The sequence below is a fragment of the Centruroides vittatus genome, unplaced genomic scaffold (assembly GCF_030686945.1).
Source record: "Centruroides vittatus isolate TY-2023 unplaced genomic scaffold, ASM3068694v2 contig_1776, whole genome shotgun sequence".
Taxonomy (NCBI): domain Eukaryota; kingdom Metazoa; phylum Arthropoda; class Arachnida; order Scorpiones; family Buthidae; genus Centruroides; species Centruroides vittatus.
Window position 1 is genome coordinate 1,251,540 of NW_027121087.1, and position 144,179 is coordinate 1,395,718.

The 144,179-nt window shown below is 31.2% G+C and overlaps 4 protein-coding genes across 4 annotated transcripts in view; all 4 read left to right on the plus strand.

Moving 5' to 3' along the window:
• Positions 1–2,767: 2,767 nt before the first annotated feature.
• LOC136969335 (WD repeat-containing protein 27-like) lies at positions 2,768–72,926 on the plus strand. Its single transcript, XM_067263465.1, has 20 exons — positions 2,768–2,848; positions 2,950–3,110; positions 5,027–5,159; positions 8,250–8,374; positions 10,778–10,882; positions 11,007–11,058; positions 14,061–14,222; positions 15,747–15,861; positions 18,363–18,451; positions 18,527–18,603; positions 18,701–18,867; positions 19,150–19,214; positions 24,545–24,626; positions 24,734–24,823; positions 24,892–24,986; positions 40,480–40,569; positions 66,185–66,345; positions 70,623–70,756; positions 72,708–72,802; positions 72,886–72,926. Exons 2-20 carry the CDS (start codon positions 2,973–2,975, stop codon positions 72,924–72,926), a joined length of 2,016 nt encoding a protein of 671 aa, XP_067119566.1. The 5' UTR covers positions 2,768–2,848; positions 2,950–2,972.
• Positions 72,927–73,571: 645 nt separating this feature from the next.
• Positions 73,572–79,870, plus strand: LOC136969349 (WD repeat-containing protein 27-like). Its single transcript, XM_067263477.1, has 5 exons — positions 73,572–73,857; positions 75,345–75,442; positions 78,078–78,180; positions 78,422–78,520; positions 79,792–79,870. The coding sequence occupies exons 1-5, from the start codon at positions 73,726–73,728 to the stop codon at positions 79,849–79,851; spliced, it is 492 nt and encodes a 163-aa protein (XP_067119578.1). The 5' UTR covers positions 73,572–73,725; the 3' UTR covers positions 79,852–79,870.
• A 7,761-nt stretch (positions 79,871–87,631) lies between these two features.
• On the plus strand, positions 87,632–129,837 carry CLS (cardiolipin synthase). Its single transcript, XM_067263443.1, has 7 exons — positions 87,632–88,070; positions 92,579–92,716; positions 92,907–93,036; positions 95,423–95,508; positions 116,739–116,807; positions 129,147–129,238; positions 129,335–129,837. The coding sequence occupies exons 1-7, from the start codon at positions 87,723–87,725 to the stop codon at positions 129,429–129,431; spliced, it is 960 nt and encodes a 319-aa protein (XP_067119544.1). The 5' UTR covers positions 87,632–87,722; the 3' UTR covers positions 129,432–129,837.
• An 8,873-nt stretch (positions 129,838–138,710) lies between these two features.
• LOC136969350 (sulfotransferase 1B1-like) overlaps positions 138,711–144,179 on the plus strand; it is a 12,391-nt gene continuing 6,922 nt past the window's right edge. The window contains exon 1 of the mRNA XM_067263478.1: positions 138,711–138,912. The gene's annotated coding sequence lies outside the window, so the exon portion shown is untranslated. The remainder of the gene's footprint in view (positions 138,913–144,179) is intronic.

The following is a 144,179-nucleotide window of genomic DNA, read 5'->3' on the forward strand; positions in this document are numbered from 1 at the left end:
TTATTTACAGGAATGTGGCATAAATAAAATTTGAATTACTTAAAAGTAAAAAGTTTTATATAGTTTATATCATATCAGTACCAGTGCTAGGAGTGAAAAATAATAAAGTAAGGCAAGCTTTGCTAATGCCACACCATTGTATACATGAAATTAATAATGTGAATAAAAACTTCTATTGTTGCTCCTATGCATTTTAAGAATTTTTTGCGCATTTGCAGCCTCAAGCGTTTTTGTTATTATGATAAAATATTCAAAATATTTTAAAGACGAGTTTATTACAAAAAGCCGTCACCTAGACTCTCAAATCATCACCCGGCTCTGTACAATAGATTACTATATATAATATAGGCCTACAAACATTCAATTACATGCAGATCATATCTGTATTGGATCTGCTACTATGATTGTTTTTTGAATTATTTTTTACATTCGTATAATACTGGGAGAATATAAGTGAGAAGTAGAAAGAATAAATATAGATGACAATGTAAACTTTGACCTTTAGTAAAAGTTTGATACAGTACCTTTTATCAGCCCTTCAAATAATAGTCAGGATAAAGAAAGAAAGCGAAAAAATCAAATCGTTCATAAAAAGAAAGTTAAATTCGAATCAATTAATATGCTTCAGATTCTCATTCTGAATCCTGTCTTGTTAATTAAACTCATACGAGAAATCTTTATCTTACGATTATCCAACAAATCACATTATGTCTCACATATTTCACAACCAGCCTTGAGTTTCAATAGCATGTTTTTATATTAGCAAATCTCAATACTTTGTGAAATATGAAAATATTTTGCACTTTCACCTGTTGGAAGCGCGACGTATAGATAAATGAGACTGTATTCATCATTAATGAAATATCTTCTGCTTTGAGTATTTTCCATCAATACTCGTACTATAAAACTTACAAGCTGTAATACGATAATTTACATTATTCAAATAAAAAGTCATAAACATGTAAAATATCATTAGAATTTTCATCCTAAATAAGTATTGTACATGTATTTGCTTCATAAAGTATCATTAATGATAACCATTTGTTTCCATATGTAGCATGCTCAACGACTGGATGACAGAGGCAGTTAAAGAGTCTGCCTACTGCACTGAGAAATCCGGGATCGAATCCAGGCGAGCAAACCTGAAAATTTTTCAGGAAATGGTCTGTCCCAGATATGATGGGCGCCAGCGCCGTAACTAGCCTTTTATGCGCCCGGTGCGAGCATCTGTAACTACGCCCCAAAACTTGGTCCAGGTCATTTCTGCGCCCCCAGGGTCTACGCCCTGTGCCTGGGCACCGCCCTAGTTACGACACTGATGGGCACATCACTTTCATTCGGCTACCCCAACTGTAGGCCTGGCTAAACTAACACTGGGTGTGGAAAAATTGTTCTGTTAGTACCCAAGGAGCAGTAGAGCCAAAAAGAAAGAAGAAAACCACACACAAAGACACAGTCGAGTCAGCTTAGGGGCATGACACACCTTCGAGATAGCTGTGTCATGCCCCTCCCTTACCTGAAATAACCAAATCACCCAGACTGTTAATGGTATTTAATTCTCTTCACTTTTTCATGTCGTAGAAGCTGTAACTTATAACACACTTGAAAACGTTATAATACATTATAATATTATTTTATTTTACCTATATCACACTGGTTTATATTCTTACACCATCAATTTTATTCTATCGAACAATCAGTAAATACAGTGTAATTACCATTCATATCACTTTCACTTATTCCCAAAAATATAGTAGGTGGTCTAGCCGGAAAGATGTGAATATTTTTGCTTCAAAATTTTTTAATGCTCTCTAATTGGACGTACTGTACAACACAAAAACAAATAAGTACAATTCTGCCTTAGTCACATGACACCGAAATCTGGTAGCTAATCACTTCTTGCCCGTGTTTTCGAGATGATGACGTACTGTACTGTACAGTACTGTACTGTACATGTGTTCTGCGCTGTTGTTCATGTGTATTTTATGATATCTTTTTAACATGTAATTGCTTCTCATATGTGTGTCCAATAAAACTAATGTGTTCATTACGATTGTGTAAAAATCTTTTGTCAGCGGGAAGTTTCATCAAATTTCAACAAATAATATAGCATAGACAGACGTCATGCGCCCTGGGTACTTAGTCTCGAGTTATGTAAGTAGCAACACGATTGTGTTGAAAGTCTCACGTGTTACGAAATCGTTTAGCAAAGGCCGCGTTTCTTTATGCAGCGAGTGTAGCAAAATGACGTCACGAGCAGTGTTGGCCAATTAGAAACCAGTTTCAGTGTATTCGCTGTAAAGCGCTTCTATGCCATGTGATATTCTCAACGCGTTCGTATAGCTACTAACATAAATCGAGATTAGGCACCCTGGAAAGGAGTGTATAGTAAGATTAAAGACAGAATTTTATAAATCTTTAGAATTATAGAGCTCTCTTATGTTGCTCTAAAAATGCCGCCGACACGGCACTCATTTAAACAGACTGCTCTTCTATCCGGTGCTCTATTAAGGGAAGTCCCTCTAAAAGTAAACATAGAGGAGAAAATCAGGAACATAAGAGAATACTTTCTCAATTAAGCTAACCGCTCAATTATCCGGTTCTGCAAGTGGACTGGACTGGCGCGGTTTCGATAAATGAGTACTCGATATATAATTCTCTATCATTACAAAACTTTTCGAAATTCCAAACGTATATTAAGAATATTATTTTTAATTTTAAATAAATTAAAAATAATTATTTAAACTTTAAAAAAATATATGTTTAGTAATAATAATAAAAAATACGTATAAAAACCGTTGAAGTTGGCAACGTGACGAAATCCGTTATGTAGTCTGCTGTAAAGAAGGTAATGTGCTTGTTTATAAATAAACGAATGGATAAATAAATAAATAAATATTGAAAAAGTTTTTCACTTATATTTATATTTAAAATCATGTAAATTTATAGGTTAATTTTTAACTGGAGAAGGGATGATTCGTTTGTCTGTGAGAGATGTCTCGTCGAATGATGACAATTCCAATTTCGATGTAACTGCTCATAATGGAAAGTATTTAGCAGTTAAATTAAAGACTAATAAAGACATAGGAATTTGGTTTTTGAAAGATCAGGTAAATTTAATACAAGAAATTTTGGTGAACTTCAACCCAATAGTGATAAAATATAAATAGAAAAGAAGTCTCAAAAAAATTTAAAAGATAATAAGCAAATTTGATCTTATGGTAAATAATGGTAAGAGTAAAGGGTTGCCTGAGGGGGCGGGAACCCCCAAATTGTAGACTCCCCTGTGCGATCAAATAATGTCTAATGAACCATACCCCTACGAGCGACACATCACCAGATATAGCCCCCCAAAATCGGGCCATGCGAGATCATCATAATTATATAATGAAGTAATCAATAATCTTTAACAGTGAGTAAAGTTGGAAAAATGATAAGATGGACTGTGATTTTGGCACTTACACAGCACCTGGCTTGTTTACTTTATCTCATCTTTCCTATCTGACACTGGTATTCCTCTTATGTTGGTTTGTAGCTAGAGGAGGGCCTGAGAGTTGTCAAAAGTTTCTGAGGTGGCTGAAACTTTTCACCTGGATCTTCTTTTCCTGGTGAGGACCATCTGTTCCGCAACCAACTACGGGGGGGGGGGCATTGGAGCCACTCCTACTATAGTTAGTCTCGCTACATCTTCACCTTTATGTTCATTTATGCCTGAAGATGGCTCATTAAATGGATTGAAAATAGGAAAGCATTAGCATTTTTCCAACCTTACTCACTGTTAAAGGTGTATTGGTTAATGGATTAAGTTAACTGCAGTGATTAGTTCAACTATAATAATAATAATAATAATAATAATAATAATAATATAATTTCTGGAAGTAATTTTGCACTGTATTTCACTTTATTTAGGACAATATTTGGATCATTTTTAACAGATCCTTTCAAAAATAATGATATAAATCTTATGATATAAATTGAATTGCTATCAAATTTGCTTTCAGATAGCAGAGATAAACTGAATTAATTGAATTATTTGGACTAATATCTGATAACTTTTCAAATTTTTGATATTTTTCTAAACTGTTTTTAAGCAGGAGAATATAGTGCATATATGGGCTTATGCTATACTCTCCTGTTTAAAAATGTCTCTACATATAAGAATTTTCAAAGCATTCCAAAACAGAATCTTTTCTAAAAAATTAAAAGATTCAAAACTTCGACTGAAGCAGACTTCTCAAAAAAGCCAAAAACATTTGTATGCTTACAGCTGTCTGCTGGAAAAGTAAACAAGATATGTTTATCATTATAGTTACATTTATTCCAGTTTAGATAACTCAACTTATATCTAGTTAATAAGTACAAAATTGATTATTTTAATGTAATGAATTCAGATAATCATTAAAGAGATTACAACAGTTTATAAAAATTGTTATTGCATGGTGCAAGTATATTTTTGAAGTTGAATAGAAGATTGTAAAAATGTTTCAGAGTTTATATTCCCAATTACCAGGGCTGGATTTCGACTTGATAAGGCCTAAGCTATTTGAGATATGGGGCCCTTTATAAGTCCAGATATTATATGTCAGTGCCAAATATGATTTTCGGATACCTAGAGGGTTAAACTGAAATACAATTAAGAAGTATATAGATAGTGAAATAATAATTCTTTAACTTAAAATTGGGTGAAGAGTATGGGATGTTCCGGACATGCGGCATTGGGACAAATAATGCTGCAGTATATTTAAGTATATATGACAATTGCTCACTCTGACAATTTTTTGGGGCCCCCCAAGAAAGTGGGGGCCCTAAGCTATAGCTTGTGTAGCTTATACGTAAATCCTGCGCTGCCAATTACCAAGAATTCTGTTGAAGAAGTTGGTAAATTAATTCTAAGTAAAAGGTTACCTCTAGAAGGAATAATTATCTAGATTTAATAATTTTTTATTGACTTTGAAGTTTTACTAAAATATATGTTTTCTTTTTTAATTTATTCACTACAAAAATATTTATTTAATTTTATTTTCAGCCTGTTATACTTACTGGACATCATTTACCTATTCAGGCATTATCATTTTGTCATCCACATCAGGGTGATTTCTTATGTTCCTGTTCTGATGATAATGTTATTTTATGGGATTTATCTCAATATATTGGAAATGGTAATGTACTGTACATTACAATAAAGTTTTGTGTTTAAATTTGAAATCTATTTGTAGTATTATAAATTGTAATATTACAATATAAAAGCATTTAAATAAATATATAAAAAATAAAATATGAAGTTCTTTATATTAAGCAAGTTTTTTATTAATTAAGTAATAAATAAAAATATAAAATGTATTTGTGTGAGCCAAAAGTTGTAAGAGTTCATCAATATTTTCAGGAAACATGAGTACAATTAAAAGTATTGATAATTGTCACTGATGTTTAGACAATTGTCCAACTTTGTGATTAGTTTATATTCATAGATACCATGATAGAAGAAAGTCTTTGGTTGTTCTCAAATCATTGTCTGATGTAAAGTGCCTTTTTCAGAGGTCCAAAGACAAGTTAGAGTTGCCATAAATTCAATACCAGAAATAAGGACATTGTAAGTGAGGTAGCATTGTGATAAAAATTTATGGAAACCATTCAGCATTAGGTAGACAGTAGTTGCTCTGGAAAACAAGTGAATAATTTTATTGAAATAACTAGATTATTGAACATTTTTTCTATTTGTTAAACCAATCGTACTTACATCCAGCTGCCCTTATCGTGGACTTAGCCGAATCCATGACGGACATGATTAAAAATAAAGGTCCTTTATCACCCACAGAATGGAAAGAGTCAAAAAATAGAAAATGGTTGCATCTATGCTAGATGCAATCATTCACCCATTGTTGCTGATTGCACAAAGTTATCAATGGTTTGAAGTCATTGTGCTACACAGGGCCAACAGAACACAATACATACTCCACAGATTACTAATGGTAAGTATGTAAAGATAGGTGGCCTATGCATGCACAACACCCTCAGACACTGCCCTCCTGCAGTTTTTATTTGATGGTTTTTTAATACAAATCTGAATATTTTTGGGTAGAAATGAACAAATCAGGACATTTTGGGAAAATGTTTTCAATTGGGAAAAAGTATTTCAAATTTGACAAATCCAAGAATTAAGGATATATGGCAACTCTATACAGGGTGACAGGTTAAGGGATAAGGAAGTGTTTCAGGTTTGGAAGCTTGCATATCAAATTCATTGATAGTGTCATTCACTTTCTTCAGCATGCCTGAACATTGCTGTTAGCAGCAATACTCAGATGGCTTAAACACACACTTGATTGGTGGTGTCTTTGGTTGTGATACTTGGAATGATAAGCAGGCTCCATTGTATACTGCCCAAATCTGTCTATGGTTTTTGGATGCTCTACAACAAGAAACTGGATCACAGCTTGTTGATCAGTTTCAGATTAATTTGGTGTTGTTACAAGTTGTCATTTCTTTTTTGATCCACATGCCAGATGGAAATGTTTGAATGCATGGAAAGTAACACTGTTTGGAAATTTCATTTACAGCAGCGCTTTACACGAAACATGTATTTAATATACAATTGTATTAAGTATATTAACTGATAGGCAGGTGAATTTGTCACGTTATTTTGATAGATATCACGAATGAAGAGCTGGCATTTGTATTAATTTTATAAGTTTAATATTTGTAAATCTCCCGTTAGGAGATCGCGAATAGAAGCATTTTAAAACAGTTCCATTACGATTGGCGACGTTTGTTCAAATTACGACCGCATTCGACTGTAACGGTTTTTGAAAAAGGTTATTAAAAATAACCGAAAACATTTGAATTATATCAAAAAACGGCTATGAGTAAAAAGGTGTCTAAGAGTTTGTACTGTTTGGAAATGTAAACCATACAAATGGACTGTCACAAACCCACAGAGGTGCTCAAATAAATGTACAATGATTTGACTTCCTCTTACTACTTTTGGCTGTACCAATATATTATAATTTTTATTTTTATTTTTTTATAAGTTATTATATAAGCTATTTTAATAAGTTTTCTATAAAAAAAAGTCATGTTATATTTGTTGTATTAATAAATAAGTATTTTATTTCATGCAAATTAAAATATTAAATTTAAGAAATATTGTGAAATATTTTAAATTTTTTTAGTGATCAAATTAGCAATGTTATAAAACTATGCAATTTATAATGTAATTGAACCTATGTAATTATTTTATATATTCATGTAATTTTCATTATTTACTTGAACTTGGCTTGAAAAAAACTTTAATTATATTCAATACTTTATAATATTATGAAGTATTATTATATTTTTGATGTACAATTTGCAAGCACTATTGTATATGATAGTTTGGATGATAACAATAGTTTTAAATCATTAAAGGAAATATATTTATATAATTGTTATTATAAAATAGATAATTTTTCTGTTATATTAATATATATAAAATTAGATTTACATATCCATGACCTAACTTTGAAAAAATAAAATAATTTGATAATATTATAATTTTGAAAACATTTATTTATTATATTTTCCTTTTAATATGCACTTAAAAGTTCTTGTTCTTCTTTACTATATAATAGTGGAATAATGGAATAACATAAAATCATGAATGAATTTTAAATTTAAAAATTGTTAAGTATTTATAAGAAAAATTTAATATCTATTGAAAACTTTGCTTGTAAATAATGAGTCGACAAGATCTTTCAGAGATTGGATGATATACAGTTTTAATACAGAATACAGAATGTAATTCTGAAAAAAATTGAATATTTTTGATGAAGTTGCAAAAATGAAGAAGGTTAGTACAAAAAGTGAAAGTATAAGTGAAAAAAGACATTCTTTAAAACTTTTTTCAGTAATGAAAATCATAAATATACAAATTCAATTTTGAAATTACAGTTTAATCAACAATTAATATACTTTGATTTATATTTTAGAAAGATGAAGTGAGCAAAGCGAGGTAATTTTTGCAAAATTGTCAACTTTATTTACATTTATTAATTACAATAATATGAATTTAATACATTTATTAAGGAAACTTCTTAAATGTAAATCCAATTCAAATAGCTTTTCTTCAGAACAAAAATTTTTTGTAGAAATCTTGTGTTTTCAGATTAAATGCTTGTAATGTTGATGATAGTATAGGCTGAAAACACTTAAAGTGTCAGAAAAATTTTTTGCTCTGAAAAAAAAAGCAGCTCAAATTTAAATCAACATTTCAGAGAAAATCTATAGAGGAAAGGTTTTATATTCTGGTTTGAATGGAATATCATCTTGTTGCTTCAGTTATTATGAATTGAAAATAGCTCTATGCAGCAAAAGGAAAATTTATATTTTAGATTTAAAAGTAAGTTATTTTACATTTTGCAAAATAATAATATTTTGTAATTAATTTTTATTATTAGCATAAATTTAAGATTTAACTTCAGAATTTTGCCAATATTATTAAAGTAATTTTTATTGAGTATAATTCTTCAAATAGCATTATAGTTCGTAAATATTTTGACATTTTTTAGTTATTTTATATATATTTGAGAGGGATATGATTTTGAATATTCTAGACATGATGTTCAAACTATCTACATTTGTGAACTCCTATCTTAGATAGAAATTCAGAAATTCAAACTGCATTAATAACTATCAATAAAAACATCAAAAACTTCAAACGTATATGATATACTAAGACTGTAGAAACAGTTTGGCTGGACTGGCCATGAAACACTTTTTACTGCCAACATTACAAATACAGTGGTGCTTTGTACTTCAAATTTAATTCATTCCAGGAGGTCATTTGAACTCAAAATTGTTTGAAGTCTCAATCAATTTTTCTCATTAGAAATAATGGAAAGTGAATTAATCCATTCCCAGACCCTGAACAATACCCATTTTAATAAACTTAAAACAGCAAATACACATCATTTAAGATAAAAATAACACATTAAATGTCTTAATAATAAATTAAAACAGGAAAATCATGAACAAAATACATAAATACTGTATAATAAAATGAAAACTATATTTATTGGTTCTGCACTTTCCCATCTTAACATTAACATAGGTGTGTGATTTAATTTTGTGAAATTTAACTTATTATAGATATTGAGATTTTATTCTTTATTTAGAAGCTTACTTTAAACTCTACGTCATATTTTGTTTAAATAAAATCAACTTGTAATGTCTTAGGATAAAAAGCATATCAGGCATATTATGTTTTATGACTTTCAAAAAGGAAATAACACTATACAAACAGTAAAAACAATTATAAAATGTATGAGGAAGATGCTCCTAAACTTCAAATATGTCAAATATAGTTTGAACTAAACAATGCAAAACAGGGGCACGCAAAATCTGTTGACAAAGAAAAATTGCATGAAAAAATTGTTAAAGATCAACAAGTAACACACAATACAGTATATATAACCAAACAAACCAAAAATAAACTGAAAAAAGCATTGAAAACATACTAGCATAATGTAAGAGTGAGAGCAAGAAATGAGTTGGACACACAACAGATTGTGTTTATGCTTCAAATACATTTTTTACTGTGTGCACAGTTTGAATTTTGAAGCATCGTTCAAATAACAAGGTAAATTTTTGTCAAATTTTCTGTTTGAACTCTGAAGCATTCAAAGTACAAAGTATCCTACTGTACAATTTTAATTTCAAATCACCCACTAGTGTGAAACACTGTCAAGTCAAATCTATAGACTTTTTCAAAGAGGGAAAGTGTAAGAGGAAAGGGAAAGGGGAAAACAATACCATAGGGATTGCTTTCCCTTTAAAATGACAATTACTTTCTCTTTATGCCACATCACTTTTTCCCCATTCCTATACCCCTGTATACAAAGGATTGATAATAATTAATAATACTTGACTTATAAAATGACGATTATGTAGAGACTCAAAAACCATAAATTAAATTTTTCCAATTGATAACCATTGCTGAAACACCTTTTCTGATTGCCAAAATGACATCAAAAGTAACCCAATTGGCAATTTTTTGCCCAATATGTCAGTTCTGAGTACTAAACAGAACAATAGCTGTCATTTTTACACCTAACTCCCAATTAAATAAACATTATGCACCTAGTAGCTTAAGTGTGATATTTTAGATTTCATGATTTGATTCATACAAAATTATTTTTCATTGAAACAGAATAGATTTAATAATTCTCTGAATATAAAAATAAAGTGCAGAATTTTATTCATATTTTTAAATTATTTATGCTTTTTAAGATAAAAATAATATTTTAACACACTTATTTTTCACTGTTATGCAGATTTCTCGAAAATTCAGTGACCCATAATAATTTTTCCACAACCACTCAATGGGTCACAACCCATTGTTTGTGCACCATTAATCTAGTATGGCTTTAAACAAATATTAAAATGACAGTACTGAAATTGTTTTTATTACTATTTTTATAAAATATATGTTGAAAAATTATGTACATATAGGCAATACTTTTATTTAAACTTAAATGTAATATATAGTTTACATATAACCCTTAACTAGTTCAAATTATTTAAACTATAAAATAATGTTAGGAATTTTAATTAGCATTAAATATATAAATAATCTTTGTTAAGGATTTTTAAGCAGATGAATATATAGCTTGAAAATATTTCAGTTTTTTTTTTTTAACTTGAAATGATTAATAGTGTTAAAGTTTATTTAAAGTTTATTTAATAGTGATAAAGTTTATTTAAAGTTTCATAAATAATTATAATTTAGTCATTTATATTTTAGACTAAACAATTTTCTTTTATTCTGGATGACATATCAACCCCCATTGAATGCTGCTTCTCATTTTTTAATACATTATTGTCTATATCAGAAGATGCAATATGTAGGGTAATTATATTTACATCATTTATATTTTATGTAAAACTTTGGATTTTATCTTGTAACAAATATACATACTTAAGTACTGTAAGGTAGTATTCAGTTTATTTTATACCGTAATTATTATTTCTAGGTTTGGAAATTGCAAAATGAAGCAACTGTAAGCTATAAATCTGTGATTGGAGGTAAAGTATTTTCAATAATTTAATACAAATTTAATATATGATCTGGAATGTACAAGAATACCTTATGTAGAGTACCTCTGTAGAGCGAGGTCTGCAGGGCTAGACAAACAAAAAAAAACAACAGACAAGTCGGCTTAACAGATATCTGGCTTTTAATTAATTTCCATTTGGCACAATTGCAATATTTACATAGAATGCGAACTACCACAAAATTGACAAAATCTTGTGATATCCAAGTAGTACAACTTAACTTACTTAAATGGAGCAGTCCATCCTTCCTGACAGTTCGTCAGGAGGTTGGTACTCCAACTTTATTCACGACCTTGCTTCGCATCTTGCTTTGCAAGGGTTTAAATACATACATGCGGACGTAGCCGCTATATTATTATCCCGACATTGTTATCTAATTTATAATTTATTTGTATCCGGATAATATTGATGAGTTTGAAAGTTCACTCATGTTAGAATGTTTGTTAAGTTTTTGAGTAGTGACAGTTTGTCTTTTCCTTGTCTAAGCTCCTATGAACTCCCCTAACATATTGTGCACAATACTCACTTTGGTATTAAGAGGATCCTTATGTCTTATTGTGTTGTTCTATGGTATTAGTGTGTATTTCTTCTTCCTCCCCGTTGTGTTTTATCGCTGTTTTCCTGTCCTCCGTTTCGTTGTATTCCATCCTTTCTCATCGTACTATTCTGTCATTCCCATTGACATATTCTGTCGCACATTCTCGATACTTACTTTGGTGAGGATAGGGGTAGTATAATCAAGTAGTACAATCAACTGCTACACGTTTACATACTTCTCTCTTTCCTCCTCTCCTTTGGGGGCTCATGACACGTTATAACATGGGACAACAAACGGCACATATGAAGAAAAGATTACAAACTAAGTTACTCACGACAATTTTACATCACGTACAAACACTTGGCGGGAAAAAACTAATCTGTTCGAATGAATCCTCCACCAATCATTTCTCTCTTGACTAAATTGTATATCACTTTTACACTGTCCTTAGTTGGATGCAAACGGATTTTTCTATCTTGTCTTCTTTCCATCCTCGGGTCTCTCATGCTCAGCGCCTCGATCTCATATATCTACACGTGGCCAGAACACCGCAAATCCAGAACAAGCAGAAACAAAAAGTCCTTATACACATGGGTCTTGACCTTTTATAACGTGGTCCTCCTCACGTGACCTCTACTGGCCAATCTGGCTGCCAACATAAGGTGAATTGGGGAAGGTGACACCACGAACAAAAACGAAAGGGTTGAGGGAAAAACCAAAACAAAAAAAAATAGTCACGAAGCACTACACTTATGAGAAATAACAATTAGGGGTCAAAAAGATTGTATTGGTGATACACAAATAAATCTCAAGGTATGTCTTAAAAAATATAAATAAAATGTTAAAAAAGGCCATACTAACACAATATTAGCTACAATGTCATAAATTATTACCCTATATTTATGCTATAATGCATTATGCATGAAATTTATAAATTTGTCATTTTTAAAAATTATCTATGATTTCATTTCATTTTTGGCTGAAACATTTAGCAAAAAAACGAATAAAATTAGTTCAGATTAAGCAGAGTTTCAATTAACAAAAATGAATGTAATGGGATTGGGCTTGAATGTCATGGGATGAAGCAAACATTGTGAAAGTTGTACACTCTCCACCTCTTGCAGTGAACATGGAAAATTAGAAATCCAGGCATACATAATGTGCTCCATCAAATAATAGTTAAATCGTAACTTGCCATTTTCCATATATTTATTTTTTATTGAAAGAAAGTTTTTTAACAATGATCAAGATGGTTTTATGCCCTAGCATTCTGCAGAGGATGCTCTTGTTAAACTGTATGATACTCTGCAGCAAGGAAAGAAGAGATTGATGGCTCTGTTGATATTTCTAGATATCAAAGGCTTATTTGACAATATGTGATGGTCCTCAATCTTAAAACTTATCAGCGATACCAAAGTACCACAAAATATTTTCTATTTATTCAATCAAGGATTTCTTAAAAGACAGAACAGCTGAGCCTAAATTGGGCTTTGTTAAAAATCCTTTCCCTAAATAAAGGCTGTCCTCAAGACTCAGTATTTGGACCCTTACTCTGAAACGTTGTTATAAATGACTTGCTAAGTAAATTATCAGACTGTTTCTGTTTTTCAGTTATAAAATCAGCTATATAATTAAAAAATAATTAATTATTGATGATTTGCCAAATTTTCTTAAAACCCAGACATTTTTGGTCTTTGCCCAGACACCTGGATACATGATCCGAAAACCAGACAGGTGGCAACCGTTGGAATGGACAAAGCATTATATTGGTTGGGAGAGCTAACTTGGATCCTGGCAGGGGTAGAAATATATGATTGTCATATCTGTAGTTTATTTATCATGAGATGGTTGTAACCTGGAGTACACCTGTATATAAGAGAAAAATTAATGACCAATGCCTGAATGCCAGGGATGCATATTTCCCTGGCATGGAAATGAATAATAGAAAAAAAAATTAAGGCATAAAAATCCTTAATTCATATATAGCCTGCAACTTTGGTTTTATTTTTATTTTTATGTTATATTTCCTTAGAAATTTTATCTAATATTTTTCATTTAATATTTCTTAATTTTATTTTTGTTAATCGTATTTTGTTCATTATACATTTATTTTATTTGTTCAAGTTTAAATTTGTAATTGGAATTTTAAGTTTAAATGTAAATTTAAATATCTGAATATTCCATTTTATAATGATTTATAACCAAATTTAAAACCTGAAGATGGCCTATGATAATAGGTTCAAAATGTTTGTTCAATTTTAACAATTCTTTCTCAGATGGTTGTATATTAAATAGTTTTTAATTTTTTTAATATGTATTTTTGAATTAATTAAATGATGATAATATATGTAATTATTAATGTAATTATTAATGTAATTATTAATTATATGTTGAAATAAATAAAATATTGCATTGTTTTATGTTTTTTTTTTAGCTTCTCCAACAGTTTTAACTACAGATTATAAATGTCAACATGTAGCTATAGGAACTGTTGCAGGAAATATAGAAATTTATCAAACAGATAATGAAAATAATCTTCAACATATTTCTTCATTAAAAATTTGGAAACTTATGTATGATGTAAATAAAAGAAAAGGTTTGTTAATTACAAGATATTGATATATATATATATATATATTTATTTATTTATTTATTTGATTGATATATACATTGATATATATACAGAGGGGCATCGTTTATCCGAAAACAGGTTAACCGGAAGCTTTCCAGTCGGACTGTGTCGTGCTGAATTGAACATTTTTGATACTAGATTAACTTCTAAAGTATAATTTTTTTGTTTTTATATTTTTCAATATATTTATTTTGTTTGTACAAAATAAAGAAATTAAAATAAAGAAATAATTTTTAACGATACAATAGCCTCGATTATTATTATAAAAATTTTCGTTAGGCTTAAAATTGACGAAAATTCAACACGAAGTGACACAACGAAGAAAAATTTCAACATCAGATAGGTTAATATATTTTTTCATACATAATCGGTTATCTGATAAAATCAGTTATCCAAACAACCCCAGTCCCCCCAATTGATTTGGATAAACGATGCTCTACTGTATATCAATACATATCAATGTATATATATATATTTTTTTAATTGATATAATAGATAAGATGAAATTCAATTTTTAACACTGAAAAAAATGATATCAATATCTGCTGATTAAGTTAATGTAATATAATTATTGATTATGTCAAATGATTACAATAGAGAAGAATATTTATTTCATCTTTCAAGTAAACATCAATGCAAGATAATTTAATTTATTCATTGAATTAGTAAGTGTGCACTATATTTAGGAAATCACATTTAAAATTCTTTGTTTTTAATCAAATCAGTATTTTAAAAAGTTCAATAATTAAATTGAACGTTTTAAAATACTGATTTGATTGAAAATATAAAGAATTTTAAATGTGATTTCCTAAATATAGTGCACACTTACTAATTCAAAATAATTATTGTGTGGAATTGTTCAGATTATTGAACAGTTTGATTTAGATAAAGAACAAATTCAAACAGGACTACTGACAAACACATATACTATATTTAAAAAATTGTTACCCTATATTTATGCTATAATGCATTATGCATGAAATTTACAAATTTGTCATTTATAAAAAAATTATCTATGATTTCATTTTATTTTTGCTTGAAACATTTAGCAAAAAACAAATAAAATTAGTTCAGATTAAGCAGAGTTTCAATTAGCAAAAAGTCACTATATAATATTTATATAAAATCAAAACATTTAAAGTAATAATTATTTTGCTTTATTTAATTTTTAGAATAATTAACTATTTGGATTTGTAATTATTAATGATTTAATATATAATATTTCAAAATTTACTAATAATTTATGTTTAATCTTCTGATTACAAAATTGTGAATGAATGGAAATAATTATTAGCTGCTAAACTGAACATTAATAAATTGGTATCTAATTTCAATGTTACAAATTTAATATAAAATTATTAGATTAAAAGACTTGACATCAAGTAATAGAATATGAAATAATTTTAATATTTATGTTTCCAAATTACATAACATGTACATAATATTTAATTTTTAAAACATTATTAAAATATTTAATCCCTCATTTAGATAACAATGATACCAGTATAAATGAATCATGCTTTGGAGAAAGTACTCATATACTTAAAATGAAATTTTTTACAAAATATACTAATTTGAACACAGAAAGCAATTGGATTAAAAGGTAATTTAAATAATAGCTTTTTTTCATGTTACATTTATTTATATGTCTAAGTAATAACTTATACTTTTGTAAGATTTTTATTAAATTTTAAAATGAATTTATCAGTAAAACAGTAAAATTTTGTTGATATATAACTGAGTTTGAGAGGGGAAGGATCATTGGGTTGAGAGAAGCCGGATGGTCATCTTGCTGGATAGCCCACCACCTAGGTTGTTTTGACAACGCTGTGAGAAGGTGTTCGGATCAGTGGACAAGAGAGAGCTCATACACATGGTGCCCAGGCTCAGGACACCCTTGGCAGATTACCTGCCCGAGAAGACTGCTGGATCCCCAACAAGCATGCATGTAGACAACCATATTGTTGTCCTCCATCAAGACACAGATGGTGCCATCATTACAGGCCTCCGTGTCTGTCTGTACCATTTTAAGGTGCCTGAGTGAGGAAAATATGGCATTGCAGCAGCCATTACAGCAGCCATGTGCTACTATTGTCAGCCACCCACTGTCACTTCTGTTTGGAGTGGTATTGCTCCTAAATGGGATTGGACCACAACAGAATGGAACCAGGTTATCTATAGCAACAAATCCAGATTCATTCAATTGCTTTTATGTCCTTATTTTATATTATTTTATTATATTATTTGTCTGCATAGGACTTAGCATATTATTAGGACTTACTATACTTGTGAAATATCGGGTGAAAAATAAAGATTGTTTTCTGTGAATAAGACTTCCTCCTTTTGCAGAAATGGAACACCAGTATAGTAAGTCCTAATAATATGCTAAGTCCTAAGTAGACAAATAATATAATAAAATAGAATCCAGATTCAGTTTGTGTACTGATGATGGCCATGTTTGTGTCTGGAGGCCCTGTGGTAAATGCTTCAATCCTGTCTATGCTTTGGAGCAGCACACCACTCCTGTAGTTTGTGTGATAGTTTGGGGTGACATCACGAACAATGACTGATCACCTCTAGTAGTGATCCAAGGGACTGTGACATCCCAGTGATATGTTAGTGACATCCTGCAGCCACATATGTTGCCTTTTATGGCAGGGCTCCCAAGAGCCATTTTTCAACAGGACAATGCTTGATCACACAGCAAGAGTGTCACAGGACTGCCTCTGTCACATTGCCACACTTCTCTGGCCTGCCTGGTACTCCAGTTTGTCACCAGTCAAATATATCTGGTGTCACCTGGTTCACCAAGTTGGAGAGACTAGGAGTTTGGATAACTAGATGACCACTTGCAGCAACTGTAGACTGAGATGCTGCTGGACATCATATAGTACCTGTATGCCTCTATGTCTGCCTGTATCACATCATGTATTCACACTAGAGGTGGCTCAACAGGGTACTAGAATCTCCTTTCATTTGTAGTTTTTCCTACAATAAATGCTCCTTTTGCATTTATTCTGTAATCACTTACTTGTATCACTGTTACACTCACACATTTACAATTTTGTTAAATTCCAACAACTCTTTGGTGCACTAATATTTATGGCAACAAGTGTATAATGCTCATTAAATACAGGTTTTTGTATTTGTTTTATTTATTATTATACTGGGTATCCGAGAAAGATCTTTATTATTATACTATTTTATAACACAAAAACAAAAAACAAACCAGTCTGTTGAAATATGGTTTATGGCAAAAGAGAAAATAAATCAGAAAGTTTTTTTTTATCATAAATTCAATAAACCTCTGAATTCCACGGACTCCTACAGAACTTTTTTTCCCTAACCTGTTCCACAGATTATTCAATGTTGAAAGTGACCATAATCTTTCAAGTGCTAAACATTTTTACAGTTTTTAAATTTCTGTATCTAAGCATAAATTGAAGAGACACTTTGTAATGTCTTTTCATACTTCCTGTGACACTTTCTTTGTACAATTATGGTGATTTTGTTCAGCTAACCACAATATATGTTGTGTTTTTTTCAATATTGTCATCATTTTTAATTCTGCACATTGCTAGCAGTGTTATAAACATTTATGCTAAAAACTTTTTGAGTTATTTTTTCTTTTACTGCAAACCACATTTCAATAGACCACTTCATTTTTCTGTTATGAATTTATAATAATAATAATGATCTTTCTCACGCACTCTATACAATAGAACAGTATGTATTCATTTGCAAAGTTAAATTTTGACTGTATATGACTATATATTTAACTACAGAAAAAAATAATGATTTTTGCAATTACCAAGAATCTTCAGTTTTAAACAAGATTTTTTAGTTTTTATTAGCAATATTAAAAAACAATCTTTATTGAAATTACACTTTAAGTTTATAGTACTTAAAGTATAATATTGTTTAAATATGTTAACTGTAATATAGTTTATTATGTTTAATAATTAATTTAAATTTATTTGTTACATTTAATTAAATTATTATTGAAATAAAATAAGTAATGGAGTTAACTTTAAGATTTTTGTAACTTAAATGATTATTAAGAATTGATAGAATTAAATAATAAATTAAAATTAAATTTTTCAGTGAACCTTTGTATCTTTTCATTGCAATAAATACAGGAATATTTATTATAAATGTTCAAAATGAAAACATTTCCTATTACAGTTTTCGAGGTAGGTTTGTTCTGCATATTAAAAAATGTTTATTATTGTCATATATTTTTAAGAGTTTTACTTTGTACCTCTCAGATCTTAAATTGAATGATCAAGAACTTACATTTCCCACAATTATAAGATCAACTGATATTTTTTATTCAGATGAAACAGTAAGAGTTACAATTTTAAATACTTTAAGATGTAATTATTAAATCAAATTTTAAACTATTTTCTTTTCATTTTAAATTCTATATTAATAATCTTTAGATAAATATGATATTAATTCCTCTGCTTGGAAATAAATTCTATAAGTTAACATTAAATGTTCATTTTTCAACAATTCCTGATATAATTTCACTAGAAGTGAATAATCTAAGTCTTGAAGAAAAGCTCACTAATTCAAAATCTGTTGAATATTTATCATTTTTATCAAGGTGAATAATTTTATTGTGGATTTAAATTAATTATTTAATTAATATCAGAATAAATACTAACTTGTAATATTATAAATGTAAAAGTTTTATATAAGTAAAATATAATAATAGTATTTCTTTGTTATATTATGTTAAAATATTTTATTAATTCAATTAAGAAATTAAAATATAAAATAATTGAATTTTATTACACATTTAATTAAATACAATTAAACAGGATTTTAAAACGCTTAAAAATATTAATAATTATATACTAAGTTATGTTTTGATACTTTAAAACAGTGGAAATATTCCTCCAGAATCATTTTTGCTAAAACAATTGAAAAGAAAGAAACAAGTTAAGCTTGGTTTGTACATGTTTGAAATTTTAAATTTTAAAAATTATTTATATTACATTGTTTTTAAAAAATTTTGTGTACTAAGTTTTTAACATCTTTAACTAATTATTTAAAAATTTCAAAATTAAAAACTGAATTTTTAACATGTTTTAACATTTTTAATTATTTTCAGTTTTTTAATAAATGATAAATAACTTAAAATGTCGAATTTTTTATATACTAAAACTTAGTACACAAAATCTATACAAGTCAGAATTTAATATTATAACTGCATATAATGAATTCATTGGTTGTATGTCTATGAAGTGCATTCTCAACAGTTTTTGCTTTAATCTCATAAATTATTGATTGGGTTTTTATAATGGTTTAATAACATATTTTTCAATTTCTTAAACAATAATTTGATTTCTACAAAACCAAGTATTCTCAGAAGAAGTATTTTTTATAAGTAAATCATCCCACATTGCTTGTTAAGATTACTAACAATTCTTTCTTTATAAAAATGCTTTTGGCTTCTGTTAAGCTGTCTTCAGTTTACTACATTTCTATGCTCTATAAATAATATATGGTATAGAACTTTTAAACAGACAATTTTTAAATATTTTTAAACAAAATGAACATAAAAGAACTAAAAGGAACAAACCTTTAGGAAATTGACAGTTAGACTCACATTTACATATTATTTAAAGTTTTTAAAAATTAACGCTTTATAAAAACTATAAAAATCTATATTTTTATTTCAATCATCTTATATCAATTCTGTTATCTTATACAACAGATGGATAGAACTGAAAGGAAATTTCACAATTATTAAAATAATTCCTTTAAGTAAAAATAGTAAAAAAATAAACATGGCCGACAGTTATTTACATTTAATAAATATACAATAAATACAAATACAACTTTTCACAAAGATAAAACCTTTGCTTTTGTTTCTCTTCTGTCATTTTGCACCATCAGCAGTCCATAAAAATTCACAAAAATATAGAGATGACCTTCCTCTTTAGGCTACTGTCTCTACAATAAAAAATGCAATATGGTAAAAGCATCCTCTGGTGCTCCTGCCACTATCACAATAATACATTTAAGTAAAAATAGTAAAATGGACTGCTGATGGTGCAAAACGATGGAAGAGAAACAGAAGCAAAGGTTTTTATCTTTGTGAAAAAGTTGTATTTATATTTATTGTATATTTATTAAAAATAATTCTTGTTTAGAATGTATCTGTTTTGATTTTATATTTTACATAAATAAATAAATTTAGATTATGATAACCTGTATAAATTATGTAATTTATAAGAATATACAATTTTGGAATTGTTAAAGTCAAACATAGTTTAATAAAATAAATCTAATATCAGAATCCACACTACTTTTACTGGTAGTCAAATGTTTTATTCCTTTTTTTTTGTTTTATTTCTTATGATCAATTTTAATAACTTTTTAATATGTTTTAATTTAAATTTAAATTGTTCGATTTCGTAACATTCAAATTCCATTGCAAGAATTTTCTGCAACTGAATCTGGACTGAAAAAAGCCAAAATAATAAAGAATTTGCATGAAAAGGCTTTATCGATTTCTAATTTTATAACATGGTGTTAAGAATTTTGCAATGTAAAGTAAATATAACACAGAATTTAGTTTCATTTTTTCAAATACTATAAATTTAAATTAAAAATGTAAATTATATTTATTCATTAAAATTTTTTATTATTTTTTTTTTAAATTAATATTGGAGACAAAGTTTGCCCGTGCAGGGACCACCATTTATTAATTCTGTGTTCCAGACAGACAATACAATCTCGGCGACTGACTTTCGTTTTTAGGCTACTAGCCGCCAAAACACTAAAATGTCTTTTTAAAAAACACAAAAATTTCCAATTAAAAAATATAAAATTTTTCTGAAAAAGGAACTGGTGATACGAACGTCTTATCAATGACCATCTTGCCTTCTTGGGGTGTTTCGGCTTTTTTATCCACGACGAAGTAGCGCTGGAAAATGCAGATTTGAAAAAGCTTTCCCCCTGGCAACAATTTGTTATTTTTATTAATTTGACTTTAAGTAACTTATATGTTGATATTATAATTTGAATATAAATTGGTCTAAATTTATTATTTTCTAAATTAAGATTAGTGTTCTAATTTAAAATTTCTAATAGAATCAGAATATCAATCTGAATTGCTTTTATTTATGTATCAAATGTGAAATAGAAACATAAGTATTAAGAAAAATATAAATATACAAGTAATATTTTTAAACATGTATTTCAAATTAATATTTTAAAATTAATTTTTGAAAAACAACATTAAAATTAGATTTATACTTTCAGGTGTTTTTAATATGATAGTTTTACTCAACTTATGCAACCTTATATCTGCAGTTTATAAAACTCTAGTACAGTAGTTTTATGTATCGGAAACATATTTTATATTTAGATTGGTTATTTTATATATTATTGTATTTTTGTGGAATGACTGGCATGCCTTTTTGAGTGAGGCTATACATCAGTGGTGTGCTGTGACATTTGATGATTGGGAAGCTGTGTTTCTGTAAGAAGCCGACTTCCAGGGACAATCAGTTAATTGCGCGTCAGTGATGGCCTAGGGTCCATTCGTATGTGTGTGGTGGTGGAAGAGACGTATCTGACAAAAACCAACAAAAAAAAACATAAAATAAACATATACTATACAAAATAGTTTGCTTTAGGACAATCAGCTATTCCGACTTCCTGGGCGTCGATGTGGTTCTTTAGTCGTCAATCAAATTTTTCCGCAAAGTCGTTAATTACTTTATCATAAAAGTTGCTAGTCGTCGACTCCATCAACGTATTTGAAAGCTCTCTTTCTATTGAAAGCAACGCTTGTGACCACAATTTTTCTTCCTACCGAGTGTTTCTGGCCAATGTATGAATTTGATTCGTGGTCGAAAAACTGCGCTCAATAGACCCACCGGTAGATGGTACCGTAAAAATTAATGATATTAAATCATATAATTCTTTTAGTATGTCTTTGTTTGGATCAACATCAATTATAATATGTTTTATGTTTAAGAGTTACTTGTCGATATAGTCTGGACACGAATATAAATATTGCGATTTGCTACGTAATTTAGATAAATCAAAAAATTTCCCATAAAATTTACTTAATTTAAAAAATTAAAACATGCTTGGAAAAATTGTTAATAATTTTAATATTATGAAAAACATCTAAAAGTGATAAAAATTCTAAAGATTTTGTCTGAAAATCTGTCAATATAATTATAATTTTCTTTTAATTATACTGTAATTAAATATAACTTTGCAAAGAAACGTACATAAAAATAACATTGAATACTCTTTACTTTTTAGATCTTAAACAATTCACTTAGTCAGATATCTCCCTACCAGTGGCAGTGACGTAGCATAGTGGGGCAGCAGAGGCAGCCCGCCCCAGGCGGCACTTTTAGGGGGCAGAAAAATTTCACAATAAATAATAATATCTTGTAAAAATTTGAACCATTTCATTTCATATTTTTGTCGCACCTACGATTCAGACTGATTAAAATGAGCACGGAATTTTTCATTACTTATACCTAAATAAGGGGGTGACGAAATTTTCCTCCATCCCGGGTGACTGACACCCACGCTATGCCGCTGACCAGTGGCAAATGGATAGAATCATTGGAAGCGCTATGGTGTGTAGCATCCACCAGCTAAACTGCCAACGGTTGGTGCTCTGTGAAGCACATGCGCCAATGCCTGTAAATTGGCTGCTTGACACTGTTCGCCTTGATAATACAGCGCTTCCATTGGGAATATGCATAGACGAATTTAGATTTGAATATACAGTAGCAATCTTATCGTTGTTTTTCACATATATTTTATTGCAGATATTTTATTATTATTATTGTTACAGTATTATTATTATTATTATTATTATACTGCATTATGTATTTTATTACAGATTTCATATAGAAGTTCTGTAATAAAATACATAATACAGTTATAATAAAATATTAATTTTAAGTAATTCAAAGTACATTCAAATATGAAAATAATCGCGCAATATGTATTTATGTTTTAGAAAATACAAGGGAAGCGGCGCTTCCACCACTTCCAATGATGGCACGCCACTGCTATACATCCCTCTCCAAAGGGTGCATTAAAAACAATGAATAAGTTATGTCACATAAAAACGAATGAGTTTTTATTCTAAACTGCCGGAATTACGTCAAAAACTACCATTATATATTTAATTTCTTCATTTTGTCTTCTTTCTAACGAGGTTAAATTATCTTGGAATTCCGAAAATGTTTTTTTTTATGTGTATTTTATTAAAAAATGTCAAAATAAACATATTAAATTTAAGAAACTCACTGTAAATTATCTCAACTTATGTCCATTAACATCAGCTTTGTGTGAATTTCGGAGGAAGGTGATATTTTTAAGGTCTGGGTAGATGGTCAGTGTAGCCCACACTGACTAACTACTACTACTGTCAACAAGTCATTAATTGTTTTATAGTCTTATAAAAGAAAACTCTCTTTCTGATTTTAAGTCAGTCAAATTACAATGTTATTATTTTATTGTACTCGGAAGAATGTTTTCTTTAACGTTTAATTAGTAACTAGTTTTGTTACATCTGATTAATTTTATTTTTTAGTTGCAGTTTAACTGGCATGCCAGTAACCCAGAGTTTCCAGCATGCTGGTCTCCCTCATTTATATGCGACATGCCAGTCATTCCGTGAAAATATGCACCAATATTGGTCATATTTGTTAGATTTGTTTTAACTCTCAATCTTATGAACATGAGATCTTTTAACATGTCCATCATATGACCATTTCAACTATATCTAGGTCAGATCAACCATGAGAATATCTGTGAATTCTATCTGAACTTAAGCTTAGTTCTCTTAGTTTTTTTTTTAACTCTTTCCACCCTGTGGGCACTAAGAGGGCTTCTTTTAGCAAGCCCATTATGGATTTGGCCAGGCCCACATTGGGGCAGCTGGGTGGTGAGGGATGGAGGACCACCCCCAGAAAATTCCTGGGGATTTTTCGACCCGTTCGGATTTGATTCCAGGTTCCCCAGAGCTGTAGGCTGCTTCCTTGACTGCTTGCCATCCGGCCCAGTTTTCTTAGAGTAGTAGACATGTGCCTTAGCTATTTTAACCATCTGGTCATCAAATATTTATTAAATTAGTACTATTAGAAATAATTCATTTTTGATATTATTTTGAATATATTTAATTTATTATTATTTTGTTAATTAATCAAATGTATTAATATTAAAAATTTTATTTTGTAAATCTACAATATTATTATAATTTAGTTTGAAATATTTTTATTTAATAATAGATAAAGCTTCAAAATCAAAAATGTTTCAGCCATTAACTTTTAAATCTAACATAAAATCATCTGGATATAATCAAGTTTCCAGGTAAGAAGAATTGATAAACCATATGTTAACATTTTTTCTATTTGTAAAAATATCAATATTTTTCAAATTTTACAATATAATTTTTTCTTTTTAAATACAATTAAAAGAAGAAAACTTTTTCATCCTATTCTTAATAAACAACACAACAGTAATACAATACTCAAAAAGAGATCCTCTTCTGATTTGGTTTGGAAAAAGTAAGTTTACTTATTTTACATTATTATATAAATGTAATATCAAAACAAAACATTAAATTACTTTCCAGAAAAGAAATAACAAAATGCTATTGGGAAAAGGAACCAAAACAATTATATTCTGAAAGATTAGAAAATTCAAAAAACTTAATTTTACAAACTACAGGTAAATTTTAATTTAATGTATTGAAATACCTAACTTCATAAAAACTATTCTTAATTTAGGTTTTAGTATTTCTTAATATTCTCTGTGAAAATAACATACAAAAATAAAATTACATATCTATTCTGAAATTAAATATCAATGTATTGTCAAATTATTTTGAATTACTATTAAATTATTCAATATTGATAATCTCACACCATACTAAACTCTGAGAATAAACTCAATAATTTGCATATTATTAGCATATATTATTTTAGTACCTACTGTAGCGTACTGGTAGTTATGGAGTATATTGTTACTCATCAGGCTAAAGCCTGAAATTCATAAGAAAAAAAATATATAGCCTGCTGAAAGCCTACAAAGTTTTCTTGCAGCCCACATCAAGAAAAGGTTGCTCACTATTGCTCTAGAATATAAGCTCCTTCATACATTAATTCAAAAAGTTAAATATAAAAACACTGACTGGTTTTATTTGTTGTCATTGATTATGGTTTCTGATAGGTTTAATCTCATTTAATTATTATCTAATATAGATCATCATGACGTATTTTGGTTTCAGGTAAACCTACATTGCTTATGATAGCTTGCAACATGATTGTGATAAAGTAGATGTTTCAATTTTTTATTCATGGTATTTATTAGTTAAAAAAACTCTCACTATTTATTTTACCTTAGCTTACATTATGAATCAGTTTACTTAATACTTCAGGTAAGACTAAATAAGTTTGGGATATGGTGTAACAATCAAATTGTTGAATTATATCCAAATAACTGTTCTGCTTGTAAAGAATTGAATCTATTACATATCTATCTACTTCTAAAGTGTAAATCACATTGATTGTTAAAGAAAAAATTTTTGGACTAGAATTATTACTAGACAATGATTGTTACAATGTACTTTTTAGATTTTTACACTCATTGCCATAAAAATTAACACACCAAGGAGGAGTTGTTGTATCGCTGCAAAACTTGGCATGCAGATAAATCTCAAGCAGATAGGGAAATGATTAGAGTTATAGCATGATGGATCATTGTATAATGCAGCAAAGGGTGTTAAACACTCTTTTCCTTGGTCTATAAAAAGGTGCAGAAAAGCATCCTGTCTGTAGTGTACCTGTTGCAGAGGGATGCTGTATCACTAGGGATGCCTTTATGTTGCAATTGAAGACCATATGAACAACTAAGTTTGAGAGCAATACCGACTGTGATACCAAATGTTCTTGAGGAACATTTGGTATCACAGCAGCCATTATGTGTACTGTTTATGGCTCTTGGGAGCCTTACCATGAGAGGCAACACATGTGGCTGCAGGATGTCACTAACATACCACTGGGCTGTCATGGTCTCTTGGTTGTCAACTTACATACACTGCTCAGAGGAATCCTTTTTTCTCATCTTTCTATCTCCACACCCTCTTCCTTCCATTCCCCTCTTCTCCCTTCTTCCACCAGCTAAACACTTTGTGTGCAGTTGTTGTCTTTTATTATAAAAACCCTGTCTGTGCTTTGTAATGGCACACCACCTCACAGCTGGTAAGATGATCTGGAGTGCCATCACATACTACAGTCAATTACCTCTAGTAGTGATCCAAGAGACCATGACAGCCCAGTGGTATGTTAGTGACATCCTGCAGCCACATGTGTTGCCTCTCATGGTAAGGCTCCCAAGAGCCATTTTCCAACAGAACAATGCTCAACCACACAGTAAGAGTGTCACAGGGCTGCCTCTGTCATATTGCCACACTTCTCTGGCCTGCCCAGTACCCCAATTTGTTACCAATCAAATATATCTGGTGTCACCTGGTTCACCAAGTTGGAGAGACTAGGAGTTTGGATAACTAGATGACCACTTGCAGCAACTGTAGACTGAGATGCTGCTGGACATCATTGTTATTTTCTTCTAATTTTGCTGTCAGTACAGTGATACTATTACCATCCAGGTAGAAATAAGGTCTATTTTCTCATCTAACTTGGCTTTTTTTTTTATTATTTGTGGTTTTAGGCCCTTTACTGCTCAGGGAGCACAAAAAGGCCTCATATAGTACCTGTATGCCTCTATGTCTGCCTGTATCACATCGTGTATTCACACTAGAGGTGGCTCAACAGAGTATTAGAATCTCCTTTCATTTGTAGTTTTTCCTGCAATAAATGATCCTTTTGCTTTTATTTTGTAATTACTTACTTATATCACTATTACATGGGAGGTGCTACTGAGCTTTGCAGCTGTTGGTGACTTTTTGTGAGAGCTGATTAAGATTATTGGATTAAGTTATTATTGTAAGGTGACAGTTTCTATGGAAATCATTACAAATTCTCCTGTTGGTTTTATTATTGTAGTTAGATAATTTTGATACATATTAGAATTAAGAAGTAAAAATGACAGCCAGGACTCCTTCTCATAGGGATGAACTGCAGACTTCTGGGAGACATAAATGATCACCTAGCAAACCTTGTATTAAAGTAAAACGTTTAGAGTCTAATTTTGCTACAAGAGAAAGAAGATGGTAAAACATATAATGATTTTGTCTCATTAAGAAATTTTTTGAAACTTCTCTAGCCAAGTTAGACGCTAGCCTTTTTGTGCTCCCTGAGCAGTAAAGGGCCTAAAACCACAAATAATAAAAAAAAAAGCCAAGTTAGATGAGAAAATAGACCTTATTTCTACCTGGATGGTAATAGTATCACTGTACTGACAGCAAAATTAGAAGAAAATAACAATATGAAAATTCAAATGGCTCACTTGGAGAGTGCTGTACAAGAGTCTATACCCTGTTTCCCCGAAAATAAGACAGTGTCATATTAATTTTTGCTCCCAAAGATGCGCTAGGTCTTATTTTCAGGGGATGTCTTATTTTTCCATGAAGAAGAATTCACATTTATTGTTGAACAAAAAAAATGAACATTTATTACATACTGTATAGTAGTTGTCATCACAAATCAGCATAACCAGACAAACTGTGAATCCTATCAAGAATTTCTTGTTACTACCATTATTTCCATGTACAACAATCTATGGTACATTTACCAATCCTGATTTTTATGAACACAAAGCAAGATTTATTCAATGACAGTCATGTCATCATCTTCTGGAACATCATCATACCAATGCTTCCAAACAAAAACTTTGCTAGGTCTTACTTTTGGGAGAGGCCTTATATTTAGCAATTCAGCAAAACCTCTACTAGGTCTTATTTTCAGGGAAACACAGTAGCATATAACAGAGTTTGGTGGCCTTTTTTATTAGATAGAATTTCTAACATTCAGAGTAATAATAACTTAATGATATTTAATCTGTCAATCCCGAACGAATTAAATTTAAAAATATATATTATGCAAATATTTATTAAGGATGTTGGTTTGACCAATATATGTGAGGAAGATATTATTAAAGTTGAAAGGAGAGGAAGGAATAATTCAGATATTTATTGTGTTACACTGACTAATGTATGCTTCCAAAATCTGATTCTTGGTAAATTCTGAAAAAAAAAAAGCAGCACAAGTAATTCATTTGGGAAATATATGTCTTATCTGCAGATTTGGCTCCAGGTTCTCGTGCGAGCTGAAAACATTTATTAAACTATCTTAAAAATATTAAATCAGAAGGAAAAAAAAAATAAATACATTTAAGAGCTGATATTTTAATCGTAGATGATAAACAATTTACGTATTACTTTTCTAACCACCTAAAAGTGGGTTTTGGATGAATAAAAACTTAATTGTTATGTCCTTCAGATCTGACTTTTACCGAAGTTCAATAAATAAAACATGTTAAAATTGATCTCTGAGTAATTCTTGAACTCCAATCAGATCTAAAGGACATAACAATTAAGTTTTTATTTGTCCAAAACCCTCTTTTGGGTGGTTAGAAAAGTAATATTACATCCGGCTAATATTGCTAATTATAGTGTCTTATTAATTTACATATTCTTTAGTTAACCAAAATCTTATTTAATTTCCAGATTTTTTAAGGATAGATATATCCTGTTGTTCATAGTCCAAATATACATGGTGATACAGATAAAATACTCTTCTGTTGAGAGTTGGTTTCCTGGAATTTGCACAGATTTTCTGATAAATGGGAAACTGTTTCAAATTGGCTATTGGGAAGTCAGGGATTGATGCAGTGAGACTTGGTGTCAACAAGAAGCTATTCTAAAGTTACTGGATTTAATTCCTCATGATTGGTTTATTTGTTTTTCAAATGCAATTTGATCAAATATTTACGGTCACTCTTCAGGAGGTTTGTTGCTGTTCTTGAATCAGAGATTAGGAAGTTGAGATTTACTTGTTTCTAATTCTGAAGTTATTGCTGTTATTGTATGGAATTTAAAGACTTTTAGGAATATAAATGTTTTACTCCTTACATATATTAATATGGCAGGTAAATTATCTTATATTTTGAGTAAGGTCTCTGAAATTTTAGAGCGCCACTCTACTTTTTATGAAGAAATACTAATTATGAGAGATTTTAATGCTCGCATTGGAGACTTATTTGATTATCAGATTGGACACAATAATTCTGTTATATTACAGTATAGAAAATCCAAAGACCACTTGATGAATAATGCATGCAGAAAATTAATTGTGTGAGAACCGGGGGGAAAGAGCGGTGAGCTTCTTTCTCCCTCTTACCGGCACAGACCTGTGAGGTCCGTCACTATGTCAATGGATGGCGATAATTTGAGTGGCGGGCTGAAGTGGTGAGTGGGGAAGCTGGGAGGTAAGTGTCCAGGTTGTCTGTAGTCAGGGAAAAGACAGGTTTCAACATAAACATACATTTAATAGAACTAAACTACAATACAGGCGATTAAAGATAAACTATGCAGCTATACAGGAATATATGTTACACAACACACTGTGTGTAACAATCTATGCGCAGGATGTTCAAATCATACAACAATGCGCGACACAGATCCTGTATGCCACCTGATCGCTGGTCTGCTAAACCTAGTCGCGGAGAGAGAGTTTACAAATAAGTCAATACCTCAGGGAGAGGGTAAATAAGTCTTCTCCTACCGTGGAAGTGGATCTCTGTATAGAATGTGGCAAACTGGCCGTAGGCTCACTGTAGCGGGATGCCTTAGCATATGGAGAAACTCGTAGGCCATATACATACATGCATACATTCTTTATTTAGGTACAAAAGTACATTTCTCAGCCCCACGTATGCATTACCGAGAAGTTTGTGAAATATTAAATAGAATAACAATGGGTACATTGAGTATATACATATATACTCAATGTATATATTCTTTTACTTATTTTAACTGTATTAATGTGTGTATATATATATATATATATATATATATATACACATTAATACAGTTAAAATAAATAAAAGAATAGGATAAGTACAGTACATAAGTATATGTAAGAACAATAAAATATTTGTAATAATATAATTAATAGAGTTTAAATGAATAAATTAAAAAAAAAAAAAAAAAAAACACTAGAAGAATGATAAATTGGACAGCTGAATTGCCACACATGTGGGCTCTTGAAAACAGCATAATGTGTGTGAAGGTTCATATAGCTGCATAAGTTAGCCCAGGTAATTATAATTGCTGAAAACAGTAGGAATATCCGTGGCAGTCACAGTTTCATTCAGCAATTAAAATGTCAAAATGTTTGTCTGTAGGAAAATAGCAGAGATCCAAAATGGAGAATGCCCGATGAGTGGTCTACAGGTGATCCACTATGTCTATGGTTTAAGACACTTTGCCTTTGACAAGGCACAACTCTCAGACGATGTAGAGTTCACACACCAAGGGACGACCTAAAAGCAGCACCTCTCAATGCACAACTGAAGCACAATGGTTTCCACAAAGAACTGAAATTTCAAACTACAATTAGAAACACGTCAAATACATCAGGGTACATTGATTACTTGAAACACGCTGAACACTGAAATATCGAGGCACACAGAGAAAACCCATTGCACAAATTTAGCAACGTGCCGAAACATATTTGAAGCACACTTGACCCATTGAAAACATTGAAGCACTAGACACATGAAAGACATTGAATCACATTAAAGCATCTTGAAGCTCATCAACACGTTGAAGCACATTTGACAAAAAAAAACAACACCACAATGATATGTTGAGACACACCCAAGCACGTTGAACTGATTTAAACACTGAAACACACTAAGCACTAGCCCATTAGGCACACTAAGGCACACGAAGCACATCAAAACACTTATGAACACGCTGAAGACACATTGGAGGATGTTGAGGCACTTAAGTGGTGAATTAAGAAAACTAGAACTCTTGAATACGTTGAAACATATTATAGACATGTTGATCACACTAAAACATGCCAAGCATGTTGAAGCACATTGATGAACACTATGAGGCACCACTGAAAAGTCGGTTTGTCTATTACCGATGAGGCCGTCGAAGAATACAGTACGGCACGTAGATCACCACACCTATAAGTTCAATATCAAAAGAGCACTTCTCCATTGAAACGTTTTATTAATAAGCATCTCATCCGTTAGGGTTGACACTGATGGAGTATTTTCTCTGTTCCATCGTAAGCTGTTAAAAGTACATTTCTAGCTGGTGAGTATTACACTTCTTAAAGTGTGCTTTATCAGTACACAGATTGCCGTTCTTAGAGTGTACGCTGTTAGTACACAAATTAATAAAACAGGCTGCAGTACAAGCTAGTAATTAGAACACACCAGTGTAAATGTATTCTGTCAGTACATATTATTAATACAGTACTTCTTTGGCAATCACTAAAATAGTTAATGTTCAGTTGATTGGGAGAAAGCACCAGGTCATCACTTCACTCAAAATGTAGACACTTTTCATTAGAGTGAAATTGAGCATAGAATACCAGTAATGAATGTAGTATGTAGATGGTATTGAATATAAACAATGATACACCAAGTTATATTATACTAAGGATATACTAAACTCGTAGGCCTTCGGAAGTATGGCGGAGGCGTGCCAGAGGATCAGTCGTCTATGTCCCCTGCTTATGGCCTGCAGATGAACCACCCTCGATGTCCACTATGGATGTCCGCTTCTGGCTTCTTATGGCCGCTTCTTGGTGTCTGCCCAGAGGCCGTGATCAGACCCCTTTTTATATCCGACTGAACGGAAGCTGATTCACACCCCAGGTGGTGTTTGTAAGTTTGACTCATTGTTGTTGATATAAACTGTCCTCGATCAACTATTCTGCCTTCTAGGCGAGTTATCACTTCCAACACTGGATGGTGGGGTCGGAAGGTTAAGCTTTTTGTTGGGACTTATATGATGATTGTTGTTCCTTTTTATGAATCATCGGTTTAGTCACAGGCAAGAAAGTTTGGTTCGAACCTCTTAGCAAAGTGACTCTTTTTCTACTCTCTATCTTGTCGCATGGGACTTGTTCCATCGCATAATAATTGGTACAAAACGATGTCCTACAACAGTAGATACAGTTAGCAAAACCCTCGGTGAGAGGTGAGGAATTTTCCTGGACACCTGGGACACACTTGTGTAAAATGAGAAGGTCACTTCGTTACTGCGTCATGTTAAAAAGGGAAAATGAGTCATCCTCTTGACCTCTCCGACGAACACTCGGAGAAAAGAGGGAAGTTAATTAACATCAGCATGTAAAAATTCTAGATAGCGCAGGAAATCTCACAATTGAATTTACTTGTGATCATGACCTTGTAATTTTAAATGGTAAAGTAGCAGATGAATAGCAGAATTTACCTATTTTACACTCAGAGGGGTTCTGTGCTGGACTGTTGCACAATATCTCAAGGCTTACTAATGAAACTAAAAAGCTTTTCTATACTAAATCTAGACCAGTCTGACTATTTTCCTTTATGAGTACAGTTTAATTTGATTTCTCAGAAAGACAATAAGCCAATTTTACATGTTTAAATCAAAAATTTGTAAATGTTGGTCTCTGTTACAGATTCAATTATTTGCAGAGAAAATCAGTGAGTTCATTGTCAATAACATCCAAATGCTGACTAATCATTTTGAATTCTATAAAAACTTAACCTCGTGTTTTATTACATATATGGCTAGACAACTAAAAATTTACAAAATTATCACACCAACTGATAATTGGAAAGCACCATGGTTTGATGAAGCCTTGTTGTTTGGCAAAACATCAGAAATCAGCTAGTCTCAGAAGGTTTTGACAGTTAAATACTGAATACGAATTAAATAAATACTTACAAATGAAACAAATATTTAACACTTTATGTAAAGCTAAGAAAAGAAAGTACTTTCATACTTTCTTTTCTTAGCTTTACATAAAGCATTAAATAACAGTTGGTCAAAACTAGACACACTCAATCTTTTTGGATCAGTTAAATAGATTTTGTCGACAACAGATATCTCCAAGGAATGAGATCTCACTACATGAATGGTATACATTTTATTCAAATTTATATGCTAGTGGAATCTATAGTCTAGTGTTTCCCAACCTTTTTTGTGCTATGCCCCACTTAAGCCTTTCTAAAATTCTTATGCTCCCCCAACATATATGTTGAACTCTTTTGGAAAGTCTCTCGTTGTCGTGTTCGTTGATGTTTTTTCTTGCACTTAATTGCCACACTGTTTTATCATAACCGTGATAAAACCCAATCCTATCATCAAAGTCTCTTGCACTTTCCAGTCATTGCCAAACGCGGCCTGGAACACCACAACTCACATCTGCCCACCTCGAGGTCTGGGCAAAGAATGTTCTTTCTCCTCTTTCACCGGCCTCAGGGCCTCGTTCATCTCTTTGTTCTCAGTGGTTCCCAGAATTGTTAATCCCACCCCAAGGGAAAAGGGTTATAAAGGAAAGTTCTAGAAAATTAAAACTAACTTAAATCAATATTTACTATAAATATGGCGTACAGCGGCTATACAGTTAACTTAAACTCTGGACGAGTTTCAAATTGCCCCCCTGTGGGGCGTGGGCCCCATGTTGAGAAACACTCCTCTAGTCCTTACTTCTCACTGCTGCTGGAGCCTCAAAACTTGCATTCAGACCTGTTATTGGACTCGCCAATCTCTGATGAAGAGTTAACGGTAGTAATAAACAAGTTGAAAATAAATTCTGCACTGGGGATTGATAAACTTATGTCCCTCTATTATAAAATGCAGGTCCAGATATGTATTGTTTTTTACGTTTATTATTTAACAAAATATTAGATTCCAATAAGATTCTGTCATATTGGAAATCGATAAAATTAAAAATGATTTATAAAAAAGGTGATTAGATGGATCGTTTTTTCACAAAAATGATCTGTCTAATTATCAACCCATAGCTCTTCTTAACACTCTTCTAAGACTGCGTTAATTTACAGCACAGACTCTTATACACCTTTTTACACACAGCCATTTTTTGCTATCATTCAAATGTTTTCGGTTATTTTTAATAACCTTTTTCAAGAACCGTTACAGTCGAATGCGGTCATAATTTGAACAAATGTTGCCAATCGTAATGGAACTTTTTTGAAATGCTTCTATTCGTGATCTCCTAATGGGAGATTTACAAACCATAAACTTATAAAAATGAAGAAAAACGTATATCCTTAATACTCATGTCAGCTCATCATTCGTGATAAGTATCACAATAACTTAACTGTTTCACCTGCTTATCCGTTATTATACCTACTATACTTGTATAATACCCATATGATTCTTGTAAATCGCTGCTGTACATGAATTTCCTTGCCCGTTACTATGCTTACTACAATTGTGAACCAAATATCGCGTTCGTATAAATATCTGCTGTAGTTGGTTTTCTTATCTGCCGCTACCTTTTCTTCCTTACAACACGCTGTTTCTCCATGCCGATGAGATCTTGCTAGCCTCCCCGAAGTTAATGGCCTGCCCTTTGTAGCTGGTTTTAAAGATATTCCATGCTTCTGCATACTTTAGATATTTTTTGCTGTATACTTTTTGTATGAGCTTTGCTTTATCCCAATCTGCCTTTACTTCTTGTTGGTCTGCTAGTATATACGTTGCCAGGGCAGTGTTAGGTTGTTCGAGTCTTATATCTCTTTGGTGCTCGGTTAGTCTTTCTTTAAGGGATCTTCCTGTTGCTCCCACGTAGTATAGTTCGTTCTGTCGTCTATTATTTATTACCGGGATTTTGTACACCCCTGGAATGAGGTCTAGGTTCGGCTCGTCTTTGTCGGCTCTTAGCAGCTGATATATTGTCGGGTTCCTTTTGTATACTATTTTTTTGTTTGTAGCCACTCCTATTCTTTTGTATACATTATTTAGTTGCGCTCTGTATTCCATGATTGTACACTCGTCTGTTTTTCTTCTATTTTGCTCTTTGTTGTTTGGTGGTTTGTAGTTAGAGAAAGCCTTGCTGTACACCCCGAATTGCTTTGCCAACATATTGATATATTTAAACTCTCTGTTTCTATCTTGCAACTTGCTGCAGTGCGTGTACGCTCTTGTCACTAGTGCTTGGAAGGCTGCTAGCTTATATGATACAGGGTCGTGGGAGTTCCATGGTATGAACCATGGGGTGTATGTAGGTTTTCTGTATACTTTAGTTAACAACTCCTTCTCTCACGTCTATTTGTATATCGATGTCCAAAAAATGTATATTTCTGTCGTTCATTTGTTCCAGCTCAATTTCTAGCCCGAAATTGTTGCTGTTGATTTCTTTTATGAAACTATCTATGTTTGGTTTATTCTTCCAGATGATGAGAACATTGTCTACATATCTTGCATGTATGAGAATATGCTGTGCGTATTTAGGTATGATGTTATCCTCTAGTGTTCTTAGTATCATTTCACATAATAGGCCGGAGATAGGGCTGCCCATCGCTACTCCTCTTTGCTGCTCATATGTGACTCCATTAAAGTTGAAAATTGAGGAAAAAGTGGTAATATGTGCCAGTTCCAATATTTGGTCCCTTTTCTTTTCTGCATTATTAATCTTGTTGAGTAAAAAGTCCCTTATGTGGCAGAAGCAAGGCTCCAGGTTTATGGACGGGTATAATGCCTGAAAGTCTAGCACCGTCATAACGCATCATTGTTGTATATGTAAGGTTTTCATTTTTTGCAGAAGCTCTGTAGGGTTTTTTATGCTGAACCGATGTGGCGTCCAATGTGCGCTTATGTATCCTTTTAAAAACCTTTCTAGTAGTATTGTGGGCGAACATGCTTTGTCCACTACCGATCTTATACTTTTGTCATTTTTGTGTGTTTTGGCGAAGCCAAATAATTTTGGGACTGCAGGTGAGGAGATTATTATGTTTGGCAATTATTATGCAATTCGGGGTGTACAGCAAGGCTTTCTCTAACTACAAACCACCAAACAACAAAGAGCAAAATAGAAGAAAAACAGACAAGTGTACAATCATGGAATACAGAGCGCAACTAAATAATATATACAAAAGAATAGGAGTGGCTACAAACAAAAAAATAGTATACAAAAGGAACCCGACAATATATCAGCTACTAAGAGCCGACAAAGATGAGCCGAACCTAGACCTCATTCCAGGGGTGTACAAAATCCCGGTAATAGATAACAGACGACAGAACGAACTGTACTACGTGGGAGCAACAGGAAGATCCCTTAAAGAAAGACTAACTGAGCACCAAAGAGATATAAGACTCGAACAACCTAACACCGCCCTGGCAACGTATATACTAGCAGACCAACAAGAAGTAAAGGCAGATTGGGATAAAGCAAAGCTCATAAAAAAGTATACAGCAAAAAATATCTAAAGTAAGCAGAAGCATGGAATATCTTTAAAACCAGCTACAAAGGGCAGGCCATTAACTTCAGGGAGGCTAGCAAGATCTCATCGGCATGGAGAAACAGCGTGTTGTAAGGAAGAAAAGGTAGCGGCAGATAAGAAAACCAACTACAGCAGATATTTATACGAACGCGATATTTGGTTCACAATTGTAGTAAGCATAGTAACGGGCAAGGAAATTCATGTACAGCAGCAATTTACAAGAATCATATGGGTATTATACAAGTATAGTAGGTATAATAACGGATAAGCAGGTGAATCAGTTAAGTTATTGTGATACTTATCACGAATGATGAGCTGACATGAGTATTAAGGATATACGTTTTTCTTCATTTTTATAAGTTTGTGGTTTGTAAATCTCCCGTCAGGAGATCGCAAATAGAAGCATTTCAAAAAGTTCCATAGCTCTTCTTTCTATACTTCGTAAACTATTTACCAAGCTTTTGGTTAATCATCTGAACAAATGATTACTGATGCACAATTTATTGAACCCACTAGTTTGTATTTCGTGAAGAATGAAGTATCATTTCAAATATTTTTTTATTGCATGCTTTAATAAAATTGCAACTAAGTGTTACGAGTCAATGTGTGATTGCATGTTTTGTTGATTTTCATAAAGCTTTTGATTCAGTTATCATGCCAAGACTAGTGGATAAACTACAACGATTAGGAGTCTCAATGAAACTCTCATCACTGATTAACATCTGCTAGTTCAAATTCATACCATAAAAGGTCAATGAGAATTTTTTTCATTGGATAGAAGTGTACCTCAGGGTGATCCTCTAAGCCCTGTTCTTTTTCAATCTGTATGAATGATTTATCATTTATATTTAAAGACCTAGAATCAGACAGGTTTTTGCTACAGAATATAGATATTCACACGTTACAATATGATGATTTGTTATACTAGCAAAAATCTAATAAATCTGCAAAGGAAGTTACAAAGGTTACAAGAATATTTGCAAGAAAATAGTCTTCAAATTTCCAGGATAAAACAAAGATTCTTACATTTGGCAATTGTTCTCAATTATGAAAAGCAGACAAATTTTTTATTGACAATAAATATATAGGAATAGTTAGAGATTTCTTATCTAGCAGTTGTCTTTGCTTCTCCCTTAACTTTTGCTAATCATTTCAAATTTATAAAAAAGAAACTTATGTCTAGAATAAAAAGTACTTAAAATCTACAGTTCAATCAAATTCACTAATATTTATTTGCATAAGTCTTTGGATAATTCATTGGTAGATGCTCTTACACTTTATGGAATTCAAATTTGGGGCATTTCCCAATTTATTGATTTACCAAACTTACATATTCCGTTTTATAAAAAGCTATTTAGCTTAAATCATTTTGTACCTTATTATTTCTTGAAAGCAGAACTAAATCTTCATGATATTAGGATTAATGTATTAATAAGGATGATTAATTATATAGGAAGAATATCTAAAGACCCACTTTCACTGGATTATTCAGCATATTTAAAGCTAAAAGAACTTAGTGAAAAGAAACATAACAACTGGTATACTCAACTTGACAATATTTTGCAATTAGCAGATTTGTCTTTAAGACTGCTGGAATCTTATCTGGAAGACATCTCTGAGATATCTAAGAGATATTTATATAGCCTTCAAAAATATTTACTAAGAAACGATTCAGATAAAATAAGTACAGCATCTGGTACTCCATTTTTCTGGCTATTTCTGACCCTCTGACAATTTATAACTGAAACATCAGTTTTAATCTGAAAAAATAAGTTATTTTTTGTATAAAAAAAAACATTGATATTTCCTTAATCAGTTCAGATTTGTATCAGTTTGTAAAACTAGTAGTTATTCATTACAACATTTACTTTTTCATTGTATTAAATTTTCACATATTAGATTGGAATTTAATTATAATCTTGGTTTTGTTATTTATAAAAATGATATTGTATGGAATTATTTTGTTAAAGATGTATCAACTCATATGTTGTTTTCATTTTATAATTTGTTAAACAAAATTTTAACTAATGTATTCTCCCCCATTCCAGGGGGTTTTAACCCTTAAGGAATTAATAAATTGAATCCAATATCACCATTACACTCACACATGTACAGTACAATTTCATTTGATTCCAACAACCCCTTCTTGGTATGATAACTTTTATGGCAATTTTTTGAAAAACATCTTTAAAAATTAACTTTATCAATAAACAATATTATCTGTAAACTCATTTGTTAATTATGAAATTTAAATCTGCTCAAAGTAACAAGATAAAGTACTTCAAATTCTTTTAAAAAATTTTAACTATTTTTTAAGATTGTTTATTTGTAGATTTTTTGATGTACAGGTAACTCCCGTATAACACAGGAGTTACATTCCAAAAAATTGCCGTGTTATGCGAATCCGTGTTATACGAAACAAAGAACTAGTACAAAAAGGGGGATTAGGTTCCAAGAATTAAAAAACATGCTGTTAAATCCTTCTTTAAATCGGATTTATTAATCACAAGTCGAAAGACCCAATGCCAGGCATTGGGGTATACAAAATTACAAATAAAAATAACAATATACTGAATATTATACTGTAAAAATATAAAATAAATATAAAATAATTTATATTGTTAATTTAAATACTTGCTAGAAGTGCCCCTAGTGACCATTTTTGGCATATACAGTCAAACCTGTTTTTTATGCGGGGGATAGGGACCACATTAAAAAAAATGCATAAAAAAATATCTTACGAAACTTCACGAATGGCTGTAAATAATAGTTTTCGCAACACAATTAAAAAATATTTTTTTATGCGGTCAACAGGGACCACATAAAAAAAGTCTCACATAGAAAATAACTCAAAACCATACGAAATAGAATTTATTGACAACAGATGTCAGCACTTGACTGCATCGTCTGGTCTATCGTCTGTTTTACATATTTTTGTCCAGGTGGTGTTTTGTTGACTTAAAAAGTAAATTATTTCATTTTTCGCATATTCATGCAATAATATTACTATAATAAGTGCATTTATGCTATAATAAGTTTATTTAGCTATAATAAGTCAACGTAAGACATGACGAATCGCACGAGACTAGTTGCCAACTATACCGCACAAATTAAAAATTCGCATTAAAAAAATCGCACAAATAAAAATTGCACATAAAAAGAGCGCATAAAAACAGGTTTGACTGTATTGATAGAATCCAGTTTTTCAGCTTTATATAGTAGATTTTTTTTATGGGTAAAATACTTATTTATTATTTAAGTAAATATTTTACCAGAGGATTATTCATTCTATATGATGATCTCAGCTTGAGCATCATCAACTGGTAACAGTTTTTATTACATTTCATGTTGTACGAGAGTTTTACCTAATTCCCAAACCATGTTAGAGTGAACCCGTGCTATAGAAGTGCCGTGTTATACGGGGGTTACCTGTAATTTATTAAATTTTGTTTTGTTTATTATGTGTGTTCCTTCCCAGACTGGAGAAAACCTTCAATATCAATAAAAAATCAATTCATTGAGTGATTAATTGATATTTTCATTTTTAAAATTCATTTACATTTTTAATATTTAATTAATATATATTTAAAACTCGTAATTTTTATATCAGAATATTCTTTTCAGAACAAAAAATTATATATTATTTTGATTCATTTTCTCAAAATAATAAATGGAAATATATAATCTTAATTTTAATATTAATATGAAGTAGATAACAATAATGATTATTGTTTGAATATAAAAATTCATTAATTTTATATAATTGCTATATTTACTTCAGGTGATGATAAAATTGCTGCTGCAGGATATACTAATGGTTTAGTTCAACTTATAAAATTACCTCAATTGAAAATATTTTCTTCATTATTTTGTAAGTTATAATAATTGTCATATTTTATTATATTATTTACAATATAAATTACTTGAATAAGTTTTGATGCAAATTTCTTAATAACCTCACCTCAACACGAAAACCTTTAAAAACGCAACCTTTCTATTCACTTTTCTAACGTTTTTGGCCAGTTTGAATGACCAAAAACATTAGAAAAGTGAATAAGAAGGCTGCATTTTTAAAGGTTTTTGTGTCAAAGTGTGAGTATTAGTTGACTGTAGTTAGAGAAGAGTGTATTCCTCAATAAATGGAATTAAATAATTAGAATTATTTTAATTAAACATTATAACGTACATTTTTTTTTTTATTATTAGAGATCATAAATTTTTGTAAATAAAGATGGATTTGAGTTTTGATTTCTTAAATTTCTTCTAGTATTTCAGTTCATTTCTGAAAAGTATTAATTTGATTTGAACTTAATTTAAAGTTGAAAGAACTAGGAATATCATAAGCCAGTGGTTCTCAACCTTTTTTTGTTGATGTACCCCATTAGCCCATTAGTTGTTTCTCAAGTACCCCTTATATTTTTGTATGTAAATTTTATAATTACTGCATTAGATGTATGCAGCCTTTATAACTGAGTGCCGTAAAAAAACTCTAACTAACTGTAACTAAAAGTGGATTACTTATTTTACATAAATAATAATAAATTTAATTGTGTACATACATTTATTTATTATTATTTGATAAGTATATTATATAAAATCACAGAAGTCATTTCAATACATGCATAAATTACATTTCCTACAAATAAATAATTACAGTATAATTAATGATAAACAAAATTTAAATTATTCTACAATAATTTATATACTTGAATAAAATAATTTATAACAAAATTTAATGGGATATTTGTTGTGATAAATCTTCAGCAATTTTTTCAAAATTTGGTTTCCATGTTGTTAACTGACAACGAATGTCTGCTGATGCATCAAGCCTGTTTCTTTTTTTAGTTTTTGTGTCACAGTATTTGGTATTTGGCAAACTGCATTCGCACAAATACGTTGTTACAAATGGTAAAAGTTTTCTTATAGCTTTATTGGCTATGTTTGGATAAGCTTTCATTAGACCAGCCCAGAATGATGATAAAGATAAAGTAGAAAATATTTCTTTATATGTTGTGTCAGTAGAAATGTCAATCAGTTGCTCTTCTTCTTTTATTGACAAGCTATAATTTTTTTTATTTGTAGAAAAAGGATTTACTATCCACATATAATTTTCAATTTCATTATTGTCAGGAAAATAATTGTTAAATGAAGTCAACAGATCCTCAAGATGTTGAATTATAGCTTTTTTAAATCACTATCAATGAGAATCTTCTTTTCTAAAAGATAAGAACTCAATTTATCAAAAATTTCAAATTCTCCTGCCTTACATCTTTTCTTCCACATTGAAATTTTCATCTTAAACGCAGAAATTTTGTCATTGGCAGTGAAAATATTATTATTTTTGCCTTGCAGTGATAAATTTAATGCATTAAGTTTATCAAATATGTCACACAAATATGCTACACCTCGTAAAGTGTAGTCGGAAATCATAAAATCAATGTGTAGTTGTATTTTTTTCCTTAGTTGATTTCTTCTGAGCTTCATTCTTGCGTTTGTTTAAAAATGCTAATACAGTACTTCAGAACGTAATTCATATATCCTCATCAATACTTTTCCTTGGCTCAACCAACGTACTGTACTTCTGTATAAAATAGTAGACACTCGTAATCACTACCCATTTCAGTACAAATCTGCCTCAAGTCTAGTATTTAACGAACTTTTTTTTATAAAGTTAACTATATTTGTTAGTGCCTTAAAAATGTCTTTTAAAGACTGAGGAATGCTAAATTTACCGCTAAATTTTCTCTGTGCTGAATACAGTGGCTACTTGAACAAGATGGATGTGTCACTTCTTTAATCCTTACAACTATGCCAGAAATTGGACCTTGCATAGCTTCAGCTCCATCTGTGCAGATGTCGATGCACTTTTCCAATCTATTTCATTACTTCGAATGAAATCATCGATTTTATTAAAAATATCACAACCCGTAGTTGTATTTTTTAGATCGTCGCACATTAACAAATCTTCGCAAAGCTCATCATCGTACTGATATTTGGGTCATTCTAAGTTAAGAGGTACTTTCGACGTCCACAATAAAAATTCACATTTTTTTTCGAAAATTTGTTCAAAATAACGTTATCATCTCTCAAAACTCACCATCTTCTTTACAGTCACTTAAATTCATTACTTAAATATACTTAATTTAGTCACAATAGTACCTCAAACATGAAAAACATCCCTCCTCTGGTCTGTCTCCTATCCGATTCTGTTCGTGCATCAGTAATTTTAAATACATAGAAATCTAATAAAATATCAAAATTGTTCTTAAATTTATCTTTGTATACTAAGTACATTTATCAATTAACAGGACTTATTATACTGGAAAATTATGGATGCAAATATTTAGTCTTACTGATCAGAAATAATATTTTTTATTTAGTTCACCTGAAATTTTGTGATTTATTTACTTTTTTAATAAAATTTTTTACTTTTGGAAGATCGTTAAGAAAAATTTTATCGGCTACAAACTAAAGTAAAATCAAAACATTTTGTTAAACCAAAATAAATCAAATTTCTTCCTATCATTCAGTGGATTTTTTTTTTCTTTTTTGTATAATTTTCATTAAATTATCTATTATATAATTAATTTATAGCAGTGTTTCCCAAACTTTTGACATCTGTGTACCCTTTGTATAATTTTCTTAATGCTGAGTACCCCTCGTCAAAAAAATTGCATATACTTTAAATTAAAAACCAAAGATAACGAGGATATTCCATTTCTATATGCTGCTGCACTTGAAAAATCGAAAAAGCCAAAATAGAAGACTATGTGGAAAATATTGTTCCTAGATATAGCGATATGGACTTTAGGTCTCATTTTCGTCTTTCTAGAAGCACTGTCAAAGTAAGTCTCTGCTAAGAATTGTTAGTTGTAGTAACTAGCTACAGAAAAATTGGTTTATTCGGCATTTTTAGCTTTTTATTAATACTAAAGCACATAACAAACCTTTCCTGTTAGAAAAATCGCACAAAAGCTAAAAATACACATGCGCACATTGTAACAATTCAATGTGTAGATACTGGAGGTTTTTGTGTGACACTGTCGTCTTGGCCATAGGGTGGAGGTATACACATAATCACAGCACCCGGCGAAACCGCTAAGAAGTAACAAAGTTTTTTTATTATTTTTCTATGTTTGTAATCGAAAAAAGTAAACTGCTTGTTGACCAGGAACAGCCGAAGCACAGTGCAGCGTGTACCCCCACAAAACTCTTCCCGTACCCCTGGGGGTACGCGTACCACACTTTGGGAAACACTGATTTATAGGGACAATTCCTGTGGTGCATTCGTGACATAAGACGTCAGTTCCGATCCAGAATCCCATTCCAGCCAGCCATCTCTTACAAATGCTGCACAATCGTTGAAAACAATCGTTGTGCCGATTTCGATCTTCAGAAGTTATCATTTCGATGCCTGTGGTAGGTCTGTTGCAAGCTGGCATCTCTTAGCAAATAATTCTCCAAAACCTTCGGCAAAATATGGTTTCGCTTCTTTGGAAGTAAAGCGTTCTCCATCCAGACACGTGTGACAATTTACGGAACAGAAGCATTCTCGATGCCATGGTTCATTGCGATATGTCACACCATCCGTTGTTATTATTTGGTTGCATTTGGTGCAACGAGTAGAAAACCTCTGCTCGTAGCATGTGGTGCAATATAGATCATTATCTCTGGGGATACAGCTTTTACTTCCAATAGGATTTGTGCAGACCACGCAACAGAAGCATTCTCGATGCCATGGTTCATTGCGATATGTCACACCATCCGTTGTTATTATTTGGTTGCATTTGGTGCAACGAGTAGAAAACCTCTGCTCGTAGCATGTGGTGCAATATAGATCATTATCTCTGGGGATACAGTAATGAACCATGGCATCGAGAATGCTTTTGTTCCGTAAATTGTCACACGTGTCTGGATAGAGAACGCTTTACTTCCAAAGAAGCGAAACCATATTTTGCCGAAGGTTTTGGAGAATTATTTGCTAAGAGATGCCAGCTTGCAACAGACCTACCACAGGCATCGAAATGATAACTTCTGAAGATCGAAATCGGCACAACGATTGTTTTCAACGATTGTGCAGCATTTGTAAGAGATGGCTGGCTGGAATGGGATTCTGGATCGGAACTGACGTCTTATGTCACGAATGCGCCACAGGAATTGTCCCTATGAATTAATTATATAATAGATAATTTAATGAAAATTATACAAAAAAGAAAAAAAAATCCACTGAATGATAGGAAGAAATTTGATTTATTTTGGTTTAACAAAATTTTTTGATTTTACTTTAGTTTGTAGCTGATAAAATTTTTCTTAACAATCTTCCAAAAATAAAAAATTTTATTAAAAAAGTAAATAAATCACAAAATTTCAGGTGAACTAAATAAAAAATATTATTTCTGATCAGTAAGACTAAATATCTGCATCCATAATTTTCCAGTAGGGGAGAGCGGGGCTGCAAGTTCTGTTTTTTAATCAACGTCATAATTTGTTAAGGAAACATAATTCTAGCATAAGTATTGAGAGATTAAAATTTAGTAATATATCTAACTTTGCTATAAAGACAGTTTTTGGGGTTGTTTTGCATAAGATTTTTTTATAATTAATAATACAATACCTAAAGTCGGAAAGTAACAACTTACCCCGGTTCGGGGCTAGTTGTTAACAGGGTGGGGCAAATTGTTACGAGATCTATGGAAGGTGTAATATGTAAAAAAAAAAAAACAATAATTTATTTAACTAAGTATGTATTTAAGGAATAATCAATAATATCTTATGAATAATTAGTTGTTTTTTTAAATTTATTATAAACTAAACATTTTTACTTTTTAACATTTATAATTTTTATTTAACAATTGAAACATTAACCATTATATTAGCTTAAGTAGCTAATCAGCCTTGAAATTATCAATTATCAATCACATTAGATTCATGACGTATTTGCTAATTATATTTCTTTTTTTCCTTATGGAGCTATTTCAATCGGAACAACTTACCCCGGAAACTTTTAGCCCCGCTCTCTCCTATAATAAGTCCTGTTAATTGATAAATGTACAGTACTTAGTATACAAAGATAAATTTAAGCTATAATAAAGGACACAAAGGCATAATAATTTATCAAAATTGTTCATTTTAAAAAAATAGGATAAATGTGAGGACCGGGTTTAACCTGGCTTAAAATCTTTTTTTTTTTTATTGTTCAAATCCCCTTGTGAAAAATTGGAGAAACGGATGTGCAGCCTTCCACCGTCGAAACGCACTTCCTTTCCCTCCGGATCCAAACTGAGTCATGGAGATCGAATCATCAGCGATTCACCCACTATTGCGATTGGTGATCGAAGATAACTGACCTGTAGTATATAAGGGGGGAAAGGCTGATAACGGGTTGCTGAAGGTCCACATAAGATGCCCGACCTGTAGGATCCGTCCCAAGAATCGAGGGCCAAAACCCGAAGCCACCGAAGCCCGTCAACGACGAGCCGCCCCGATAGATCCTCCTGCTTATCTCCACGACCGGAGAACCGAGACGATTAGTACTTCGATTACCATCGATATATCCTAGGAAGAGGTATGACCCCTAAATTTGTAAACTCTCTCTCTCCCGCGGTTAGGAACTTGACGCGTTAGATTTTCTGTATTTGTTTATCTGTCTAAATAAATCGTTATTTGTTTCCATCATGGTTCCGTTATTTCGAATATCGCCTTAAACTTATCGACGAACCCACACACTTCCTCCACTCGACCTGACAATTAGTTACCTAATCCCAACGAGTCGGGATATCATAAAAAAATTTAGCCATCCTTGACAGTGGGGTGGGTCTTGCCGACCTGTTCGCCGAAAAAACGAAGGTAGGACGGAGTCGTACCTCCCGGCGTTCCCACAATTACAATAAATAAATTATTGTAATCTAACAAGTAAAATTACGTAATATTTCTTTTTCATAAAAAATATTTACAGCTACATTTGTCCCACATATTTCGCCTCGTCCCCTGGCTTTTTATATTCCTTAAAAACAGTGTTTGTTTACTTTGTCCTGGGAAGTTGTGACCTTGAATACATTTCACTGAAGTTAGCAGCAAGTGTCGTGCGAGCTAGCCACGCAGCTATTTTGTCAGTCATTTTGGTAACGTCACTCTTTAGGTACAGTACAGTTGTGAATGAGTGAATGTGATCTCTCCACTGGTAAGTTTTATTTTGTAATTATTCGCCTAAAGACTTCATTTTATTTGTATATTTACTGTTATTTGTGCATAGATTCTCATACTTCTTTGTTAATTACATACGATAAATACTGTTTCGATTATTTCTGTTTTCTAACAAAAAATTATCTTCCCTGTCATATCTCCCCTGCCTCTTAAGATTCAAGGGGAAAGACTACGTGTAGGGGAGATATAAAAACGTCAGATCAGAGTATTTTTATGGTTAACACGTGAACTGTCGTTCCATGATTTAGTCAATATACATTTTTACTCTTTTAGCCTATCTCACACATTTAATTATAGTATAATATGTCTTTTACAGAATATGGTAGCAAGAAAAACAAGTAATATAAAAAAAATTTTTTTAAAGTCAATTCCTACTTAGGTCAACAAAGAAAAATTTTATTCTACTTACTTTTTATTAAATAATTACAATTAATATAAATATGTATATACATATGCTAAATATCTTATATAAGAGAAATTATTTTTCTCCCATATAAAACTAAAATTAATTAATTAAATTTAATTAATGAATTAATATTTGAAAAACTGTATTAACATCAAGTGTCATCCACTACAAGTTTAAAACAATGTATTTGAACTTGAGTGGATGAATAAAAAGTATTTTATTAACGATTGAAAATTTGAACAAGATATATAAATATATATAGGGAGAGTGTGAACTAATAGTAGGAATTTTAAAAAATGACACGTGAAGAACGCCTAGAAAAAAACGTGTAGCGGAAAGATTAAGGTACCAACGCATAAAAATGACCCAGACAAATACGCACAACAAAAAGTGAAAGAACATGAAAAGTATCGAAAGAAGAAAAAAAAGGAATTGTTAAGACCATGAACCAAATGACCCCCCCCCGAGAACAGCGAAAATCTAGAAAATTGTGGAGAGAAAAAGCAAAGAATCATAGATGTCATTTAGCACTTCAAGTCATAAGTAATGCCTCCGTAACCTTTCCTAGTTCGGATAATGAAGACCCGCTACTACTACCACCTCCTCAGAATGAAGATATTAACAGGCAAACGCGAGCAGCACAACAGAAGTATATTCGTGTGAGGAAAGCAAGAAACTTGATGATTAAAAAACAGGCGGCGGAAATAAATAAACTTAAGACTAAAGTGCAACGTTACAAAAAACGCCTACAACGAATAATAAAACAATCTCCAGCACACACGCAAAACACCACAGTGAATGATGCACTAGTAGATTCACTAACTGCAAGTAATACAGAAACCATAAAGAAAAAGCTGTTGTATAGTGAAGTTGTATCTCAACAACTAAAAGGCAATTTTTCAAGTCTCTCAACTGAAAAAGAGAAGATTTTTTAAGAGAATGATAAGCGGGAAACTAGTCAAAAAATACAATGTTTTAGAAAGAGAAAAGACAAAACCTTTGAAGAACGTAAGTTGAAAGTTTAATATTTGTAGACTCAAGACGAGGCACCAGAAAAAGCTGTGATATTTTGAAAAAAAGAAATGCTATTTTTATGGAAGAAGATTCAAATAGTAGAGTGTGTGCCGGGAAAAAGTTACGTAACTAAGCAAAGTGAGCGTAAACAAAAGCCAGTTATGCTAAACACATTAATCAACTTGTACAAACTTTTTAGGGAGAAGTCACAAATTAAAATTTCATATTCGACGTTTTGTAAGCTTCCTGTAGAAAGAAAAGACATTTAAGCAAAACTGTAGCTGAAACGTTTAAAAAACGTTTAAATCTTATTTAAGTCCGATTCTATTCGAGACCCTTGTTATGTATATGTCAGGCTCGAAGACCGAAAAACTCAAAACAGCAGTAAATTTAGCACAAATAATTATTTATTAAAATCCATATCCAAAATAGAAGACGTGCAATTGACCATGTTCAATAATATTAAAAGAAAACAATGAAGTTATATTATTTCGTTTAAAATAATAAAAAAACCAATTACAATGGTAAGTGAAATCTTTCATTTATTTTGTATATTATACTGTACTTCGTTTATCGAACACACGAAAGTATTGCTTTTATATATGTATCTTTTTATGCGTCTGCACTATAATTAGATTATTGCTATTATTCTGCATTTCGAATTATCGAGTGCTGGATAAACTGACTACAACTGTATTATATTCTAACTTATTTCATAGGCATATGTGTGTCAAATCTGCGGAAGAGTTTTTAGATATAAATGAAGATATATTGACCACACAATTACATACTCGAATGCAAAACGATATGTATGCGAATTATGCGGATCAAAAATGGTTCATGCTCTTAAGGGTTGTTTTCCACGAAAATAGTCTTTGTTCACTTCTTCCATGCCTCTGGGTCCTCTTTCGATTTCTGCTATGGTGTTTTTCCGGTTCGTGGTATTGTCTAGGGCATAGTTGGGGCCTTTTTCTAGGATGCTTTTAATATCCAGTGGAATCGAGATCTGGTGCCATAATATATATGGAACCGGTTTTTCCTTTTTAACCTTCTTTATTTGCTTGGCACATATCCAACTAAATTTTTTCTTATATTTCATTTTTAATTTATGTTGTAGTTTGTCTGTTAATTTGGTAACACCCGTGTTAATGTCTACAAGCATGCTATGGTCTTGTAAATTTATTTGATTTTCTAGTTGAATAAGCTTATGTAGAGTTTTATGTTTTACATTCTTGGTGTGTCTGACTGACCTATTTAAGCAAATCTCTTGTATTCTTCTCCTTACTGATTTGCATTCTTCTGGCAGTTTGATCCGAAATATTGACATCGGTACACCCCATTTAATTTGCACTCCTTCAGGAATTCTAATTTGGTATCTATTCTTATCACTTTAACTGCTATCTTCATAATTCTTATACAATGTGGCCGGTGACGCCATTTCTATACTTGAATAAAGGCTCAGAGTTTTAAATATTATTAGTGAAACACCTTATGCCCCCGAGAATTAGTAATCTATTATATAATCGAGACAAGTTGATAATAATAATAATAATAATCAGCGCAGAGCCCAAACGGTTAAGAGTTGAAAGTTGAAATTTGGTACACAGTTAGGGTACGTCACGAGAACGCACACTAAGAAGGGATTTTTCGAAATTCCTCCCCACGGAGGGAGAGGGACAGAAATAAGGCTTAACACTTCCATCAACAATGGAAGTGTTACGTAACAATGGAATTGTTAAGAAAAAGCGACGTACAAGACACAGATGCAGTTTTTTTCATTTTTGCGGGAAATCGAACATATTTTTAGACCCATCTAAAAATTCTCTAATTAGTCTGGAAACAGGGGATCCCAATTCTTGCATTCTGTGAAAACGGGTAAGGTTGACTATAATGTAATAATCTTAATCTTCACTATCGTTAATTTTGCCCGAGCAACGCCGGGCCCACTTGCTAATCTCTATATATAATCGAGACGAGTTGATGATAATAATAATCAGCACAGAGCCCAAACGGTTAAGAGTTGAAAGTTGAAATTTGGTACACAGTTAGGGTACGTCACGAGAACGCACACTAAGAAGGGATTTTTCGAAATTCCTCCCCATGGGGGGAGGGACTGGATTAAGGCTTAACACTTCCATCAACAATGGAAGTGTTACGTAACAATGGAATTGTTAAGAGAAAGCGACGTGCAAGACGCAGGTGCAGTTTTTTTCGTTTTTGTGGGAAATCGAATGTATTTTTAGACCCATCTAAAAATTCTCTAATTAGTCTGGAAACAAAGGGACCCAATTCTTGCATTTTGTGAAAACGGGTAAAGTAATAGTCTTAATCTTTGGTATCGTTACTTTTGCCCGAGCAATGCCGGGCCCACCCGCTAGTTTATAATATTACAAACGTTTTCCACCTGTTCAACAGGTCATCTTCAGGCAATTTAACTTTTGGAATGTTTTCTCGCACAGGTTCAAGGTTCCAATGCATACACGCAACACAATTCAAATTTCTAAAACCGTTGGAACATTCCATTTAAAATATAAACAATAATAAAATTAATTAAATAAACGAATGGATCCACTAAATAACAAATTAAAGGACATAAGCTAACATTTTATTATTATTTATATTTTAAATGGAATGTTCCAACAGTTTTAGAAATTTGAATTGTGTTGCGTATATGCATTTGAACCTAAAACATTCCAAAAATTAAATTCCCTGAAGATGACCTGTTGAACAGGTGGAAAATGTTTGTAATATTATAAATTACTAATTCTCGGAGGCAAAAGGTGTTTGAGTAATAATATTTAAAACTCTGAGCCTTTATTCAAGAATAGAATAACTGTTTTGATAGTTCTTGTTTTGTGACAGCGGTCTGCACTGAAAGGTACTGAGGAATTCTATGTAAATATGTAAATTTTTTCTGTAGACGCAATCCACTGCCGAAAACCAGAGAAAAAAAAATTTTCGATTTTTTCGTATATTCGTCGCTATATATCGAAAAATTACTGAAATAGAATAATTATTTTGATGGTTCTGGTTTCGTGACATCTACCTAAAGGTCCGCCACCACCCCTTGCTGTACCTGCGTTAGCATATCAGCAAGTCCTTTAGACTTAAAACACCATCCTCTATCTACTAGACCTATGCACCATACACATAAGGTCACCTACGTAGATTTTTTATTGGCATAGTATGGTCATGCCAACACCATGTATGCATTATAACCCAACTACCTGTAAGTAAAAGTATATATATATATAAAATCATAAGTAAAAGTATGTACAGTACGTATATATATATATAAAAAGCATAAAATCAATACAAAAACTGTATATCATAAAATACCACTTATATAATAATATAAAATCATAAAAACCTGTCAGTGCTCCCAGACTGACTATAAAAAACCTAAATAATAATAAATATATATATAAAATAGAGTATAAAAACCTTAAAATACCCTATATAACATAAATAGAACCCCAATAAAAAAATATATTCCCAATAACATATGTATATATAAAACCATGCACCATATACCAATAAAAAAAGTAATAATAACAATATAACAAATCTGCCCCAGTAAAATACTATACAATAGGATATAGTAGAACCCAGGTTAATATTAAAACCATGTTAGTAGTAAAACCCAGAGACCATACATCAATAAGAAGTACAATACTTCCCTAAATCCAACAAACCAAATATAAAATGCACCATAAAATTATAAAAACAATATAAATAAAAACATGGGTCATACACCAACCCTAAAATCAATACGTTTACTTAACATACCTTTTAAATCCTTATATGCACCATACCAATTAGACTTAGTGGCCACCAAGTTGGCACAAACCTCATTAAAATCTATATCGTTGGATGGGTCAATATTTATTATCCCCTTTAACCTATCAAAACAACATACTCAGAACATATTATAAATATGCAGCCGTGTTTATTAGATATTAACTAACGTTTTCAAAAACGTTCCAAACGCTTGTTCGTTACTGCAAAGTGTCTTTGTGTTCGATTTTTTGATGTTCTTTCCTGAAGAAGGTCGTTAAATACGACCAAAAACGTTAGTTAATATCTAATAAACACGGCTGCATATTTATAAGATGTTCTGAGTATGTTGTTTTGATAAGTTATGCAGTCTACGATGAGTTAACCTATTAATGTCATTATAAAATATGACACAATCCATCTTGAAATGCTGGAGAGTGTCGACGGCACCACACTCACAATGGTAATCCTCGACCAGGTGGAATGACTTAAGCTTACTTTTAAAGTCCCCATGACCACTTACAATCTGAGTGGTATAAAAATTAGGCTCAAACCACTTTGCCTTTAACCTATTATTAATATTAGGGAAGAACCCGTAGGTTATCCTCCCCTTTACACACCTGTTCCACCGGTCTTGTCACATGCCATTTAAAACCATTTGCACCTTATTCTTAATATCTTTAATATTAGGTGCAGTGCCGTCGTACACCACACCTTCAAAATTAAAAGCCATGTGTTTGTTAAGTAAAGTATTAAAATACCTATTTGTAATCTCGAGATCTATGGGTAACAGCCCCGCAATAACCTGAAGGGCAGCAGTAGAAACAGTATTATACCCTTTAGTTAAAATAAGACACTCCTCTGGGCTCGCTCTATTTTAGTTTTATGATACCCTTTCAGGAGGTCATACCAACATACAACGCCATTTAATAAAGTATTTAAAAATAGACCTTTATATAAAATAGTAAGAGTCGTGAAACTGGTTTCGTGACAGTGGCTTGCACCAAAATGTACCAACGGATTTTATATGAATATTCATAGAGTACCTAGATATCAGAGTAGCGACATACGAGTCATCGCCGCCATGTTCTGTCGACTGTCATCACGTGGTCTATGGGTTTACATTAAGAAATGACGATTTTTTTAGTTTAATAAAGCATTTTTATGAATAAAATGCTTTATTAAACTAAAAAAAATCGTCATTTCTTAATGTAAACCCATAGACCACGTGATGACAGTCGACAGAACATGGCGGCGATGACTCGTATGTCGCTACTCTGATATCTAGGTACTCTAAATATTCAGAATTCGATTTGAAATTTTGTAAAATTCAATTTTTATTATGGATTTAATCAACTTATTTTTATTATTTCAATTATCAATCATATTTTTTATAAATTTATTTTTCCGAATTTTGAAAATAGATTTTTAAACAATTCATTACTTTTTCATTTCCGTCGGATGAAAACATATTAGTCAAAATTCGTCACCAGAGGGGCGTCCAGGCTTAATCTACATTCGTCAGCGCAATTCTCCAGTAGATAAAAGAAGCCGAAACCCCGAACGGGTAAGGATGAATAACTAAAGACGTCGTAAGATTTATCACACCAATTTTAAGAAATTTTTTAATTTTCATTGGTTTTTCTGTGTTTTAAAGAACTTTTAAAAATGGGCAGCTAAGTAGCCTAAAAGGAAAGGTCTGGCTGTCTGATTCGTTCTAGAACACAACGAGAAAACAGAAGATGGTGATCGTCTGATTTTTAGAGCGACTGTGTCTTTTAATTGTATAAAAAACAGTTCATTACTTGTTCATTATATGCGGCTAGTACTAATATATGCAGCTACTAATAAAAGTAGTATCAAGATGTATGGTGTCTGTAAGAAATTTTAATAGAATATTAAATAAAAGTTGAAATATTTTTATTATATAACAGTATTACCTACCACTTTTCTTTGGTGTTTGTTTTTCATGTGATTTTTTAGCCATCTTTGATGTTTGAATTTTTTTTTGCATAATTCGCATACACATCTTTTTGCATTCGAGTGTGTAATTGTGTGGTCTATATATCTTGATTTATATCTAAAAACTCTTCCACAGATTTGACACACGTATGCCTATTAAATAAGTTAGAATATAATACAGTTGTAGTCAGTTTATCCAGCACTCGATAATTCGGAATGCAGAATAATATCAATAATCTAATTATAGTGCAGACGCATAAAAAGATACATATATAAAAGCAATACTTTCGTGTGTTCGATAAACGAAGTACAGTATAATATACAAAATAAATGAAAGATTTCACTTACCATTGTAATTGGTTTTTTTTATTATTTTAAACGAAATAATATAACTTCATTGTTTTCTTTTAATATTATTGGTTAATGTTACCCTTGGTGCCAAGATGGCGGCTCGTCTCTGATTCCAGCAAGGAAACAGTGGGACGCACGTTCTAACCTAACCTAACCTCTTCTAATAATTTGGTTGCTAATAATTATGGTAATTTATTAGAATAGGTTAGGTTAGGTTAGGTTAGAACGTGCGTTCCACTGTTTCCTTGCTGGAATCATTGACGAGCCGCCATCTCGGCACCAAGGGTAACATTAACCATACTATTGAACATGGTCAATTGCACATGTCTTCTATTTTGGATATGGATTTCAATAAATAATTATTTGTGCTAAATTTACTGCTGTTTTGAGTTTTTCGGTCTTCGAGCCTGACATCGTCATTTCTTAATGTAAACCCATAGACCATGTGATGACAGTCGACAGAACATGGCGGCGATGACTCGTATGTCGCTACTCTGATATCTAGGTACTCTAAATATTCAGAATTTGATTTGAAATTTTGTAAAATTCAATTTTTATTATGGATTTAATCAATTTATTTTTACGTCTTGAACAACGTCGGACTTAAATAAGATTTAAACGTTTTTTAAACGTTTCAGCTACAGTTTTGCTTAAATGTCTTTTCTTTCTACAGGAATTCGCTAGCTTTTCAACGCTTCCACGAAGAGGAAACGAAGATTTTAGTGCGCAGAAAATAGCAAATTTTTTATGTAGGCCTATATTTTTATGTACTGTACAGTGATTAGCTTTTATGCACCGGTCGATCTGTGCAAAAGTTATCATATTTTTCACCCAGGATTCATGTTTGTTTCAAAACGCCATTTTACAAGAAACAGTTGCATTTTTTATTTTTACTAAGATACTACTTATGTACTGTACTTCAATAGCAACAGCGTTAATACAACATTACAGGATCGAATCCAAACGGGTCGCACCCGTTCGGATTCGATCCCGGGTCCCCCTCAGAGCGATAGGCTGCCACCTTGACCGTTCGGCCATCCGGCGGTCAATGGTTCGATTAAACGAAAACTGGTTGACACAAAAACATGCCTACAGATTTTCTGAAGACAAACTTTGCCTACGCCGCGTTTCTTTATACAGCGAGAGTGTACGAAATGACGTCACGAGCAGTGTTGGCCAATTAGAAACCAGTTTCAGTGTGTTCGCTGTAAAGCGCTTTTCGAGCGCTGCATAATGAAACGCGGGGTTATTTATTTATTTTTGTTTATTCGTTTTAATTGCACATCTTTTCTCTACAGTTGTTTCGTTTTCGTAAAAGTTATTCTGTTTTTAATAAACCTACGCCATGTGCCACATGGCGTAGAGAACATAACCGGCGCCCGGGGCACGACACTTTATTGGCGCCCCCTTCTCCCTCCAGAAACACATATAGTTTGTCTTGGAGACCATTTGGGAGACCATGATAGACCCCCTTGCACCCTCCTCGCTACGCCACTGCCATGTGGGCTTTCTAAATTTAATCTATCTGACCCATCATTTTGCAAAAAGACAAGACAGCTAGAAGATGACCCAAAGCCCTCAACATCTGGGAAAAAATCGTTGAGCAATGGCGATTTTGTGCTGGTCAAACTTCTACACAGAAAAACAGAATACTGTTATGTAGCCATGTCCACAGGTATTGAAGATGATGTTTAAGTAATATTCTGTAAAATCTGTAATAACACTGGAAAAAATTTCAAAATTGACAATAATGATATTTCTTTTGTCACATGGGATCAAATTATAGAACTACCAACACCAAATATAAAAATAAAAGGACAGCGAATTTTCTATGCATTCAATGAGAATAGTAATGTCTATGAGTGGGGGTCATAAAAAACATATATTTACCTTTTAACTTTTTCAGTTTGATTTTTGTTAGTTTCCTTTAAAATTGTTTTTATGGTAAAAGATTTCTTTTTTGTTTAATTTAACATTGCCAACGAATGGTGAGATTATAATTGAATAAGTTATTTTGATTTAATGTTTATTTTCTGTTGATTTTTGTTTGTAAGGACCAAAAAGCTTTAGGTACCTTTTAATTTTTTTTTTTTTTTTTAATGGTAAGAGATATGTGTTATGTTCAAGTCAATGTTAAATTAATGCTTAGATTATCATTCAACTAAGAATTTCTGTTTTAAGTTTTAAAGTTTAACAGTATTATTATTGTATTACTAAAGGCTGCTTGAAAACAAACAGCCTGATAATTAATAATTATAAAATAAATAAATAAAGTTGATTCTTAAAAAAAGTCCATTTTCTTTCATAAAGCAACGTTAAAATCCTTTCCCTGTTCATAAAGTATCCTACCCTGTACATCTAGTCTCTCCCCTGGTCTCTTATAAAACAAGATAAAATAAATAAATTGACTGGCCACCTTGCAGATATGCACAAATTAGTTGTTTCAATAAAAATGTTACATAATTAGATTAAAATTCTAGCATTTATGTCGTGCCGCCTCTCTTAACCAGCGAGTACCTCTTAACTCAGAATGACCCATTTCACAAAAAATAAAAGTACTGCCAATCCGCTGACATCTGTGCTTTCATCTAACTGTAACGTAAAATAGGCAGACAACTTGATTCTCCGCAGAAGTTCATTAAGAAGATCGTTTGCACAAAGTGCAATTCGCCTTTTTACGGTATACGAAAGTGGAAACTGTTTTATATTTGTCACTTCTTTAGGACTGAATAGTGTTTGACAAATGTCAATGACACAAGGTTTTATTAAATTTTCACCAATAGCATGAGCTTCACCTTGTCCAGCAATACGATAACTAACTTTCAATGAAGCTTGTAATAATTCTTTGCGAGGGGTTGTATATGTTGATTTCATTAATTTAGACTTACTTAAATAATTTTCTTCAAAATAACTAAGTGGTTTATCTTTAAAATTGGAATGAGCATTTTCTAAATGTCTTTTTATCAGAGAGGGTTTCATTGAGTTGTTGCTAAACGTTTGCTCACACATTAAACATAAAGGCAATTGATTTGATTCCTTGCAGCAGAAATAGAAACCAAAATTTAAATATTTGGTTTGATAGGAACGGCGTTTTGATGAATTTTTGGATGCAACAAATTGACTGCTAGTACTTGCGGTTGGTATATCGCATTTTTGTAATTTTGGTTCAGATTGCTCGGAATTTTCAGATTGTTTACCGACAGTTCTTTTTCCTTCTCTTATCACAAACTTATCCATAATTGTATTTTTCGGATTGAAACTCTAAAATATAAAATTTTGTTTTAGGAAAAATTATTGATTCACCTCGAAATAATAATAAAAAACACTATTTTTTAGCAAAAACTACAGAGAGAAAACTTATTAAAAAGACAACACACAAGTAACTCTCATATGTTGTCAGGCACGCTATACCCTTTAGGGCAGCCATTTTGGTCGACTCATAAGCCACATATATTTACTGGAACAAGCGAATACAAACTAAAAACGAGCCCTAAAAAAGACCCCGCACCTAACGAAGAATTAATTAAATAGAGATTATAATTGTGTACTGACCTTGAAAGTAGTGGCTGCGAATTTATAACGTGCAGAACAGTACGAGAATCTTTCAATTCTTGTGTCGAGAATGGAATTGTCGGGACGTACGATTCCCGCCTTTTTCTCTATTTCAAACAAGCAACGGTCGGCGTTGGAGAAACGACCGTTGGCTTTGAATCCACGGTCGCTGATTGGCTGCGGATCGCCGGACCTACGACAGAGCTAGGAAGCGCTGATTGGTCAGTTAATCCTAGCTTCAATCCGTACTGTACATAAGGAGAGAGTTTTGGCGGGAAAGGGGTTGGCCAAAACGAACTTGGTAAGAACATTGTATTCGTCTCGCTGTTTCATCACCAGACGTTGGAGGAGTTTACGACCAGCTAAATCTCAGCGATTGCTTCGCAAGGTGTTTTTCCGACGATCCTGTAAGGCAGGGATGGGCAACCTGCGGCCCGCGTCGCACAAAATATTACAAAACAATATAATGGTCTATAAAATAAAAATTTAAAATACTAACATTTACTCGTCTGTAATCGTACTAAATACCAAGAACCCGCTTCGTATATTATTCGACGCAGCCAGAGACGGCCCTTGGGTTGATTCATTTTTGTGTTTTTAAGGGGTGCTACAATTGTTTACAAATGCACGTGTACAGTACTTTCGTAGACTGTCCATACGCGCTTGATCCTTTTTCAAGACTAAATGAAGCTCGAGGGAGTAATATGCATTCGTAAACAATTTTATTGCCCCTTAAAGACGCAAAAATAAACCAATCCGAGGGCCAACACTAATTGCAAGGTATCTGGTAATTTAACCCGACTTCACTCGATACTTCATATTGAGCTGTAAAGTTTTACCCAATTCAGACTTAGAACTGGACAGTAGTAAATACAAAACCCACATATGAAAACGTTTCAACTTTGCATTATTTTCAATGCTAAAACTGACCTTGAGGTTCGCACGTGGTTTTGTACAATAAAAGCTCGATATAACGGACGGTTGCTGATGTCGGTCTGGTCAAAAGTAAAAGAAAATTATAAAAAAAAACTTATTCCTTGTAACGGACTCCTGCTATTTCGGATTATTTTTTAGTCCTCGCAGACCATGGTTATTACGGACTTTTTAGTCGCCGTTTCATTTAGTCAAGTCATTGTTTTACAGTCACTTCTCGAGTTATGATCACCTCGTCCGAAGTTGCGGAACCGAACCCCGTCATAAGTCGAGAAGTGACTAGTTATTTCACCATAGTCGTAGTCCATAGTCACCATAGTCATTTTATTTGACAAAAGTAAACACAAAATTAATATAAAGTTTATTTTAATCATTTTTTCGGTGTAGATTTTCACCGTACATGCAGTTTTGGTTTCGTTTTCTGATCGACTTGTTTTTGGACTGCAATTTGAAAAATTTGCAAATCTATAAATTCCCACTGTCGTCCGTCTATCTGTCTTTCCTTAAACTAGGGGCAGGAGGCCCCAATTAACTATTTACGAACTTCTGGTTCAAAACCCAAGTCACCAACCCGTTATTTCAATTCAAAAATTTCCCCTGAAAGGAGTTAGATAAATGGCCGGCACGGCTCTATTGCTAGGAAAAGTATGCTGTAGGGGGAAAAGTCACTACTAATTTGAGGTGGAGAACATATATCTTAAAAATTAGATTAATTAAAAATGTGATAAAAAATTGCAGCCTAGCATTGTTCAGTTTTGGTTTCATTTCGCCATGAGTGATGCGTCGTGGATTTGTTTGTAAAGCGAAGATATGGATCATAAAAGGAGACGATAAGCTTTAGATTTAATACAAAAAATAGATATATTTCGTTAGATTTAAGATGGAAAATATCAAGATGAAGTCGGTAAAGAAATGTCTCGGAATAAATAGACAACTTCAGACATTTCGACAGCGAGAGAAAAATAACAGACTTTTCTTAAATATGACAGTTCTACTAAAACTAAAAAGTCTTACTTTGTCTGATATAATTTAGGCTGCGTAATAGGGTAACATTTTAAATTAAGAAAAGTACAGCAGTAGTAGCCGTTTTTACTCTTCGTTTTTTGCTTTAATCTAACAATTTTTTTTTTTTATGTAGACAATTTTGATACAGGTGGTAATTAGTCTAAAGTTGAAAATCAATTTAATCAAGATCCCGTTCTAACGTGATTCTACTATATAATAATATACTGTTTGATATAACGGACGAGCCCGTAGTAATGAGTTATCGCTATAAAATGGACTTTCATTGTGATGAACCAATATCTTCAATTCCATAGTAGTTTGTTACATCGAGCTTTTACTATATTTATTAGTGAAGTATTTTATTCATTTTATTTATCCTCAATTTATAGATGTCAACAAGAAAGAAAAGAAAAATTGAAGATGAAAATCGAATTTATAGTGAGTCGTGGAAATATGTTTACTTTTTCATTCATTATGAAAAAAATCTTGTTTGTTTAATTTGTTCGGAAAGTACTGCAGTTTTTAAGGAATATAACGTTAAAATGCATTACACCACTAAACATTCCAATAAATACGACCAGTTTACTGGAGACTTAAGAAAACAGAAAGTGGAAAAACTGATGAAAGTCGTAACCTCCCAGCAAGCATTCTTAATGAAAACAAATAATGAATCTGAATCCGTTACAAAAACCAGTTATGAAATTTGTAATCTATTGGCAAAAACTCTTTATTGTTATTCTGATGGAATGTTTATAAAGCAATGTATTGAAAAAGCAGTTGAAATTATATGTCCTGATAAGAAGAAGATTTTTGCTAATATTAGTTTATCTCGACGAACAGTTGCGAGAAGAATTGATGAAATGGCAGATAATGTTGACGAATCATTAAAAAAACGAGTAAAAGCCTTTGAATATTTTTCCATTTGTTTGGATGAATCCACCGACATAACAGATACGGTTCAACTTGCAATTTTCATTCCAGACGTTGATTTAGAATTAAACACTACTGAAGAATTTTTAGATTTAGTTGGGCTAAAAGGAAATACTACAGGAGAAATTATGTATGGGGCTTTTGAAAAAACCTTAGAAAAAAATGAACTCTCACTATTAAAACTGAGTGGAATTACAACTGATGGCGCCCAGTCTTTCAGAGGAGAGCAACGTGGTTTAATTGGTATTCTCTCGAATAAATCAGCACAAAACGAAAATCCAAATAATTTATTTATTTGCCATTGTGTTTTGCACGTGGAGAATTTATGCACTAAGAAAATTAATATGGAACATGTTATGGATATAGTAGTATCCACAGTGAACTTTCTGAGAGGTCGTGCATTGAACCATCATCAGTTTAAAGAATTTTTGTCTGATATTGATGCTGAAAATAATGACGTCGTTTATTTTACTGATGTCAGATGGTTAAGCAAATCTTCAGTTTTACAAAGATTTTACAATCTCTTACCAGAAATAAAATTATTTATGGAAATGAAAGGAAAACCTGTTAAAGAACTTTCAGACTGCGAATGGCTGACAGATCTTGCATTTTTTGTCGATATTACAATGCATTTGTCAGAATTAAATATAAAAATGCAAGGAAAAAATCTTATCATATCTGAATTTATAATGTTTATAAAAGCATTTATATCCAAGCTCAAATTATGGAGCACGCAATTGCGTAACAAAAATTGTCACTTTTTTCCCACTTAATTACAATGCACCGAACCAAAAAATTATTTTAAATATGCAGAGAAAGTCAAAGAACTAGAACAAGAATTTAAAAATAGATTTGAAAAATTTCTTAGCCGAGAAAACGAAATACGAATAATTACAGCACCTTTTTCAGTAAACATAGAAAATGTACCAAATGAACTTCAATTGGAGTTAATAGACTTGCAAAGTAATTTAGATTTGAAAGATACTTTTAAAGAAAAAAATTTGGTAGATTTTTATAAAACTTTTATCAAAGAAAATCAATTTTCTAACTTAAGAAAGTATGCGGCAAAAATTCTGTCCTTATTTTGTACAACTTACGTATGCGAACAGTTTTTTTCCGCAATGAATTTAGTAAAAAGTAAAACAAGAAATTGGCTAACAGACTCTCATCTAAAAAATAATTTAAAATTAGCAATGACAAATATTCAGCCAAATATATCTGATATATTACATTTGCATCAATTCCAGCAGTCACATTAAGTACAGTATACCTATGTTAATTTATGAATAAATATTTGTGATTTACCCATATTATTTTTTTTTCTTATGTGCGGCCCGCATTAATTCGGAAGTTTCAAATGTGGCCCTTACATAGAAAAAGGTTGCCCATCCCTGCTGTAAGGAATTTGGTGGACTATTCAAACTTTAATTTATTTTTATGTGGAAACCTACATTGTACTGTACATATTTTAATGTTGTAATTTTCATCTTTTGTAATCATCGTTGATTTGTAAACTTGAATTGACGTTATAAAGTTCGTGAAATTTTATGATAAACTTGACTTGTAACAACGTAACGTCTAAATTTGCTAAATATCAAGTAATGCGCGCATGCAGCGACATGCATTGCATGGTGGGGGTATGATCTAGGTTTCGTTATTCCTAATACCAGTAGTCCAGTAAAAACACGAAAAGCCCCTATCTCATCGATTAATAATTTTAGAATAGAAAAAATTTATTTTTTTTATTCTAAAATTATTGCTCAGTTAACCGTAATTTTACTAGACTACAGGTTCATTCGGCACTAATGGCACAAATAGACAGGCAAATCAAGTGGATAAACAAGTTGTTTGGACTGTTAAAAAGGAAATTGGTGTTCATACTGTGATATTTTAAAGCAAGTTTTTGTCATTTGTTGTTTCTTGTGTTAATAATTTACAGCAAATTGATTAACATATGCCATTTTATAATGAAAGTTAGATGTACCCAGCGCTGTAACTACGCCCCAAACCCGGTGCCTTGCGCCTGGTGCGAGCATCTGTAACTACACTCCAAAACTATGACCCAAAACTTGGTCCAGGTCGTTTCTGCGCCCCCCAGGGTCTATGCCCTGTGCCTGGGCACCACCCTAGTTACGGCACTGGATGTACCCCTTCAATTTACTCTCGTACCCCTAGGGGTACAAAAGTACCCCCGGTTGAGAACCACTGTTATAAGCTAATAGATTATTAATATTTATTTATTTACTCATAGGATTTTATTTTTTAAAATATTTTAATTTATTTACAATTTTATCAGCTATATTTTGTCATTTGAATGATATAATGACTGTCTTAATTTGACAAATTTTTGCTCCATGTCCCAGCTACAACTCATAACTCTTCATGCATTATTCTGCCAGATTTCAGACTTAACATTTCTAGGTGATCATTTTTTTTTATTGTGCCATATCTTTAGTGTAATTTTGTGCTTTGTATTTTAATGGGGTTCTACTTGTTATGCCGGGAATAGTCAGTGGTGATATTCGAAATATTTAACAAAGGGTTCACTAGCAGAAAATTTTTCCCTAACAATCACTGACAAACAAAATGGAAGTTTTGGCTAGAAATAAATACAATACCTTTTCTTGCAATATATCTAATAATCAGGGTGTATTTGGAACGTATGGGGGCCCTGGGCGAAGACCAGGTAACAATAGTATATTAGTGCTGTCCACGTTTTTTTTTTTTTTTTTTTTTTTAGGCAGAGAAATTTTTCACCCCGAATGGCACTGCTGATAATAGACAGATGTCATTATCTCTCGAAATACAATATCCTTTTTATTTCACTGTCCATAGCCCGACACGTGTTCCACAGCCATCTTGTATTATCTTGCACATGAGATTGTGGGATCTCTCTTATGACTGGATCTAGTTTCAAGAACTCTCTTGAATCAATCGCGATTAAACCTCGTTTCGGTAGAGATTGAAATGGTCGAGAGAGATCGCACCAAGGCATAGTCCCCAACCTTGCTCACAATCCAGACTGAAATGCTCGGTGCGAACGGGGTATAAGGCTCTAGTTTAGTAGTGTTACAGAGTGTAATACGGATATTTTAATATATTTTTTAAAAGAAACAAAACCACTGAGAAATATTACGTGTGTTTAACAAGGTTCGGGAAACTGAAAATTTTACCAACGGGCTCAGCCAAACCTGTGCGAACCCGCTGAATATCACCACTGGGAGTAGTGATTGTTTTCTTAATGGCATTACTTATATCAGTATAATAAATACAGTAGGCTATATAAAATAAATAATTTATTGTAAAATCTATTTTGATATAAAGGACTTCATTTTTTATATCATTTATGTACTAATTTTAGAAATAATTAATAAATTTCAAAATTTAATTGAAATTTTCATGTTTTATGTAATAAATGCAGCAACATATTACTTTAATTTGTAATTAATATGATAAATTTATTTTAAACAAGTTGTTTCACTTGTTGTTTATTATTTTCATCTGCATTATTCCAGAATTATTAGAAAAATTTCAATAAAAGATAAATAACAGAACTTGTGGGGAAGTACTCGATCTTTAGAGTATTCCCCGTGCAGGAACAAAACAAAAAGAAACTTCAATGAAATAAATCACACACTCTATGACTCCAATGCAAGGAACTTAAAGTTTATTTTAGTCCTTCCAATCACTACTCTGTCCCTTCGCTATAACAGACACTAAAACAAAAGAAACAACACACACAAAAAAAACAATCTCGCGACTCTATCGTCTACACGTCTACTCTCCATTCTTTCTTCCGAAAAAGTCCTTCTTCTTCCGTTGAGCATGCGCGATCTCCCTCCCCCTCTCTGTTTTTTTTCGAAAACGCGGCCCATCCTTTCTTTACCCTGCGGCCCACCCAAGGATTACACAATAGAACACGTGATCTTTGGACCACAAACTTCTTAATCTCTGGATGTATAGATGAAACAACTTCTGAGGTTCAGATAACAGTCTGGAAATGGCTAGTTCTTTACAAAAACAGATATATTTTAAATATTCTCTGTCTTTATTTATTTTTTCTAAGCTGTTGCATTTGTAATTATTTTATGTTTAACTTTTATTTTTACACTTTTAATATTTTCCAAAATTTACTGTTTTGTTTCCATGTTAAATATATATATATATTATATATATATATATATATATATATATGTGGTGTCTGTGGATGGCTGAGCTGAGCGTTAAGAGGCGCATGTAGAACTCAGTTTAAGAAAACACGAAGAACTTCTTATAACATATAAGGACGTACACTTTAATATAATACAGAGGACGTTACAAAACAAAGAACACTAACAAATCGTCTTGAGGCGGACACGTTGTAGCTTCTTCCTTTCCTACTCTTACCGTCGTCTTCTTTTTGCCTCGGGGGAGAAGAATGCGCTTAAGCTTCGTCTTCGTCTTTTCCTGCGTGTGCCAGAATGGGTGCGCACAACATTCGGCTTGACCATGTCGCTAGCGCGGGGGACGGGCACCACATATATATAATTTTTGTATTCATTTCCTAAAAATTATATTAGTCCAAAAATGTTCATATTATGTGTGTTTATATCTTCCAAAAAAAAACAAGTTAGTTAAAGTTAGTTATGTTGAGATATTTTTGCAGTTTAGTGTTGCTAATAAAATTTAAATTATTATTATTAGGCTGCAACTTTCAAATTGCAGACCTGTAAATTTCCACTGGGGTCCATCTGTTTGTCTGACCTTTCTTAATCTCGAAAATGAAGTTAGATAGATGAAAGTCACGATCAGATATAGAAAGTTTAAGGACAGGAGGCTCCAATTAACTATTGACATATACAAACTTCCAGTCCAGACTGGAAGTCACATGATTTATGATTTCAATTCAAAAATTTTCTCCAGAACAGAGTTAGTTAGGTGATCGGTATGACTATTGTTTTCAGGAAAAGTATGATATTTGGGGGCAAGACACTACTAAAATTGACAGCATATACTTTAAAGTAAATAAATTTAAAATATGATTAAAAATTGCAGTCTGGCATTGTCACAATGTCAATAATTTTGTCAAATTTTTCATTTTCCTGTTTAATGATGATATGAATGAACTCTATTGAGAGATATTTTTGTATTTATTTATATTACCATAATTTAAAATGCTTGTAGAAATTTTAATAAAGTAATAACATTAGTCTAGTAAAATCCAGTTTGACTTAAAGCTTCTATGTGTTTACATATTAACTAATTTTTTTAACATAGTAAAAGGCTAAGAAAATTCTACTTTGAAAATTCTATTAATATAAATGTAATAGTTAATCAGAAAGGATTAATGAATTTAATTTTTAAACTTATTCAGGTCATAATGGAAATGTGAGTAGTGTTAATTTCAGTCATTCAAATATGGGAGAATTACTTTTAACAAGTGGTTATGATAAAAAAGCATTAATTTGGAAGTGGAAACAGAATCAAAAACCATTATTAATTGTTGATTCATTAAAATTTGAAGACAAATTTAAGGTATTTTTAATAATCTATTTAGTAATCTTTAGTAATGTAGTAATAGTAATATTACTACATTACTAATATAATATACTGTATAATGTAGTAATGTACAATTACTAATATAATGTAGTAATGTAGTAATATTAAAAAAATTTACAGTTTATAAATAATTTATTATATTTTTTATTCTTAAATTGTTTACATTTTATTCATTAATTATTAATTTAGTTATTTTGATGTTTTTATATTAATACTAGTGTTTTATTTTATTATTTTTTGTTTTGTTTAAATGAATCTTTTTAGGTATTTTAATTTTTAAGTATGTAAATGTTAATAAATGAATTAAAATATATTTTATTACAGAACTCTATACACGATGTTAACAATAAATTTAAAGTAATTTATTTGACATCTGTCATATAAATTACTTTAAATGTGTATGCAAGTTATGATATACCATTTTAATTTAACTTATTGCATTATAAATGAATTTAATCTGTTTAACTTTCTTTATACAATAGAATCCACTTATTGTAAGCATGGATACTGTAATCAGATGTTTAATTTTATCAGAATTAGCAAGTCATAAAACATACAAGTTCAAATACACTTATGAAACTTAACTGTGCAATAATAAAACTGATTATAATATCATTATTCTTATCATTAGCTTCCAGTAAACAGGCAAAAAAAGCTGTCTTTTTGCAATATTTGCCTCAACATATGGATGATAATATGTAATTGTTATCAGTTTTTGCCATAAGTCTTAATCCAGTACTTTAGACATTAACTAAACACCTACTCAAAAACCTTTAAATAGTACAGCCAAACTTTAACATTTTGAACGTTTTCGGTCTTGTTCAAAGACCTTTCTCAAGAAAAGAACAAGACTGAAAACGTTTGAAATGTTAAAGTTTGGCTGCACTATTTAAAGGTTTTTGAGTAGGTGTTTAGTTATATTATGCAGTCCCAAAAAATTTAGACATTAAACATTTTAATCATTATTTGTTTGCAGTAAAGTAGTTTAAATTGCTGACATTTCTTACTTCAATGATATACTATTGTTGTTAAAGGCATTGCTGCAAAACTAGCAGGGAAACAATACTGGTTGAATTACTAATAATGATATAATTGTAATAAATGAATAATAAAATAATTATAATCAATAAATGTTTGAATTATACATTTTATAATTGTTTTAATGTCTTTTTAATATCAGTGTCAATAAAGCCAGAATTTCTGCTAATTATAGACTTCTTTTATTTATTCCATTCAATGTTATTAGCACAGAATAAACATTTTCAGATATAGAAGTGATAGTGGCGGAATCTTTAATATTCCTTTTCCACTATTTCCTCTGAAGGTGTAGCCAGCACATTGTTGAAAAAGAATAACGAAATAGCTCTCAACCTATAGATCACAAAACAATCATATAAATTTCAAATAAAAATGTATTAAAATGAAAAAGATGTAAAAATATTTTGCTGATACATGCTTCTTGTCCTTAATTATTTATATTGTACTTTTGTCCACTTTGGACATTCTTGTGAACTAGGACTTGATATACTGAGGGAAGAGAAAAACACACTTTTCAATTAAAATATTAATATACTTACTGTAACTTAATCTTGTAGTATGCCACTACAATTGAGCATTTCGGGCCAATGCCCCTCCTCAGCAGACGTTACCATTTTATAATTACAATTTTAAAAATTATACATTAATTTATACATAAGCTTTTAAAAATATTTTTAAAAGACTTATGTATAAATGAGCAATTATTTATTGTGATATCACAATGCCAGGCTGCATAATCATATTTCCAATTTATTCAATTTAAAATATGTGCTCTCCACCTCAAATTAGTATTATAATGGCTTGCCTCTGTACATCATACTTTTTCTTTAACAATAGAGTCATGCCAGTTATTTATCTAACACCTTTGAGAGGAAAATTTTTGAATTGAAATAACATGACTTTCAGTTTGTGTCAGAAGTTTTTATATAGTTAATTGGGCCTCCTGCCCCTAAGGTTTCCATATCTGGTCTTGTCTTTTATCTATCTAACTCCATTCTCAAGATTAAGGAAAGACAGATGGACAGACAGATGACGGTAGGAATTTATAGGTCTACAATTTTTTCAAATTGCAGCCCAGTTAATGTGTAATTTTTAAATTGTAATTAAAAAATGATAGTGTCTGCTGAGGAGGGGCATTGGCCCAAAATGCTCAGTTGTAGTGGCTTACAAGATTACGTTAGAATAAAATATTTTAATTGGAAATTGTTTCTCTTCCCTCAGTATAACAAATCCTAGTTCACAAGAATGCCCAAGTGGACAAAAGTATAATATGTAAAAATATTACTTTTAGCTAAACAATATATTAATATATTAAAATCAAAATACAAAAGTTTCAAAACTTATCATCAAGTGAAAGGAATTTTATCACAAAAATGCATATCATCCTCCAATTTTCTTTGTTAACTTTATTAGGCATCTTTGTTAAAAATTTTGATGACTAGAAAACTTAGCTACCATGTCATTGCTGATGATTATAACCAGCATCATCTGAATTTACCACCAGTAACGCACAGTGGAGTACAGAAATTAATAGCCAAATTTTCCCAGAAAGGGAGAGTTGATGACAAACCACATAGTCAGCATCTGTGACCAAAATCCTGACACTTTGTTAATAAAATACCCTACCTCAAAGTTGGAAAGTAGGATCACTTGCTGTTCTCACATTTGTAAGGATGACATGCGATAATGGAGCTGTATGGGTAGTTGGAGGCATAAAGACAATTTCATTTATTTAAAAAGAATCACTTACAATTATCTGTTCTGAAGAGGATCCAATAGATGTCACTCTTGGATGGCATATAAGAATTTCTTGGAATTTTCTTCCATCCAATTTGGATGATCTAGACTACACTGGGAATTAGTAGTTGGGGGAATCTAGTAATTTCTGCAGTAGGCATAGTCAATCTTCGGCTTGTTGGGCTTCTTCCAAACAGAGAGTCCAAAGTGACTCGGTTGATCTTTTTGGGGAAAGACAGTCAGTCTCTTTGGTGAAAAATTATGTTCAGTTGTACCCTGTAAAAGAGTGAAGAGGACTGGAGTCCAATGGTCAAATCTCTCAGAAGAGGAAAGACATTAAATCACACTTTGAAAAAAAAGCAGTGTGTTCTTGGAGACACATCTTTTATACTATTTCTGATCCAAAATTAATATTTGATTGGTTCAGATCTCCCCTCTTCCTATTGATTCCTGTTCTGTTTTTAGGGGCCAAATTCAGATCGAAGGAGATGGACATCTGCCTCCACCTCAATGCTGGATCCATCACTCTCTTAATTGCAACTTCTCCAGGTGATAGCTTGTAATTAGGGAAAGATGTATTTTTTCTTTTTGTTCAGGAAGGATGCAGCTGTGACTAAGAGGTTTCACTCTGTAATTTGATGCAATAAAACATTTTTCTCTTTGTTGTTCTTACATATCAGGGTGGTAGGTCGAGATCTTTTGTTTATGATTTTTCCTTTCCTATCATTTAACTCACCCAAATTCTATTTTTCTTAACAACACATTTCCTTTCTACTTTTGTGCTTTTCGAAAACAAAAAAATATTTTACATCAATATTTTCCCATGAGAAAGGGAATATAATAACAAGTGAGGGGTTCAAGCATCAACATCCACAAACAGTTGCATATCCAGACACCTTGATCACTGTGTTAGCATTGTTTATGAATAGTCCCCAGTACATCACATGTACTGGGGACTATTGGCTGCAGGAAGTGCTAAGTGACATGTGATATACTGTATTAGCCAGAACTCCATTTTGCATGTTCTTCATAAGTGGCATCCATACTCAATAGCATGATGTAGGATCTGGAACAGAAAGATTTGCTGTGAATGCTCTGTTATCATGCAAATAGTACTGTTACAACTTTGAACATTGATAACATGCATGTGAATAAAGTTACAAATTCAATTGTACAATCAGTTTTTTTATGTGAGTGTTTTCTTGTGCAAAATGATATGCCACATGACCCTCTTTCCATTTATATTTTTTGAGTGGTATTCAAGATGGCCATGAAGTTGCCACTGTTTTCCAACGGGTTTCCCTCTTTGTAGCCACATGGTATGAGACAATTGTTATTGTTGATCACTATTTACATTTTATTTGGGTGGGTCCTGAATTTTGGTTTATGTTGTAGATTTAAATAGTATGGCTTTTTAAAGCAAATTATATTATTAATAATTATGCAAGTTTTAATAATGTTTTTTTTATACATTTTAGAAAAATATATCAATCCCAGAAGAAATTTCAGCAGCACAGTTTTATTATATGGATAAATTTATATTATTAACTTATGGAAATATCTTAAATATGTACTTATATAATTTGGATTTTTCAAAGTCAGATATTGAAAGGTAAGTAATAGTTTTAATTTATAATTACTCCAAACGGTTTCATTGAAATTTACAAAATTTATGCCATTTATTATTGCATAAATTATTACATAGAAAATTATTATTGCACAGAAAAAGTTTTTGGATTTAGAACCATGTATATCTTGAAATATGCACTCACATTATTTTAAATAGATTTTGACACTTGAAATTTAATCAGAAATTATGTTACATCAATAATAAATTTCAGTCATTGTATTGCTTTGTTTTAATTAAATAAGCAGGTTTATTTGTTCTGTGTCAGTATTAATTGCCTGCAGAAATAGTTGTTCTAATGAAAGATACAAGTATTTTGACATGCAAGTTGGTGTAAAGTAAGCAGGAAATTCTAATTATCGTAGGAATTTAAATGTTTAAATAATAGTCTGGATTGATTTGAGTTTAATAAAACTATTACAAAAAACGAAAACTGAGTATTTTGTAGTTTTTATCACATTAAATTTATTATTTAAATACACATAGATGACAAAACTCAAATTATTTTATTGATCAAATGATAGTCAGATTAACTGTTGTGTTAGAACTTATCTAATTAATTTTGTAGATATTTACATAATTTGAAGTAAAGCTAGGCAGTTATACAGCCATTTTGTATTAAATTTAATAATTATATTAATTTCTAAATTAAATGAAATAGTTTAGACTATTTTGAAAGAAAAGCAGAACTTGAACCTGTAACTTCTGCTTACCAGTAAGCAGGAATAAATTTTTCTTCGTCTGCATGCCATATCAGAACATCCTGACATTGGCGAGCACCTGGTGCAGGTTAAGAGTGGTTAGTACGTGCCAAGGTGTATCCTGGGGGAAGTTACAACCAGAGTGGTTCCCCGTTGCCTTCTATGGAGCACAATGTTACGCAAGGGGAAATGCCTTCTGGGAGGTCTTGTAAGGGAAACTGGCCCCTATCAGGTGTTACAAACCTGGAGAAAACCCAGAAAATTCCATGTGGCCAGCCCATCTGAACATGGCGCGAACCCGCGACTGAACTCCCAGTGTTTAGCGACAGAACTGCTCAGCCACTGGTGGGCAGGAATAAATTAAAGTAATCAATTACTGAATTCAGCAGTTAATTAGTTAATTAATTTAATTAATAAATTCAGTTATGAAAAGTGTTATAAATAAAAAATATTTATTTTTAATATTCAGGAAAAATATGTAGAGTACATTAAAATAGCTAGATTATATATTTGATGTAACAATGATACCAAAGCTTATATATTTTTTCTAAAGATCTGAAGATTTTAGAATTTTAGAAAAAGTTTAATTGAACTGAATATCTAAAATTTATATTTACAATTCAAAATTAATCATTATTCTTTATTTAAAACTATTATTAACAACTTTTTATTTTAATACTTATAGAAGCATGAATTCTATATATATGCAAAAATCTTTAAACTATTACTCAAACTTAAAAGTGTATTTTATCACATATAATGATTGTAGCTATATACTGTATTCTGAATAATTTATTCCTCTGTTTTTGAAAAGGTTAATTAATTATAATTTAACCAGAATAAAAATTTCTCAAGCCTTTTTTATTAAAAGAATTTCTAAAAATTAAATTTATGTATAAAATTTTGAATTTATTTTGTATAAAATACAGATCATACATAAGAGTTACTTGGAATTATGACATATTATATATTAACAATAATCAAATAAATTTCCATCTAAAGATGATGATGATATTCTGTTCCAAAATAAATATTTGATTTTTATTCAATATTAACTTTTTCCTATTTTATTTATTAATTTTTTAAATATTAGCTTCTTTATTTAAGTGCATTTTAATGTATGGAAGAAAATGAATGCCAGTTTCTATTTTAGTGTTAATTTATTTGTAAAATTATACTTTTACTGTAATATAGAATTTTTTTAGATGTAATTACATTTTGCTTAAATTTTCCAGCTATAAAATGAAAAGTGAATATCAAACTATTTTATCACTCACTCTGGAATCAAAACGAATAACTGCTCTTTCAGCTGTTAATCAATTTTATTCTTGTATCCTTTTCATTTTTATAACTTTTCTATCTCTTTTCATAATAAAAGTTTCTATTTTTAATTTTTATTCTATTTGTACTTAGATATTTATGGCATTGACATATTACTACATAATACTGTATAAATTTTATTTTGCTGAATAATGATAATGCCTGTCCTGAATTTTTAGTCTTTTTGATATCTATTCTGTTATGTATTTGGACTTTGGGCTAGATCTGGGTGGCTGTGGAATTGTGGCTGAGAGGGGGCAACAGTATGAGTGCAGGAAGCAAATGATCATTCGGTTCCTATGATTCAGGAAAACACATCTTGTTCTTGTTGCTCTGACTAGTTGTAACAAAGACCAACTGTAATAAAGAGTATCCCAGTGTCTAAGCATGGCTGTCTGGGTTAGTAAACTATGGTGAACACACAATATATCCTGAGTAATATTATGAGATAAACAAAAATAATGAATATATTGATAATTTTCTTTCCATGAAAGTAGAATTATATCCTGATATAATTTATTCTAAAAAATTAACTTTTAAGATTTAGTTTTTATAATTATAAAATAGAATTGACACTTTATTTGTAAATCATATATTCACATAAAGATACCTTGAAAAAAATATTTGACCCTAGATGGAAATTTGGTTATACAGTTTCATTTGTGATATTTATTTTATCTTGATTTTATTTTAAAATTTAAACATTATTTTGTATTTAGTTTTTAAACAAAACACCATTATGAATATTCTGTTTGTTTTAAATCAAATTTTAGCAGAATTAAAGGATTTCAAAAACATTAAATATAAAAAAAAAAAATTGAAAATTTGAATTAAGGTCAATTAAATTGTGCAATAGAATATACTTTCATACTTCACTTTCATATTAATTTCCATTATAAAAATATAAAATTAAAATTTTAATTGTTTATCTTAATGTATATTGATCTTGTCTTGTGTGGTACCTCTTCACGTGCCTTAAATATATTTGATATGAATACCAGTCAATGTATTAGGTGTATAGCAGATATTCATAATAAGCCAATTTATCAAATTTCTTTAAATCAAGTAAGTTTATTTGATAAAAGAGCATGTTTTAATCAATCATAATTATAAAATATAGTGAAATTCTGTTAACCTGTCATCCAGTATTCCGGTAAACTGATAAGCTGGCATGTCAAGCTTGTTGTTGGGGGGTTATTGGTGCACTGGTTGGGTCCAGAATTAAGATTTTTGTGTAAAAGTGTTCAAAATGTGCAGTTCTTGGAAAGGGGTGTGGATCTTCATTTAGAGATGACAAATGCCAATATGACATAATGTTGTGCTAGGTAAAATTCAGTGAACTTGTGCATGATTTTTTTAAAGACTTTTCCAAAGACATTAGTGCACAAGTTTGATATGAGAAGCAGAAATATTTAGCATACTTGGAATCAATAATTATCACGAAAACAGCTACAGTATATTACTGTTTGTGTATTGTATTTTTTTGCAATAAAAGTGTACAAAGCAAAAAGTAAGAATAAAATGTTCTCGTTTTAAGCCAATCAAGGGTAGGAATAGCCTGAAAAAATTGAAATGGTATGTTAAACAATAAAAAAAAAAAAAACAGATATTTACTGTTTTACATTCAAAGATATGTAAAACTGTGTCCAGGAGATGGAAAAAACTGGAAAAACTTCCACCATGCAATAAGGTGGCATATTTGATAAGTCGGTCCTGATGATGCTGGATTAACAGAATGCCACTGTAATAATTTTAAAAGTGTAAAAGTATTAATAATGAATTAGTTATATGCTGGCTTTATATTAATATTAAAGATGATAAAATATAGAAGATATATAAAATTTACTATATAATTATTTGCAAAATAATAACATTTAATATTATATTTTATGCATTAAATATAAAGTATTTAATGAATATAATCAAAATTCTTACTTATATCAAATACTTAATTCAAATAATCAAACTGTTTTCAAATTATTGCTGTAAATGTGTAAATAATCTGGTTTGGTTTAAGTATTTAAAGTAATATTACAATATTAAAAGATTTTATAATAAAATATTAAAGTTTTCATGATTTGTTTCTTAATTTTTATTTTCAAATAACAATGTAAGAATAATAAAAATATGAAAGCATTATGGATTTACAAATGAAAAATTTTTTGAAAAAATTTAAAATATTTATATAGTATATATTTGATTTTATTTGCAATCAGCAATCATTTATTATTTGAATTCTTTTTCTTGAATTCAAATTACACTTTTATATGAAAATTCAAGAAAGTAAACAATATTAAATAATGAACATTAATTTAATTTTTATTTTTATTTATACAGATTTGAAAATTAATTTTTATATATTTATAATTTATAAAATTTCTTATTACATAATTTTTTTACATAAAGATAATCTTAAAATTGCATTTATATAACATTTTTTAAATAGTTAATTTTTTTGGTAATTAATTAAATATTTTTTTCAAATTGTCTTAATAAATTAAATAATGTAAAATAATTATTATGCATTTTCCTTTCTTTCTTCTTTTGACTAGGGCTCACCATATGTAAATCAGTCTTCTATTATGTATGACATTTATGCGACAGCTGCTTTAACAGATGGTATAAAACTATGGGATTTAAGAACTAATCAGTAAGTAATTAAAAATAAAATTTATAATTAAATTAAATGATTTGCTTTTTGCGCACACACATAATTTTATCAAAGATATTTAATACAAAGTTTTGTAAACTGTTATGAGAATTAAATTGCTAACAATGTAAAATACGTGGTATGATCCAAAAGTTCGGGGAATGCAGTAATCTACGAGAACAAAAGTATGTATTTGAAGTTACAGCGTATGAAATGGATTCTACCAAACCACCTCTACGTGTTCAGGTTAATTTCACCCATGTCATGTGATTAAACCGCGAGCGCTGCTGTTTTTTTCCGGAGATAGTTACTTTTGTCCTGCGACGTAATCAAAGTGGAGTTTCAAGAGCAACCTCCAACATTAAATTTTGTCAGCATTTAGGTAAAACACCTATGGAGATTTTAAAATTGCTAAGAAAGGTGTACAGTGATTCTACGGTGAAAGGTCACTGTGAAGTCGAAATGTTGGAGGTTGTTCTTGAAACTCCACTTTGATTACGTCGCAGGACAAAGGTAACTATCTCCGGAAAAAAACAGCAGCGCTTGCGGTTTAATCACATGACATGGGTGAAATTAACCTGAACACGTAGAGGTGGTTTGGTAGAATTCATTTCATATGCTGTAACTTCAAATACATGCTTTTGTTGTCGTAGATTACTGCATTCCCCGAACTTTTGGATCGTACCATGTATAACATTTAAAGTATTAATTTTAAATTCAGTTTCTATTTTTATTGTAATAGATTAAAACATTTTAATGAAATATTTTAATGATTTTTTATTATAATATAAATATATTCTACGAAAATATTATATTTTAACTTGTCAGTTTTATAAATAAAAAATATTGGGAATAAATTTGTTTTAATTTGTATATTTTTTCACTCAAAATTATTATAAAACCTACCCAATAATAAATATCTAATTTTCCTTGGGGCAATAATGAAATAATTTATTCTAGAAAATTCAAAGTTTAGTCAAATAATTTTGCTTTTTTCCTTCCAGTAGTTCACTCTCTATTATTTATTTTAAATAACTGCTAACCAAAAGATTAAAGCATTAACAAAAATTAAATAATTATGTTACAATGTACCAATGCCTTACTGATAACATATGTACATAAATATTTGGAAAGAATTGCAGATTTGAATTCCATTTCTTGTAAATTGTTTTACTGACAATGAGATTTCATTAAGTACTGTAATTCAAATTTGTATATTTAAAAGATTGAACAATTGAAACTGAAAAATCTCTATAAAAAGTTGCATTCAAAGTTATATCTAAAAAATTATAAATAAATAAACATAAAAATAAATTACTTAGAAGACAAAACAAAAGTGACAGGAAAATGTAACAGGCACTAGTAGGCTAATACTGGAATTAATAAGTATGTTGATGATTATGAATTCAAATTTAGTAATCATTAGTTTTTAATAGATAATGACATGCCAACTCTAATTTAAATTTGCAGATAATCAACTATTACATAATTTGTAAACTAGTTTTAGAATTATTATCTAACTTAATTCATCATTCTGTTTAAAATGTTTTAGTATATGTCTGAATGGTAATGTAGTAAGTTTAATTAAAAGTATAGTTTTTTTTAGTAATATGTTTTTTTATTACTAAATGATAACCTTTGAGTTTTAGGTAGAAACATATCAGTGATGGGATTCAACTAATTTAACAACTGGTTTGCTGTGCTAGTGACTGTTTTAAGTAAAAAAAAAAATTATTTACATGTTTATATGAAGGTTTTACAGTATTTTTTCATACTAGTCTACCATGCACATTCAAAAAATATACAAAGTAATAATGGCTAAATCCATAATAGGCTTGAAAAAAGACTCTATTAAGAGTTCCCACAGGATGGAAAGAGGAAAAAAAATGTAAATTATGTCATATTAATTGTTGTACACTAAACCAACATCTACTGAATATGAAAGAATTTTTTCCATTTCGGGATTCATTTTAATTTTATTAGGATGATTTTGTAAAAAGTATGAATAAAATTCAGTTAGCTTTTAACATTGTATATTCAAATTATTATTATTATATATCTTATGATAAATTTCCTGGCTCCCAGTATTTTATGGGAAATACTTAATGGCAGTCCTTGTTCTCAAGAAATCTGAAATCAGAAAATTTCAGAAACCTAATTGATAAGCAAAATTGTCTCAGAAATGTATTTATTGTCCTACATTTCCCAGATCCAGAAAAACAGACTTTTGTGTCCAAAACTTCTCTCCTCTACTCATGAGTTAATAAAACGTCAGATGTTCTATTGTGATAGGTGGTCACAGATCAATTGCAATCGCAAAGCAGCAAGTTATCACTCACACTAATTGTTCTGTTGCATGGTCTTTCTTTTTCGTTCTGCTCCAGTCTGTATTGGGCTGTTAAAAAATCGGCAGTCTTAAGCAAATGCAAACTTTTGTGATGAATTGTCTAAATAAATATTACAAGTACAATGTTAACAATCAGTTTGTCAAACTAAAAATATTTTAGAAAGCAGTTCTGCCAAACTAGTGCGAACAGGCTGAATCCCACCACTGAAACATACTGTATTCTTAATTAAAACATAAGCTTGTATTGTATGTAAATATTAAAGCAATTTATTTTGTATTTTTGGATAGATGCATTAGATATTTTAAAGAACATCCAAACAGATATTATGCTTGTAATATAAATTTTAGTTCTTGTGGAGAATATTTAATATCAGGAGGGGAAGATAACTGTGTATGTACTGTATCTAATTGACTATATAATGAAAGCAAGTTTGTTTTTTATTATTAACTATAATTATAATTATCTTAAATAAATAAAATCACAAATATTTTAATTTTTAATGTATTTTTTAAATATTCCTTTATTATTTTAATAATATATCTTCATTACATTTACAAAAAAAATTTTAAAGTGAAATGATAATTTAATTTAACTTTTTTACTGATATTATTTAATATTTAAAATACTTTAGCTTTATATATATGAGTTGCGAACATCTAGAATTATTCAGAAAGTAACTGGGTTTACGGATATTGTGTCAAATGCTTTATTCCTTACATCAAAATCAAAGGTAAAACATTTATATTATAATTATTATAAATTAATTAGAATAAAATTCTTTGAGTTGGATGATGAACAAGCTACGAAGAATATCCAAAAGCTAATTTCTGCTGCTGTTGTAAATCTTTTGGTGAGATGAAAACAAAAGAAACTATAATTTTGGAAAATTCTTCATAACTTGTTACTTAATTAAAAATAAATTTTGAAAAATACTGATGTGCAAATGTCCATCTTGGAATGTTTGGATGGTATAACTGACTATACACATATACTAGTATTGTCCAAGTGCTAATGATTTAAATTCTACTGCAAGTCAATCTGTTTCTGAAAATATCTTTTTTTATTTTTTGAAATTTAGCTAATAAATTCAAGTTATTTAATCATTAAAACTAGCGAAAGATAGCAATATTCATATATTTAATGCCAAACTATTATTAATTAAACAAATAACTCTCTCATGGCTCAGCATCAATTGGTGGCATAATAGAAACCAGACTAGCATTAATATTATCTTTTATTAAATTTTTCTGGCACATAAATGTCCTCTTGAATATGAAAATGTATCATTTTTATACCATATATCATGATTAAATTTGCTATTTCACGAAGTACTTAGTCATTTCTTGAAGTATTAGCACATCCTGTAATCAATGTTTGTTTCCGAATTTGTCTATTTTTTCTGGTCACTTCTTGAAATGCTAACCTGGTTTTCTGCAGATATTGAAATAAGTGTATATTTGATATAAATATACAGTTTTTCCGTTTTGTTTTATGGTTCATGGCTTTGCTTTACACAACAAATCCAAGATTCGCCGCTCATAAAGAAAACGGAACAAAAGCAAAAAGTAATGTGTTTAAAAAATGATTAAAAATGAATTTTATATTATTTCTGTATTTATTTTTTTTTGCAAATAAAGTAAATAACGCGACGACTGCAACGGAATAAAATGGCGACCAAAAAGTCCGTAATACGGGGAAAGATAGTGGTCTGCGGGACAAAAAACAGTCCTTAGTAGCGGGAGTTCATTACAGAGATTGTCTTTTTATCTGATAATTTTCCTATACTTTTGGCCGGACCGACATCGGCTGTACGTAATAACGAAGGGTCGTTATATCGGGGTCCGTAATATCGAGCTTTTACTGTACATAAAAATTAAGAAAGCATATAAGAAAATAATTTTTACTTTTTACTTAGAATTTAAGATATATAAAATATTTTAAATTTGTTTTTAATTTAAATATAAATAATATTTTTAATAATTAATTTCTTTGTTGTTTTAGATTTTAGCTACAACTGCTAATGGAGATGCCTATATTTATGGTTATGAGAACTTGTCATAAATTATACATATTTAATTTTTACGTGAAATTAAAAATTGAGTAAAAATAAGTGTTTAACATAATTGTATTAAATATGTTATTTTATTATTAAAAAAAATTAACATTCTGGATCATTCTTGAATATAAAAATGAATTTTTAGCAATATTTCTTTAATTTTATAAAAATTAAAGATATAAATGTATTGCTGGACTTTTTGAATTTATCTTATCATAATTTAACTCACCAAATTTTTATTATGTAACAATTACAGATATATCTCTGTTTTCGTCGATAATCCGTCCGAAAACAATCGGCGAAATCCGAAACCAACGAAAACCGAGGCAATTATTTCCATATGAATCAATGTAAATCCAATTAATTCGTTCTAGATCAGTGATTCCCAAACTTTTTCGATCCACCGCCCCCTTTGTTTCATAAAGTTATACCCAACGCCCCTAACCCATTTTCTCTTGTGTGAGAAAGGATTGGAAATATTCTTAGGAAAACTTTTTTATGAATCTCACACTTTGTGGCCTTACCGTACATTGTTCTCAACAGTGGCGTGCCGTGACATTTGATGATATTGAAGCTGTGTTTCTGTAAGAAGACGACTTCCAGGGGCAATCAGTTAATTGCGCGTCAGTGATGGCCTAGGGTCCATTCGTACGTGGGTGGTGGCGGAAGAGACGTATCTGACAAAAACCGACAAAAAAGAAACATAAAATAAACATATACAAAATAGTTTGCTTTAGGACAATCAGCCGTTCGGATATATTGGGCGTCGATGTGGTTCTTCGATGGTCGAACGAAGGTGGCTCCGGGACAGTGGCGTTGACAAGTCTGTAGGGCACGGGGAGACTTCCTCTGTTGGCGTCGGGGACACGGTCTAAATCCGAAGTGGCACGGGTTACAGGTTGGCACAATAGACGAGAAATTGTTTTTTCGTTTTTTTTTTTTTTCTTTTGCGCGTTGACACACGGCGTTATGATTATTCGGAACGTTAACCGAGTGCGAGGTGTCTTCGATTGTCTGGGATTATATCAATCTCCGTTCTTTCGTCCATTTTGATTGGTCATTCTCCCTCAATTACGCTTCCCGAGTACGAGACTCTTACCTGGAACGTGAGAAAAGTCAAAATCGAAGACGAATTCGATTTTCCACCGATCATAGGACGACTTCTTTTTTTTTTTTTTTTTTTTTTTTTTGTACTTAATCGTCCTGGCTTATTTTAAAAATTGTAAATTATTTTTTAATTGTGCTGCCACCGCTAGAGGAAAATATTGGACTATTTTACATTGTGAGGAGGACGAGAAGCCTCAAATAAAAGGTCGATTCCGCCGTGGAATTGTCTTATCCCAGAACTGCGTGAGAAAGGACGTCTGGATAAAAAGACACATTTTATATGTATTGTCTGTAAGAGAGATATATTTTTTCTTTATTTGTTATAGGACGACTTCCTTCCGCGATTTACGGTTTCTGCCTGGCAGTTTGATATAAACAATGGGTGTCCGACTACAAACGACTTTTACCTATGTTTTTTTAAACTAATAAATTGTTCTCTAAATTAACCGTTTTTTCGCGTCTCGTGACGGGTCAGACCTGTCCGGTACCTCACATTTCCATAAAAGTTTTAAACAAATACTGGAAATGACAAAAATAAACAATTTATGTATTTTAGTTCTAAAATACAAATAATACATACACAATACAAACTGATATGATACAAACAATGATAGAAAAACTTGTTTTTTTAATTTTTTATAAACTAACTCTATTCGGCGATTTTTTCCGCAAAGTCGTTAATTACTTTATCACAAAAGTCGCTGGTGATCGACTCCGACGTATTTGAAAGCTTTTTTTCTATCGAACGCAACGCTAGCGACCACAATTTTTCCTCCGACCGCGTGTTCCTGGCCAATGTATGAATTTGCTTCGTGCTCGAAAAACTGCGCTCAACAGACGCACCGGTAGATTGTACCATAAAAATTAATGATATTAAATCATATAATTCTTTTAGTACGTTCTTGTTCGGATCGACATTAATTATAATATGTTTTAGGTTTAAGAGTTACTTGTCAATATAGTCTGGACACATATATAAATATTGCGATTTGCTACGTAATTTAGATAAATCAAAAAATTTCCCATAAAATTTACTTAATTTAAAGAATTAAAACACGCTTGGAAAAACTGTTTTTCATACTATTAAAATTATTAACATCTAAAAGTGATAAAAATTCTAAAGATTTCATGTCTGAAAATCTGTCGATATAATTACAGTATAATTAAAAGAAAATTATAATTAAATTAAATATAACTTTGCAAAGAAACGTACATAAAAATAACATTGAATACTCTTTACTTTTTAGATCTTAAACAATTCACTTAGTCAGATATCTCCCTACCAGTGGCAGTGGCGTAGCATAGTGGGGGCGGCAGGGGAGGCCCGCCCCGGGCGGCACTTTTAGGGGCGGAAAAATTTCACAATAAATAATAATATCTTGTAAAAGTTTGAACCATTTCATATCATATTTTTTGTCATATTTTTACCTGTTTTTGGGGGGGTTTAGGGTCTCAAAACGTGGAGATTTGCAAAAATCCCGAAGGATCAAATTTGACACTATTCCAATACTTTCTCTTGTTATGTATACAGTATATGTTAGGTTCAAAGATCGAAAACGCTCATCGAGCAAAAAATAATCGACCACAACGCACTGGTTTCTCAGATACAGCCACAATGCGAATTTTGCGTCGCGGCACTTTCCAGAGATCACAACGCGTTTTGGTATATTCGATAAGACCACAAAGCGAAATTCGTGCGAGATTCTTTTAATAATCAATTTGTAATTCTTGATTAGTAAAAGTGAATTGTGTATGGCCAATGATGGTGCCACACATAACATTTATATTTTTAATACAAAATCTTATCACAGCTGGGAAAGTTACGCAACTCGTTGTTGGATTTTTTAAATTAACATATAGTTTTACGGGTACAATACGGTACAATAAACTGGGACATTTGAAGGGTACGCGACCGTTATTTGGGTGACAGAAACAAAAATTTTTGCACGCTTAGTAAGCATGCCATATGGCTGGTGTTTTCTTTTTTGTAAATATTGGTAAAATTATTATAAGTTACAAGTCGTCTGAATTTATGGATTTTTATAAATGGACTACTAAAAATTCAAAAAAATATATGATGTCGATTACGAAACGGCAGTAACAGGTGTTCAACATCAGCACAAACGTTGACATTACGATAAAGCTGACCAAAAGAATTTGAGAAAAGGTTAAATTGCAATAAGGAAAATATTGGGTGTTCGGAAAATAACTCATTATAGGAACGACTGGTAAAGTAAGAATGCAGCACGGCAAGCACGATATGCAGTGTTGTGTCGGTTATGTTGTTATTCGGAATTATGCGAAAATTTAATATAAAATGTAGGAATAGCAATCTTTGTCCATATACTTACAATACCAACCACCATATTGTTTTAAATCGGAAATAAAATTACATGTTAATTTCGTGCTTCTTTACTAAAATGATGGAAAAAAGACGTTCTCTCGTAAACTCCAAGAAAAAAAGGTAAAATGCCCTTGTCAATACTTCATATTTCGTGTGGAGTTCGAAACAGACTACCGCGCTACCCGACAATATGCAAAGCGACTCAAAATCTTTCTCAATTTTCCTAAACTGGTCGGCCGTTATTTGTGCGGAAGTGTCAATTACGCCTTGTAAATCTGCGGCATTTTAAACTGCTGTAAATCCTTTATGTAGCTTTCAAAAAATCTAACGGCGTCAAATCGGGACAGCGGGGAGGCTGTGGATATGGACCTCCTCGACCAATCCATATTCCTGGAAAAGTGGCACGTAACTACTCTCTAACTGGAAGACTTTAATGGACGGGGAGCAGGTTAGTGAAATTTACTTGGCTGCAAACAAAAAAGACGCTTCGTCCGGAAACGGTTGCCAAGATCCAGAAACATTTCTGCAAAGCCTTGCAACATCCTTGCCTCGTAGTCTTCGGGAAGAAGCTCTTCATGACTTTGCCAATGATTATACAAATTATTATTATAAAAATTCCTACTAAGGTTCTGGGGCTATAGCCCAGACTTTTCTACCCTTTCGTTGGTCTGCTTGTTTTAATCACTTATATTCATACTGATACCAATGGTGTTTTAAAAAATAAATTTTCAGTTTTTACTTAATATAGAAAAACTATTACTACGGAAACAGGCAATATCTCGAGCAAGGCGTACAGTACGTACGAAATAAGTTACGTCTGTCGGAAAGAACGCTAGAGTGTATTCTGGGAAGGTGACGGTGGGATCGCATGATACTGTATCTACTGCGTGATTAGTGTAGTAAGCCTTTAGTTGCCAATAACAATTGCAGTTTGGGTATTTTGTATTCTATTTTAATTCGAAAAATCAATTCGAATTAAAATAAATCTTATAATGAAAAAGAAAACTGCAGCGTGTGCCTCCATTAAACATCCGTGTTTTGTAAATTACCACAACAAAAAAAAAACGAGCGTATGTAAAAATTTTTATTTATATTTTTACTGGCATAAATTTAATCAATGAATTTCGAACAATATGAAAAATACTTTTTTGAAAAGTTTTATGCAACTTTACTATTATGAAAAAAATGAAAATTATTTCTATTAAATTTTTTTTTTATTTCTCATCCTCAAGCATAAATGCACAAACGTTCTTTATTCGTGAACATATTTTTATTATAATAAATGTATAGAGTAATGATAAAAGTACAACGAATAAAATTAGAGCAGATAAAGCAAAATTTTCAAACAATTTTCATTTTTCTTCGAATTGTTTGTGAGAGGAACAATTTAAATGGCACCTTTCCCATCTTCGGTTCATCATCACTCGAAGTAACGACAGAATTATTATTTTTTACATAAATATATAGCTCCATCAATTTCTTTGATTGCTATCGATTTTATTGGATACTCCTTAGAAATTTTGTATCAGTTACGGTTGACAAAATCTGTCATTACCTCCCAAACTGAATAAATATTTCTCCAGGAGCGTGCCATTTCTATCTTTTAAATTGTGACGTTAAGCATATCCGAGTATTGAAACAAAACCGAAGAAATACTCTGATTATCCAGATGCTAAAATCGGTATGGAAATGCTTTGTATAAGAAACTGTTGATAGTGTAGTGCTACGCAACTATGTATTATTGCGACTATGGGGCAATTAGTTAATTGCACGTCAGGAAAAACCTAGGGACCGATCGTATGTGGGTGGTGGCGGCAGAGGCAAAGATGACAAGTGTCTTACAATAACCGTTTATTTTAACATCAAAACAAACTTACAAAGTAGGCCTACAATACAAGATGCGATCTAGATCGTCTGTGGCTGAAGGAGCTCCGGATGACGGCGATCGGAGAATGCTGTCGGAGTCGTCGGTAAAGCCCCGGGGCAGTCGGGTAGGAGAGTCCGAGGGGTCGGTGACGGACGTCGGCGAAGGAGTAGGTGGCTGGTTGGAGTCCCGTCGTCCACTTCCTGGTAGAAAGCTCCGTCGTCTCCCTTTCGACCTTGATTCGGGGGTTTTTATACGATTTTCCCTCGAATCTTCCCCTCTTGATTGGTCTCAAGTCCCTTTTTCCTTTTTTCGATTGGTCAGTCTTACTGTTTCTAAGCAAGACGAAAACCAAGTTTGGCCGGGGACGGCGCCCGGGCGTTGACAGCTACTCGCATAATTTACACTGTTTGCCCCCCTCTCGCGGACATCTGGCTGAACCGATCCGCCAAACGTTCTGTGGCTGCCCCCCCTTTCGAGACGATCCCGGGCTCGTATGGTCTAGCAGGTGTCCTTGACCATCTGTCTCTCTTCTTTCTCCCCTTTTTTGTTAATTGTTTACATCTCGACTCTTGTATACGAGCACCGCGACATTCCCTTCGTCGTTTATTACCGCGTTGTGTTTGTTTTAGAAGAAATGCTTTACAGATGTCCGGTTTATAGCCCGATGCGCGCTCTCGCTCCGATTGACTTTCCGAAATTTCCCGATGTAGCGATCTTGTAAACAATCGAATTCCCGGCGCCATTTTAGGATCTTCACATAATCATCAACAAAGAAAAATACTTGATGAATAGCAATCCATTGCAAACGCTTTGAAAATAAAACAGTGTGTGGCGATAGCTTTGGTCGTAATTCCAAAGGCCGCCACCAGGTGGAACACTGAACCCAACAAACTGGCAGCCCGATCTTCGACTTCTCTCGGCTTGTGACTACTTTGGGTGTGGACCTCGCCGTGTACACGCGTGTTTTCCATTCTATGTCCGACTTGTACTGTACAATCGCGCCATAAATCGTATATGTAATAAATTTAAGTTTTTTGTATGTAGTCTTGCTTTGTATTTCGTAAGTAATTAAGTACAAGCAGTGCTACACAGTGTTTCTAAGTAAAAAACGCTCGGCCATCCGGTTAAAGTAGAAGCTCCATGTTTTCTCGAATTTCACTTCCTTGATTCATGTAATGTTGTATCTCAGTTGACACAAGTAGTAAAAATATTAATACTTGTATAATTCTATTACTATTTAATATAGCGGTACCCTGTACTTCGAACGTTCCAAAGTTCGAACGCTAAATTCCAAAGAAATTCGACTCGGTATCTGAATGATGCTTCTACAACCTCTGCTTACGATTATCCGAACCAGCAGTGAAAAAACGCATTTGTTGCGTAAACGCCATTGTTTGTGCGCCCAAGTCGTCTCTCGCTCTCGCTGTGAAAGTATTTCTTGCATTACGCTGGCGTTTTTGGTGTGTTTTGCTTAATTTTTGATTTATAATTGATAGCTGACGGATGCCCATTATAAGATACCAAATAACATTTCGTTAGTTTTAAGCTGATTGTAACCTCTTTAATCATGTACAGTACAGTACAGTACGTGGTCTCCAGCATACGGCGTTAAAAATCGAATGCTTTTTCTACGAGAAAATTGTTTTCCAAAAATTTTCAAAAACGGAAATAGATAGAATCAAACAGCTTTTTGCGTTAGAATCTTACTCAAGTCTTCTATTAACGCGCAGTTCAGAATTTTTAAAATCGAATTAATTAATTTTCTAAGGCTTAAATTCGCATATAATTAACTAATTCGAGTTTTAAAATTCTGAACCGCACGTTAATAGAAGACTTGAATAAGATTCTAACGCAAAAAGCTGTTTGATTCTATCTACTTTCTTTTTGGAGGATTTTTAAAAAAGCTTTTCCCATAGAAAAAGCATTAGAATTTTATCGCCATCTTGTTGGAGATCGCGGTTACAATCAGCTTTAATGTATTTTTATCATACTGTAAATCTAAGATTTTTAAAATACCGGTAATAATAAATAATAATAATAATATGTGCTTACACGAGAAAAATTAAATGTTACAAAGTAAATTAATCGGGTGTTCAATATCCACAAGGTGGAAAGAGTAAAACAAACACCTGCTATTATATTTAAAATATCTCATATTTAATTGATATCCTTTGTTAATTTTCGTTACTAATTATTTATTATTGATTATTAATTTACATCATTATTAAATAATAAGTAAATTTATAATAAATATCCTTAAAAATAAGCAAAACGAGCCGAGTATCGAATATTTTTATCGAGAAATCAATTTATATTTTTATAATTGATAAGCCGAGATTTAATTATATTAATGTTAAATGGCATAAATTTTATATTAATATATATAAATTTTATTAAATCATTATTATAATAGTACCTTTTAATAATAATAAACATTTATTTTGAGGAAAGATGGCGACGTGAGAAGAGCAAGATGGACGAATGCATGAATGTTCCGTGGAAAATCTAACACGATACAATTTGTCGATTTTATAAAGTTATGAGTTTATAAGTCAAGAATGGCATTTCTTTTCGGGCGGTACTTATCGGTGACCGTAAAATATGGTGACTTGTTACGAGAATGTACTTTTGGAAATTTTAAATATTGTACTTGCATCAATTTTACGAATAGTTCAAGTTTCTACCCGAAGAATGTATCTTGGCTTGGTTTTAGATTTCTGTCGGTCAGTGCACGAAATAGATTGAGATGGTCCCGATGCGCCGCTCATCAAACTTCTTCCAAAAGGGATTCCAGGGAAGGGCACATTGCCGTTTTGATCAAACCCAGAGAAAATGGAAGATTAAAAAGAACTAGAATTAAATTGAAAGAAACTACGCATAATGTTACGAAAAGAATTACGGAAATTGTAAGTGCCACGACTGATTATTAAACCGAGTCACTCCTTATACTATTTTATGAAACTTTTAAAAGGGTGAAATTGCAGTTCTGAACGAGGGGCTTGGACTCTGCTCGATTTTATACTTTTCCTTTCGGACTGGGAGTGACGAACCCGTGGCATGTTGGAGAAATAATCCGGCCTGTGAGGTGTCGTACGATTTCTGTTTGTCGCCAGTCTTTTTCCGTCATTCTTTCGTTTCGTTTTGTTCTTTAGTCTTTTTTTCCATGGGTTATTTTGTGTTTATTGGATTAAAGCATATTCATTTAATTTCTTCAAATATCATTATTTGGAGTGTAAAACTTTGACTTAGGTAAATGTCTTTAAAGCCCAGTGTCCTTACTACACAGCATGTGGACCTAAAGAGGTTTGCCGTCCCGTCCTGGACCGTCTCGTTCGGAGCTGTGTCTGTACCCTTAAGACGGCGGTTCTCTACCTTTCTGGGGTGGCGGAACGTCGTCTGTGTACTTTTATTACGTGGAGCATTGGTGTAGATGCTGACATATTCAAACGTTGATAAATGATTCCGTATTTACTAATTTGATGAGACGGTAAAGTGCTAAACTTTATCGCGTTGAATAAAATAGAGAGATGGAATTGCCTAAGAATAAAGTAATATGTTGCGGCACATTCAAATAAATTTGTAATAAACATTTTAAACTTTTTTTTTTCTTTTTCAGAACCACCTCTTTAAAAGCTCAGAATTACATGGGGCATGCACAAATTATCAGATGATTTTGTATATACAGTATTTTCACTAATGTTGAACAAATGTACGTATTGCTGCCATTTGAAATGGAGATGTTTGCAGTTTTGTACCGTCCTTAAATGCATATGTGGCACATGTTGAATGTATATTCTTAAAATTTAATAAATTAAAGGCAGTTCTGTAAGGAAATCTTTGACTGCACTTTAGAAAATTTTTAAGATTTTAATTTTAAAGATATAAATAAATTATTCTCTATTGAAGAAGGCTTTTTCTTCTTCGACATAAAATTTCGGATACTGGATTAATCAGCATAAATTTTGATAATAGATTTTCAAATCTTTCAACCATTGCTGGATTTATCTCCTAGAAATTTTTTATATTTGACAAAGGTATACATTTTACTTGTGTTGTATCACAAATTAACTTTTAAATGACAAATAGCTTCTCTGTCTATTTTTATTAGACTTTTCTGGCTAAAATATTACATATCTCACAATTTAATCAGATGAACTGTATTACATTCCTGTAAAAGAAGAAATTAATATTTTTAAAAAATAAAATTTTTTGATCAATTATTTATTGTGACTTTGTCACAATGCTAGGCTTTTAATTTAAAAAATTGTGTGACTTCTGGTCTGGATTGGAAGTACTGAGTTCGACTGTTCTATGGCAATCTCCCTGTCTGCCTCAATGTTCTCAACTAATCTAGTCGTCTCCAATATCTTTTTGGGTTCTTGTACAGAGTTTATTCTAACCCCAAAGGTTCGGTTCACTTTGCCTTTCCGTCCTTCGAGCCATCTGGGCCTTGTCTGCCCTTTCTGCTGCACCTGGTCGTCTAAATTTTCCCTGATGACCCGACCCGCCGAGCTATGCGTCCTTAAGAATTGCCTTTTCCGCTCCAATAAGAGCTCTGCTTCTCTCTCTTCGAGTTCTGCTTTTTGCTCGGATTCTGCTTTCTGCAGTTCTTCCTTCGCAGCTTCACCCACAGCCTTAGCATTCTGAGTTCACTTAACAGTTGGATCTTTGTCAAGCTTGCTTTATCCCTGAAGGTCTGATTGCCTTTGCGCAACTTAATCCACTCTAACTCGAGTTCCACCTTTCTTGCCTCGGCCTCTGCTGTTTCCTGTTTGCATTTCTGGAGTTCAGCCCACAGCCTTAGTAACTCGAGATGGTCTCTCAATTTGTTCTTAGATGCATTTGTCCTGTGTCCCAAGGTCTGAACGCCTTTGCCTCGCAACCGATCCTCCTGCCTATCTTTGCTGTCTTTGCCCTATACACCCGGCACATTCCTAACCCATTTCTTTTCCTCCGACCCCTGGAATTCCGTGCATTTTGGCATCTCTGTGCTAGAGAGAGTAAATGGTTTACCTGGGTCAATGATTGCTGGTGACTTCCATAAGTTGCTGTGTTCGTTGTCCCAGCTCAGTCTCTCTGATGAGGGTCTTTTCCTAATCCTGTCTAGAAAATCCCAGATTCTGTTGATCCTGTGCCAGTGACATTTAAAACATACAATAAACACTCGATTGGTGACCGGCTTGGTACGCCAATGACAATAGATAAAGTTCAAAAAGTTCAAACAGTTCTTGTGTGTTGATCTGGTTCGTCGGAAAGACACCTTGCGACGATTTGGACAGTTGATGGCTAGTAGCTATCTTCTAATGTCTAGTTGATGCTGCTATCAAACTGTATGTATATCATAACATCCTGGGGTGAACTCTCCTTGACCCCAAAGTCTAAGGGTTACTTGATGTCCCGAGAGTGAACTCGCTGTAGTAAACACTGAAGTGAAACTCGACGAAACTCTAGAGTCAAACTCTGACGAACTATGAGTAAACTCCAATTTCCTGCCTCAACATTAGTCTTTTACATCCTTCAACGGCGGACTGTCGGCCAATCAACAATCACTGTTGGACGGAGCTTTCTCAGAGGTCTGAAGATGGTGTGACACTGTCAACCAATCAACGTCTCCAAATTCAAACCCAACAGTCATGCCTTTTGGCAGTGACCGTTACCCATTTGAAAAGAAGCGGGAAAAATGTGTTTCCCACGATCCCACCTGACATAGTGTGTAAATAAAACAGTAACATAATATAACATTGTACATGTATAACGTTAATATGAGAATATTTCAACCGATGGTATACAGTGTAGTTGCTATGAAGATCCATCTAGAAGTACCGAGCTTGGCACCATTAATCAACACAAAAGCACCTCTTCATCTCGTCTAGTATCCAATAAGCAGAAAGCGAAAGTTCTCCTACATCAACACGTACAGAATCCATTGCGAAAGTGGAGAAAGTTGCAGGATCAAGGAAGGGAGCATAGCATGTGCAACTGAAAAATTCTGCAGAAACGGCAGCTAAGATCAGTCACCAATTGGTAAATTGTCAGGCAACATAAGTAAAAAAAAATCCAGAAAACATATTTGTTTGTCTGGCAAGTTCTGCATTGTTCATTGTTATCCAGATTGTTACAACATATCCAAATCTGAGTGTTAATTACGAAAAGGAAAAAACAAGGTTACAATAAACACACTATTCAAAACTCAATCGTTTGATCAACAGCTGTTGAAAGCTGTGATGTTAAAAGGTCATTGTAACAGTCTTAAGTTAAGGCAACAAAAATGGAGATTTTTTTTAAAATTGCAAAATTCTAAAACTACTGGGAGGATCCACAAAATAAGACACCAATCAACTCCTCTTCCTGTCAGGAACACAATAACGTCAAAATTATCCATAAGAAATGAAAAAATTTACAATATTTGCATAAGAATGCAGGAGCGGGGGGGAAAAAACACACAAACAAATGACACACCCATCCAGTCTGATGGAAACAGCACAACAATCAAAGAAAACAGTCAACATACTTGATTTTTGACTGATTTTGATGTGGTCTTTTTGGTCTTGCTTCACCTTTCAAGTGCCATTTGCTAGATTGTTGAGTTGTTTCAATATCAAAAGCATAGATCACCTTGAATAATTCACCTTGATGAGGCATTTCGTTGGCCACTTGAACACATTGTTTTTGGAAAAATTCAATATTTTTGGGACACTTGAGAAGCAACAGGCACAAGCCCAAATGTTCTTTTAAAATTGCTTTTGTGATACTAGAACATGTTCAGTAATATCCCTAATTGTTAAACAACGATCATCAAACAAGAAATCTTGGACTTGTGACGTGTTGTTCATCAGTTGAAATGGATGGTCTACAAGAGCATGGTTCATCTTCAACATATTCTCTGTCTTCTTTGAACATCTTGTACCACCTGAAAACTTTTGTTTTTGATAGAATAGCATTACCAAAGGCTTTTTGCAATGTTTCCAACATTTTTGTAGCAATAATTCCATTGTGAAAACAAAATTTAATGCACATTCTTTGCTCAGTTGCACTTGACATTTTGAAAAATCACTGGCACAAAAATTCCTTAATATAAATCACTGTCTGTTTTTATTTGCAAATAAAAACAGACGACATATGGATTGCCTGTTACTCATTACGATAAAGAAACAACAACTGCACCCTCTTGCACATGCACAGTTTAAATGAACCATTCCCAATACTTTTTGATCATAGTACTATATTAGCTTATTATTACAGTAGTAGTATAATTTAAATAAATCAAATAAAACCTATGAATGTCAAAAAGTTTTCACTTATAAATTATAACTTAATATTACAATCATATTTTAAATAAAAATGTGTTTAGATAAAATTTTAAATTAATTATTATGAATTATATTTGATGATTAAAATTACTTTTTTTTAATAGAAAGAAAATGTATTAACTGTTCCCAATGGATTGTCAGTTTTGAGAATTACCCTCACACCAGTTCTCGGTTATCTTGTTATCAATGGAAACTATTTTTCGGCTTTAGGAATTTTTATCTTTGCTGGAATAACTGATTTGGTATTTATTGATTTTGTATTAATATAAATTTAATTTCTAAATATAAATAAATTATTTAAAATTCATAACAGAATTAAATTTTAAAATCTTATGTTCAGAAAAAACAAAACATTAATATAAAAGATTGCTAAATGTAACAATTTTTATTCAGTTAAAAGTAAATAAGTATTATTGTTTTATTTTATTTTAGTTAGATGGCTTTATTGCTCGTACATTTCCTAGTCAACAGTCAATGATTGGTTCATTTCTTGATCCAATGGCAGATAAATTTTTAATTGCAACTTTATTCTTATCCCTAACAATTGTTGGACTCATTCCAAGTAAGTCTTGAAATATTTATCTATAAAAGAATTTTTTTAATAGATTAGTAGATTGAACAAGTGGGAGATTTTAAGAAGCTTAAAGCATCTTAACCTAAAATATTGTGTACTTGAAGAAAATCATTTTAGAAATATATTTTCTTTGAAGGACAGAAAGCACCTGAAGAGGAGAGATAATTGACATTAGCCATGCCTAAAACAAAGTCTATTGTGGTGGTTGTCGCATCACTTGATTATGCGTTCGCTGAGAATATACATATAGAACCTGTAGTCATATATCTCACCATTTGCTTTATTTACACCATGTACATCGAAATCTCGTTCTACACTATTGGTACGGTTGGATAGGATCCACGTGTCGGCACATGAGAGTAACCTGCGTCCGGAGAGTAGCTGACAAGTCGGAAAAAGGAATATGGCGGACGGCTTGCACATGTTTATATACCCGTTGCGCTAGCGCCACCTGGATTTTCAGATGTAGCGCTAGTTACAATTATTCGGCCGCCACATCTATCATAAAGCCATATGCCATCAAATGAGATTCAGAGTAGAATTCTTGGTAGAATTACAGAAGTGAAAAGAAAGTAAAGCAGCCAGATTACAGGCATTTGAGCATGTGCTTTACAGAGCACCAACCTCTCGCAGTTTAGTTCGTGAATGCTACACACCAAAATATCATATAACGCTTCCAACGATTCTCTCCAGGGCCGGTACAGCTTCCCTATCATCAAATGTCACTGCACATTACTGCTATAAGCTATATTAAATCTTGTGCAAAAAAACACATCTTAATCAATACAACAAAAGGAAACTGACTGTATTTGGTTTTTTTTATCATATTGAGTAATATTTTTACATATAGTTGTGTTAAGTTCATTTGATCATCTTAATTAGGTGTAATTAAAATGACTAGAAAAAGAGTCTAAAAACATATTTGTCAAAGTCATAATATTTTGCTCAGAAATCATCCAAAGGATATCCTGTACATTCTGTATTATCAGGCTAAAACACAATTGTTTATCACACACTAACTCTAAAGAGCATTCTGGTTCCATTATGAATGAATGGATTGTAAAGGAAAGAGAAGGCATCCAAGCTTCTCTTTTGCTTCACAGTCCTGGAGGAAATAACTCAAGATTTAAAGAAATTCTAGAAATTGAGCTGTTAAAAAAACCTTTGTCTGTTCAATTTGGTATATCATCTAGTTATCTTTTTCTGCTCTTCTTGATACTTTCATTTTGACATTGATAAGTATACCTCTTAGTTGAATTCAACTACTAACAATAAAAATCTTATCTGAGAATCTTACTGAAATACCGCAGCCCAGCTCACTAAAACTAAGCCCCCCATCACTACAGAATAGAGACACTATTGGAAGAGAAAAGTTATTTTTAGAGAAAACATAAATATTTTAACTTCATATTGGTAGTAAAATTAAATTTATCTTATTTATTATTGTTTAGATTACTCCCAAAATTATAGTCAATTTAAAACTAATAATTAAAATATCAGAAAAATCTAACTTTTTATTTTTTTTATTTTACAGGATATCCATAAAGTTTGAAGTTCTAGAAACTTATTTTTAAAACAGTGTAAAATTTACAGATGCAGTTCCTACATCAAAATGTAGGCAAACACAAACAGTTGTAGTCATCATATCAGTACACCTCCACATGGTTACCTTTTGTTGTCTGCAGTGTATCTAGGTGATACTCAATTTTCTGCCATGTGTTTGTCAGCATGTCTGATGTTACACTTGCAATGACTTTCATGATTCACTGTTTCAGCATGTCTACATCTTGTATACACGTGTATACTCTGTCCTTAACATAACCCCATAGAAAAAAATCTAGAGGGGATTATGTCAGGCAGGCATGGAGGATCAGTGAGTGGGACCATTTTGACCTATTCATCTATCCAGCAGTTGGGAAATATGGTGTCCAGGAAAGTGCATATGGATTACTCCCCAATGTGGCAGAGCACCATCTTACTGGAAAATGACATCAGAGAAGTCATTGCAAGTGGGACACTGGACATGCTGATAAACACTTGGCAGGAAATTTAGTATTACTTAGATATGCTGTGGGCAATGAAAAATGCACATTTGGAATCCAGTTCCTGTACTTTTTGATTCAGGAACTATGTCTATAAGTTTCACACTGTTTTAAAAATAAATTTCTAAAATTCAATATAGACTTTATGCATACTCAGTATATTTTCCTGAATTTTTTCTATTAATCTTCAAAAGCAGTACTAATAGTTATTTATATTCCCCTTTTGATGAATGTAATAAAAAATTAAATATTGGATACTTAATAATAAAACCTTGCATTAAAAAATTAACATTTCTTATAAGTTAATTTATCAATATTTAATTTTTTTGTAGTACCATTAACTGCATTGATTGTTGTAAGAGATATGTGTCTAGTAGCTGCTGGATTTTACATTAGATATCATTCTCTTCCACCTCCAGTAAGTATTAATAATTTTTTAAAAACAATATTACCTTCAAATGAGTTTAAATATATTATTGAATAAACAATAAAATTATGATTTGTATTTAGTGATGGAAATTTTTAACTTGATCAATTAAAATTTTATCAGTTGATTATAATTTATCATTTTAAATTAAAACAATCAAAAGTAATAACATATTTTATGATAAAATTTAATCATTGCTTGATGTTATTCTGTTTTCATAACAAGTGATTAAATTTATTTATTATATATTTGCACTGTGTTTTTGAATGATTTCATTTCAAGTGTCATATAAATTCACTTTTTTGAAAACTAATTTTATGTAATATGAATTTCATTGCTGGAAAAACGTTTATCATTTTGTTACTAAATTATTATTATGTGCAAATTTTTCATCCTGCTATGGCGTTGTTATTTGTAATTTATCATCACAAATGACAAATATAATATATTTTATCTATATTACCATATTTACTTGAATAATCTGTGCATTTCTTTTCCCAAAAATTTGAAAAAAAAAATTGAGTGGGTTGTTTATTCAAAACAAATTTGGTGATACAATCTGTGAAGTACAAAGCGCTTCCAGTTACCAATTACTATGTATTTTGCTTATTTTGCTAGTGATAAACATAATCAATAGTTAAGAGTAATATTATTAATCATTTTGCTGTGACTAATTCAATGAAAATGAGGACAGATAAAATAAGTTAAACATAAAACTGAGTATTTAGAAGAGAAAACAAACTGGGACCGTATTCTGGTCACTTATCTCGTCTCTTCTTTCAAGGACGGATGACATCAAAACGAGAGGAAATTTGTCTCTCAGAAGCAGTGGCAATTCTGGTCACTTTTAACGATCTCGCCTTTGTTGTTGACGTCACGATTCTACTAGGTTGATTATACATGTTTGGGTTATCTGCGCACGCAATATGGCATAGAATTTTAATCAATTGAAATTGTAAAATTTTCGAAAATGCAGGGTACATAATTTTAGATCACGTGGCAAAGAAAGCACGTGTTCAAATAAAGCATGTAATTTAGACAAAGATATGTTTTTTGTTTTATAATGTTTTTACATTTGTTAAGAGACAAATTGACTGTAATGTCAATTTTTCTCTTAACAAATAAAAATTTTAATAACCTAAGTTAGAAAAGCGTGCATACTTAGATATTTTTCAAAATATTACCATCTAATTTCTTCTTAACTATCTAAGTTAGATTAACATCATATTCAATAGTTCACTAATTGATGTAGGATAATTAAAAAAATGGAATCAGTGGCATTTCCAAGTAGGCACTGGAAGAAAATCTGAAGCATTTTCTTTCTCAAAATATTCTTTCCCAAGATAATGTACAATTGTGCAGTGCGAATAGCATCCACTCACCCATTTTGGATATAATGAAATCGAGGCAAAAGACGAAAGACAACTATCCGCTTGTCTCTGCAAAATGAGAGAAAAAGTTGTCCAGAACTGCGTTTGAAGAGATGCGATGATCTCTCGAGACGTAAACAAATGATTAACCAATCAGCGACTGGCTTGTGAGAGATGAGAGACCAGAGACGGTGGCCAGAATACAGCCCCTGGATTTCTGATTAGTCCAATTATTTAATGTAACACCTTATCCAGCAAACCATTTCATGTAAAACACTACAAATTTTTTCAACCTATTTTGATAGTCTTTCTCTAGCCTAATAAGAACATATTTGGATATGAATGTTCCAATTCAAACATTTTTAATATAACTAAATGGTATTTGGTTTAACCAAAATTTTTCATCATCAGAAAAGTTTGCGATATGGAATATTTCAAATTTCAAACAATTTAAATACAATAATTTATACCATCCACACTTTCCAGCAGCAATACTTTAATATATAAACATTTTTGGCCACATTTAGGGGCCTGCGTCAGGTTTTAATATTAACCAAATCAAATGTGTGTCAACATTTGTGTTCTGTTGATATCAGAAGCTTTGAAAATAGATATCTCCCAACCATACATTTACATAGATAGATTTACATAAATAATGAAATCAATTGATTAAATAAATACATGTTATAAACAAATAAATAATAATCAAAATGGATATTGCATAATTGTACATTTACATAAAAGATTACAAAAGTAACCAAAGTGATTAAAAAGTATTTAAAATAAATAAAATACATAAAAATAAAATTGCACAAAAATATAGAAATTATGTGAAATATATAATCTTAGTTAGTGGTTGCTGCATTGTTTTGCAGAGTTATCTAGTATTGATTGCCATTCTGAGGAAATGGATAGGGATTCTTTATTATTGATACACTTTCCTTTAGGAATTGTTGCAAACATCTCAAATGCTTCAAGAGTCCTTAGCTTATGGCTGTCTAATTCATATTTTAAAATTTTGGACTCAGACCATTGAGGAGATATTTCTGGCTCAGTTGCAGACTGTGTCAGTGCCACGCTTATCTTATTTTTGTGAATATCACTGTGTTTTTTTTTTTTGTTAAATGTTTGTCTACAAGGACTGAGCTTATTAATAGCACATATTGCACTCGTGTTTTGGTTTATGCAACTGAGAGAAAAACTTATTCAAAGAAACAAACAATCTTTATTTTCACCTTGTATTATACCTGTACACCCTTCCTTTGAGTTTCAGACCTCAGCAGGTTTACAAAAGTATGGCGCTAAAACAAAATTTATAAAATTTTAAAATAATATATAACAAAAATTACCCAACAATAATATATAGTTAACATCATGACTTACAGTTACCTTATCATTAATTACTTCAATATGTAAATAAATACTCAGAGGAATTCCTATCACAATATTACAAAACCTGTATAAAGTTAAAACATATTTATAAAGATATAATGTTCCAAAATTTGCAATACAAAGGTTACCCAACAAATGATATTTAGATGTTAACATGACTTACAATTTCTCCATTGTTAATTTCTTCAATATGTAAATAAATACACTGAAAAACCTTTATCATGATACTGCAATACCTGTACAAAATTTTAAAATATTTATAAACAAGTAAAATGGCAAAACCGTATTTGGGACAAGACTATGTCTTGGAGACTCACTACTAAGCGGGATCACTTTGATGCTCAAGGCAGATCTCATTCTCATTCTCCAATCTTTTTTGATATCACTGGTTTTGAACTACAGAACTACACATACTCAGAGATATATACTCACAAATGACACACAGAAAATATCACATCATGCCAGAAACTATACAACACATCACTTCTGGTTACAAGCTCTTGGCACAGACAGCTTATTTACACAGACATAATCAAATAGCAAATATAATACATCAAGAGCTTGCAAACAAACACAAATTATTAGACATGCATGAACCAAGCTGGCATTAGACCTTATCTAAATCACTAAGCCATTCATACCAAACGCCATGATACTTTTCATTGGATCCTGGTCCACAAGGGCCATGATGGCAATGAACAGGCTGGCAAGTTGGCTAAAAGGGTGACTGATTCAAATACATGAGTTATTTACAATAGGATTCCACTGAAGCACGTCAATAAAAATATTAAAGACATCACCAATAGGCTTGGGCAGGAAGAGTGGTACAGTTCAACTACAGGTAGACACTGTTATAAATTCTTCCCCTGTATTCATGAGAGGATTAATAATAAACATTTCAAACCCTCTTTTGGTATCACGCAGTGCTTCACCCAGCATAGGAACTTTAACAGTTACCTCTACCATTTTCGGAAAACCAACTCTAAAAATTGTGATATCGACAACGATCAAGAAGGTGACGTAAATCATTTCTTGTACAAGTGTACCAAATATGAAAATCAATGCACCCAGTTCGAGGCATCATGCCTCCGTTCCGGCTATAACTGGCTTCCTAATGAAAAGGACTATCATGGACAGTACCCTTTTTAGGGCATTCAGCAAATTCATCACCAAGACCAGGACTCTCATGCAGATCATCTAATTACGCAAACGTTTGTTGACCCCCAACCAAATGAGCAATAATGACTTACCAGCTTCTTCTGATATCAACAATGATGACAAGGACAACTACTATGATAGCAGTGGCAAAGGTGGTGATCCATCATTCTGGCTGTCAAGGTTCGCACCCTGGCTGTGATCTGCAGTTTTCCCATCGGTGGGCAGGACCAGGACATTGTGTTGCCCATCCACCTCTGACTATATGTGAAGTTTTTATGCCCTCCTCACTGCTTTGGTTTATTGTTATTTTCACTGCAATGTAACATGTCTTTTTTTTTCTGTTATTATTTTTGTTTATTGTTTTTTACTTCATTTTTTGTTCTTTGTTTTCTATGTTGTAACCCATCTATTATTGTAAATATCTGTGTATTCATCTCGTTTTTGTAACTTTTGTATAATTTTGATCTTATAAATACCAATGCAGCTCTTGGGGCCCCTTTCCCCTTTTCCTTCATTTCCACTTTCCAATCAATCTTTCTCTTTCTTTCTCCATCTTAAGTTCTTCCCAACCTTTCTTTTCAACCCTTAGGGCAAAGTCAGTTTACATAACAGACAATTCTAATCCTTTATAACAACAACAACATCTATGTGAACCATACTACAAATACATTCCACAGACAGTATTGGAAAACAACATGCACAAAATGTACTAGGACAGAGCCATAATCACAGATAAAACAATTTACCACAACAGACCAGACATCACACTCATTGACAAACACAATAAAATCACATACATTATAGACATATCCATTCCAAACACTCACAATATACAAAACGCATGCACTGAAAAAATCAGCAAGTACACAGAACTCGCTCAGGAAATAAGGCATCTGTGGAGGATGGATAAAGTGCCTTATTGTACCTGTCATTCTCTCCTCTACAGGTGTGATACCACACACACTACACAAAAGCCTGGGAACATTACAAACATTACAATTGAATAGAAACACATACATCACACTACAGAAGGCCACTATATTGAATGTGTCACATTGTTAGGAAATTCCTAAATACTGACACTTATTTAATTTTAATTTTGTTTTGGTTGATATGCCTTGACTCTGGACTGGCATAATACACAGCCACCAGTGTCAACTGAATATAACCCACTAAACCCAACATAATAATAATAATTAATGTGTGCAGAGCACAAACGGTTAGGAGTTGAAAGTTGAAATTTGGTACAGAGTTATGGTAAGTCATGAGAACGTACTCTAAGAAGAAATTTTTCAAAATCCCCCCGCAGAGGAGTGTGATAGGATTAAGGCTTATCCTAAGAAACAGCTTCTACTGTACTATTTTAGATGCAATTTTTTTATTTTTAACTGTGCTTTAGTAAGGTATGCCATGAGAATGCACCCTAATAAAATAATTTTGGAAATCCTCCATGGGGACGAGATAGAGGGTTAAGGATTACCTTGAAGAACTTGGCTTCTATTGTACTATTTTAGATGTGGTTTTTTGCATTTTTGACTGCTTTTAGTAGGGTATGCCATGAGAATGCACATTAAGAAGGGATTTTTGGAAATTCAACTCTCCCAGGGAAAAGGAGGAGATAGTTAGTTTTAGTTAGTATAAAGTGTAAATAACAAAAAAGGAATATATTTATTTATTTTTTATACACACAAATATATTTATTTATTTTTTCATTTTCGTGGACAAATTATGCAAAGATCATTCATTACCTTCGACTTAATTCTTCCACTACTTCTTTCAAATCTTACTCTATTCATTACATCTAACTACTGATATCTACTAAGAAAGTCCTTTATATAGCAGCGTAGACTCAAAATTCGTATATACATATAATTTTTCCATAATACACATGGCATTTCTAATTTAAGTATCGTCTACGCCAGTGTTTCTCAACCCAAAACTCATTGCGGACCGGAAAATATCTGCTTCTTTTATGCAGACCGGTAACAATATCATTTTTAATTTTAAAAAATTTTCTGTTGTAAAAAATACTGCAAACTACATCGGGCAATAAATATTTCTTATTTATTTACCAGTACATTAGTATACAAATCAATGTGATCGCTGCTTTTCTGTTTTGCTAGTAAGATCATCAATTCTTGGATTTAAGGTGGTAACTGCGAGGCGTAAGGCAGAACTAACACTCAAACAATTTTGTTGTTTCGATTTTATGCTTGCTATGCAATTTTATGTGATTTACGCCGCACTTCCGGAATCTCGACACCGAGCATCTAATTGTTTCGATTAGATGCTTGGTGTCAAGATTTTGGAAGTGTGGCTATGGCGGTGCACATAGGTATAGATTAACCTGAGAATTATAAGTAAACATGTGTTTGTGCAGCTTCTATTGAATTAAAAAATTATCTATATATATAAATCATTTTTTTTCAACCTAGATATTGCTACTAGAATTTGATAAACACCAATTTATCTGTGTCATACCAGTCACACACATGTGCAGTTTCCTTTCTCTGTTGCCTGTGATGCCATGTTGAATTTTCGTAAATGTTAAGCCTAACAAAATTTTTTAAAAATAATAATCATGTTTACTGTGTCGTTAAAAATTATTTTTATATGTTGCACAGACAAAATTAATACTGTATATTGAAAAATATAAAAAATAGAATTTCAAAAGTTCGTTTTAATATAAAAAAATGACGCATAGTGACATTTAGTATCAAAAACGTTCCAATGCAGACACGAAAATTTTCGGGGTTGCCCACGCAGGTCAATGAGGTCAACACAAAAATTTTCCGGAATAACTCAGGACAGGTAAAATACATATTTTTAAAGATTTCGCGGACTGGTCAGATTAGAGTTGCGGACCGGCGGTTGAGAAACATGGGTCTACACTGAAATATTACAGGACATTTTTCATTAACATGCTACTATTAAATAAAATGGAAACTCTATAAAGCTATTAAAAAAGAGCTGAAAAGCAAAATGCGTGGTTAATTCTTTAGTAGTTTGTCAACAAAAAAGGAAAGTAAATAGTGGCACATATAGTATACATTTTGAAAATTAATAAATATTTTAATCATTTCCACTGTTCGGGTAGCCCAAAACAATAAATCCAAAATAAACAAATTTGAATGAATATTTGAATTCATTCCAAATTTGAAAAATTCAAAATATAATGTTCCAAACAAGTTTTCTTAGATTTTAGGATTTAAAATTAATCATTTTATTCAAGTAAGGTTATCATAGTTCTTGCACCCGGTGAAAACAGGTAAGATCGGCTATAATCTAATAATCTTTGCTACAGTTACTTTCTGCCCGAGCAATGCCGGGCTCATAGCAGTAACTGCTTAATCAGTGTTAACCTAAAGCTGTTGATGTGCCAAAAAAGAAGCATGAAGAGACATGATAAATACGAAAAATATTAAGAAATGTGTGTTAACTGTTAAAATGTGGGAAAATATGTTACATAAAATTAGCACAGTTCATTTTAGAAATTGACATATTGACGTTTGACTTTCTTATATTTAAGCAAGAAAAACATTTAGCGCATAAATCCACAGGTTAGCAAAAATACTGTATATGCAAGTGTAATCTTTAATGCTAATTGGTTGCTGATTAATGTATCTGAACTTACTGAACTTTTTAGTCTCTTTTAATGTCTGTATATTTACATATACAAAAGTATTTCTATTAACAGAAAAATATTTTTATTTAATTTAGCATGAACATAGCAGTTCAAGGATAAAGCAATTTTTTTTTTAATAGAAAAGTTTGATTAAAAAAAAAAACTTTTACAGAATTAAATAATCAAAATTAATTTATATTTATGATTTATTAATAATGGTCTAAATTAAATTAAATTTTATTTAATGTGAAATATTAAAGTAATATATATTTTTCAATTAGGAATTTTATAATTGTTATTAAATCAAACTGTATAATACAATTACATATTTAATAATAATTTTTATTGAAAATGTTTGAAAAATCTTATTAAAAAAAACTAATATGGCATTTGAAAATTGTCATATTAGTTTTTTTTAAGATTTAAGAATGAAAGATTTTAAAATTAAATGCAATGCTGATTAAACTAAACCCGAAGAAAAAAACAAGAATTATTGCCAAATGAATTGGAAACGAAATGTTACAGTAATTAAGATAAAAAGGACTTTAAACAGGATGCAATATAATTTATCTTAGTAAAAAACTATACAATATATTATCTAAATTTATTTAAATTAAACTGATATAGATACGAGATGATGATGCATTTAATTTTTTAAACTGTTTTTTCTAATCTTTGAATTTGTCTTTTTTTATTAAACATAAATTTATCAGATATGTATTTTAAACTGTCTTTCCGTTTTAATATCTTTTACACCAAGAAAAATGACACAAACAAATCATTATAGTTCTCAAATACTTTGAATACCATTACAATTATTACAAGGCATTCCCAACAGAATTACAGAATAAGAACATTTACTTAAAATTTGAAATACTAATAATAATCACTTTTTTCATAAACATATTGTACCATTTTATTTTATTTGCCATATTAATTATATTAAGTTTTTACCTAATTATAATTAAAATGATGTATAATTAATGAAAAATGTATTACATTCTACACACTATAATGACAATAATAATGTATATTTTCTTTTGTAATTGATACATGTTTTAAAAAAATTATTTTTAATTTAAAGTAAATCTCTTATTCTCTTCTTCTATCGTAAATGCCTCGTCAATAGAGATAAGTGACGAACCGGAATGTCAGATCGAATTTGTATGTAAACACCATTTTTTTCTAGCAAATCAAGTTTTATATGACTAATATTTTCAGCCTCTCTGAAAAGTTTTCATCGTGTTACACCTATAAAGAAGTAAAGGTGTAACCCGACGAAGGTCCATCAAAAGGGCAAAAAACATCAGTCAAATAAAACTTGACTTGCTTAAGGTATTTGTAAACACCTTGTAATAATTGTAATGTTATTCAAAGTACTCGAAGTACAGTATATATGATTTGGTGTATGTCTTTATATTTTCTACATAACTTCATTAATAAAATGAAGTTTTATTTTTATAAAACTTTTTAAATTTAAAATGCAAATGAAATACAAGAATTTTAATTAATTTCAAAAATTTATTAAAGTGATCTGAATTAAATTTTTATCTGATATAATAAACTTAGGTTAATGTAACTTATCTCTAAGATTTCGTTATTATGAATGATAGACTAAATAACATGTCAACCACTGACATCTGCTGAAGATTATAAATTCTTGATGATATTGGAATCTATTCAAAAATGTAGTAATTGGCTAAAATAAATCTTTTAGATTATTTTTTATTTTAAATGATTAAATTATACGATAAAAGGAAATACTTTTTTACTATAAAAAATTTTCATTTCTTTAAATTTAATCTTTTAATACTTCACTGATATTTAATCTCGTATAAAATAAAATAGTATTTTAAACTAATTTTATTTTTTAATGTATTCATTGATTTCTTATTAATTATTAAACAAATAACTGAGGATCAATTATTCTGTCTTGATTATCTTAAATAATTCTAAACAAACTTATAGATGTAACTTTATTGTTTCATGCTTTTGTAGAGGTTCTGATGAAGGAAGCTTAAATCATATTTAGTAATAATCGAAAATTTATGTTAATAATAAATTAATTAATATTTTTTAATATTGTAGATAATAATTAGTATTAATTTTACTTTCCTGGCTGTTATGTATACATAACAAGGAAAAGTATTGGAATCATATCAGATTTGACTCTGAGTTTTTTGCAAATCTCCATCTTTTGAGAACCTTGGATCCAAAAAAAAAAGGCAAAAAAATTCTGTGTGTTGGCCTCCATTTTGCTTAATATCTTAGGATGGGATAAAGATTAAGTAACAAAATTTGGCATGATGACTTGTATATGAGGGGCATTGATGCTATTAAAGTTTGGTGGTTAAAGGTCAAGGGGTGGGGAGATAAACGGGGTAGTGTGTATCTCTGGTAAGGTCAGACCTAATGACAATTTTACTCATTATTAACATTTATAGTTTTTTTTATAAAACTTGTCCCTACCCTCAAAATTAAGCTTCTTGCCATTTTATAGTAATTAAAAATATAAAGTTTTTCATAACAAAATCTGGTAACAGATTGCACCACACAGTTTTATTATATTGTAATTAAAAATATAAAAGTTATTTTCTAAATAAAATCTTATAATAGCCGGGAAAATTACACAACTCAGCCAGACTTTTTTATGTTGGAGTAGCAATGATGTAAATGATACTGTGTATCATTTATATCAGTGATTCCCAAACTTTTTCAAGCCATTGCCCCCTTGGTTCCATAAACTTATACCTAACACCCCTAACCCATTTTTCCTTGTGTGAGAAAGGCTTGGAAATAGTGTTAGAAAAACTTTTCTATAAACCTCACGCTGTGTGTTCTTTCTGTACATTGTTCTCAACATCTGGAAATCATTAAAATGTGTGAGGACCGAATTAAGCTGGTCTGATTTTAAAATTTCTTTGTTTCAAATCCCCTCGGGAGATAACAATCAAAATCAAAGATAACAATCACAAGTCAAAGGATGTACAGTCTTCCGCCGTCAAACTCGTTTCCCTCCTCTCCAGATTTGACTTCTGCGTCACGGAGCCCGAATCATCGCCCTCCGTCGCGATTGGTGATCTTAGTGGACGCGATCGGGAGTATAAATAGGGGGGAGATATCTAAGAACGGGGGTGGCTGAACGTCTGAAGAAGACGAACGTCCCGGCGAAACAGAGTCCGATATGAAGACCATTCCGAAGACGCCGGATCCTTCCGCCCACCTCCAGAGCTGCCGCCCGAGCCAAAGAACATTCTGCAATTGTTATCGATATCCGAGAGGTATGAACCCCCCAACAATTGTGAACTCTCTCTCTCCCGCGATTAGGGACAAGACGTGGTAGATTTTTTGTATTTTGTTTGTTCGTCTAAATAAATCATCATGTGTTTTCATCCTGGATCCGTTTATTCGAATATCGCCTTAACCTTATCGTCGAACCCACACGCTTCCTCCACTCGACCTGACAAATAATTACCCGATCCCGACAAGTCGGGATATCAGAAAAATCCATCCTTGACAGTGGGGTGGGTCTTGCCGACCTGAACGCCGACGAAAAAGGAGGTACAACTCCGTCCTACCTCTCGGCGTTCCCACAAAATGTTTCTTCTTATCCATTTTAACAGAGGAAAGGGAAATGGAAATATTGTCAATGAACCCAACCTTTACCTATTGTCAGTGTTCAGTACGCTGCCTCCATCAACCTCCTGCTGCCCACTTGCTTCTTTTCGCCCCCTTAGATTTACTCATTGCCCATAGGGGACAGTAGTGCTCACTTTGGAAACCACTGATTTATATCATTATATAATCACGGTGTCTGTTATACAATTAGAAAAATAAATATCAATAAAGTTTACTATTTTTGCAGTAAGATTTGATTTTAAACATGATGTTAAATAATAAAGTAACAGTTGACAAAAGTATTTATAAAAAGTAGTTTGCAAAATTATTTACAGAAATATTTAAAAATTGATATAAATGATGAGATGTATAATTTATAACAATTTTCAATACTTTTGTCAATTGTTACTTTATTATTTAACACCATGTTTCAGATCAAATCTTATTGTCGAAATAGTAAACTTTATTGATACTTGTTTTAGTAATTGTATAATAGATGCTATGATTATTAAATTTATTTCTTTTCTTAATAACAAATGACTCCATCTTAATCAACAAGATTATTTAAATGTTAGTTTTAAAGAATCCAGAAATTTATTAATGATGAAATGTTTTTTTAGATCTTTATCTCATCTCTAGACCATCATTACAGATTACAGTATAATTTGAATAACGAATACTCTTTTCAAATTCAAAAGAATAAAGAAGACTACTATTCTTTCTAATTACAACGATGATGTGAAGATGAGATAAATGTCTAGAAAACGGCCGACTTCCTTCTCACTATAGTTATGTTCATACCCTTTTGTTTAATACCAGATCATCATCATGTATTTATACACCATCATTGTCACCTTAATGTAACAATTAGATCATTTTTCTATCATTGTGAAAAAAACTTCCACTAAAATTGAAGATAAACTACTCCTTGGTTTATCAAAATTTAAAGCTATTTGTAAAAAATGTTTTGTTCTAAATAATATCTATTGTTTTGCATGATTTTATCTGTTTTGTTGTAGTGGGAGTGGCATATATTGTCTTCAAGGCATTACCAGATTTAATGTATAAAAATAAATAAAACATAAAATATTTAATCATGGATAAATTTCCAAATTCTTTAAAACTTTAGAATTTAAATTATCTTTCTAATAAATAATTATTTTTATAGAAATAATAATTAATTTTATTTGCAATAATAAAACATGCAGCATTTTTCTAATTTCTGTTATTAAGTAAATAAATGATAAACAACAATTGTATTATAATGTTAATAAAGTTTTATCAAATGGTTACACATTTGTTACTTTTATAACATTAAAATTTATTAAAACAAAGTATTAACAGTTAAAATTTTAATACAGTTATTGATCTGTAATTTGGAATTACTGTGTATATTTTGTAATCTGTTGGTTGTGTTGATAAAAGGTTTTTAGCTGATATAATCACACCAGATTTGATACATCTGTATATTAAAGTTACAGAAACAAATGTAAGAATGTAGAAAAATTGCTTTAAAAATGTTGTGTTCAGTTTACTTATTTATTAATTTCTCTGTTCATTAGCGGTTTTATTCAGTATTTTTTCTATTTCAGTTTATTATCAGTTTATTTAGAAAATAGTTAAAATATACTATATATTTTATATAACATATTCTACATTATTAATTTACTAGATGTGAGGTTTTTGTTGTATGCTGCAGTCATTTAAGAGCTGATAAACTTTAATTAATGTTAAAACTGGAGTAAAGTTAAAATATTAATTACTTTTAAAGATTTAAGTGAAAAATAGCTTTAAAATTTAGAATTACAGTTGAGTCTACTTTATAGAGCACCAAATCCTTATCTGGTTTGCTTAAGAGAGTGCTTTTTCACGTTCCCAATTTTCCCTCCTGCTAACGGAGTACCAGATAGAAGACCTGTCTATTTAAATGAGTGCTGTGTTGGCAATATTATTTTGAGCAGCAGTCCACATAAGGGGAGCACTATCCTAAGGAAGATTTATAAGAGTCTACTGTTAATCTTATGGTTCATCTCTGCCCAGGGCATATGGTGACGGTGCTCTCTACACTATGGTATTGGTTGAAATTTGGTGAAACTTTTCATTGATCAGTTTTTAATACATGAATAGTCAAAGTATTTCATACAGAATTGTAATGAACACATAGGAGAAGCAATTAAGTATTGAAAAGGCACCATAAAATATATATGAACACACATCACATATCTTCCATCTTGAGGGGGACAACCAGTGATTGGATCTTGGAGGTCACATGACCTTGCTTTAAAGCAATACTGTATGTCTCATTAAGAGCAATATTCCCATCTTTTCAGTTAGGCCTCCTACTGTGTTTTTGGGAAGAATAGAATTTGATGGAACAATAAAATTGATTGATGAAAGGAAACCAATATGAAAATACAGTAAAATTATGTGATAATGATTTTAATGTTTCCAAGTTTTTTATAAGTTACATAAGAGTTCCTAAGACATGAAAAAGTGGAGAGAATTAATACCATTAATAATCCTCTGGTGATGACTATGTTGGATAAGGGAGCATGATGCAACAATCCTAAGGATGCTTTCTTAAGCAGATTCTACTGTACTTATTTTAAATTATTACTTGTTGTGGCAGTACTTAACCAAAGTCAGTGGCAACACTTTGGTTAAGTACTGCCACAACAGTAATTTAAGTCTTGTATATTACTCAACCTTTGCTAGTTGATTATCTTTCTCACTCTGCATTGTACATTGTTATTACAGTTTACATAACTACAAGTGTACATAACTACATAATCTCAAAACTAGTCCAATTATATCTGTATATCCTCTTATAAGTAGTTAGTTATTATGAAAATCAATAAAAAGAATCTAATTAATGAAAATAATTTTGCTCTCAAACCAGTTAAAATTAAAATAGTGTATATCTGATTTAAGATTTTGAAAAATAAATATTCTTCAATGAATGTAAGTAAAAATGTAGTGGTTATAATATTTGTAAACAGTTCTTAATTAAAATCCATATGGATGAAAAGGAAGCATTTCAAAATGTTTAATCAGAATATATTATGTAAATTTATTTAATTAAAGACACAGGTGGATGAAGGCATTATGTTACAGAATCAAAGTTTTGAGTGAATTGATGTTCAAGTTTTTATTATATAATTATTTTGGTGTGAATATATCCACAAAATAATGTTCTGCAGAGAGTATTATGGTGTCATTTAATTTCTGAAATCTTTGATGGTTGTACATGAGAGAGAGAAACAATAAACCGTTTATCCACGCAAGACAATTAGATTTTGAATGATTGTAACATAACACTTATCTACTTGTGTCTTCAATTTATCTTGTTCAAAATCAAGTATGTATTTTAAAAATCTTAGAAAAACTAATGTTTAATAAGCTAACTTTGTTGTTTAAAATTATGTAATGATTGGATAAATTATTTGGTTGCAATTTGAAAAAATTGTAGATCCATAAATTCCCACTGTCATCCATCTGTCTATCTTTCCTTAATCTCGAGAATGGAGTTAAGTAGGTGAAAGCCAAGACCAGATATGGAAAGATTAGGGGCAGGAGGCCCCGATTAACTATATATGAACTTCCAATGCAAACTGGAATTCACGTTATTTTACGAGGCGTGTTTTTAAAGTACCGTTTTGAAATATAAAAAAAACAAGCAAACATTTTTAACAAAACTTTTATTTATGTGAAAGCCCATATTTTACACTACTTTTCTACATAATTCCCGTTAATATTGAGACACTTATCGTATCGTGGGACCAGCTTTTGTATCCCATCCTCAAAGAATGTTGCCGCCTGATGAGACAATCACTGCAGAACGGTTGTTTTGACTTCGTCGTGATTGTTATGGCACTGCCCTGCCAGATGTCTGTTCTCTTTCACTAGAGTGAAAGAGAACAGACGATTTGATTGAAAAAGTGGACTGTAGACAGTCCACTTTTTCAATCAAATCGTCGATAATGACTGAAGGTCGCCCACTTCGTTTCATCGTGAATGTTTGTGCGGCCATTACTAAAGGCCCTAACCCATTTTCGTACCATTCCATCACTCATAACACTTTCACCATAAACTTCACTGATTTGGCGATGAATTTCAGCCGCTTTCGAGCCTTTAGCACTGAGAAAACGAATAACGGCACGCACTTTGCAGTCGGCAGGATTCTCAATGAGCAGCAGCATTTCAATAATACACAAACAACAGTAAACACAGTCAACTGGCTTCGTAATGGTGTTTGTGGCTTCCCAACAGATGTAGGTACACAGCGTGCATGCACTAAGTGCTGACTGCAGCGCTCCAGCGGCATTATATTAAAACTGTACTTACTTTAAAAACACGCCTCGTAATTCAGAAATGTTTCCTGAAAGGAGTTAGATAGATGACAGGCACAACTCTATTGCTGAAGGAGAAGTATGATGTGAAGGGCAAGCCACTACTAATTTGAGGTGAAGAGCATATATTTTAAATAAAATAGATTAAAAATTGCAGCCCGGCATTGTGGCAATGTCACAATAAATAATTCCTCATATTTTGTTGAATAATGGTTAGTTTCATTAGTTTTAAAAATTGAATTTTTATTGTAAAAAATAATTGTTAATCAGCAAACATTATATGCTTTGTCTTAATTACACAATCAATTTTGTGTATTTTGTGCCAATTCTGAATGAATTATGTATCTTATTCTTTTTTCTTCTTTTTCGAAAGAACTTTAATTTATAATTTTTATCATTTATTTTCTTTTGATTAATGGAAAATAAAAATTAACTAATTGAATCAAAAATAGATGAATTATTGAATTGTATTAATACTAATGGAAAAAAAATTGTTTTTTTTTTACTTCCTTTATACTACTAAAGTCTTGCCAAATATGTGGGACTTATGCCAACTGTTTCATTTTATAAACCATTAATTTCGTTAAATGTTTTGATAATTATTATCACCAAGTAGAATGAATAATTCTATATTATTATCACCTTTCATGTATCTAAATTACTTATGCTTAATAATTATAGTGAAAATAGTATAACAAATAAAAAGCTATACTTTCAGGTTATGTATTAGAATATTATTATTCTGAGATCTGGAAACCCCCTTGAACAAAAGTTTTAATAAATTATATCCGAATTAATAATTACCCCTTTTTTATATCCGGATATAATCCGAATATAATACGAATTATAATAAAATTGTTCCCTATATCGAATCGAAAATTTTCCTATTATAAACATCCTGCCTAAAAACGGTCCTGGGCGAGAAAATATGCGTCATGGCCGTATAACTATCAACTATCCATTGTTCTTACGCTGAGTACAGATCATCTTGCAACTTAAGTTTATAGTTAGCGCCCGAATTCGCCGTATTGTTTCCAATCCCGGGAACACCTATGGCCTAAGCACATGCACGTGACCAACTTTCCCAGCAAAAAGCTATATAAGATGCTTCCTTCCCTCTCCCCCTCTGGGGAGTCAATCATCGATTTAGATCGAGTCGCGATCTCGTCCATTTTTGTCTTTTGTGCCTAAGGGAATATTTTACGTTGTGCCTCAAGAGTTACCAATCCTTCCCTTCAAAAGAATTACCGATCCTTGTGACCGACAGAATATTGGAAATACTGATTGTCTAAGAGGTATGGAACCCACGTATGTGAACTCTCTCTCTCCCTTCGCGTGATAGGGATATATAGCTTTTTATATGTCACCCCTTTTATGTCAGATTTTTGTAACGTATATTTTGTTTTCCATTAAATCGTTGTTATCCTGTTAAATGGTGTCTTGTTTGCTCGAATATTCGCTTATCGCCTTACCACAACTCCATCTTCCCTCCTACACTCGACCGGATAAAAAGTAGTCCCGTCCCTACGGGATCCATACTGGCAAATAAGCCATCCCTGACTTGTGGGCAAGTCCCTCCGACTTGTTGCCGAAATTAAACAGAGGTCTGCCCTCGTCGTCCCTCCTCGGTACCCACATTATTGTTGTATATATAAATATTTAATCAGTTGAAAAAAATTATAAGTTCTTGGATTATTTAAATATTTAGTATGCCTGTAGCCTTCAACAGGAAAATCTATATAGTTTCTGATTTATTATAGTTATTTTTACAGTTTGATCTTGATTGAAAATTAACAAAAACTAGGATAAATTTTCAAAATTTATGTTAATCATTCAAAATATGTTAAAATTTACATTTTTTTTATTTAAATCAAAGTATCAGGGAAACCAAAATTGGTTTGTAAATGCTTTATATGAAATTAAAGTTATTTTTATTTGCATTTTTGACAATGATAGATTATTTAAGTTAAAAGTAAGTCATTAACCTGCTTAAAGCATGATTAAGAAAATTAGTTTTTTCCTGTTTTTTACTTTGTCAATAGTTGAAAATATGAAAGGTTAAAAGACTGATATTAAAAAAATCTGAGAATATATTATTGTAGTTGATAAGTGAATTTTTCCCTTTACATTACAATTTAAATATATTATTTTTATTCTTATTTATGTCAATTTTACAACAATGAAAATGTCTTCACAAAAAATATTTTTATGGTATATAGCAGGGGTGGCCAACAAGTCGATATATAGCAGGATCAAGCCAATTTCGGTCGATCGCTGGCAATGTCTTGACTTAATGCATTATATTTGTAGCCAAACGCGACAGTATGCATGCAGTTATGACTCGACTCGTAAGCAGTGCACCTCGTACTGAAACACGGTGTATAAACATAGTATGTATTTCACACCTCCCCTCCCCGCTTAGACTATGCCTATGACAACAAGTCGATCGCCACACATTTTTAAGATAAAAAGTAGATCTTATGTACACAAAAGTTGGCCACCCCTGGTATATAGAGTTTATATAGAGTATTTTGTTGTTTATTCAAACTACTTTTATTTAAGTGAAATTAGGTAATTGTCAATATAATTTTAAATGTTGAGAGTTAACTTCATGTGAAATTTTTAAAAGCTTATTTTAAAATTTAAAGCAATGAAACTCATAAAGTATATTACAAAAACTAAGTAGTTTTTGTAATCATAAAGTATACCTTTGTTTTTTGGTCTTTGATTCAAATCTTGCATCAAATATGGATACTTACAATCACGTTTTTAAAACAGAAAGGAAAGCTTGTTGCTTCTGTAAATTATACTATTTGTCTATTTAACCAGAACTTAAAAAGAGAGGTGCTAATTCACTGCGTGATCACTAAATTGTCACCATTCCTATGAAAAATGAGACCTATGGACCACATGAATCTTGAGAGACTGCAGTAAGCTGACCTACGTAGCATAGATGATGTATGAGTGGTTCAATAGGTAGTAAAATTCTGAACATGATGAATAAAAGGAAGGATGTATATACTGACAAGGGACAGATTGTTGGAGCTTGATAAGGTGATGTCTCAATTTCCCAAATGACTGAACTGGTTAGTTGTTTCAGAGCCACAATATTTAAGTGTACCAGAACTGGCATTATAATGGTTAAATAGTGGCCTTACAACAAAATGCAAAGAACAGTGAAATGTTGATGTTAAAGATGGTTTGACAATTTGTAGAAGTAAACAAATGTAGCATAGATACGGTTTGCCATGCCTCCTAAATGCTTTAGACAACTCGTTAAATCAGTTCCGTGTTAGATAGCTGCTATACTGAGCAGTAGCAGACACAAGAGGAGAGCTACAGGGTTATAAACCCCTCCCACTGAGACAAAAAAATTATAATTTATTTGTTTAAACTTCAAAATATTTATGATGATAAATATGGTTTATCAAACTATTCACAATACAATTGTTGTACACAAATTAATAAAAGATACTACTTGTTAATTAATTATTCAAATATTTTAAATTTTTTGAGTTAGTCCTCTCTTGGTACTTTTGGATGTTACTGGAACAGAAGGCAAAAACAGGTCCTACAAAGTATTAGATAGATGGTCACAATTCAGTGATCACTGTGTATAATAAATAAAGTAAGTATATTTAAGCTGCATTATTGGAGCAGCTGTTTATAAATATTTGCAATGAAATGGTTTATATAAATATATATATATATATATATTTTTTTTAAAGAAGCATTTTATTTCTTAATAGTAATAAACAGTATTCTGTATTCATGTTAAAATAAGTATATTCAACTGATGCAAATCAGAACTTCTCACCATGAGTGCATTTTTTCATAATGTTCTTTCATTTTCTCCACTAGTTGAACCACCCGTTGGTTACAATAAAATCTTTTTCTCCTAATTTTAGCTAATTCTGCCACTTTATGATAGATGTATTTAGAACTCATTAACAGGTGCATTTTTAACACAAACATTGCTAAACTAAAGTGTCAAAGCACAGCAAGTAGAAGTTACAGATTTGAGTTCTGCTCTGGATTTATCTTTTCATCCAGAATATTCTAAATTATAATTTTTTTCTATTTCTAGTAATAATTAAATTTAATACAAGATGCGTCTTAACTACTTACCTTTGGTTCAAATTATACAAAATTTATAATTAATTAGCCATATTATAGTCTGGTTAAAATCCAATGTTGTTATATTATTGTAGTATTAGATTGATGCAAAAAGGATTGTTGTATTTGTTGAAAATGAAATTACAGTTTAAAAATAATTTTCATCACTCAAAATAGTTACCATTGGCTTCAGTACACTTTTTCTGTCTAGAAATAAGTTTTTCAATCCTTGTTTTAAAAAATTTCAGATTCTGAGAATCCAAAAGCTCTGTGATAGCATTTTCACTGACTTCTCAGCTGGAAATATCTTCTGCAAGACCTGATCTGAGAAATTATTTTTATAATTTAAATTCCTGAAGTTTACAATGCATCATTTGTATTGTGTAGAAGAGAACAACTACACAATACAAATGGCTGTTAGATGACTGTTTTTTTAGCCAATTTCTGCTGGACTAAATTAAGTTCTGAACAATAATTTACTGCATTAATCAATTCTTCAGAACCAGTAAAGTTTTCTGCATGTTTACCGTACACTTGTCATATTCTTGGATTCGCAAGTTCAGTTTTAGTTTGAATCATCTGATCAAAGTTTTACAAATCAATGCTGGAAAGTATGCTTAGAAGTAGTAGACTCCTTGAATTAATCTTTCTGGCCTCTTATGATGAGTTGCTGTCAAATTTGAACTTGTATAGCAAAAGAAGACAAAGTTGTTCATTAGAGACAATTGTTTTTTGAGGATGCCAAGTTTAAGTATTTGGTACATTTTTCACAAAATTTGATTGGTTGGCTGAATACCATTTCCTATTTATCTGCAATTGGTATGTTAGAATTAACATTATAAAAAATTTGGATGTCTTGAATTATCATTTCGTGCAGGCAGAAATCAATGACTATTTTCTGTTGAAAATCATCAATTCCTGTCTACGTGTCTTACGAAATTGTGCCGTTCTGTACCATTCGAATATCAAATTCTAAGCACAAAATATATACTTTGGGTTTTCCGGAGTGTCGTGTGTGAATCTTTTGTCTGATTGCCTTGAAACCCAATTGTTTGTTCTTTTCTTCTTTAAAGTAGATTTTTATTGTGTCATTCTGTTTTGTAACATTTCATGATAAAAATGGCAATGTTAAAGGCTAGAAGAACCAAACTCTTAATATGCTGTTCATTTTAATGCTTGCTGTTGTTTTTTGCCTAGGCAGTGTGGACATATCTGCTAGTATATGTATATAATTTTGATATACACTTTGATGTTTTCTTGCAGCTTCTTTTTTTCTTATACTTTTTAAATAAAAAGATATGAATCAAAAAATAATAATAATTTAATTAACCTAGTTTTTAGCAAAAAAAATTCTGTTTTATTCTGACAAGTAAGTACTCTGACTAAAGGAATTTTCGTGTTCTAAAGTTGATTTTGTAAAGATTCAAAAGATTAAAAATAAATTTTTTCTGGTTCATTATCTAATTCAATCGTTAGAAATTAATGTTAGATAAATTAATTTTTTATATAATAAAATAACTGAATTACTATTTCATTTAAACAGAAATGTGACTTTTTTTTTAAATATTAATTGCAATTTTCTTTGTTTTACAGAGAACACTTGGAAGATATTTTGATGTCACTTTTGCAACAGCAAAACTTTCTCCTACTTTTATTAGCAAGGTAAATTGATTGAGTTGTTTATTAATATTTTAATTGGCTTTTGAAATTTATTCTATTATTGAACTCTTTTTCAAATAAAATACTTGAGAATTAGTGTAAACTAAGTGCTATTTATAAAATGAATTGTTTCGGGATTTTCTGTTTAGAAATGGCATTAATAAATTGAAACTGAATTAAGTTTTGTGCATATATTGTATTTAATATATAAATAAGATTATCCAAAAGAATGAAACAAAATGATAAAGCATAAAAGTAGTTAATAAAAAAAATTAACTAACTTTATTGTTTAAATAAAATCATGGCGAAACCAGAACACTTTTAAACAAAACTTAAGGGTACGATGAATAGTTCATTGACTTTGACCTATTTAATTAATTGGGATTTAGATTTCTTCTTTTATCATTTAATAATCATTTCTTCACTTATTCTCATTCTTATAAAAATGTACAGAAATCTGAAAATAATTTTTATGCTTTTGAAGAAATAAAAAAACAAAGTAAAAAGATATAAAACAAAGATTGTTTTGCATTGACTGAAACTTTTTATATTATAATTATTTACTTTTTCTTCTTTATTAATAAATTTTGGATCAGTAAAGTTTGCTTATATATGTTACTGGTGTATTACTTTTAATATGTATGTTGTTTAGTCAATTGGATGTACCACCTGTTAGATACTATAGCAGTGCTGCTTAGTTACTCTCCTGTCTTTGTACACACATAGCAATTTGTAATATTAATAAAACAGATTAAAATTTTTATAAGTAAATAGTTAAAATATGTTTTGCTAGAACTTTTATTTTTTTATAAGGAAAATAAATAACTTTATATTCAAATATACATGTAAACTGAATTTGTTTTTGACAAGACTATGTCTTGTTTATAAAATTGTACTGCTGGCTGGGTTACAAGCTTAGAGGTATGAAGAAGTACATGTCAGGAGTTGCAATTTGGCACAGAGTATTAAGTGCCCAAATCGTGCACGCATAAGAAAAAACCAGACTTGTAGGTACTCGGGGGACCGAGAACCGAGTCAAAATAAAATACAAAATGACGACATTTTCTACGAACAGGCACTGGTGTGAAATTTGCACGTGTGTCACTCATTGGGAAGTTGGAAATGCAAATGTTGCAAAATTCAATTTTGACAAATGAATCTTTGAAAAAAAATCCATTTACCTGTCCCATGTTATTTCCCACATATCTCTGGTCGCCACGTGCTGACCTTGACCAGTTGACCCGAGATATCTTGTTTTAGCATCAGAACTTTTTGAAAGTAAATGGCACTAGTCATTATAATTTTATATTAAAACTAACTTCCAAAATATAATTTTTTTTCGGGTGTACTATAGATTGCTCCCTATGGAATTTTGGGACTTTGAGTATATATTTGAACTCGGGGCCAAGATGAGTTCAACAATACCCTACTTCGGTAAATTAGAAGACACAGTCGTTTCTAAAAAATCTTTTTAGACAATCACCAATTTCTTTCGTGTTCCAGAACAAACTCTTTTTGTTTTTTAAGGAACTTTTTTAACTGGACGACTAAGTAGCCTCAAAAGAAAGGTCTGGCCGTCAACAGTTTGTTCTGGAACACGAAAGAAATTGGTGATTGTCTGAAAAGATTTTTTAGAAACGACTGTCTCTTCTAATTTACCGAAAAAATTTACCATCCGACGAAAAATTTAGAATACCCTACTTTTGGACTGGAGACCAAAAATAAGAAAGTTATGATATTTACAATGTCTTTCCTTTCACAATGCATTCTACGCCATTTTAGAGTTTTCCACTAGGTGGCATTTGACTGTTTGTGCTCCCGACAGACTGCTCCCAGAGGGGAGCCACCATCAGGCCACCCAGTGTTTAATGTCACTAGTTATTGATTCATGGTATTTCTTGAACAAAAGCAAAAAAAAAAAAAAAGGAAACGTATACTGAACTACAAGTAGTGCCACCTAGTGGAAAACTCTAAAATGGCATAGAATGCATTGTGAAAAGCAAGAAATCATAAATATGATAACTTTCTTATTTTTGGTCTCCAGTCCAAAAGTAGGATATTGTTGAACTCGTCTCAATCCCCTGAGTTCAAATATATACTCAAAGTCCCGAAATTCCATAGGGAGCAATCTATAGTATCCCCTGTTTTTCTTTTTGCATTTATTAATATATATATATTGTTTGTGCAAAATAAAAAAATAATTTTGAACAATACAATAGCCACGATTATTTTTTTCGAAAATGGGAAATTTTTATTAGACATCAACAAAAATTCAACCCGGGGCGACATCAACGGAGAAAACTTTCAACATCAGATAGGTTAATTTCACCAAAAATGCATCATGGATGACTGTGGTCATGGCCGTGGCCAGCAAAGTTTGAATGATCGCACTCAAAACCAGCAATACCAAAGAAGATTGGAGAATGAGAACGAGACCCGCCTTGAGCATCAAAGTGATCCCGCTTAGTAGTGAATCTCCGAGACATAGTCTTGTCCCAAATACAGCTTTGCCGTTTTACTTGTTTAAAATTTAAGTCTATTAAAATTTTAGTTTTTTGTAAAATTCTTAAGTAAAATTGTAAAGAACATGTACTATATTTGTTAATTAGAAATTCCATTGTATGAAACAATATTATTTAATTTGGTGATGGCCAACTGGTACCTCACAGGCCAAATGCAGCAACCTTTGGAGCCATTTCTTATGGTCTGTATAGTGGGTCTATTTTTCAGTTAGAACATGCTGGTAGGCCATACCAGCAGATAACAAAAAAGTATTGATATGTGAGAACCCAGACTAGTATTTTTTTGTAAATTAAAAAGGAGAATTATTTTATTTTAACAAATTCAACAGAGGAACTTTGGACAATTTTCCCACCAATAACACTTTCTTTGTGGGTGACACATTCCAATAAAAACTACTCAGTGAGGAAGTCTCACAAAAATTGGAAATTGACTAACCACCAACTCCCCGCATGACCTTACTAAATTTGGTCATCAAAATAGCAGGGGGAAATAACCCCTAATAAAGAAAGGGGGAAGTCTCCAGAGAGTTTGCCTATTCGTTTTTGAAGTATGTGCTCATCCCTGCTGGACTCCACTGCCAATCACTCATCCTTTCCACCAGACCTTGGCTGCTTCAAACTAATGAACAATTGATTAGACAACAACCATTATGGATTTTACTCTTATGAACGTTGGGATTCAAGACTTTTCACTGACTGACTCTTCACTGACTCATCATAACTAATTGAGAGACACTCCTTCTCCTCTCCAGGATGTCCAAGCTGGCCAGCAGTCATCATAAAATCCAGTTATTTATCGACTCATGTATGCAACTGTAATCATTCTCTCTCATTTTGGTGCACATTAAGACCTTTTGTCCTTTGTCTTTTTTATTTTGATTTTCTTTGTAAATTTTTCCCCCTTGTTGTTTGCCAGTTAAATATGTATTGGAGTGCATTATTTCTGATGCACTGTCTCTTGACTTCCTCTTCCATACCAAATCTGTTCATTCCCTCACATGTGACCACTTGTACGATAATTATTTGGAAGATTCCTGTGTGTCAAAAGTCACACGTGGTGTCAGTCCTAACTTGGGCATTGCTAACATAGCCATCACAGTGCCGCTGTAACAGTCACAGATAGCTAGTATGTAGTTGGCAATTGTTCGGTAAGAAACTTTGTATACATTCATATGAGAAGTCTGGATGACTACTGGCATGATTTTTACCATGTCAGTAGTCATCCATACTGGACTAATTGGAACTGATGTAAAAAGCAAATGGAATGAGGACTTCCCTTTTCAATGGAAACCATCTTTCTGTGAACAGATAATTTTGTCTGGTAATTCTGTTTCTGCTATTTCTTGTCAAGAAGCAAGATATGAGAATCTGCTAATGATAATATTTTGAAAGGGAAAAGTAAAAACATGGGTACTAAAAGGACACCATTTAGCAACTGACACTTCTATAAATTTAAAACTAGAAATAAGGAAGAAAGTGCAGACAAAGACTTTGGAAAATACTGTAAATACTACAATATAAATGTATACATTTATAAAGAAAAAATAAATAATCAGTAGTACTAAATGCTACTTTTTAGTCATTGTTATGTTTTCCTAAAACAGAACTTTATTTTTAGTCATGATATAAGTGTACCAGCAGTTATTTTTTAGAAAAAGAACACTGCTCTAAGCAAGGATGTAGAATATGTCTAATTATATGAATGATATTCAAAGGAAATAAAAGCAGTCTTGGGGAAATTTGTAGTAAAAATAATAATGTTACAGCAATAACAGCAAAACATTACAGTAAAATGAAGTAGCATCTCAGATAACTGTATAGACATTAGTTGAGAAACTGAAGAAGCAAATCTGTTTCTATTTCTGAACACTTTTTGACACTATTTAATGGGTGAAATTTCATGTCAACTCAAATTAAAATGAAATATTCACCTTTCCAGACACATGAAATTTGCAGTTAATGAACTTTTTTTTTTTTTACTCTTTCCGCCCTGTGGGCACTAAGAGGGCGTCTTTTTGCAAGCCCATTATGGGTTCAGCCAGGCCCACAATGAGGCAGCCAGGTGGTGAGGGACGGGGCCTGACGTGCAGATGGACCACCCCCAAAAAATTCCTGGGGATTTTTTGACCCGTTCAGATTCGAATTTGGGTCTCCCAGAGCGATAGGCTGCCACCTTGACCACTTGGCCATCTGGCTGTCGCAGTTAATAAATTGTGTTTAAAAACTTTTTTTGAAGTTTTTTGATTAAGTAACTAAATAGAAATTTTACCATCATTTTATAAACATTATGTTAAAATTGATTACTTCTATCCTAATCCATTCTTTATCTGATGGTCTCAATATTAATTGAAAATTGAGTTTTTATGTGTATATTGTAGATATCATATATTTATATTTATGTGAATGAAATCTATAACAATTTAAAAAATATATATATAAATTTTTAAATTTCATTTTTTCAGAATAACATTACATTGAAGTACAGAGTTACATAATGCAATGATAGTCTGTATCATAAAGTTTAATATATTGTAGTGATTCAGCAGTGATTTAGGAATTTCATTATAATTTATATAATGAACTTTTACTTATATTATTTTTAACAATGACTTAAATGATCTTATTTTGTAATTCTTAAGTGTGTAAATGCAGACAGATTTCCAAAAGTTCATTTTAATAAGTGAATGAATGAGGCCAATGTAAATTTAAATATGTAAGATATATTTATTAGTACTTATAATGATTTTTAAAAATATTTATATGAAAATATCTCATAAATATTTATAGTAAGTTTTTATTTACAAAATTATTGTTTAAATTTTAATGCAAATACTTCTATTTTATAAAATGATTTTTACCCTAAAAGAATTTGCCTCCAAAAATACTTACTACTTAAATAATAGTAATTATAATATAGTAGATTAGTTTTATAATGTTTCAAGTTTTAACAAAGTTTTATCAAACATACAAACTGAATTTTTATGCAGTAAAACCTGAGTAAAATGGAAACCCAGTGGCGGCCTTAACGATTGCGAGGCCCCGGGTGGCAGATCTTTGTGAGGCCTTTGTCCTTTTAGCAAAGTATGTGAATTGAAAATGGATATTTCTGATGATTGACGAGAAACGCAAAAGTTATAAATAAATAAATTTAGTGTGTTAAAATATTATATTAGATGATTTATAAAAGTTAACAGTCATAAAGATGACAAATTAGTAATGATGATAAACTAAGGTATATACATAAATGCCTTAAAAGATATACACAGGGATTTAAAAATGATGTTTGTGGCTTATAACTAATAGCTAAGGATAAACTAAAAAGTTTTAAATATCAACTTTTTTCTACTTGAGTTGTTACGTGAGGCCCCTGCAAGAGCGAGGCCCCAGGCGATTGCCCTGCTCGCCATCCCCTAAGGCAGGGATGGGCAACCTGCGGCCCCCGGGCCGCATGCGGCCCGCGTTAGTATATTGTGCGGCCCGCGTCGCACAAAATATTACAAAACAATATAACGGTCTATAAAATAAAAATTTAAAATACTAACATCTACTCGTCTGTAATCGTACTAAATACCAAGAACCCGCTTCGTATATATATTCGACACAGCTAGAGACGGCCCTTGGGTTGATTCATTTTTGCGTTTTTAAGGGGTGCTACAATTGTTTACAAATGCACGTGTACTTTTGTTGACTATCCATACGCGCTTGACCCTTTTTCAAGACTAAATGAAGCTCGAGGGAGTAATATGCATTCGTAAACAATTCTATTGCCCCTTAAAGACGCAAAAATAAACCAATCCGAGGGCCAACTCTAATTGCAAGGTATCTGGTAATTTAACCCGACTTCACACGATACTTCATATTGAGCTGTAAAGTTTTACCAACGCTTTGTATCGTTGCATTTAATTTTTTGGTATTTTCTACATTTTTACTATTAATCTACTGTGGTTTGTCCGAATTATAGAAAAAGGTATGTTAAATATTTGAAATTTTACGAAAATAGAATTTTTAATGTGGAATTTCGAATTTTAAATATCCAAGTTAGAATTTCTGTTTAATAATAAATGTTACTATTAATTTCCAAAATTGAAATTAAAAATGTTTGAACTATAGAATTATTAATATTTTAAGAACAATTTAGACTTAGAACTGGACTTAGACTTAGATAAAATACAAAACCCACATATGAAAACGTTTCAACTTTGCATTATTTTCAATGCTAAAACTGTCCTTGAGGTTCGCACGTGGTTTTGTACAATAAAAGCTCGATATAACAAACGGTTGCTGATGTCGGTCTGGCCAAAAGTAAAAGAAAATTATTAAAAAAAAAAAAAAAACTCATTCCTTGTAACGGACTCCTGCTACTTCGGATTATTTTTTAGTCCTCGCAGACCATGGTTCTTACGGACTTTTTAGTCGCCGTTTCATTTAGTCAAGTCATTGTTTTACAGTCACTTCTCGAGTTACGATCACCTCGTCCGAAGTTGCGGAACCGAATCCCGTCGTAAGTCGAGAAGTGACTAGTTATTTCCCCATAGTCGTAGTTTTATTCATTTTATTTGACAAAAGTAAACGCAAAATTAATATAAAGTTTATTTTAATTATTTTTTCGGTGTAGATTTTCACCTTACATGCAGTTTTGGTTTCGTTTTCTGATCGACTTGTTTTTGGACTGCAACTTGAAAAATTTGCAAATCTATAAATTCCCACTGTCGTCTGTCTGTCTTTCCTTAAACTAGGGGCAGGAGGCCCCAATTAACTATTTACGAACTTCCGGTTCAAAACCGAAGTCACGTTATTTCAATTCAAAAATTTCCCCCGAAAGGAGTTAGATAAATGACTGGCACTACTAATTTGAGGCGGAGAACATATACCTTAAAAATTAGATTAATTAAAAATGTGATTAAAAATTGCAGCCCAGCATTGTTTAGTTTTGGTTTCATTTCGCCATGAGTGATGCGTCGTGGATTTCAATTGTTTGTAAAGCGAAGATATGGATCATAAAAGAAGACGATAAGCTTTAGATTTAATACAAAAAATAGATATATTTCGTTAGATTTAAGATGGAAAATATCGAGATGAAGTTGGTAAAGAAATGTCTGGGAATAAATAGACAACTTCAGACATTTCGATAGAGAGAGAAAAATAACAGACTTTTCTTAAATATGACAGTTCTACTAAAACTAAAAAGTCTTTTACTTTGTCTGATATAATTTAGGCTGCGTAATAGGGTAACATTTTAAATTAAGAAAAGTACAGCAGTAGTAGCCGTTTTTACTCTTCGTTTTTTGCTTTAATCTAACAATATTTTTTTTTATGTAGACAATTTTGATACAGGTGGTAATTAGTCTAAAGTTGAAAATCAATTTAATCAAGATCCCGTTCTAACGTGATTCTACTATATAATAATATACTGTTCGATATAACGGACGAGTCCGTAGTAATGAGTTATCGCGATAAAATGGACTTTCATTGTGATGAACCAATATCTTCAATTCCATAGTAGTTTGTTACATCGAGCTTTTACTATATTTATTAGTGCAGTATTTTATTCATTTTATTTATCCTCAATTTATAGATGTCAACAAGAAAGAAAAGAAAAATTGAAGATGAAAATCGAATTTATAATGAGTCGTGGAAATATGATTACTTTTTCATTCATTATGAAAAAAATCTTGTTTGTTTAATTTGTTCGGAAAGTATTGCAGTTTTTAAGGAATATAACGTTAAAAGGCATTACACCACTAAACATTCCAATAAATACGACCAGTTTACTGGAGACTTAAGAAAACAGAAAGTGGAAAAACTGATGAAAGCCGTAACCTCCCAGCAAGCATTCTTAATGAAAACAAATAATGAATCTGAATCCGTTACAAAAGCCAGTTATGAAATTTGTAATCTATTGGCAAAACTCTTCATTGTTATTCTGATGGAATGTTTATAAAGCAATGTATTGAAAAAGCAGTTGAAATTATATGTCCTGATCAGAAGAAGATTTTTTCTAATATTAGTTTATCTCGACGAACAGTTGCGAGAAGAATCGATGAAATGGCAGATAATGTTGACGAATCATTAAAAAAACGAGTAAAAGCCTTTGAATATTTTTCCATTTGTTTGGATGAATCCACCGACATAACAGATACGGTTCAACTTGCAATTTTCATTCGAGGCGTTGATTCAGAATTAAACATTACTGAAGAATTTTTAGATTTAGTTGGGCTAAAAGGAAATACTACAGGAGAAATTATGTACGGGGCTTTAGAAAAAACCTTAGATAAAAATGAACTCTCACTATTAAAACTGAGTGGAATTACAACTGATGGCGCCCAGTCTTTCAGAGGAGAGCGACGCGGTTTAATTGGTATTCTCTCGAATAAATTAGCACAAAACGAAAATCCAAATGATTTATTTATTTGCCATTGTGTTTTGCACGTGGAGAATTTATGCGCTAAGAAAATTAATATGGAACATGTTATGGATATAGTAGTATCCACAGTGAACTTTCTGAGAGGTCGTGCATTGAACCATCGTCAATTTAAAGAATTTTTGTCTGATATTGATGCTGAAAATAATGACGTTGTTTATTTTACTGACGTCAGATGGTTAAGCAAATCTTCAGTTTTACAAAGATTTTACAATCTCTTACCAGAAATAAAATTATTTATGGAAATGAAAGGAAAACCTGTTAAAGAACTTTCAGACTGCGAATGGCTGACAGATCTTGCGTTTTTTGTCGATATTACAATGCATTTGTCAGAATTAAATATAAAAATGCAAGGAAAAAATCTTATCATATCTGAATTTATAACCTTTATAAAAGCATTTATATCCAAGCTCAAATTATGGAGCACGCAATTGCGTAACAAAAATTGTCACTTTTTCCCCACTTTATTAGAACGCACCGAACCTAAAAATTATTTTAAATATGCAGAGAAAGTCGAAGAACTAGAACAAGAATTTAAAAATAGATTCGAAAAATTTCTTAGCCGAGAAAACGAAATACGAATAATTACGGCACCTTTTTCAGTAAACATAGAAAACGTACCAAATGAACTTCAATTGGAGTTAATAGACTTGCAAAGTAATTTAGATTTGAAAGATACTTTTAAAGAAAAAAATTTGGTAGATTTTTATAAAACTTTTATCAAAGAAAATCAATTTCCTAACTTAAGAAAGTATGCGGCAAAAATTCTGTTTTTATTTTGTACAACTTACGTATGCGAACAGTTTTTTTCTGCAATGAATTTAGTGAAAAGTAAAACAAGAAATCGGCTAACAGACTCTCATCTAAAAAATAATTTAAAATTAGCAATGACAAATATTCAGCCAAATATATCTGATATATTACATTCGCATCAATTCCAGCAGTCACATTAAGTACAGTATACCTATGTTAATTTATGAATAAATATTTGTGATTTACCCATATTATTTTTTTTTTCTTATGTGCGGCCCGCGTTAATTCAGAAGTTTCAAATGTGGCCCTTACATAGAAAAAGGTTGCCCATCCCTGCCCTAAGGCTGCCACTGTGGAAACCTGCCTAAACCAAAAAAATTCTTCAGAAAAAGGCAATTTTCTGTTAAATTTTACCATAAGCCAAAAACCTGGACAATGCAGAAAATTAAGTTTCATAGACAAATAAGTAAAATCACCTCCAAGCATAATGGTTACAATAGAGCTATATTCCAAGGACAGTTTCAAACCTTGTCAGAGTAATGAAGGACACGTGACAAGGGGACATGTGGATACAGGATCTTTGTTGACATTAGTCTTTAAATGAACAGAATCAAATGCGTTTCTGAGAATTGAGTTCTCAAGAACAAGTAATGTATGTAATGCATAAAAACAATGAGAATAAAGTAAACCCAGTGATGCCAATTTGCCATGTACAGAGTAACAAGTAATTACTTAGTATTGATTATTTAAAAAGACAAGTTGATTAAAATGTTAAAATTGTTATAAAAAGTTGATTTAAATGTTGATTAAAATGATTAAAATGTAAAAATAATTACAAAGACTGAAGTAAATGATTAATTATAATGTAAAAATTTCTCTAGAAGCCAGGTTACAGAATAACTTGATTTCTGTATTCTGTAATGTGATTAGAATTTGCATCAGCAGCGTGAGAGACTACTCAAACTAGCTTGTTTACTGTTGTGTGAGCTCGTAACAATCGCATCCAAGAAATGTTCGAATACCTAGCACAAATTTTTAGGAACAAAAAGAACTTTTTGCAATTGAATCCATCTTTAGTTGGAATTGCTGACCATTTTATTAAAATTATCAATTTGTTGCATTTACTAAGCTACATTATAATACTTCCTAATTGTTTTGAGCATTATATTATTATGTTATACTTTTTTATATCTGATGTAAATACATTAAATTAACCTGCAAATTAATAAATTAATTTATATTACAGGTAGATATCTAGCTATCAAAGAATGTGTTTTCTTTGTGGTATTTTTATAATAATATGTTATGTATTACAAAACAATCCCATTTATATCTTATTGTATTTTATTGTTCAATGCATCTTTAAAGTTATTTAGAATAAGTGTAGATTTAAAAGTTAAATATGAAAAATAATTTAAAATTGATTATTTAAATACTGTGTATACAGTAGAGTCTCTACAGTCCGTCACTTGCCAGTCTGACACGTCCAGTAATCCGACACTCCGCCACGGGGCGGCACAAATGAAATTTTCGTGTTACCACTCAATGTAAGTGACACGTATGTGTACACTGTCAGTCACTAGTTGTTTGTTGCATGTGAATTTTTTACCGAACAGTATGTAATATACATACAAAAAAATCCATCAATCTGCTGTGATCCGACACCCATTGGTCATTCCTATATATGTCAGATTAGAGATTCAACTGTAAACTGATATTTTTTGATAAAAAATTTTTATAAACGTTTTCTTTTTTTCTGAAAAATTTAGAAAAATTATAAAATGGTAATAAAACAAATTTTTTATTTGATTCTGACATAAAACCAGTTTTCTATGATGTTCTTTTAAATTAAAAAAAAAAAAAGAAGGAAAAAATTTTAATTAAAATAACATATTTTAAAAACATCAATTAATTGTTTCGGTGTTGCTATTGTTTACTCAAACTTTCTGTAATAAAATATGTAATAATACTTTATTTTATTCAGTGTAAATAATGAAATATAACATAAGATAAATGCAACATAAGGTCTTTGCAATTACGAGATTTAAAATATTTACATAATTTAAGAATAAACTACACTATCTTTTGGCATTAAAGTTGTTTACTTGAAAAGTTTTCAACTACAAACAAGTACTTTCAACGCTTCAAAACATCTCCAGGCAGAGCTTTAGGTTGTGTCTGTTCAAATTTCTGTAAAATACCACATGCTAAGATTTAAACCTTGTTTGAAATCTTTTAACATACTTTTTAGAATATTTCTAGACATTTATTTCTGAAATTCTTTTTTTCCCCTCATAATAATGTTTTCCATAATTGATTTTACTGTGAAATGAATCAAATTTAGAAAAACTTTTAATATTAGCGAGGTTGAGGCCGAAGTTTTAAACACGAAAACGTGTACGTCGGACATCTGGCGCCACTTTCCTGTAAGCCTAGAAGTTTGACGATGGTGTTTGGAAAGTCAGTGGAATCATGCTCGACATTCCAAACGCCATTGTCAAACTTCTAGGCTTACAGGAAAGCGGTGCCGAACATCCAACGTACACGTTTTTGCATTTAAAACTTTGGCCTCAACCTCGCTATTAAATATAACTGGAACTTATATGTAAATACAATTTTTATGTTTATAATTTTTACACTTTTTAGGTAAATACAACACTTCAGTTAACGTTAGCAGCTATCACTCTAGCGGCTCCAGTTTTTCAATACGTCGATCATCCTTATGTTCAGGCCTTATGGTATTTATTATATTTCTTTATGCTTAAAAAAAATTAATTTTTAAATAAAATAATTTAAAATAATACTTTTCTTTTTGTGTTCTTATTTGATTTCAGGTATGGAGTAGCGAGTACAACTGTCATATCTGGAATGAGTTATATATTTGGAAAAGATACATATAAATTTTTACATTATCGCACTAAAAAACAGTGATTTTATTACACCGCAAGTTTAAGAAAGTAACATTTAACATCCGAGAATGGATTTATCCTTTAGAATAGATTATTCAGATCTTTCAAAAGATTCATCTATGCTAATTTTAAGTTTAGCATCTTAAAAGATCATCTGAACGATTGGGATAGTCTGCTTGTAGACGGTCCATCGTGAAAGTTAGAACTAAAAAAGCATTAATTGTATGCTCATCCCTTCTTCCTTTTAAGTTCTTTTTTTTAAAGATTACAAAAGAATGAGACATTAATTTCAAAACTGTGATATATTTTTACTAAATAAAACAACTATTAAAAATTAGTAAAAATTGTTTATAATTGTGGTAGATATATAAATGTTAAATATATAAATATTGTACATAATATAAATAAGAAAAATGTTGTTAATTTTTTAAGAAAATTTAAAATTTTTTAAAAAATTTAAAAAGATAGCATTCCACAAATATTTCTAATAAGAATCATAAATTTCATAATATAACCATCATCTAAGATTAAAAAATATGTAATAATTAAATTTTAGGATATTTGATAGATTGTTATTTATAATAACTAGTTCGTTCGTTCATTAGAATGTTAAGAAATTAGTTACTGTTATCTTGTGTTGTTTATAAATTATAATATAATACAAATGTAAATTGAACTTTTTTGTTGTGAAGTATTTAGTATTGAGTATTTTAAAATAATAAATTTATACTTAAGAAGTAATTCAGAGAGATTATTTATGTCACGCTATTAAATAATGTATTTTTCTATATAATACATTGTATAAAAAGATATCATTTTACTAATCGTTGAAAAATAGTCTCGGACGTGAATTGGAGACTTGTTTAAAATTGTTTAGAATGATAGAAAACAGACGACAGATGGTCCACCGCTACGGGGACCCGAGATTGACGGGCGTTTTTTGACCCGGGGACGGGTCGAAAAACCTCCCGGGATTTTCTTGAGGTCGGTTCGTCTAGATATTTCGGGCCCCATCCCTCACCACTCGGCCGCCCCATTGCAAAATCCAAACTATATATTTTATATAGTTTGAATTTTGAAAGGTGATTTAAATTTTGTGTAATATATTGAAACTAAACTATATTGAACTTTATTACATATATTAAGCAATTTATTTTCCAGACGGTTCTTTGCAATCTTTTAATAAATGTCATATAAAAAATTATTAGAATAACACCAAAAACAATTAAATTTATTAGCCAAGAGTTAATGTAAATGTTTCTCGTAATCAATGAACATTTATTCGGTCGTAACAGAATAATTAATCTTTTTATATCGATTCCCGTAACTCTTGTATATACAGTCGAAGCAAAGGAATGAATATAATAATCAGAAGACTTGGATGATATAAAGATTGACATAATGTGTTTCAATTTTTTAATACAGAGTAGGATATTGCAGAATTAAGCAGTAAAGTTTATGTTTCAAATTATATTTATTCATATTCAAATAAAACATGAAAAATTGCAAAGGATTGCAAAAAATTTGCCAGAAATTATTATCATACAGTTTTTTACTTTTATTTTATACAGAAAAAGTTTCTTTTTGTCACTATTAAATTTCAATCAATAATAAAACTTTATTAAATGTTTCAATTAAAGTGGAAATATTCAAAGTTTGTTTGTTTGTTTTATGAGGAGACACGTATCCAGGTATAGTTCTCTCTACTTGGAATAACTTAAGTAAAAATAAAAAATGAAAATATTCCAGTTTGTAAAAATGGCCTAGTTCACAAATTGGGCTACAATAATACATCAAAGAATTCATTAGTGCATTATATAACTTTAGATATAAATGAATATTTGTAGTTTTCACTGATGAACATAAATGTAATTACCAGTGCTTCAACTCTGTTACTTAACTCGATAACATTAGATTTAAAATTATCATTCTGTGAAAGTTCACTTCCAAATAATCGGTTTCATTTACCACCGGACGAAGTCGATTGTCAATATACCGTATAGTTTTGTTACTTTTTCTGAATATTGCTTCTGTTTCAAAAAATAATTATTTTTATCTTATTAAGGCTAATTGATAACTCTATTATTTTGTTTTTAAAACTGTAAATATTACTTACAATAAATGTAATTATATACATATAGTATATTATTTATATAGTTTGGTGTGAAAATATTGTATGTGCTAGTGTGTCCTACCTCTTTGTGAAGTAATACCAAAGCTCGCCGCTGGCCGTGCAGACGAAACCGCCAAACGTCTGTGGTCGGTTGCGGACCCGTGTCCGTCCGACGGGCCCACCACGTGGAGTTTTCTGGGTTTTCTTCACATTCGTAGCACTTAAATAATGGCCGTTTTCCCTCGTAAAGTCCTCCCGCAAGCAGCCCTTCTCGGCAGATTGTCCACACATCACGTTACCATATACAAATATACAATAAACCGAGTAATACCGAATAATGCAAATACAAATGTATTAATCACTTGATGACGATTTTGTATTAGTCTACTCTCAACTAATTTTACCACCCATGGTTTGAATATAATCATTTTTTTCTGTGATAAAGTTATATCACCTTAAGAAACAATAAATAGAAAAAAGAAACTATAATAATTTTTCTACTTGTAAATTACAATGTTGTATTATTATGGAAGGAAGCTTCATTATTTAAAGATACTTTTCTAAAATTAAAAAATTATAGAAACATCAAAAATATCCTTTGTATAAAAGTAATGACAAAATAATTTAAGTAATGTGAAAGTAAATGGATATCTTCAACAAGAATTAAGAGGAGACTCCTAAAAATATGCAAAGATGACCGTGTAGTTTGAGTGTGACAGGAGTAGAAAAATGAGTGTTTAGCTTCCCTTCCATCTGCCTTAAAAATTAATTAAAAGTTTGTGTATATTAATGGTTTCATTTATAAAGAGAATAATAAAATTACTTTTCATTAAACACATACAAAATGATAAAAATCAGGATTTGTAGACTAAGAGTAACAAAATATTATTTCAAAGTATAAATAAATGTTTTAAATCTTAATTAAAAATATAACTTAAAATGTGTAAAGTTTTTGGTAAAGAAAAAAAATGAAGTGGTACAATGTCTAAATCATTCTTTAATGTTCTCTCCTTACACTCATTTATAACATGAACTAAGTAATTATTTTATGAATTGTTAAATGTAATTTTGAAAAAAAATGATCATTTATTCTAAAATTTATTGCTTTTGTAGACTAACATTAGTGTTTTTTTCCTTGTAAAATTAAAAAATGTTTCCTCTCTCTCTCTCTCTTTTTTAAAACAATGACATCACTTACGGATCTGTCATCCTCCTTATGAATAAATAATGACTAATCCCGGTTTGCGACAATCAATAAACTAAATTGTTCCACAGATAAGACATTGCTATCCATTTAATAGCATCATCAATCTCTTTTATTGGACAATATTGTAAGATTTGATTGCATATCCCAGAGATGAAAACACTTAAAATGCTTGTTTTCTTTCGGAGGTTTTTGTGACCTCCAAAGATCGTAACTTAAAGACTCACTCGTCAACGAATGCATAACATAGTTTTAAATAAACTTTAAATAATTATGTGAAAACAATGAATCATTAGTTGTATTTCCTACACACTGACGACTTTCTAAGGAGCCGATTATCTACCGTTCTCATTACTTATTAATAGTAAAAATATAGTTTTTCTGAGAAACAGAGAACCACCTGCACATTAATCAATAGCTGCGAGCTATCTCGAAATAATTGTATATACTTATTGTAAATTATAAAATATATAACTTTACTAGAATAATAAATAATCGAACTATATGATACAGTAGAAGCACACAAATGATTACTAATCGACTTTGATTGACGGTGATGTGAATTACGTGTTCTAAGCTGATTATAAATACTCATTAGGGTATGTTTACTCGGTAAATAACCACGATTTCATTGTTGTGTTGTAAACTTTAAAGGTATTTACTCATCAAAGAGGTCAAGTATACGTTTAACATTTTAAAAGCATCGCCCTTGTGATGTTAACACCCGACGGTGCCCCTTTAACCATCGATCAGCACGGTTTTTGGTATACATTAGCAAAAATATCCCATCGAATGGATAATTTACAGATTTTTATGTCATTTTGGATACGTAGGAAGCAAAGTTTAGTCGAAAATACTTAGTGTTTCAGTGGAATTGTATGGGTGGAGTCCGGGTCATTGGCCTGTAGCCAGGTCTGCAAATCTCTCTCAAGATAGAAAACTCAGTTGTTGATTCTCGCAAGATGGAAATCGTACATACGTCGTTCATTACTTTAATGCGAAACGAGACGAAGATTACATCTAATTACACAAAAGGATACGTAGGAAGATGATTGTAACCGGGGCACGCGCCTCAATAGGAATTTAATTATCTTTCTAATCCTACACCATTTTTTACTTAATTAAATTTTGAAGAATACATTTATTAATATGTAATAAACCATTCGAAGAAATTTTTTTTATCACATTAAAGGAGAAAATGAGTTAGAGTTAACGTGTAGACTCCATCATCGCCTCATTTATATTAATGATACTCCTACTAAACCGTAAATTACGTCGACGCGTTCCGTATAAATACGTAACTAATTACAAAACATGATAATTAAATTTCCCGATGGAAATGCTTTAAATTTTATTCGTTAAATAAATTAAATAAACACCGAACGGTTTATCTAAAATTAGCTGATGATAGCATTTTTGATGAGTAATTCCCTGATAAAGATTCTCAAATGTCCTCTCTCTCTCTTCAGAAATTTCACTTTAAAAATCTTTATATTATCATCAATTAACTAAAAATTGCACTAATTAGTAAAATATACAATACTTTTTTAATAGTAAAGTATTATAGTAAAGTAATTTTTAAAAAATCTTCAAAAATTACTCATTAATTTTCAATGTCACTTTTGCTCTTGAAGAAGCTTTTTCTCCTATACTCTATTGCCTTTATTACTCTATATTTTCCCTTAATCTTTATTATCTCTTCATTAACTTCTAGAGAAAATAAATCATAAATTATATATATATAATGCAAAAATGTAGAGAAGAAAAGAAATTTTTCTAAAATCAACCATTAAAAAAGAAGAAGAATTTAAAATTTTTACATTGATTAATATTGAATATCGGTTCTCTTCCACGAAAAAAATTCTGAATTATTAAATGAATAAAGAATATTATGATAGATACTCGATTATAAAGTTAATAGACTTTTTAATATTTAAGGAAAACTTCGAGCGAGACAGGGAAAAAGAGCCTTTTTTTTTAATTCATTAGAATACTACATACAGACACACAAACGTTCTACGAATTAATCTCTTAATGAGATTATAATTGTTATCGTTTCTCTCCGGTTAAAAAATGCGTCAAGGTTATTTTTTTCGGGTCTTTTTTTCTAATTGGAAACCATCTTTTGATGATTATTGGAGTGAGAAGTGAATAAAATAACATTTAGTAAATTAGATTAAATTCTTTGTTAGCTTCCTACATTATATATATAATAATAATAATAATAATAATGTAAGTGGAGAAGGAAACTTTTATTCGGGCTTCATAACAAGAATATAAATCGCAATGCTATTTTTCAACTCAATCAATAAAAATCATTAAATCTAGATCGATATTTACTATCTTTTATTCAATTATTATTAAAATCTAGACGATTTTTATCGTTATTATCGGTACTTAATCATAATAATAATGATAAAATATGCTTTTTATTATTATTATTATTATTGAAAACATGTAAAATGAGGTTTTTAGATGACCTTCTTATACGCGGAGGAGCTGGGGAATTTTCCCCCAGGTCCTGTGTATAAGGAGGTTTACGGGGGAGCTGGGGAATTTTCCCAGAGCCCGTACCGGTTCCTACTCATATAAATTAACGTTATTTTTTAATTAACTAAAATCGTTTTTTTATATATAAAAAAGCAGTTTACATATTTCGTGTGTTCAAAAAAACAGAAATGGCAGAAGGGTTGCTCTATTCTGGCGCCTGGTGTACGCTCTGGGCTGCCCTAATTATGTAATTACTTATAAATTAAAGCAGTTTAATTGTCAAATAATAATAATAATATTCGATATTTTATGTATTATAAAAGGCATTACTGCTTAGAAACTCGTCCCTTTTTTATATATATATAATTTAAACTAAGGTTACCCGGTCACCCAGTTTCTGTTGCCCCCCGCTGCAAGTCTTTATTTCGATATTTTTCCTTATAATGATCGTGCCTAAAATTAAAACCCTTTCTCACGTGACAGGCGTTACATTCTCGAAATTTTGTCACCGTTTACACCGGTCGCGTGTGCGACTTTGCATCTGTCTTGGTTCTCATAAGCTGCGCCGTACACAACGTTATAACCACGCCATTTGGTTTTCCCCTATTGGAAACTTGACCTTGTTAACTAAAAGAGGTCATTCAACTCACTCTGTTTTATTGGTTCAAGGATAAGGACTAACGAGAAACCGGGAAAGTAGAAAGGAAATATATAATATACGTAACGCGGAAGTGTTTAATACGCTTTATACATTAACGCGGTGTTGATGCCGAAATCTTACGTACGTAATTGTCTTCGGTATACAAGCTTAACTTGCTTATTTTACCAGTCGTTCCGATTTACTTTAGCCTATTTTAAAGCTCGGAAAGTTGGAATTGTCAGGGGAGGAAAGGACGTTCCTTAGAGAAATCTAAATTTATGTGACGGGAATTAAATTCTGGTAATGTAGACATGTAAAAAGATCGATTATTAGATGGAAAAACAGCTTTAACTTCCTTATTACTATAGGGCAATCATGCATTTATTCCCAGTTTGATAACAGACATTTGGCACGCTAAAACTTTTACCCCTTTTTTTTTAAGGAGATTTTCTATCACGAGAGAGAAATTACATCCTTAAAAAAATTGAGGTCATTTTGTCCTCATCGTTTCTAATTTTATTTATTTCATTTTCGGCTTTCGGTTCTATCGATTTTAATCGGAAAAATGCGGGGCAAAATCCTCTTTTTTTTTTATAACGTTAAATCTCAAGGTTTACTTGCTACGAATATATTGTTATACATTAGTTTGTTTCGACTTTTCTCTCATTTTTAACAATGAAATAATGTTTGTAACAGTCTATAGACACGAGAAGAGCATAATTAACGAAGCGAAGGTATTCTGTCGAGTGGTCTCTGCTCTCTATCAATGAGCTAACTCATTCCAGAATATTTTTGAACAAAATGTGCCTTTATAACCGTTAAATGGTGCTATATATCAATAATTTATAGCCGACCAACAAAATATATTTCCTTCCAGTGTAATAATTACGTTATAAGAGATGAGATTAGAAACAGACCGGTTACGGAATAAAAAATCCAGCAACGAGTTGCTTAACTTTCCCGGCAACGTTCTTAGCCGTAAGGATGCAAATTGAATTTATGAGGGAAGATGACTAAGCCGGCCACAACCTCCAACCCCTACATCGATATAATTTAGTATTATAGATGACGATAAATAAAATAATGAATATAAACCGAAGACGAGGTGTTTAATATTGTATAATCTCTTAATCCTTCAATATTAAACACATTATCATCATCTAAATGAATGAAAATTATATTAAAAATGTCGACTAGACACATCAATCTGCCATACAGGATTGCATGATTAATGTATATACAATACATGCAGTGCCCACGAATAATAGATTAAGGGCATATTTTATATCGTAACAGATGTATTGTGCCTAATATTTGTTGTTAAGCGTATAAATTATATCCATTTATAAAATATGATTTAAAATCTATTATTATAATATATATTAAGTTTACACGAACTTACAGACTAAACAATTAGACGTCCCTTGTAAAGACGATTGATGATGATGAACTCGCGTAATAATACATTTTTAAATGATCATTTCTGTGTTAAATAGAAGTAAAAATAACTGAATCGTCGTAATTGTTGACGTCGATCGTACTAGGAAATTGGAAAATATATATTAAAACGAAGGTCAATAAGGCACGCCATGTTTGATACGTTTTTATAGAAAATTTAGCTTATAAAAAATTCTAGAAAACGTTTCTAGAAAATGTTTCTACAAATTCTGGAATTTTAAATAAATTTTCTATAACAATTCTAGAAAATTCTAGAAATTGTAGACACACCCAATTAAAACTAAACAATTATAAACTCGATCGAGACCTATTTTATTCTTTATCTGGCGGCCATGATTCCAGCGAGATACATAATAAATTGACCCAATTATAGAAAATTCTGAGAAGGGGTCATAGGCTTTAGAAGCGCACGTGAAAAATTTCGTGTTATAACTCAAAATATTTAATTCAAACGAAACATTTGTTGTGTGTCTGTCCGTAAGATAAAAGCCCTTATCTTGTTTTACGATCAATCTTTCATCGACTTCATTTTGTAGATAACTTTTCTATCATAAATATGAGTGAAAGTAAGATACGTCCTCACCGAATTTATATATATTTCGATTATTAGAGCTTCGTTTCACTTATTAATATAATATTTTGACCTTCGAACTGATGTATTTTATGTAGAATGCTCGTTAATAAGGTTAATCGAGTCGAGTTGGCGTGTACTTAAATGGGAGAGGGGGTGTAAATCTGTACTTTTCGATGGAATTTAAAGCGGGATCGATAAATTGCGGCTTATATTAATTGATAAATTATCTTTAGTTAATGGGATGATATATTTAGCAACCGTATAAGTCCGTATATAACACATTATATTAAATATTCATGCTCTTATACGGTGTTGATATTTAATACCAGCAGCTAAAGATCAATTGGAATCAAATGTAGAAAGGGATAACGATCCAAGGTATTAGAAAAGTCTTCTGTGACATCAATTTATCCATTTTTGTATAAATATTTATGAATTTTATCGGATTTGCTGTCTTATTTTGTAATGTTAAACGGTATCAAATGCGTTTATAGTTAGTTAACGCGGATATAAAGACATTTTATTAATATATAAGAATGCTTATGTGATATACAGTAAGCTATAATTCGTATATTTTGATTAGGCGCATATTTTCCAACCGGTAGATCGCGTATCCCGCAAAATCGGCGGATAACGCGCAGTCACCGATTACCGGCGAAAGGTTGAGAAATTGAATAAAAGCGATTATAATCATCGGTCCGAAACGGGGAACGTAAAGATTTCTACAGTTTTTACGTAGTAATAAGCCCGTTTGTCAGTTTGTCCGTCCGTAAATTCTCAAACGAACATTAAGTGGGTCACTGTCGAATAAAGTCTGGAGTAAAGATGGTTTAATAAGATAGAAGTATTGTACTTCGGTCTACTAACTCCGAATGACGTCGCCTCTCCCCTCACGTGACCGACGTTTATCCCATTCATTGGGTAATTCACTTCAGGTAACTCCGAGTCAGGTACATCGTTGGCAGAAGATAAGTAAGACTGCGAAAGAACGGGACATGGAATCTTTCCAATAGACTTTTATGCTGTAAGTTTATAATATATTTCAATTTATTTTGTAATATTTTTGTTTATGTTTTAATTTTCTGCTCGGATTTAATAATATCGGAAGATTTTAAGTGTGTCATTACCTCTAGCCCCAGGGATTTAACATTGGTTTTTATGTAGAGCAACATCGTTGATCTATTTATTCGTTTTAAGTGATGACCAAGTTGTAAACTCTTCTTATATAACCTAGAATAGAAAATTCCAGCCATTATTAGTAAAATAATATAAAAGTTCCCCAATTTTCTCTTATATAAACGTGTTAAAATCCAATATACGCCATTGTGTAGGGGGGTTTCTAGAAGTGATAACTCATCGTATTTTATTTATTTATTATAATGCTTATCTATTGTACTTTTGGGTTCGATTGCGGACCCATTTTTACATGTTTTGGCCCCATTTTTTCCGAGTTGAAAAGCATTTTTACATAGAAAATAATAATAAAAATCGCTACCAAACTTTGGCTTTCGACCAAATTTTTCCATTAATTAAGTAAACTTAACGACCAAATTATAACTTTAGCGCACGGAAGTTGCATTCTATGTATTGTTTTTTAAAGCATTTAATACATATTTTTCCACCATTTAAAGCATTATAATGCTAAAATATAATGCTAATTCTCAGCGAATTGTTAATCCTTTCGCGTAGAGTTACATAATAAAAAATAACTTTCTGACGTTTTCTATGAAGAAAATAATGTTTACAGTTTGTCGTCGAAGATTTTTTCATCGTCTTCAAAGTCAATGCCACTAAATAAATGATAAAAATAATGTCTGTTTTTTATCAATAAATCGTTAAGGGCCATAAAACATAATGCCATATATCATAGTACTTGAATTAGAAATGATTAATTCGTAGCTTATTTATGAAACGTGATGTGAAATTTTCGAGGAAACGAAGAGTTAAAAGGCTTTATCAAGAGATTATATACTTTTCTGTGTCAATATCGCCATATTTATCTTTAAAATAGGTACAATTTCTGTAATGATCGATAGCGGTGTATACATAGAAATTCATTTCACGCAGCGTGATATATTGAACTCCGTGGCAAAATACTCTTTAAAATTCGCATTTTTTATATAAAAATTTAGGAAATTCCAGGAATAGGAAAGTTTAAAATTATACATTCATTTATTTTTCTTAATTTATATATAAATTTTAAATACAAGTATCTTTTGTAAGCACTGATCGTTCTCACACTTGTTTGCTATTTTATCGATCATTCCCGTTGATTTTGATTTAATTTTTAATTTTTTTTTAAATTTAAAACCTTTTAAAAAGTGAAAAATCATCTTTCTAAAGGGTTACCTAACAAGAAGTAATAAAATTTCTACGCGAAAGATGATGCGGATCATCTGTTTGTGGGTCCCGAATCGCGACAAAACCTGGCATTTAGAAAATTATAGAGAAGAAAAAATGATAAAATAAGATTCTGTTTATGTTTCCAAAACTATAAATTTCCGTTTCTATAAATTAATCAAACTATAAAGTAAGGAAAATTAAGTCAAAGTCACACTCACTCATCATTCATAAAATGTAAGCATCACTTCCGTTTTGCGTAGTCCAAACACATAATCCAAGTGTTTGGATTAGATAATAAAACAAAATTTCCATTTTTTAATATTAATTTGTCACTTTTTATAACCGAAAATCAAATATAAAATTTCAAATTTATATTGTATACCGGGGATAAATTTTCACATAAGCTGAACACGTTACAGCTTAGGGCCTCACGTTATGAGTCTACAGCTTAGGGCCTCGCGTAATGAGTCTACAGCTTAGGGCCTCGCGTAATGAGTCTACAGCTTAGGGCCTCGCGTAATGAGTCTACAGCTTAGGGCCTCACATGTTCGTACGATTATTTGGTGGAGGGGACGAGTTTGTTATATGTTACAGCTTAGGGCTCAGGCGGATCTAACTCCACCCCTGCCTATCAGATTTTGGTGTTAATTTATTACCACATTCTTGATTTAAATACGTTGTTGATGTTATTTTTTATTGCAGGTAATTTATTTTTTAGTTTATTTTCGCGACATCATCGCGTAAACTTTCCCGGATTGATCAAACTCCTTGATAAAAAATCGTTCTTTTTAAATTAAATTTTTCCATTTACGGAGTGAAAAAACCATAAAATACGAAATTATAAAAGTTATATTTTACTTGTTAAACTATTTGTTTTAAGTACAATTAAGAATATTTTTGCGTAATTCACTCGTTAAGTTTGCCACTTATCAGTTATCAATGAGATAAAATGCAAAAAATTAACCACGTGATGTAAATTTTTACGCGAAAATATATTAGTTTAGTGTATTTTGATGACGATAATGTTTTTAATGAGGTATTTAATGTTTATTTAATGTCTTATCGGCTACTAAATGACATCACTAACACCGATACGTCACTGATAACAGTTATCATCTAAGTAAAATAAGTCTTACACGGTGAAACCTGTGTATGCCGGACTCGTACGGTAGCGAATATTTCGCCGGTTTGGCAGGTTTAATTGTAAATTTAAATCGTTTCTAACTCGATCGGTAATTAATTTATCCGTAAAAATATATAAAATAAAGCATTTAAAACAATTATTTTCCATTCAACGACGTGATGTGACTTCCTAATATACCGATAAATCATGGATCGATCAATAATTTAATTTAGAAATATAGTAAAACCTGTGTAAACCGGAATCACGCGGCATAATGTCCGTTTCGAACAGGTTTCGTTGTATATTTAATAATATTAATTTAGAATAAAATAATGCAAAAATTCCACTCCTTGCATTCGAGTAATGCAATATCTTGCATGACGAAGTATTTTCTATAGAGAAAATATTGCATAAATCATTATTTATTTTTTAAAGAAAAGTTTAAAATAATAATAATTAACAAATAATGATTCGTAGAAATAATACAGCGAACCTTCCAACGACGACCATTTTTTTTAAATTTTCGGTGGCCGTTGTTTACAGGTCTGAATGTAATTATATCATTTAATAAAATAATTGTAGGAAAATAAATGAATTTTTAAGCATTTTTTTTCGTGTATAAAATACAGGCAATTAAATAAAAAATAATTAAGTGAGATGATGATGATGAATAAAATTCGTTCAAGTGTTATTTATCATCCGAATTTTTCATAATGATGATAAGGCGTTATTAATAATTAATAAGCATTATATAACAATATACTTATTGTTTATTTAATATTTAAATCTTTATAAATAAATTTTAAGGTATTTTACAGAGTTTCTTTGATGCTCGACTCGATTATTTTTAAGGAAATCGATTTTTTCACAATCGATTTTATCTGAGAAATCGATTCCTTAAACACGCTGTTAAGTAAATTAAATGGTTATTAAACTCTTAAAATTGTTATTACTTCGTGAGAAAATATTAAATATAATTAATTTATATGTATAATTAAATAAATTGCTCATAAACGATCGTCTTAAGTGCGAGGGAAGGGTGTTTTATATGAAAAATTGCGCGAAAAATCCGCATCTTTGGAAAGTTTTTTTTGATAAATTTCGTGTGTCCTATTCGTCCGATCGGGATGAAATTTTTCATTAATTTAGAGAAAGATGCGAAGAAATTTTTCACAAAATTCGGAGGGTCTAACTTTATTTATTCGGGAGAAAATCCTGCTTAAACACGACTATTCTTTAACATATAAATTCATATTCCCGTAGAGATTTTTAAAGAAATATTTAAATGCCTGAAAAATATACCTAACACTAACTTTGTAAATATAATATTTATAATATTTTTAAATTAAAAAAATCCTAATTTTTAGGCTTTTTAGCAACTTTTATTTCATTAAATGTGGATGTTTTAACTCGATTCCCTGGCGATTTGGCTTGGAAAGCGTGATATTTCTTAGAATTTTCTACCTATGAAAGCAAATGATTGAGAATATTTGATATCGATTAATGCTAGAAAGAGAAAATGATGCTCGTACACGCATTTATTCAAGAATAATAACGTGAATAATGGGAGAGAGCATTAAAAATAATGCATCTATAAGGAAAATGACCTTAATAAATGATAAATTACATTAAATATTATGTTATAATGTAAAAATAAATAGAATATTTACTTAAAGTCATCAACAGAGTGGTGATTCTTACCATACAAACTCATATAAACCCGTACAAACTCATCCATATAAACCTATTTTGTACGGATCAAATTAAAAAATACTATTTCATTAATTAAAAAAAAATTTATTTTTATAATTTTAACATTGTTTTTTTAATAAAAATTATCGATATGAATCCAATTTATCCATTAAATTATACCCTAAGAGATGATTTCTTACGCCTTTTCTACATCCAAAAGAAAAAAAATGATATGATTGGAAATTATATATATTTCCCTCTCCCCTTATAAGAGACGTCACAGGTAACCATGACAACCCGATCAATCTTTTTTGCGGTTTATTAATCGATCGAATTCATTATTCAGAGCCGAAACCCTTCAAAATACCTTCGCTTATATCTGATGATTGATCACTTTTACAGACGGTCACGTGTCTGCATCCAATGGATCGTCCATAAGAGAATTTCTAATTAATTCATAAGAATGGTAGAAAAACAAAAATATAATTTAGTTTCACGTTCGAATCATCGATCTTTAACCTAAATTAAATATATATATCTAAGTTTTCCATCAACCGACGAGCCTCTCTCCCCCTGATCAACTTCATCTCCATCTTCTCGTGGTAGCATCTGATAAGATTCGGAGCTTATCCAATTTCTCCTTTCTTTCTTATTTTTAATTTCTTATATCTTTACGGGTGTGGCCTTATAAATACCTTTCCAACACCAGTTAATGGTCTATGAAAGTCGATCATTCATTCCACCGAAATTTTTCCTGTTTCGCCCCCCTAAACTATGGAAATTATGAGATTTTTACACGTTTTCTGATGATTTATAATAAAAAAATTTCCTATTTTTATTCCGAAAAATACAAATTTACGTGCTTTTAGATAAATTTGACGCACTCCCGAAACTTTTTACTGATGTTTCCGGCTTACACAACCGATTTATAACTGTAAAATTCCTGTTTAATAGAGCTTAACAATTAAATTTGTCGATTAAATCTCTACTTTACCGCGCATTAACTTCGTTTAGGAGGTTTATAAGGCGAAACCTGTGTAAAGCGGAATGCCGAGTGTTTCCCCCGTTTAGATAGGTTTCCGTTCTAGACAGGTTTTACAGTATTTGAACGTTATTGTGTAATGACAAATGAT

Bases quoted from the DNA above. Each gene is read 5' to 3' on its own strand.
- CLS (XM_067263443.1), top strand. From the start codon at position 87,723: ATGGCATTTCTTTTCGGGCGGTACTTATCGGTGACCGTAAAATATGGT. The intron at 92,717-92,906 runs GTATTTATTGAT...ATTTTATTTTAG, and splicing joins TTGCTGGAATAACTGATTTG to TTAGATGGCTTTATTGCTCG. The intron at 95,509-116,738 runs GTAAGTATTAAT...TTTGTTTTACAG, and splicing joins ATCATTCTCTTCCACCTCCA to AGAACACTTGGAAGATATTT.
- LOC136969349 (XM_067263477.1), top strand. From the start codon at position 73,726: ATGTATATTGATCTTGTCTTGTGTGGTACCTCTTCACGTGCCTTAAAT. The intron at 73,858-75,344 runs GTAAGTTTATTT...TCTTTTGACTAG, and splicing joins ATCAAATTTCTTTAAATCAA to GGCTCACCATATGTAAATCA. The intron at 78,521-79,791 runs GTAAAACATTTA...TTGTTGTTTTAG, and splicing joins TCCTTACATCAAAATCAAAG to ATTTTAGCTACAACTGCTAA.
- LOC136969335 (XM_067263465.1), top strand. From the start codon at position 2,973: ATGATTCGTTTGTCTGTGAGAGATGTCTCGTCGAATGATGACAATTCC. The intron at 15,862-18,362 runs GTAATTTAAATA...TAAATTTTTCAG, and splicing joins GAAAGCAATTGGATTAAAAG to TGAACCTTTGTATCTTTTCA. The intron at 72,803-72,885 runs GTATCCTTTTCA...ATTTGTACTTAG, and splicing joins TGTTAATCAATTTTATTCTT to ATATTTATGGCATTGACATA.